The 144,179-nt window shown below is 38.7% G+C and overlaps 4 protein-coding genes across 7 annotated transcripts; 2 read left to right on the plus strand and 2 right to left on the minus strand.

Annotated features, from left to right (window-relative positions):
• Positions 1-253: 253 nt before the first annotated feature.
• CERT1 (ceramide transporter 1) lies at positions 254-62,030 on the minus strand. 2 transcript variants are annotated; one of them, XM_088535629.1, is made up of 18 exons: positions 61,889-62,030; positions 59,266-59,400; positions 44,490-44,606; positions 28,951-29,058; positions 28,003-28,141; positions 27,005-27,088; positions 22,084-22,241; positions 17,704-17,796; positions 15,090-15,176; positions 14,606-14,698; positions 13,924-14,001; positions 8,845-8,940; positions 8,234-8,366; positions 8,080-8,150; positions 6,658-6,786; positions 5,843-5,972; positions 1,521-1,657; positions 254-625 (listed from the first exon to the last, which is right to left on the minus strand). In XM_088535629.1, the coding sequence occupies exons 1-17, from the start codon at positions 61,982-61,984 to the stop codon at positions 1,530-1,532; spliced, it is 1,875 nt and encodes a 624-aa protein (XP_088391755.1). In that variant the 5' UTR covers positions 61,985-62,030; the 3' UTR covers positions 254-625; positions 1,521-1,529. The 2 variants fall into 2 exon arrangements, with proteins under 2 accessions (XP_088391755.1, XP_088391753.1); XM_088535627.1 differs by lacking the exon at positions 13,924-14,001 and having other exon boundaries at positions 61,889-62,023.
• Positions 62,031-70,387: 8,357 nt separating this feature from the next.
• POLK (DNA polymerase kappa) lies at positions 70,388-88,975 on the plus strand. Its single transcript, XM_010214389.2, has 14 exons — positions 70,388-70,563; positions 71,243-71,362; positions 75,055-75,207; positions 75,554-75,685; positions 77,217-77,370; positions 78,786-79,007; positions 80,748-80,872; positions 81,098-81,264; positions 82,709-82,741; positions 84,877-84,973; positions 86,197-86,368; positions 86,894-87,850; positions 88,589-88,640; positions 88,762-88,975. The coding sequence occupies exons 1-14, from the start codon at positions 70,426-70,428 to the stop codon at positions 88,844-88,846; spliced, it is 2,607 nt and encodes an 868-aa protein (XP_010212691.2). The 5' UTR covers positions 70,388-70,425; the 3' UTR covers positions 88,847-88,975.
• Positions 88,976-98,765: 9,790 nt separating this feature from the next.
• ANKDD1B (ankyrin repeat and death domain containing 1B) lies at positions 98,766-122,085 on the plus strand. The gene is made up of 14 exons (XM_088535633.1): positions 98,766-98,972; positions 101,153-101,251; positions 107,398-107,496; positions 107,594-107,698; positions 108,782-108,880; positions 110,148-110,246; positions 112,036-112,160; positions 113,033-113,135; positions 114,731-114,829; positions 116,672-116,770; positions 118,440-118,535; positions 120,691-120,889; positions 121,578-121,709; positions 122,012-122,085. Exons 1-14 carry the CDS (start codon positions 98,856-98,858, stop codon positions 122,068-122,070), a joined length of 1,530 nt encoding a protein of 509 aa, XP_088391759.1. The 5' UTR covers positions 98,766-98,855; the 3' UTR covers positions 122,071-122,085.
• A 1,547-nt stretch (positions 122,086-123,632) lies between these two features.
• On the minus strand, positions 123,633-142,991 carry POC5 (POC5 centriolar protein). 3 transcript variants are annotated; one of them, XM_088535624.1, is made up of 12 exons: positions 142,951-142,979; positions 140,089-140,188; positions 137,095-137,242; positions 134,221-134,417; positions 133,701-133,877; positions 130,086-130,190; positions 129,331-129,510; positions 128,043-128,205; positions 127,051-127,169; positions 126,155-126,268; positions 125,132-125,308; positions 123,633-123,791 (listed from the first exon to the last, which is right to left on the minus strand). In XM_088535624.1, the coding sequence occupies exons 2-12, from the start codon at positions 140,170-140,172 to the stop codon at positions 123,642-123,644; spliced, it is 1,614 nt and encodes a 537-aa protein (XP_088391750.1). In that variant the 5' UTR covers positions 140,173-140,188; positions 142,951-142,979; the 3' UTR covers positions 123,633-123,641. The 3 variants fall into 3 exon arrangements, with proteins under 3 accessions (XP_088391750.1, XP_088391751.1, XP_088391752.1); XM_088535625.1 differs by lacking the exon at positions 140,089-140,188 and having other exon boundaries at positions 142,951-142,991; XM_088535626.1 differs by lacking the exons at positions 137,095-137,242; positions 142,951-142,979.
• Between the last annotated feature and the right edge of the window lie 1,188 nt (positions 142,992-144,179).

Consider the following 144,179-nt stretch of genomic DNA (forward strand, 5'->3'; position numbering starts at 1 on the left):
AATAGAAAAGGCAAAGTCACCAGGATATTGACAGCCCTCAGTTATTAACTGACATTTTACATAACAAGATGATTCATTATAGAAACCAGCAGCAACGAACTATGATTATACAAAGCTAAACAAATCCTGCCAGTAACTCACCTAGGCTTTACTGAACTCCACCTCCAGCAAATACCACAGATTTTTGTGCATATAAAGCACATACAGTATGCTATATGTGCATTTGTCTTTTGTGCTTTTTAGACATGCACAAAAACTGCTCAAGTATCTTAGGAAGGCTTAACAGTAAAATTCTGCAAGTTGTTTAAAATTAAAGCAGTAACCCAAGTTGGTGATTCAAAGTTGTACATCCTTCCTCTTTTAAAGCAAGCAAATAAAAATAGAGCCATATACATGTTATCAATACATGTATTTATAATTACACACTGATTCAGCAGGAAAAGTTAGCAGGAGAAAGATAGTGTTAAATATTCAGCCTCATGGTGTTGCAACATTTCTTCACTTCAGTATACAAAGCCTAGAATTTGGGCCATGAAAAGACTGTAGATCCTTCGTTCCAGCATGGAGTGCTCTATACATGGTTACTTCTCCAGCACGGAATGCTCACCCAGTCTTGCTCCAATCACTGTAGAAAGGCAAAGAAAATGAATTTTCAGCATAAATAATAAAACAAGGGGTAAAAACTTGCTAAATCCCTTAAATCACTTAGAAACACTATGACCATATTTGAATTGTCAGCTCATGTAAGACAGTTCAGCTCTGAATGGTTCACCTACACTAGTTCTCTAACAATATACAACTAAAAATGAGAGACGTATTACAGGGATACCTGTTCTGGAAAGATCAAATGACTAAGACTTTTGGAGTTTGAAACACTAAACAGAACCTAAAAAACCGAGAAAGTTTGGCCAATTTTTGCAGCAAAAAGTGGCCAAACACATTTTCAGATCATGCTCTAGTATTAGAACTACCAGATACTACTGTGCAGCTGCAATTCAATGCTTGGACACTACAGTTGTAAATAATAGAATATATACTGCAACATACTGTAAAAAAAAGGCATAGACTTACTTAGGACAAAAGCTCATGTCTGAAAAATTCAGATCCCTGTCACCATCAGGTGATGGGGAAATGCCTTTCCAACATCCTGACACACATCATTTATTTTTTAAATATTAAAATCATTTTAGATTAGTCCAATGACACATACAGTTAAAATACATCCACAAACTTCAGAAAGCATCTGTAAGTTCCTTTCATTAGGCCCATCAGAAAGACTGATTTTAAATACTCTAGTAATTCAATTTCTCTGTCAGAAAGGCTCCACCATCGATTAAAATCCCAAACCAGAAGTTTCTGTTAATATAAAAGAGTGCTTTGGAGCTCACAGTATTTTCAGATGTCTGACCACAAAATTGAACATATGCACTGAATTTATGCTAATGGTGATAGGATATTTCTAGTTTGGATTCCTTTACCTGGCCCTAAACATTTACAGCAGTGAAGAAAAGACTGCATACCTGATAATACTAGAACAAAATCGGCTTTCCTGCTGTTTTCTCTTGCACATACGATGTAAAACGCTTCAAGAACTTGGGATATTCTCGTTTTGCCACTGCCCGTAACACTGACGCTGGCGCCCATCCTCCTGGGTTCACTAGAAGTAGACATTAAATTTGATTTAAATTGTACTCCACAAGCCACGTATACGGCCAAATCAGTAGGTAAACAGGAGGAATACATTATGTCGGGTTCTTACTCCAGACAAGCCTGGGACTATATCAGAGAGGCTAACTGCTCCCACACAGATTCAGGCACCATCTGAAAAGCAGGGCAGCATTTGGGTTGCACAGTTGTAAGAATAGTAGGGGACACACATAGTCAGACAAAAAAAAATCCTATAAAAGTCAGAAAGAAAAAAAAAAACTTTATCCTTGCAATTCATTTTCTGGAATAATAGCGGGAGATTTTTTAATTTAAATTGAAACCAAAGCAACTTATCCCAGGGTTTAACATCATACAATATTATTTATGCAGAATTTATAACAAATTATATCACTACACAAGGGAAATGGTTATTGGAGCCATGAGATTAATTGTACAGACTTCCATTTTTTGGTAGGTTATGGTAGTTAACTAAAATAAGCAGATAGCTATCCTTAGAAATTTTTAGAATCTATTGCATCCCAAAATTCCATTTGAAGTACATTTCTAAAGACTGGGCACAGTAACAATACACTTTGGTTTTGATAACTTTGCAATCAGTTATAAGAACCCTATCAATTCAAGAAATAATCATAGAATCATAGAATCGTTAAGGTTGGAAGGGACCTCTAGAGATCATCTAGTCCAACCCCCCTGCACACGCAGGGTCACCTAGAGCACGTGGCACAGGACTGCATCCAAGCGGGTTTGGAAGATCTCCAGAGAAGGAGACTCCACAACCTCTCTGGGCAGCCTGTTCCAGGGCTCCATCACCCTCACTGTTAGAAATATTTTCCTAAGGTTGCTGTGGAACTTTTGGTGTTTCAGTTTGTGGCCATTACCTCTAGTTCTGTCGATGGCCACCAGTGAAAAGATGCCAGCACCATCCTCCTCACTGCCTCCCTTGAGGTACTTATAGACACTGATCAGATCCCCTCTCAGCCTTCTCTTCTCCAGGCTGAACAGGCCCAGCTCCCTCAGCCTCTCCTCACAGGGCAGATGTTCCAGGCCCCTGATCATCCTTGTAGCCCTGCGCTGGACTCTCTCCAGCAGCTCCACATCCCTCTTGTATTGTGGAGCCCAGAACTGGACACAATACTCCAGATGTGGCCTCACCAGGGCTGAGTAGAGGGGCAGGATCACCTCCCTCGACCTGCTGGAGATGCTCTTCTTAATGCACCCCAGGATCCCATTGACCTTCTTGGACACAAGGCCACACTGCTGCCTCATGGTCAACTTGTCGTCCACCATGACACCCAGGTCTGCAGAGCTGCTTTCCAGAAGGTCAGTCCCCAGCCTGTACTGGTGTCTGGGGTTATTCTTCCCCAGGTGCAGAACCTTGCACTTGGCCTTGTTGAATTGCATGAGGTTTTTCACCGCCCAGTTGTCCAGTCTGTCCAGGTCCCTCTGGATGGCAGCGCAGCCCTCTGGGGTATCAGCTACTCCTCCCAGTTTGGTATCATCAGCAAACTTGCTGAGGGAGCACTCTGTGCCTTCATCCAGGTCATTGATGAATAAATTGAACAGGACTGGACCAAGGACTGACCCCTGGGGGACCCCGCTAGCCACAGGCCTCCAACTAGACTCGGCACCACTGATCACCACCCTCTGAGCTCTGCCATCCAGCCAGTTCCTAACCCACCTCACTGTCCACTCATCTATCCCACACTTCTGGAGCTCGCCCAGGAGGATGCTGTGAGGGACGGTGTCAAAAGCCTTGGTGAAGTCGAGATAGACGACATCCACCACTCTCCCCTCGTCTATCCAGCTGGTCATTCATCATAGAAGGCTATCAGGTTAGTCAGGCAAGATTTCCCCTTGGTGAATCCATGCTGACTACTCTTGAGCACCTTCTTGTCCTCCCATGTGCTTGGAGACAACAGCCAGTAATGAGCCATTCCATCACTTCTCCAGGGACGGAGGTGAGGCTGACTGGCCTGTAGTTGCCTGGGTCCTCCTTTTTTGAAGACTGGCGTGACATTGGCCTTCTTCCAGCCTTCCGGCACCTCCCCCGTTCTCCAAGATCTTTCAGAGATGAGGGAGAGCGGCTTAGCTATGACATCCGCCAGCTCACGCAGCACTCTGGGGTGCATCCCATCAGGGCTCATGTATTTGTGGGTATCGAGTTTCCTTAGGTGCTCTCTGACCCAGGGCAAGTCTTCCTCTCTCCAGGCTTCTCTTGTCCCTAGGGCCTGGGGCTCTAAAGGTCTGCCCTTGGCAAACACCGAAGCAAAGGTGGCATTCAGCAGCTCTGCTTTTTCTGTGTTATTTGTAACCAGGGTGCCCATCCCATTCACCAGTGGACTCACATTTTCCCTGATCTTCCTTTTGCTGTTAATATATTTGAAGTAGTTTTTCTTGTTATTTTTAAAGTCTCTTGCCAGATTGTGTTCCAAATGTGCCTTGGGTTTCCTTGTCACATCTCTGCATTCCCTGACTACATTCCTGTATTTCTCCCAGGGGACCTGTCCTTTTTGCCACATTCCGTATACCGCCTTCTTCTGCTTGAGCATTGCCATAACCTCCTGCTCATCCACGCAGGTTTCCTGCCCCCACTGCCTGACTTCTTACACACAGAGATGCCCCGTTGCTGGGTGTGGAGGAAGTGCTGCTTGAAAACTAACCAGCTCTCTTGGGCCCCCCTTCCTTCTAGAGCTCTAGTCCATGGGATTCTTCCGAGGAGGTCTCTGAAGAGGCTAAAGTTGGCCCTCCTCAAGTCCATCGTTGCAAGGCAACTTACAGCCCTGCCACCTCCTCGTTGGATCCATGAACTCCACCAACTCATGGTCACCCCCGCCTTCACATTTCCTACAAGTCCCTCTCTATTTGTTAGCACGAGGTCCAGTAGCCCACCTCTCCTCGTCGGCTCCTCCACAACCTGCATCAAGAGTTATCATCAACGCTCTGCAGGAACCTCCAGGACTGTTTGTGCCTGGCTGTGTTGTCCTTCCAGCTGATGTCAGGGTAGTTGAAGTCCCCCATGAGAACCAGGGCCTGTGACCATGAGGCAACATCCAGCTGACTACAGAAGGCCTCATTAACCTCCTCATCCTGGTCAGGTGGCCTGTAGCAGACACCCAGCACAGTGTCTCCCACATTAGCCTGCCCTCTAATCCTCACCCACAAGCTCTCAACTCGCTCATCACCCACCCCCAGGTTGAGCTCCATGCATTCCAGTTGCTCTCTCACATAAAGAGCAACTCCACCACCTCGCCTTCCCAGCCTGTCCTTCCTAAAGAGCACGTAGCCTTCCATGGCAGCACTCCAGTCGTGTGAGCTATCCCACCATGTCTCTGTGATTCCAATGGGATCATGACACTGGGACCGCACACAGATCTCCAGTTCGTCCTACTTATTCCCCATGCTTCCCACATTGGTGTACAGGCATTTCAGGGAAGTAATTGAGCCTGCAGGTTCCCCAGGAGGGGTGAAAGAGGACCCTCCATAATCATAGCCTATCCTCACTTCCCCACTACCATACTCCCGCTGGATGCCATCTGACTTTAGCTATGTGGTACTGATTGTCCTGTCTGTGTGACACTCCCCTTCCCCCTTGTCTAGTTTAAAGCCCTGCTAACCAGGTTGGCCAGTCTTTTGGCAGAGACGTGTGCCCCTCTTGCTGAGTGGTTCCCATCATTCCCCACTAGTTGGTGATCATAAAAATGAAATATGAGGACTGGATTATAGAGCTTGCAAACATTTTCATACAAAATATATTTGTATCTTCCTAACACTGGGGGGCAAGAATTGTAATTTTATTACCAACAGCTTTTCAGTCTAACAGGTTGAATCGGGAAAATAATTTTACAGCAACATATGAATAAAAAGCAGTCTATTACTGAAACTAAAAGCTATGCCAAATCAATGCAGTTGGAGACATTTCTTCCTCCTCCTGTCCCTCTAAAGGAGTTTTAGGACCAAGCTACACACTCTTTTTTTTTTTTATTCCTTCTAGAATACCAAACAATGAACGATTCCTTTCCTTGCTGCAGCATACAATTTCAAGCCTTTCTGAATACAAAGAACAAATGTGAACTTGCAAAACTTTAAAAAGAAACTTCAATCTTGTATTCGTCAGCACTCAGGTCACCAGAGACAGCATATACAGTGAATGCCATACTGCAAGAGTTATACTTACCATTGGCTACATATGTAATCTTGCATAGGATATTGTCCCTGCTTATTTCCTTGTTCCCCTCTGGCGGGCTCACTAGCGTCTGACAAATCATAGCAATATTTATTTTTGCACGGACACATCGATTATTTAGCTGTCAAAGAATGAAATACTTAGTTAGCCGCACAGATGCCAAAGAAAGAAATAGCACCAAACAGAGTTTACTTTAGCATGATTAATATTTTAATCTAACATGAAGTCTAAGAGGCTCCAAGTCACATTTCAGCTTGCATTTTAGAACTACATGGATGTAACATGAACATGAAAGAAAAGGTGCAAGAATCTCCTAGCATCTACAAATGTCAGTTAGTAACTTTTCCATTATAAATGGGCAGTGCACAGAAATAAGCACAAGAATATTCCCAAGGAACAGCCACTACTACCATCTGACAGAACCAAGGCAGAAAAGGGTAGCCTGAGGATTTAACAAACCTCATATCCACAAAGTCATACAATCTTACCCCATCACATTATCTGAGAATACTGAAGACAGATTTTATGGAATTACATCAGTATAACTTCAGTCTTTTCAAGCATTATCAGGGCTCTGGAATTTTTGCTTCCGTTCCCTGTTATACCTCAAATCAGCTGACTGCTGAGAAAGGGCAAAGCACCTTTTGGCTCAGAACAACTTGATTAAGTTATTGTATTAACTGATGTAAGCAAATTATGTTGTTTTTCCTTAGAATTTTTCCCTTACACTAGCATTGCATTACCATTGTGTAATAGGAAAACGTTATTTTGGAAGCAGAGCTTTACTGAATGAGAGCAGCACTTACAGGAGCACTGTCATGTTCCACAGAGAAATTGCACACAATCCACGTCTCTGGGTCGTTTTCACTGAACGCTGGGATCTTTCTGATGGCAGACAGATACAGCACATCCCGCTGGGAGGCAGGCCACACCCTCTGTGGAAAGATACTTTATTCTAAGCTTTTCCACTTTGGCAAATTAAGTACATGCCTACTATTTGATGAAAGAAGAAACAGAAGCATTATAAATAAGGTCAGTCATTTTAATGGTAAAAAAAAAAAAAGGGTTTAAAATTGAATGCAATTTTTACATTTAAAACAGAACACAGTTGCGGTACAGATCCATATTGGGTCATACGGATGCATTTTATTTTAAGACAAACTTAACTCAAAAAAGTTTAAGGCGAGAATTTAAAAACACTGAAAGGCAAGAAGACTAGCTGCAGATGACATTTTCAGCATAGGCAGCTCCCCTACAATATTCTCAACATCAGGTTTGCATTTTAGGTAATACTTGTATCTGCTAGTTCAGTTTGTGCCTTAACTATTGCAGATGTGTCCACAATGTGTCTGTACATATACATACACCAAGACAAAGAGAGAAAGCTTCTTAACAGAAAAATGTTTATACTGCTACCACTTCAGAGATTAAGATATGGTAAACTGATATTATTGAGATACAATATTTCAGAAGTAAAAAATCTAATAAAATAAGCTAGAGAAGCCATTTTCCTGATACTTTGGATGGGAAAAGGGAAGGAAATCTGAATCTTAAAAAGCTGCGCAGTTCACACAACTGCTTTTTATATAAAGTGGTCTTCTGTTACTGCAGTTTTAGGCACTTATACAAGTGGTAACCTGGGCCAAGAGAACAATTAAGAGAACAAACATTATGTCCAAGTACACGAGTACTTGGACCATGCAAGATTAAGGATAAATCTGTATACTTCATAGACTTTTTTCTTGAACTCAACTGTTATAATTATTAAGTTGCACTTTGAATTAATATTTTGTTAAAAAACACCAGGACTGGTTGGTGGAAAAAAATAATGCAAATATTAAAAGCAAAAGTGTGTTATTTAAGCATATCAGTAAATATATCACTCAATGCAAATGCATATGTTAACAGCATGCATTATTGCAAACTCCGCTCTCGGAGAAAATACAGCACAGTGGTATAATTTTTTCTTCCTTAGTCAGTGCTGATTTGTTTTTTATGAACCTGTTTGGTTGGCAATGATACATGTAGTGATTAACAAGATCTCACCTGTTATTACAACTTTCAAACAAACTTCCAAAAATGGACAAAGCTCAGTTTAATACAGAACTAGTTCTGAACTATTGTTTAAAACTGTATTTTAAGTTGTTAGAATCCTGGAGTGCTTGTAGTACATTGGAATAAACATGTCTCATGTCTCAGTATGCTGTATATAGATTAAGCGTTACTACCTTATGTGTCTGGTAAATGATGATTGCATTGTCAGATAGAGTTTCCACAACATGGAAGTTTTCAATTGTCGCTAAAAGAAAAAAAAAAAATCTTCAGTTAACAAGAACACAGACATTATTGAACATGCTTACTGATAAAAAAAAAAATCCTTACTTTCCCAGTCGTTACGAACATCAACATTCCAGAAGTAGTGGCAAACTTCATGCCCTGTTACACCTTTAACTGCATGTGTTGCCTTTAAAGGATCTAAAACTATTCCATTCTCTTCCACTTCTCTTCTGTATACCTACGGTCAAATACAAAGAAGTGCAGAACATAAAAAGTTAAAATGGTATTTTAATTGTTTACAATTTAATCACCTAAGAGACACAAAGAAAAACCCACCTACACACTCACCTCAGACTAACACAAATAATTTGCCATATCAGTGCTCTCTGGCAACTGCCAATGTAGATGTTCTCATACGGCACTTTGCAAGAAGGGGAGAGTGAGACCGTATTTCAGACTCTCTTCTCAAATGATTTCGCTAACTTACTTGTCACAGGACACAAGGATCACCACAAACACTTACAACAGAGCAAATGAAACAGTAACTGTAAGATCTAGCTCTTGTGGACGCTGGGCCTTACTTAAACACAGCTATTCTTTGAGAGAACTATTAACAGCATAACTTGTGAGTGATAGTATCCAGAGGGGGAAAAATACTCTTAATAGCACACTATCTTATATTAGCTAAGTCAAGAAACAAAAGGTCAAATACTTACCTTCATTTCTCCTTCTTCTACCACTAGCTGCCAATTGGCATCTCCTCCTACATCTTGTAAAGAATAAGTCATATGGTTCTGTACCATCTCTTCTACCTTTAAAGAGAGAAAAAACAAGCACATCTTTTTTAAAACATTCCTTACGTTTTCCTAGACTGGAATCTGTGCAACACTGGAAACCACACTAAAGCAAGGCTTCACATCCTGTGCAGGAGCTGAACTTGAACAGAACTCTCTATCGAAAGAAAGAACAAGCAGGACTGGCAATCTTTTCAGAAACAATGACAAAGCGTGATTCAATTTCTGACTCCTTTCTTTATAGTTATTTCCCAGTCTCCTCTGTGGCTCTGAACTGTCAAAATTCACTATTTCCATCTACTGACTGCTTCATTTCAACATTTAAAGATTATTTTGCACATCAAAACAAAATTATGATGCACTGCAAGATATGAAAGCCAAGATTCAGTGAAGAACAAGACTGGACAAAGGGTGGGGAAAGAGGAAATCACCTAAAAATGTGAATACTATCAACTTATCTTGCAACCAAAAAAGCAAAGCATGCCCTGCTGTTTCACAAGCACCTTTATATAATTGCCCACTGGAAAGAAATTAAGAGCAGAAATGCTTACATTTCAAAAATGAAAATCATGCAAAACTCCACTGGTTAATTTCTTTTTTCCCCCACTCCCCCAAATCTCCCCTACTATTTTCAAATCCTGCTTACTGCCAAATTTAAGTTTAGCACCTTAAAAAAGGAGGAAACTAAGGATTTTAGTCATGATTTAGCATTTATAAACATTGCAAGCAATTTGATATTTTTCTCCACCATATGTAAAGGTAGGTGACTACTAGAAACCTTTTCGCAAGTAAATTTGATTGTCACTGTTTTCTTGAATTACCAGGAATGTTTTTCTAATAAAAAAGAGTACTTAAAAGTTCAGCTGATAGATAAACACACCAATTCAAGTATCATTTCAAACATCACTTGAGCAGCAGTACAAGTGGAAAGCAAAGTTAAGAAACATTTGACAATCTTTTCTAATATGATGTGGAATTAAGAGATCTTGTTTACATGGAATATAAGCAATAACTCGGTTCATACTACACATCTTTGGGCAACAAAGTACTGGGTAGAAAAAAGGTCATTGATCCAAGTCAAAATCTAAGTATAACAAAGTGAAATACATTGGATGGAATCTTTATCTTAACTTGCATTTCTGCATTGAAATCTGTATTTAAGAGTACAGACTTTTTCTCCTGTTTTGGGAAAGGCTACAAACTAGGAAAAATTGCAAAACTTTCATTTCTACTTTTCAAAAGGTGGTCTTTTCCTGTCAGTTACTAACAGGGTCCCTACAAAAGTTTTTCCTTCTCAGGATACTCTTTATGATAGAGAGCACAGTCCAAGGGAGGTAGAAAGCGTAGACCATTTAAAACTTCAGTTTAACAATTCTTGGCCACATTTCTTTCAGAAAAGAATCATCTCCATGCTTCTGAGCTTCCCTGCAATATTTTCACATCCCTGCTTCCCTTTTCCACCAGGTTTTAACCTTCTATGGATAGAGTTCATACTTATGCTTAGTGTTTTGCCACTTCTGCTTTTACTAAATGCAGCAGGAGGAGGGGAAGAGCAAGGAAAGAATGAGAGGTGCCCAGAGCAGCACATGCAGCACGATCACTTCTGCTGGGGCGGGGAGCAGCAGTGCCCTCCATGGGCTGGTGCACGTGGCCTACTCAAACAGCAAGCGGTTCAGCCACCAGGTCGCAGTCAGCCTGCACCTACTGCAGCTGCCAGGGTCGGGGGCACTGCCTCTCTGCAGCTGCATAGGACACGATTCCCTCTGGGTTCCTGGCAGGCTGCAAGCCCAGCCTGCAAAAATGCTTTATCCTCTATCACCAAGGCTTAGTCTGCAACCTTAGGCAGGCAGACCTGCGCTACAGCTCAAGCTGTTTGGAGAATTGGTAAGTCCTTTAAGAAATGAGGCCGTCTTCAGAACGTCTGCAGAGTTTAAACTCAGACCTCTCGCTCAATTGGCAAAGATAAATCAATACCTTTCTGGAGGCTCCCTAAGAAAACAGCTCCCACCAGCATATACAGTCCAAGGAAATGCTTTGTAAGCACAGATCTTCTGACCTTTGTCACACAATTAAAATCTTTCCCAAACAGCCAAAAATGATATGTTACAACACCTCTGTTATTCTTTGCCCCATCAGAAGGATTAGATGGGGCTTCAGCTAAAGAGGGTGAAGAACCCCACTGTATTAGCAGTCAGTGGCCAGCATAAGAGCATATTTCCTTTCTACTGAGAATTCCCCAGGCGTAAGAGAGATGCCAAGAGATTCAAAACAAGCTGCAAAGGCTTTACAAAGATTATAAATGACTACCAAGCCTTTGAGGAATGAAACAAGTGACATAGCAGAAAGCAGCTACAATTTCAAAAGCCTGATATCAAGTTGTTAATGACTTTAAGAGAGTCCTCTAAAGCAGCTGAAGTAAATCTGATAAGCAGTGAAGCCAAATGAATATTGTCTTGGAACCTATAACGCCTCACAGCAACACTAAGCACCTTGCTAATATGTAGCTTCCTCAACAGCAAGTGAACAAGCTAAGTCACAATTCATTCATATATCTGGTCCATTTTTAAACCTAATTAATTCTTAGGGAATTCTGAATATTCCTTTGAGATTAAAAACTTCTTTAAAGTACCAAGGTTACTCTTACAGAAAGAGGTGCTTAAATCCTCCTACAGAAAGAGGTGCACTACTCCCTCTACCCCCTCAAAACTTTCACACTTATCTCCTCTTCACAGAGTCCAAGTTGACAAAATGTGGTAACATTCTAATATCTTCTCGGTCAAGAAATGGGAAGATACTGACCACCAGCTTCCATCAGTTTCACCACAATTACCCTCCCATAGCAATCACAGCATTGCAGAGAAAACCAGAAACTATCCATCCAACTTACTTAGACTATTCAGGCACACAGAGCTGCTGAGAGCCACACAACAATAGCTTCTACGCCCATTTGTTCTGGAATGAACAATCTAAGATTTAGTTGCTAACATTAAGTCTCTAAAATCCATTCAAAGCATGAACAGACAGTGAATCTTCCAAAGCTCATTGTGCCTGGTCACTGCATTGGTTAATTGATCAGAGAAGTCTCCCATCCCAGGAAAGATGACTGAAGTCATGCAAGCTATGGTTAAACACACACTCAGGAGAATACCCTGAGCAGGAGGCACATGTTATCTACAGGGGTGCCTCAGCAGTCAAGCATATTTGCTCTTCATTTTAAAAACAAAGGTAGAAATTGCTACTTGATCTTTTACTGATACTGAAATTCCCTTATTATAAATTAAGTCTAGAAACTAGTCCCATTTATTCAGAATCAAGATATCAGATATTCATTTGCCTTCTGAAAAGTCAAATCCTGTGCCTGGGGACGGGATGTTAGTTTGCTGTTATCAGATGCACAGTAGAGGAGCCTATTATGGACCTGGAAGAGGAGGCTAGATCCACTTGCTATAAATTGACAAGATCCTTTTTCTGCAGTGAGTCTATTAACCTGAAACTGTATCCTAAGGCATTAAGTAGTCACGGCAATTGAGTACAAGCCACACAGAGCTGAAGGGCAACAGCTTGACTCCACGTCCCAGCCCAGCCCTGATCCTTATCTTTAACCTGAATTCGCATTCTTGTGATGAGGCCCTGATCAACTTTGGACTCTTCTGATGGATGCCTCTACACTAACATCTGTATTCCAGTACTCAAGTATACCATATGCGCACGGAAATACAATCATAAACAAGGGAAAAGTAGCATTCCATAGAAAAATGGAATGTACATTTAGCAAAAAATGTACATTTTAGCAGTGTTTCCCTTCAGTCAAACCATCCACATACTCGCAGTCTGAAGGCATTCAGCTGTCATCTTCAAAATAAAAGATGCTATTTCTTGACATACCTTCCCACCCCTCAAAAAACTCAAAATACTAACTTGACTACTAGTAGTTCGGTCTGTGCATCACTGTTTTGCAATACAACATGCATCCTCTTTGCTTTGCTGCAAGTAACTGGTTAGAGAAGTAACTGGTTGCAACAGGTCAAGGCCAAAGGTGGGATTTCAGTCCAAACAGCAAGTCATTAAATGTCAGGCCTCTGCTCAAAGCAGAGAGTAAAACCAACAAAACTAACCAGTGATATGATTTCAGGCTCTGTTATTCAGAGGGAGCGCATTCCTTTTATGTGAAAAAGCAGGTTGCTTACTGTAAGCAGCCTCTGAGAGAACCGAATTACAAATTTTGGAACAAAAGCCATTTTTTTGCTTAAGAACACACAGAGCACAGTGGAAGGAACTCTGCAGCACCAATGCTGTGGCTGAACAACCGTTTCAGACTAAGGAGTAGACACATTAATCCACTTGCCTAGTCCCACTTGAAACACTATAATCCTCAGAGCAAGTACAGAGAAATCTTCTGCGTTGACAGAATGGCACAGTGACAATGTTCCCATATTTAGGATGTCACACTAACTTTCTGAAAGATAACTGAAGATATTCAAACTCTTCAGTAAGTTCTCATATTTGCAATCTTAAGTTTCATTATAATGACCTTCCAGTACTAGCTGTAGACATAAAAACAATATTACTTAACCTTAACATTTAGAATCTCAATGTCATTATAACTGGTACTGAAAAAAGCATAAAACAAAGTTAAACCTTTGGTTGATTTAAAAAGAAAGCACATTTAAAGTCAAAAATCTACTTCCATCCCACACACAACATGTGCTATTCTACTTTTATAATAATCAGAAACGCAAATCAACTTGTAAGCAATTTTAATAAAGCTGCAAAAAACAGTTCTGCGGCCTCGCAAGATTTGGGCCTCTGCAGGAAGGATATGCATGCAAGCAGAATGTAAAAAAGACAACCATTTAGTATAGGAATAGAGAACTCCTTTGTTTGTCTCAATGTACTAGTTTAAAGAGAGCACTGGTTTCTGTAACAAAAGCCCAGGTTCTAGAGGCGAGGATGAAACACAGCAAAGATATGCAACCCCCACTCTGCGTATTCATACAGTACCTGGGCGCTGAATCTGTGAACATCATCAGAGGCACTGACTAGATCAATGGAAGACATGGAGGAAGAGCGACTATAGGGCTACCAGAGACAGACAAAGAAAAAACCAAGTAATCAGAACAAAGGCACAACAGAGCATTCAGTACCAACTTCCAAGCACAAGATAATGAAGAAAAGGAAAACAAAAGCACCATAAGCAGCAAGCACAGCAGCAAATGCTGATTTCATGCACCTATTATGTATTATACTCCCAGCGTAGCCTTGAGAGGAGTGTAGTGTTTCCAGTAACACTAAAAGTAACATTAAAAAATGTAAACTGATTCTGATATAAGTAACTGGGTTTTTTTTTTCTAGCTTATTCAGCTCAGTAAGTTTTGTTGAAGGTATCTTAAGTGCACTATCAAGTTAGCACATTGTTTTTTCTTTTTTTTATTTAATATCTCAAACTGGCAAGGTCGATACAAGTCAGGAGTACTCTAAATAGCTACTTGGATCAGTAGTTTCTGAGCCAAGACAGAAAATAGTCTGTCTGCAGTTGTGGGTAGTTTAATAAAAACAATGAGTAACCTATTAAAAGTTACTAGAAACATCTACAAATTCAGTCTCACCTAGTCATACAAAAAATATTAAAAACAGAAACATTATAAGTCAGGGCATTACTCTGAGATGATGGGAAACATCTTACCTTCTGAACAAATCTATGAGTCCCCACAGCAGAATATGCATCTCCAGAAGGTAAGGACACTGGCCAGTGTAGTCTGACCTTTTCACTTTGAGACTGGAGAGAGAGATGGGTTTCGTTACTAACAGTCAGTTGTTCAGGACAATAATTGTGTTTTGAGAAATACCTGCGGTATTCAACATTTTTATTTGCATCATTTTCAAAGAAGTTTTACATAGGATTCATATACACTTCCATACTTAGCAAGGAGAAATCAGACACATTCAAATAAGTTAATATTTATACTCTTCTTCTGTATAAAAACTGTGAACTCATTTTCTCAAAATAAATATCAAGCAAAAATATTTAATGATAAAAATATCAAGTGAAATGTGATTATAAATGTCAGCATAAAGCACTTGGAGCTTTAGGAATTGCAACCCAAGAGAACTTCATAGAAATCATGCATGAAATACCTGCCATTAACACATTTTTAAAGTATCAGTACCTGTTCTTCCATTTTATCCTGTCTATCAAGAGCAGCTTCAACAGCATCGAAAAATTCTTCTTCATTAATCAGACTATTAGGACCCTCCTAGACCATAAGAAAAAAATACAGTTCAAAATTCCGACAACATGACTTGCATTTAAGCTTAATATTAAAAAAAAATACCCATCTATCAAGCATATAACAGATTGAAGGGCATTTCTCCATAGACTTAAGGTTTTTTCATCAACATTCATTGATTACAGTTCATCTGAAAGCCCTACTTCTTTTAAAAAGCTATTCCTATTCTGTAAATGTAATTTAAGGGCAGTTTATTAGCAATCAAAGAAAAGTTTCTGGAAATGGAGTACTGAAGAACAAAGTCAATTTACTTTGCCCTCAGATTTAAGATTTCATTATACATCTTCTGTTAACGTATTCATATTTTTGTCACACTGTAAATATTTTAATTGTATAATGAGACTTCTGTGTGCATATTCCACTGCCTTAGCTGGATTTCTGCCATGTGCATGACATGACAGGATGAAATCCTAGGAATCTCTTCATTGAGAATTCTTGGGAAGAGTATTTAACACTAAAATGGCATGGAGAGTTTAGTCAACTACTAACTAAAAATTCAAGACTAGTACGTAAAATGGCAACTTAAGTCTACAGCTTTAAAAGTAGTACTTCACAAAAGAGAAAGAACCAGAAATTTGTAGTTAATATTGACAACTGGTTCTCAAAGGTTTAACTTGCAATTCCCCCAACTAATTTATTCGAGGTTTTAATATTCTGCCTATTAAGATTATGTTTTAATCCTAGGATGTTTGAATGAAAAATCACTTTCCACAAAATAGCATGCAATAGCATGCAATTCCAACACTGTTTCCACTCCCTTACACATTTTAATTAAGTAGGCAGCTGTGCAAAGAATTTTTAAGGAAAAATCACAGATAACACTGTGAATTTCAAGGAATGCAACCAGCTGGGGTAGTAATTAATGTCAAAGGATTCCAGCCTCAAGAAAACAGAGCATATCTGGAGGACAATCATCTATTGCAAGTGGAAGAAACCCAGTGAATGTAAAGTGATGTTTTTATTTTACAAAAAAAAAAAAAAAAAAAACAATGAACACACACTTTGCACATGTGAATGCCATCTTAGCAAAATCATTTGGTTTTCTGTGGACAGCAAGAACAGGAGAGCTTCGAAACAATGAAGCTCAGATTTGAGATAAAAGGTTATCACCATTGTTCGGTAACTTTACAGAGTAATATCCCTCTCAGCTTGAGAGAGTGATTCAGTCAACTGAAGGCAGCACATCGGTGCTGTCAATATCTGGGAAGGTGCTATCCAGAAGTATTTTTAAAAAAGCAAATATTTAACGTGTATAAAGAATACAAAAATAAATTAGAATCTGAGGCTACAGAAAATGAAAACAACAGCAACTAAACACAGGGCATATTTATTTGCTGTTCCATTTTGGAATCAAGATCTTTACGTACTGCAAGTACCAAGTTAGCTTTCAGAGGACAATGACTGCAACAGTGAGAGAATAAGCACAGAAAATATCTCCTTGTCCACTAAAGACACCTCTAAAAATTGTTCCCCTTGCCAAAAATATATATTTCTAAGGGACAGATAAAAGACAGCCCCTTACTGAAAGCCTAATCTGTAAATATGTAGACTTCAGGAGCAGAGTTACAAAATCCTTGAAAAGATTTTTAATACATGAGCTTTTAGAAGTTTACGTTTCTGCACATTGTATTGCCCCTGTTGATAGAGCTAACAACACAAGATGTTATTAGCTGTATCAGAAGTATGCAGTTGTTAGCAAGGTTTTCTGCTTTATAATATTTTCTAAGTAAATCAATTCAAATACTTTAAGCATTTAGGCAGACCATTACTTAGGAAGAAATGAAGCAAAACTTCCCATCTTTCTCGACTCGCCAGTCATAATAACATTGTGTATTATAAAGAAGAAAAAAAAAAAAAAGGTAGGCAGAAGTGATTTCGAACTAGGTTTAACCTATGGAAGTTACAGTACATTCAGTCTCTTAATGTAAAGTTTCTTCTGGTAATTACTACCTAAGATGTTTAAGGATGTTTATTTCAGAATTCTCCTACAAACTCAAGCACAGTTGGTGTTGAAGCATAAGAACATTCTGCTTTAATTCCTCTAAAACTCAGCCCTCATTCTACTCCATGTATTTCATGCAGAGATCAGTAAGCTTTCCTGTTTTGCAGCTGAAACTTGAGATACTTTGATGGAGCAAAGAATTCAATTCTAGGACTGCCTCTGCATAGATGACCATTCAATAAAGAAGGCACGAAACTGTTTGTGCATGATCACTATCAAGTGTAATTAAAATATACTAGAAGTATTTGCATATAAAATGTTCTAGACAAAAGCAGAATAACGAAATCTAGGTAAGAACAGATCCTTTGATTCTCAAAAGATTTAAGGATTAAGACTCTTCATTCAAATTCCATGATGACAAAAAAAAAAAAAAAAGTGGCATAAGCACACACCACTCCCACAAATCAAGCATCACAACTTATACATCACTTGAGAAACAAACCAAGTTTTAAAAGCCTTAAGGTTCCCAATTTTCAAAAACCCAATTTCTACCTCATAGTCTGGCCCTCCAAAATGGGACTTCTTCTTTAGTTCTGTCGCAGCATTTTTATATGCTTCTTCTATTCTTCTCCTTTTCTCAACTTCCTGTAAAATTACGCAGGCATTTCAGGCACGTCGAATGATTAACTGGTAATAGTAAATATTATACCAATAAAGGCTTTTTTTTTTCCCTTTCCAAGTAAAGTTTGCAAAGCTGCTAGATTTCCTGCTTTTCTACTTTTATTTGCATAATAGACTGTTTGTATTACATATACATGCATAGATAATACAAAAGCTTAAGTAGCCACCAACCTTGCGAATACTTTAAATCATTGGGGGCGGGGGGAGGGGAGGAAGGGAGGGAGGAACCACGAGCAAGCAAAAATTGCCATTTAGCTTAAACATATCTATTCCTGGTTTGGTGTGGATCAGACTTTGCATTTGACAGTCTAGATGAACTTCCCCAACACAGATGCTTGGCCACACAGAGAAGAGTAAAATGGCAAAAAACTAACTTGTTGAATAATGTGAGATAATGAATCACAGCACGTAGGTTTCCATCTACATTTAGCCTGCATAGGATCCACATGAATCACTTCATGAACTCCATGCAGAGACCAAGCACATCCTCCTCCCCTAACAGGTATGTGACAGTACCAGAGCCACCAGTGCCTGTGGCCACTATGTACTTCAAATAAAGCAGCAGTTATGCTGGAAAGACTGAGATTTCCTCCTTTCCTCCTAAACAGTGTCACATGTTCCTGGTGAACAGGTATAAACTTCCGTAATTCCTCTACTTCACATCATGAGGTTTCTCTTCCTTTCACAATGACTTTCAGGAGGCAGTAAGCACTAAGCCTCAAGTCTCGCAAGTGACAACACAGCACTGCACATTAATACTTGCGGATATGAATACAAATATTCAGCAAACAAGTTTCAAATAGAAAAAATAGTGTGCTTTAACACTTTTCCTCTAACAGGCTTGATTTACCACTGGGAATTCAGCAGTCATATTCACTTTGAAGCACATACTTTGAGCTTCCCTTTCAGAACTAGCAAGTTAAACAACAATTTTCATGTGCTGCAAAGAAAAATAATGCCGTTTTCCACAGGCAAAGTCTTAGAAAAAAAGCAGCCCTTGGAGATCAAAATCAGGATTTCCATTATCTGTCAACATAGGCTTTCCTTCCTAAGTATTATGAAACAGGCTATTCCTGTTCACACTTACATTTCAGAACAACTTGCAAGTTTTCCTGTTCTGAAGGTAACCAGAGGGACCTGAAGATGTACAAGGTACAACTAGAGGATAAATCCTTAGGAAAAAGCATATGAGTTTCACCAGAACACTCGCCACAAGTCACACTTTCTGTACTTCTACTTGCAATTTACTAATTCAGGTGTGTCATAAAAGACAACTCTTTACTCCGAAGTTGTCAGCTCCTGCTGACAACCACATTAAGTAGCGCAGAAGCTTGATTGAGGAGCAGAAAAGTTACTGGTATATTAGAACTTGGGAGTATCTAATGAGACATTCTGATTACAAGACTTACTGAGCATGTAAATCAGAACACAATAGTTAATTAAAAAAAAATCTAATCTAAATATTAGTTGGTAAAATCAAAGGTAATTAGAACTGCAGTCTGAGGGTTAAGGATTTTGCTTTGAATGTAACAATGATCAGATACTGGAGATTAAATGTTTTCCGTTTATCCCTTTTCCTCATTTATGGAAGCTCAGCTTTAACAACAAAAAAAAAAAAAAATTGAAGAGACTTGTAATGCAAATTTCACTTTATTGGGACAACAAAACACTGAGGCTCATGATCAGATTTAGTCCGACCTAACAGCTAGGAAGAAAGGCTCCAAGCCAAAGCTGTAGCTAGTGGTGGATTAATTACATACTTTTGTATTAATTTTTTTCTGGTCTCTGCTTTTGTAACAGAGTGATTGTAATTTTAGAGCTTTATATTTAGTTCAAGCGCACTATTTAAGTTCCCTCTTTCAAAATTAAGGAGCCCTTCTACAATCAGTTCTTCTCAGTGGTTCAGAAATAAAGCTAGAAGATAATTTAAAAGTCATTCTTTTTCATCTATTCCCCTCCCCCTCCAAAAAAAGACTGTTTCTAGCGAAAGACATCTGCTTTTCATAGCATTGTACCCACCTCATTTCAAACTTCAGTCATCTCTGGATTCAACAAGCTCTTCTAAACTTGAGCTTTTTAATATTAGACACATTTTAGGAGAACTATAATTGCAATTATGTCTTAAGTTCAGCAGATAGATTAACTCAGCCCTCTACAAGATGGATCTATATGGGATAGCCCAGATCCCCTACGAGGTACCTCTGCTAGATAATCAGAGTTATGCTTTGCCATTAAAAAAAAATCCACATTTCTAACTCCTAGAGCAAGAAAGCTGGAGTGGAAAGAAAACGGAAAGGGTTTCACCACAGGGCAACCTGCATGACTTCCAACACAGTCCTTAATTTTGGCCACTGACACTATTTGCCTGGTGACAGGTCTGCACAGAACGAACCCTGAGCAAGGAACCTTCTGACAGCCAAAGCACAAACTGGACTGCTCCCTTGGACTTATTTTGTTCCTTTTCAGAAAGTTCTTCCCTCTAACACTTCTCAGAGAAAATACAGAATCTGACAATACTTACTTCCTCTTAGAGCAGTATAAACTCCACAAGTACAAAGATCAACACTCCTCTCCACCTGCGTTTATGAGGTGACAGAGCAATGGTCTTTGCCCAGGCCCACCGTTACACAGAAAACAACTTTGAAGACAGTTAGCCACTAAACAAGGAAAACAAAACAAAACAAAAAAAAAACACCCAAAGATTTGCAAGAAAATTGAAATAATGGTAATAGAGCTCTAAGTAGAGAGAAGTTCTGTCTTCAAGTTTTCTCTTAACCCTATGAAAGCTATTTCTTCTAAAAGGCTAGCAATTAAGGGAGCACAAAATAAAAAATACTTGATATTATACATTACTTTGCCAAGTATGCCATAAACACCAAAATGTCATTGACAAATAAAACTTAGACTCTGCAAGTTTAATAAAGCAAAGGGTCTTAACATATCCTAGTTTTGAGAAGCATTTACTACTTGAATTTCTGTTACAAAGAAGCGCTAACAAGTTTATGACCTCCTTTAAAATATACTTGCTCATGTTGTAGAACTATCACATTTGCATGAGGCCTGAAGTGAAATTCTGTTTTTAGTTCATGTTAAATGCTGAAAGCTGAGCCCAAGCACTTTCAAGTTAGTTCACAGCTAAACAAACATCTGTGGCAGAGTCTGACAATTGTTTTCCAACTACGTACAAGGAAAAATCACTTCATATGCTGCCCCTGCTTTGAGCAGGGGGTTGGGTTAGAGACCTCCTGAGACCCCTTCCAACCTGAGGGATCCTCTGATCCTGTGAACAAGCTTCTCAGCCCTGGATCTGGTCTTCCAATCACTAGATGCAGCAGGGAAAGATTTAATAGTGAAAGAAGAAACAAAATAACTAGATAGACTAGACCAAGACTTTGATACACTGACAAACAAAAAGAAGAGTCAGGAAACCGGGACAAGGATTCAAATGTGAATATATTTTTCCCCGACTGCCTTCATTCTTTGAATTTTGCATGCCATTAACACATGCAGTAAGGGCTGAAGTACACTATACACCATGTGAAAACATGTTAAATTAAAAAATAGGAGATAAAAGCAGCAAAAGGACTGCCCAGAACACCAGCCAGTGACAGCAGGATGCTTGAAGCCAGAGCCTGAAGAGCAATCGTGCCGTGCTCCCAGTCTTCTCATCTGAAGAATGAAAACGCTGCTCCTTTTGAGCTTACTGCTTGAGTAAGCTTAGCATGAACTACCACTGCTGTGAGAGCAGAGATTACAAAGCCACACACACACGAAACACTAACCTTTTAATGTAAATTTATTAGTTTTGAGAAAGTCAAGTGAAACAAGATGTTTTAAGAGAGACCTTTAAAGTAAGTTCAATTGTTTCTGCATATTGCCGCCATTTTTTTTATGTCCAAACCATTCCAGAGCCTTGTACATCACTTTGTAAATTTGAGAGTTAAATCTCTCTTAGAAAGCCGCAAGTGTTATGCTGTTTACTATGGAATACTGTCAGGTTCTTTATAGATATAAAAAAACATAAGAATACTATCTATCTGAACATGCAAAAAGAAAAAATAATAAGTAATTTACCATATCACAAATGGCCAAAATAAGGCTTTAACATTTTATACAAGTAAATGAGAGTACCTAAAATAAATACTACACATACAAATGAAAGCAATACCTGGAGTGGAAAGACTTCAGAGCAACTCAAGTGCCAAGCTAAAGAATTTTTTTTCAGCAAAATTGAAAGGAAAACAGTCTTACCTTATCTAGCCGCTTTTGCCAGCTTTCTTCACGTTTTACCATGAGTTCAATACAATGGGAGAGCGTAGCAAGGATTCCAGCAGTAGTTGCCTTGAAAGTTATAGCTTCTCCTTTAAAGTCTATGCCATTAATTCCTTTGGGTGTCACATGTGGAAACACTAAAAACAAATATGAATCATTCACCGATATCTCCCTTTAATTCAGATGAATGTTTACATGTATGCTTTATGTTAAAAACATTGGAAGAAAATATCACACTGGCCAAATACCTTGATTTAAAAATAAGAAGTACTATCAATTTTTTAGCTAGCCACACGACAAGGGAAAAGATTCCAAAGGAGGAATGCATCCCCTAAGCTTCATCTTGCTACACTGTATTCCAAGTCTGCTTGCAATGCTGTATTACTCTGCACTCTGCAGATCATGTGGGTGGAGGGAGTGGTAATACTTTAACAATAGCAGTTTGACAGCTTGAAGTGAGGCCTAATTAAGACAGAGCAACCTTAGAACGTATCTGATACAGTACTAAGCAAGCAACAATTTCAAAATGCAATCAAACCTAAAATGTAATAGTCAAGGTTGTTTTAAGTAATTACATACTAACACCTAAAATGTATGTGTGTAAGAAAAGTTGTATCAAATGTGTTGAATTATCCAAGTACTGTGGGCTCTGCAGTTCCAACAACTACTTCATGCTGTCAAGCAAGCCATCTGTTGCTAAGGCTATTTAAACAAATGACTTAAAACGTGTGACAAAAAAAGTACCTATTATATGTCAAACTCATATGTAGGTTGACAGAATAACAAATAAAATAGAACACATTAATGTCATAAATATTAGAAAGCTAAAGTAACACCCATGTTGCAGCTGACTGAACCTGGCAAGTTGAAGCAACTCCTGCTATGCCATGAGGCAAGCTCAGTGCTTACCACCCAGTAGGAACTAAAGTTTTTATTTATTTTTTTTACTTTGTCAGTTTGTCAGTATGGCACTGCTTTATGATTTAGAAAGTACAAGTAAATATTTGTGTGGGTTTCTCTCATATCTGTCTGCAAGGGTGAATTACAGCTCTCAAGCAGCTCAGTCCCTGTAGGTACCAGAAATGCAATTGCTGTTCTCTAATGACAGCGCACGGTATGTGCGCTCACGGGAATGGAAAGCAAGTGTCACATGGCCCTAAGCAATGGTTTTATGTGTCCCCAGATGTTTGATACACGCCCTCTTTTCACTAGGAATCAAGAAATTTTCAAACACACATTAATGACTCTAACTTGCTTACTGAGGTATTTGAAGGCACGTATGCTGTGGCAGAATACAGCTTATTTTTTGTTTCACATGAAGCAAGAGTAATTTCTGAAAGATAGAGACTGTGGCAGGAGGCTGGAGAGAAACGGAAAGCAAGAGAAATATCTGCTCCAGAAACCAAACTGTGCAAATCAGTCCTCCTTCTGCCAGCAGCTGCAGGGGGAACAGAGAAGAGGCCCCACCTGAAGAAGCAATATAAGATGGAAGGGGAATCATACAGTGGATCCCTGAGAAAAATTCAAGCTGGACAAACAAAACCTTCACCTGCACAATACTACTCTATTTAAGAAAAATGTAGCTTATAGCAGTAAAATAAATCCTCTTGTTGGTGTAGGCAGGGCGCAGGCTTACCGGTACAACTATGCTGCTTATACGGGCGATTATTCCTTTTCTTTTAGGAACATAACATGCTGAATATGTCAAAGAAACTACTATTGACTGTAGAATTATTTCAGAAATCTGTTTAATAATCTGAAAGATGGATGTACGATATAATCATTTTCTCGGGAAAAAGAAGTCAATCTGGTTTTCCTAAGTATTTTTGGATTTCGGCTACAACCTGAGAAGCAACTCTCACAGTTACCATAAAACAATGAACCATCATGAACACAAAATGTTTTAAATTCCACGGCCTAGTCTTAAACCTGCTCAGAATGATAAGTTACTTCATGTTAGATGCAAAACAGTTTAAATCATTTTTAAAGACCCCTACTTTTTGGCAGATAATTTTATTGTTAAAACCTTAACTACTCTGCTTTCTTCCATCATACTGTACATATTTATTTACAACCCCACATGCAGTCATTGGAGAGGAAAACACATGAAAGTGATCACAAGGCAACTTCTCAAATATTTCTTACCAAGAACAGTAACTTAAGACTGTGTTCTCACTTGTCTTTTACAGAGGTAACACCTACTCTTGTTCCATACATACACACGTCATCATCCAGAGTCCCACAAGGCCTTCAAAATGGGCTGTTTTTTAACTAGGTAGTAAAGGCCACAGCTCACTGTAGGGCAACTTGCAAGTAACTAATGCTATTCTGCATCCTAGCCACCCTTAGAATAAGATCAACAATCATGACACACAGTTTATCTGAAAGTACCATAGGGAATTCAGGGATGATTCTGAAAGGCAAAGGTACATGCCTGCCCCAAAGGCAACTGGTGTTAATGGTGCTTTGTGGAAATGACAGGGTTCAAGTCTTTTCCGCATGCAAAAAAAAAGTGGTACCTTGTCTATTAGGCATTTTGCTTCATTTCTGAATTGTTTTCATTCTTCTTTCATAGAAATAGACGTTTTGCATGCTATATTTCTGCCTTCTTCTGAAGCTCTTAGCCCTTCTCTTCTATGTCGATATCTACTGAATAGATTTTTTTTCTTCTTCTTCCTATGATATTTCTAGCACTTTCTCAGGTGTTCCAAATAATGTTTGATCAAGAGACTTTCTATTGTTTCTCCATCAAAATAATTTTTTTAAGATGAAAATAGAAAAATCCATTGTCATTGCATTTTACATCACCAAGCCTATTCAAAATGAAAAGGAACAGCTGGATACATATTCCATTTTTTAATTGGCACCTATCATTTCCATCTTGTATGGACAGCACTAGAATCAATATGATGTACTTTCTTCTCCTACCACCTCCTTACTTTAGCAATATGCTGGTAACTATTCTTCCTCCTTTCAGAACACAAAAAACACAAATTCCACTAAGCTTTATGTCATTCCACTTTCTGGAAGATCTTCAGTTTTGTAATTCTAATACAAAAACATCTATCCTCAAAAAGGCTGCTTAAAGAGGCTTCAGCTGCCCTTCTTATTCCTATATAATTTAAGCCCAAATCCCTTCACTTTCTTGAGCAGATAAATGTGTACACTTCACAATCAAGATTCTTCTATTCTATTTTCTTAAAAAGCAAGATCCATTGTAAGCACAGTCAGGCTTTTGCTTAGTACTTTATACAAATTACCATTGTTTCAGTCACATCTGGAAAATGAGCATTAAAGACCTTCAAAGTACTCTTTTTAACCTTTAATGTAAGGGTCCCAGAAAGCATAGAAGAAAACTCCCTGCCCAAATATCTCTTTCAGAACAGGATACAAAGCTATAAAGTAGTCGTGGCACTCCTAACCAGTGAAGAGAAAAAAAGAAAGTGAATCCAGTCCCTTTAAATCTTTAGTGTAGCTGCTAGAGCCCTCATCTGAGTAGGAGGCTCAAACACTCCCTACCATAGCAGGCTAGGGGGTTGAATCTGTATTTTGCACTTGCTGGAACACTAGCTGCACAACAATCTCATGTTTAGACTAGACAGGCACCCATTCTCAGCTACTATTAAACAGATGATGTGTTTTTTTCCAAGATTGAAGAGGTCTATTCAAGAAGGGAACCTGAAACCTCAGAAACTGAGGAATCTTAACACCTGCTCTAAAGGCAAGCTTCAGGAAACAATGAAGTGAAACAAATCTTTCATTACCTGTTAGCCTGAATACTTTTCTGCCCAAGTATAACTGTCTTTTGGATAGCTGTCCTTAACCTGAGACTAGGAAATCTATTGCCTATTTCCAGTTAGGCATTGCAGCACTCAGCTTTTAAATCCTTGCTACAGTTTCTAATTTGTAGGTAAAGAAAAACTAAAATGGAGATTAGTCTATTCCTTTTGATCAAATCTTTATTAAAAAAAAAAACCATGAAATCAGAAATCATGAAAATTGGAATTGTAAATTCAACCAAAACTAAGGTTTGCAGTGGTCATTTTGAGCAATGAGCTATAATACAAATCATATACAAAGGTATCCATAGCATATTGCAATTTCTTATCATACAAGTTTTCACAGACCAAATTCAAACTGCACATCAGGAATGTCACCTCAAATTCCTATTGAATACTCACACAAAACATGAAGAAAGCAGAAGGAACCCACATTTAAGTGTTCTAAGATGACCAGATGTACAAAAAGACTTTCCTAGTGACATTTCACATAACAAATTTTTATATAGCAGATACACCAAAAGAATGCAAATATGAAGGAAAGGTCTAATGACAAATTAGGCTGAAACTCCTACATCATCCCACAAAAATTAGTCTTGACAAAGACATTTCTTTCAAAATGAATCATGCTGTGAAATTAAATTCCCCTTAACGTTTTTAGAAGAAAGCTTTTTCAACTTTCTGAACTTTGCTCTGATGACTTACCAGTACTCAAAATGAAGGCTTTTTACATAAAGTAGGATGAGTTACAGGTGAGTTTTGCAAGCTTATCTGTGCTGTTAAGAGGCATGAAAGATCTATTCAAAACTTACTAGAGTTGCATACCAAGTGCAATAACTGAACACTACAGCTTTTTCAAAAGTTGGTAATATGGACATGGTTTTGGACAGAAGATAGGAAGTCAGACAAGCTTGCACTATTAATATTTGTGCGTTAAATTAAATATAGCTCAAAGAATCATAGAAAGCAACTAATGAGTGATGGCTTTAACACAGGTAAGAAGTTCTTGTAAATAAAACTATCCTTGTTTTCTCCTTAGAAAACAGCATAATTGCTAGCCTGCTATACCAGGTTAATCATCTACCCAGTTTCCAGTGAGAATAGAGTTTAGACATACTTACATTTTTCCTTATTGCTGTTACTGTTATGTAAAAAATCCCCATCAGAACGCATTGTAGGGAAGTCATCTTCATCATCTTCTACCACTAAATTTGATAGAAAACCAGCTTGAGGAAAGAGAAAACCTTTTCCTAAATTGTTTAGTGAGCAAGAAAAATTACAAGCATCTTCACAGCTAAGCAACACTTCAAGTAACTTTTACAGTTTATGGTTACCAACACCCTGTGTTTATTTCTGAAGCCACTTTCAATATTATGGTCAGAAGCCATTAGGAGTTTAATATTTGCTCAATGTCCGAATTTAGCCTGCAGGGTAAAGAGAAAGGTATCTCAGAGTTATAACTGGATAAGCAAGAAGCCATGGTTCATCAGCTATCTGTTCTTCTTCTGTAGAGCTTAGAAAAAAAAAAAAGGAAAAAAGTAGAATTGTACTTATTATCTGCCTGATTTCCAGAGCAAACTCAAGGATGAATAGAAACGCCTCAGGAGAGGCATTTGCTGTGTTCTGAGGAGGGAAGAAGAATAGAGAAGCATAGGCAGTCTCTATCAAGTCTGTAAGAATCTCAGCTGAAGTTGCATTGACTGGAGCTAGTGTACTATACATCTCAGGAGGTTTGATCTTATGAAAGAATGGATCCTAGCGATTAAAACTAATGTCCTTTTGGCTTGTCACAAAAAGAGTAACAAATAGAGCAGTGAACTAACTTGAGTTCACCTTTTGGTTTTAAGCAGCTACCCCGCAGGAAAATCAAGTGCTTAAAAGAACATGATTTCAGTAAGGCTGACAGCAACAGTTTAGTAAGTAGATGTTCATGAAAATGCAACTTCAAAAATGAAAACAGCTAACACTATTCCTGTGGAAATATCTATGACTGCTCATTTTGCTAAGTAGCAAGTTTAAGGTACTTATCTGTACATGAGATCAAATTACTTCAGCAGCTATTGTTTACTGTGTAACAAGTTAGATTCTGCAGAGTTAGCCTTTTCAATTAAACTTTTACCTTTATCCCTCTGGAGTTCGTCTTTGGAAACTGCATCCGCACAAGCATCAAAATATTTCTGTAAAGTATCAACTTGTCTACACAAGATGTCTCTAAAGGTTTCCATTTCTGCAAGCTTCTCACGTAAGCTATGACCCTTCTGCAAATGCAAGAAAAGAGAGTCTTGAATGCTTCTATATAATTAGCAGCACTTCAATACCTAAGTAAAAATAAAAAAGTATATATATTTTCCCCAACTGTGGGGAACAAGTTCTTCAGACACACTAAAGCTATAAAATACTGTCAGCATTTACATTACATTTGCATTAAATGTGTATTGATAAACACAAGTGCATTCATTTTGTCCACTAGTCTCATTTTTTTTTCCTCCTAACTGGATTTGTTACTTCAGAGCATTCTACAAAAGCTGGCAGAGATCTTGCATGCTATCACATTTATACCAGTTTGCCTGAAAGCAGTCTGCTCCAGTGTAAGATCTTTGTTACAGAGACTAATATTTTCCTCCTTTTCACATTGCTTCTCCACTGCTCATTTGCCAGAAGCACAGCCTGCCCAAGCTCAAATTTTAAATATTTATATGCACTGAAACAAAGGAGAGCAGTTATTCGACAGCTAATATTAATCACATTTGTTGAGTCAAAAAAATCAGCACTCTTTCAGTCATAAGCACTGCTATTTGCAGGAACACGGTAGGTTAATTCCTCCTACATGTTTGATTTTCTTGCCATTGAAAGATGATGCCAGTTTAAAAGGCACAACTGCACAGCGGCATGTGAAAGCTTCTTGTATCATCTGTCCAACATCACATGCTGAATTACTAACGCTTGGTTTACTGGTTTTATATTTTGATAATTGTGAGAAAGTCTTCACATATTTGAAGTTATTTCCTTTTCAGCTACATAAATACCTTATTTACACATCAATACTGTGAAAATATTAGTCACTAACCTTGAACGAAGAGGTGGATGTTGCAGAATACCCACTTGCTCCAGAAACAAGAGAGACCATGGATCCATGTCGTCGTAAACTTGACTCTGATCCATAACCAGACTCAGTCTAAAATAAAGACCAAAAATACCAAACTAGAATGCTAGGCTTCTACTGAGAGAAATCATGAAAACAGGATTCATGACATGTCCTCCAAAACAGAGGCATTCCTTCCTGGAAGTAGCAGAGGCTTGGTACTGCAAATTTAAAACAATAATTCATGTAGCACCTATAAAGTTACTATGAACCCACATTATTTGATACCACAATGAACTGGAGAAAGTGCTTAGCCACGATCTATCATGTCCTCCCCTAAAGAGGGAGGCAACAAATAAGGCCTTATAAAAGAAGATAATTTACTTTATAGGGATTACAGATAGGTAAAGGATTTGACCTAGCATTTCAAGGAACTGCAACCCTTTACAACTAATCAAACGATTATCATCATCCCAGTTTGAAAGCAAACAGCCGGAGGCAACCCTTCAGTCATTCAAATGCTGCTACATCATTGCAGCATGTTAAAAACAGCAAAAGTCTTTTTCCAGACTTTATCATCTTTTGTACTAGACTTGTAACAAAGAGCATATACATCTACACAGACCAATGTATAATACTTCCTTAAGTCATACATACAAGTAGATATACACTTACTAGTTTCTACTATCAAATATGGACTAAAGCTACTTTATAAGAGGAAGAGCTCTAGAAACTATCAAAGTGCAGCAGGAAAGATGCTAAACCTTTATTTTTATTTTTATTTATTTATTTTTTTAAAGAACCTATATTACTGCTCATTTCAGAGCATGGCTTATACGTATTGGAACAGGTACTTTGGAAAAAATACTCACAGTGAACACTTTTGGATTGTAAGTTCAAGTACTAAGCAGCACAACTTAGTAATATATTTGGGATACTAGTCCATGTTTTGAGTTGAAGACTTTCAAAGGCCCGAAAAAAATGAAAGCCAAGTACATATGAGGATTGAAATGGGCAATTGAGAACTTCAGGCACATTATACTGTTATTTTTCTTAAGAAAAAAAAAAGGGGGGGGGGTGCGTTTTGAGCATCAGTATCAAGAAACCATTTAGAAATGTTTTAAAGCCTTGCAGCATCATAAAATGTTTTTGTCAAGAGTTCCTCTAAATTGAAGTCTGAACAAAAATGCAGTTTTACTGATATTGTCAGTGTTCACTTCATCATACATTATAAATATTCAGAAGTCACTGAATGTGGTTTTACTACAGTCACTTACGAAGAATTCCCCTCAGTTTTCTGCATGAGTTGGAAAAACAGCAAAAGAAAGAAAGACAGCAAAATTTCCATTTCAATAGGATATGACTTCATGAGCAGATCAACTTTAAAATATAGTCAAAATAACCATCGCATTAAGATCTAAGCATTTTATATATCTATAATTCTATATAACTGAGAAAACAAGTGTCTCCTGTTTTTTTTTTTTCCTGCTACAATAATACACGAGCAGAACATGACTATTCAAAACCTAGATCTAGGGTTAATAAGGCTTTTCTATGGACATATTTTTGAATATTCAGAGTCAGGTCTGAAGAATAGACACAATCTTCATTAGAAACAGAAAGTCTTATGATTCACATGCATTTCACCCATTTCTTCCTTACATGATTACTTAATTCAGAAAAAAGAGAGAGCCTTCTACCTATATTCAACTTATTTTTAAGAGGTACTTTTTCAGCAGTACATGTATTTGACAGTCACTTGTGTTTGTGCTTAATGGTTCCGTTAAACAGGTTTTCCATGATTCAAAGTTGTTCAAGACAGTGACCTAACAGCTTGCAAAACCAACAAAAAAAAAGCTGCTACATAAAAAGCATTTAGGCAATTTTAACTATTTGTAACTAAGCAGCAAGCTTAGCAGACTGAGCAGCTCTGAGTATAAGTCTAAAGCATGCAAATGTGCAGAACATGCTGATCGAAGTGTCTCACACGGGACTGTGCTTCCATAACCAGCGAAGGAGAGAAAAAATGAAGGTAGATGAAGAATCCTTATCTATAAGGGAGGGGGAGGGGAAAACACAAAGCACTGCTTTAAAACCGATGCCTGGACAAGTCCCCCGCTCCCTGAAGCACATGCAGCAGCTCAAGGCAAACAAGCACCATGCAAGCCCCACCATTCCGCTACCGCAGCATCTAAACCAGAGCAGGTCGCTGCCGCGCTTGTGCCTCGCACAGCGCGTCATCGGGAACGGCAGGAACGCGCAGCTGCTCCCAGGCGAGGAAGGCTGGCATCAGCTGCTTCCCTTCACCGAGTTTTCAGATGTGCAGGATAAAAATTGAAAGAGCAGGTAGTATGACAGAAGCTGATGGTCACTGCTGGAAAGCGAAGTGCAGAAGCTGCATGAGAACAAAGCTTTAAGCACTTGCACCCACTGCCATGCTCGTTAGCCAGGTGCAGGTCCTTGGCATCCCATGCGGGCACCGTCGCCTCAATCCGCAGTTGGGATTGGCACTTGATAGCGAACTGCAACACCCTGAGCTTCTACACTGCTGCACCAAATCCCCCAATCCTTTCAAAAGGCTTTTCCATTACGATGGATGAGAGGAAAGAGCCACATGATCCAGTGCTTCATGGGTTTCTTTACTGGAGCAGGTGCTGGTATCAGGAGCAAGGCAGGACCTCAGAAAAGCTGCTTTCAGTAAAATAGCTAGAGTGTTTGCAGAACCGTATTGCAGATCTCCATTACAGCTCACACTGATCCGCCAGTTAAGGATATCCTAAAGTGGGTCAGTAATACTCTGGAGTAAAGCACAGGCTCATGGGAAAGCTCTCCCACTTGAAAAGAAGAAGAAAAAATCTCATTTCTCCAAGAATTCTTTTGATTATGTCTCAATTCAATGCCCGGTAAGTGCTTCAATGCACATGCTTGTCCATCTTGACGAACCTTTTCAGTTTGAGCTATAAATTATTTATTATTTTACATAACACACAAGCAGCAGGCAGCTCCTCCCTCCAAGACATACGGTCCACCCTAGGAGGTGCCACAACAGACAGCAGGATGCAGCAATTCTAATCACATTCTCGCCAGAAGCTGGAAAAATCCCCCTGCTGTCAGTCACCATGCTAAGAAAATCTGGAGATCAATCCATGAAAACAATATCACAAACAAGACTGGAGCAGAAACAAGAAGTAAAAAACAAATTAGGAAGAGGTGGAAGGTTCTATGAAAGACTTAGCAGGGACTAAGCAGGAGAGGTCTAACACTCCGTGCTCCAAGGAATTTTTGGACCTATTACACAGAATTATGTATTTGAAGGAGTGGGTAATGTTGGGGTGAGCTGATGAAGGCTCTCTGGGGAATGGCTGCAGAGAGCAACCAGAGGACCACACACAAATGTGGGGTCCAGGACACACTTATCCTGACTAAAGTTAAAGCAAGTATTAACATGAGTCCGCAGGTCTGCTCTGATGGCTGTTCTACAGGCTTTGGAAATGGAAATTTTTGGTTCTCAAACAGAGGAGGTCATTAATCAGCAGGAGGCAGAGAAGAACAGCACAGTCCAGGTCACAGCAGTTGGACAATGTTCCCTGCTTGCACGTGGTCCTTCCAAGCAGGGAGCTGAGGCTCTCAGAAACCCAACAAGCTAAAAAGGTTCCAACATGCCCCTTCTGCACAGATGTGAAAAACAGGTAAAGAAACTAGGCACATATTTGCTGCTTTGTACAGTGGTAAAGGTTGCAATTCCATGGGAAGTGTGTATTTTATAGAAGGAAATATATTTTATAGGATTCAAAAAGTGTAAGTAAGTAATAAGAAAACAGATAAACAACTGAGAATAACAAAAATGAGACTAACAGTGTACCACAAAGACTATCAACTGTTACTCTCACTTGTCAAAGTAATGGAACTAAATAGTTAAATGCATTACTTTGAACTAAAGAGTTGAAAGACCTTATGCTCCATATGCTCTTGGTACATATATCGCCATGTGCCACCTCTAGACAGTGAGCATCTTGAATGGCAGCGTAAGTCAGAGCCAGGGCACTGCTTAATAAGCTCTGGAAACACATGCTACTTGCTAGAAAAAGGAAGAGGTGCAAGAAGCAGGACCGATACACAAAGTACTGCAGCAAGGAGAACAGAGGTTGACAGAGGCAGAACTACAGGGGCAGCAGGGCAGGGAGAAATGCAGGATCTCCCTACAAAACGACTGGCTTTGTGTTCCTTACCTACATAGTTCACAGCCATGTTTGAATATATGGATACATACCATTTTTCACAGACTTCCCAACAGTCGAGACAGGTAGACTGTATTCACCCAATATGACTCTGCAACTTTAAACCTCTTTATTCCACATTAAATATTTGTGACCTATGCCAGCTGAACAGCGAGGGAGAAACACTCCCCAAAGACCTAGGACTCAGGATGCTGAGTGCTAAGACACTCAGGAACCTTCAAGGAACATTCTGTAGGAACAGAATGCCTCTGAAATTCTGCTCCATGGAATTGGGAACCTTCAGGGAAAATGTATGCTTTAAAGAATGGAAGTCTTTCCTGAGCAAAGGTTTCAAAATCAAGGTGACATTATCTACTTTTACATACTGACTTAGTAATAAAGCTAAGCAGCTTGCACTGATGTGCTAGTCTCAGCTCTCGATATACTAAAATAAACTTTCAATTTGCCTCAAGGCTTTGAAAACCAGAATAGGCTACTGCAGATTTTAAAGACTAAGCTTACTAAAATACATAGAGCTTAATCTTGGCTTAAGGGTAGTCCAACTACACCTCCAAAAGACAGAACAGCACTGATCATAATGGGAGGCATTAGCCAAATAGCTCTCCCTTCTCAATAGGCATATTAAATTATCTTTAATGGTTATATTATTATATCAGTTTGGTATAAAATTTGAGAGGGAGGCAAGTGAGAGAATGCACAAGCGGCAGCAAGCAGGCAAGCCCTGTGCATGGCCATTGGGGAGCGCCTTGCTGCACATCTGCTCAACTCCTGCCCTTCACAAGAGCAGCTCTAGGAAGCTCTAGCTAGAGAGTGCAGCCGCCTTGCTTGAGCGCAAGCGACGTCCTCACCTGCACGGGACTGCAGCGACCAGCGGGCAGCTTGGGCAGCGCAGAGCTAACGCAGCGATACGCGTGTGCCTCCGAATGCCCACCGACACAGCCCACCCTCCCGGGCGGAAAAGCAGTGTCGGTCTCCTGGTCATCTCCTTCAGTTAATAGTAACCCTGTTGCTGCCACACAGGAACTGGTTGTTTTCCCCCTGCATTCAGCCCTTACACACCCACCTAGCCCACAGAGTCAAAATCTCTATGAAACATTTTGCATACTCCAGGGCATGCAACGGGCAGCAAGCACGGGAGACAGAAGTTGAAACTGGCAAGGACAGAAGAGTTTTTATAGTGAAGGATTTAAGAAAAAAAATCCTATACCTGAAGAACAATCATAAAAGCATGCGATTCATTTTAAATTACAATTTTACAACAGTAACTTGGAGAAAGGGAAAAAAAAGACAGTTAAGCAAAATAATTTAAGTGTTTGTTTTGCATCTCAAATCCCATCCAATTTAACACACCTTTTGTGACTTTCAGAATATATTCCCTCCTCTTTCCATTTTCCTCTTGCTATAGTTGTTGTTTAAGCAGCTCTCAAAATCTACTTCACTCAGAACTGTCCCTAAATACCCATGAAGCCTCACCTTCACTCATTAGATCAGAGTAAAACAGGTATAAAGGGGTCACACAAAATAAGGTATTCCCTTGGTCACATAATAAGCTCTGAAAGAATAACTGCATTAAAAAGGTATTTCAGCATGACAAGCAAAAAGCATTTGAGCTGTAAGAAAAATTTGTAAGATCTTAAGTCACCTAATGTACCTACATTAACGCAGAATTTTAAAAATTACAATGAAAACATTAATTGGTTTATGAAGACCAACTCTATAATCTCAATTTCGTTTGTGGGCTAAAAGCAAGCCTAACATTCTGATTTTATTATGATCAAGTGATAAATTAACACCAAGTATTTAGACATAACACCTAGCACCAAAAATAGAAAGCCAAAAAATGGCCTGTGCTACAGCTCTCACCTCATAAGGCTTACAGCACTTGACAGACAAATTTAGTCTTTTCTAAAACTTAGTATGGCCGAATTTCAACGAAAGGGCACATCTGAGTATCCAAAGAGATGAAAATTGAGATTACCTACAAAAAGCACCTGAATTGCCCATGTGAAGTCGAGTGTTTTCCCATTATGAAATATCATGCATCTTATGCATGATAACATGCATTTTAACAGCTCACAACTGAACAAATAAAATTTCCACAAATCCTTTATTCCTGCAGGGTTATTTATCAACATGAACAAGTATTTTAAAAGATAGAGGGTAATTAACCCCTCCAGGTCAATATACTTTGTTACCACTAGAGGGAAATAGAAAACAGGAGAAACTGGCACGTCCAAAGGTTACTAGTGGTCAAAGCCCAAAAGTAACCCTTATCCTGTTGCTACTTCGGTCACTCCGCGCATAAACCTTTTCTTGGCAGAGAATTAAAAACAGAGCTGTTGTACCTTTAGCCTCATATAATTACACTTAAAACGCATTGCTAAGGGAGCACGAAGCTTTCTGTGCTGTATGCAAGAAGTAACAATAAGTATCATTAGTGAATGACAGCGAATTAGAATTTGCACACAGCATTTTAACAGCGATTAATGAAATTATGCTCAAATTATGCATCTGAATTAGGCAGGTCATAACAGTTTATCAACAGCATGTTAAATTTCCAGCTAAGATTGTACAAATCTTAAACACAGGCAGGCCATTCAGGTACAAACTTCTTAAAACTTAAATGAACATTTTAAAATAATGTAGTTTAACTTTGTTTTTTAAAGAAAAATTTGTTTATGATCTGCAGAAAACTAAACATTTCTATTTCAAGTGTTCATACCCAAGAAAGACTCCTCCTCAGATACAACAGCTCAACCAACTGTCAAGCAGAGCTCACCAGAAAACAAGTTTTAAGTATGGCCAGATTAACAGAGGATTTATGTACACATTAGGCACTAAGTAGGTTTGCATCAAGTTAGTTTTCTTTGTATGCATATGAGAAGCATCAGAATATCAGAAGTCCTTGGTAAACCCTTTCAAAACAAGAAGGTCCTGCAGGAGTGATACAGGCTTGGCTTTCCTTGAAATAACTGTTCAGACAGTTATTTATACAGCTGTTTTATGCAACACAACTCTCAAATCTAGTCCTTGATAATTAAATGTTATCTTACATTGCCTACATAATATCTGCAAATAGACATGTAAATATGTGAAGTCCAGCTTCATCTACCAATACAAACATGTACGCTACCACTACCCGTTCATGCAAAAAGACACAGGCTGCTTTTATTTGCTGAAAGGCAACAATTTTCATGCAGGACACTTCCAGGAACAACCTGAAGCAGCACACAGGCCCTGCAGTGAGCTGCCTTGCTCTGCCCTTGGCATTGCCAACCCGGGAACTGGGGATACGGCTGCCTGCAAGGGCTGCTCCCAGGGCACCAGTCATTTGGGTCCTGAAACCAGTTAAACTAGCCCAAACTTGCCAGCCCCCATGGAGTGGCAAATCCCTGCAAGACTCATAATGAGAAAAAGCCACTCAGGGGCTGGGTGCCCCAAGCAGCAGTGTGACTGTCTACAGGCCCCACACCTGGCGGGAGAAGTGGCTACCATCTGGCTGTACCTGCTTTGCTCTGCAAAACAGTAGCAGCTGGTTTCTCTCCATCACCCAGTGAGGAAACAACCACCGCAGCCTGGGGGGAAGTCAGGTGCTCCCTGCCCATTCTGAACATCAGTGACATAATACAGGCTCCAGGGTCAATCCTTACATTCAGACAGGTCTACACAGAACCTAGCTCACGCATGATAAAAGTGTCAGAAAAACCACCCTTAACCTATGGCTTCTTCGTGCAACAGCAGCCCAGGCTTAACACAACCCACAGAAAACCAACGCAACTAGGACAGAAAAGCAACAATTTGCAGATTGTCCATGTACTATAGGTATCTGTGAAGATAAGGCCTCTTTCAGGAATTTTCAGCTACTGAGGCTGGCAATAAAGCACCTTTTCAGTCAAAAAAGGCACATGAGATTTGCCCCCAACTACAGCCTTAGGCCACACATTGCAGATCTTCTCATGGGCATAAGCCCAAATACATAATGGAATATGGGTTTTCCTCTGGATAGAGAGGGAAATAACCAGTGCAGTCTCAGCACCCTGCAGGAAAACAGGCAGCCAAGAGCTGAACAAGCTGCCCAGTGGCTGCGGTCACCCAGTACTGCTGGCAGACACCTCTGCATCTGCTACAAGAGCCAGTCTAGCAACCCTGACAACTTTTCTGAACACCTAAAGCCAAACTGGTAAGTTCAATATAAGAATGGGAAGTTCTTCTGACGTGAAGTAGAAAATACTGACAGGAACAAGGAACCAGAATTTAAGTGTTAGAAAAGAACGTAATTTTTACTGTACAGTCACAGCCTAACTTGAGTTGCAAGGGACCTCTGGTGCAACCTCCTGTCCAAGCATCCAATCCCTGTACTTCTTCCAGGCCTCCAAACTGTAAGAGACTATTCAGAGATTAATAGTTTACGTTTAAAACCAAAATGCTTATTATGAAACCTAACTGGAAAACACAGGCAAGGAGCCCTGCGCTGGTTGAAGTGAATCAAGCTGCATTGTTTATAATTAATCAAGTGTGTTGGACTGGAACTGACCGAGAACTGTAGCTAAGGTTTAAACAGTTTCAACTGCAACTACTTATTAATAAAGCTCTAACTTAGAGCAGCTGTTCAAACATAGAACCAAGAACAGTGTCAGGGTGCCAAGACAGACAAAAGCACTATTTTTTCCTTTCCCGAAAGGGAAGTCTGAACAGTTTGGAACTGACAGCACTTAGGCTCACTGCAGCATATGCTTACGGAGTGAGCTCAAAGTGCTGATTCACTAGCTATCCCCAAAGCCCCCTCTGAGGAACTGCCCCATGACCAGCAGCAAAGTGTGCTTAGCAAATTTAGTAACATTAGATGACAAGCAACACTGCATGTATTAAGAGCACCTGCTGATAGCAATGCTACAGTAATAGAGCATGACATGCTAGTTGAGTTTCTTTTTGAAAGAGCATATTTGATTTAATTGCAGTGACAAGTTTTTTTAAAAGACTAGTAGTTGAGCCATACACCTAATATCCCCCTGAAAGAACAGCTTCTCTACAAGTACCAGCACAGTAAGGTAGATTAGGTCAAGTAATATTTATCAGCTTAGCAGCCCTTCCTATACTTGCTTAAACCAGCAAGTTTGAAGTAACACAGAAATACCCAGAAGTTATTCCAGATTACTGGAGGAAAACAGAAACAGCTCTCACGTGATCCCAACTCCACACACTCAGCATAATGTCCATCTTCACGGAGATCAATCTAACACAAACACTGTGGCTTTAATATTAAACCTCCTCCTCCTGCTGCTACCCTGCCATTTAAGACAGATCTGTTTGACATACCAAAAATGTCTGTTTTCACAGGGACAAAAAGAAACATTTCACTTATTGTTCTGCTATATAACTGGGATTCGGAGAACAACCTTAATAGCTTCCAATCTGCGCCACACAAAACTCAAACCAGCAGAAGAGCTCCACTCCTGCCTTTTTTTTTTTTTTTTTTTTTTAAATTTATCTTCCAAAGTCTCCCTCAGATTTTTAGGACCCCATTAGCTCCTGCAGCTACCTATCCCCTAACTTGCCTAATGGGAGTGGGTGGGAGGTGATAAAAGAATCAAAAAGGCAGAGCCCAAGGTGCTGCTCCTCAGGGCCACCGTGTAACTCAGCTCTGCTCTTCTCAGCCCAGCAGTGAGTTTTGATTTCATAAGAGCCCAAATCCTTCACTGAAGGAAGAGCCCTTAGTTTTTTCTAGAATGAAAAAGTGGGGACTCGGATACTGTATGTGCTCCCATCTAATACTGTGTATGTCTCCATATAAATTTTCTATTGAACTTGCTATACAGCACTGTGAACTGATGAGTAATAATTCTGAGCAAACAGCACACAGTGGTAAGAGTCTACATTGAGCAGTTTAACAACTTGCTACTTTCATATTGCAGCTCTTCACTTCCTTTTCCTCATAGCAAAAGTGATCTTCAGATCACTTACTGATCTGTAGGGATATTTGCCCCTGAAGTCAAGCTGGACATCAGTATCTTTGGTGGGGTGGGGGGAGGAGAGAATGGGCTGGAGATGAGGGTTACAATCCAAAACACTATCCCTGACAGATGGCAACAAAGTTTTAAAAAGATTGTGCACCACTCTGCTCCTTTTAAGCATGCATGTTCCCCTCAGTACAGCTCAGAAAGAGAGAATACACTATCCATATCATCCAATGCAGTTTTCACAAAGTGAATCCACAACAGCCTTGAGTTCCCCATTAGAATCATACATTTTTACAGTTGGGGGAGACAGGTTACCTCTGGCACAGCCTGCTCTGCGTTTAGTGCAATAGCTTACTCCAGATCACCTGAACATTTCATCATGGGGAAGAGCACGAAGATTATTTTAGGCACGTCCATCACCTTTCCTTAAATAGAATTATAATGCTGTCATCAGAAATACCGACTGTCAGACTCCAACTAGGTAAGCACTTGTGTCACAGCCTTCCACATCATCTGACCTTGAGTTAACACTTCGCAAAATGTTGTCTTTCACGTGGTGCAGCATCCAGGAGGGAAAGATGTGCCAATGTGTATTTTGGCATATAGTTTTCAGACATTACTCTTTAGAATCAAAAATGGAGAGCTTCTGTGCAGGCAACATGTTTGTGTATTTGTCATATGCCATACCTGATACTTGCACTGCTATAACTAACAGAAGGTTAGTTATAGGAAGAATGAAGTGTGCTGGAGTAAGAAGTTACAGCTGTCACAACAGAATAGAGGTCACCATTCTAAATATATGAACAAAAAGGACTTCCATCATGATAAATGAACAAAATTCGGATCAGTGATTTTTGCTTAAGAACCATAAAAAATGTTTCTATGACAATCTTTTTATAGTACGAACCACTCATGCAGACTTTCTTCTACTTTAAAGTTTCTGCCTTAAAATGTGAACTGTATTTCATCTAATTTATAAATATTTCAAGCAAAAATCACTAAATGAAGATATTGACTAAAATCCATATATAGAAAAGAATCACTCCAAAACTTATATCCTAATTTTTGTTTACTAGTTTGGAAACATCAGCATATATTAACACAAGTAGATTAAATATTTTAGTACTTTAAGTACTAATACAGTAATTTGACTCCATTAGCTTGCCAAAGCCAATTTTTTGATTCTTCACTGTCTGACCTAGATCTATACAAGTACAGCTAAGGCAATAGAGAAAAAGCTTGGGATGTGAAGATACTGCAAGAAATGATTTTTCAAGGTACTCAGTTTTGATGCTAAACCAACATGGATTTCAATGCTCAAGAAAAAGCAAGATAACAGCAACAAAATAAGTTTGTTTATTTTATCTAGATGGTTCTTAGAACCGGCTGTCCGTTCCTTTACTCCAGCTATTTGGTCCATCTCAGCAAAGGTCAGGTACCAGCTTTCACCTGACTTCCTCTTCTACTGGGAGAAGGAGAAAAGCTTCCTAAAGATGCGCCATCCTCACAACCACGTTATTTTACACCAAGTTTGACCAAACATAAGAACAGAACACAGGACTGCTGGTTATGCATAAACTATTTCCTCCTTTGGTTAACTGAGAGTCTTACCCCATCCTCAGTTTTCTCCTCCCCAGTTTAGTGAGATGAAGAAATACTGCAGATGCCGTAAAATACCCAGAACATGTAATCTGGTAAATATTCGGGAACCACAATACGGGAAAAGGCTAATGCAATCAAAAACAGAACAAAAAAGCAGCAAATTCTGATAGAATTTTTGTGCTTAAACATCGGATGTTTTACATTTCTCAACTACGAGCTTCTCGTTAGTATTGCTAAGCAGCAAGATTTTGTAAGCCTGCTCATTTTAAATCAGTGTTTTTTCTGTTCTGAGCACAATGAGACATAGTTGCAAAGTTTCATTCCTTTTTTTCATACTGTAAAGATAAACAATCTTGTGAAACACTGCAGTAAGTCTCACAAATACACTTTTGTTAGCAAACAGCTTAAGCAGCCTACTAGAACTACCTACCCACTCAATGAGCTGCAAAAAGCCTCAAATAAAGCAAATAAGTCCTCTATATACCAACAGACTCAAGTTGATCAAAATGACTTGTTAGTACAAGAAACACAATTAGTTTCCCTCCTTGATTTTATCCAAAGTATTATCTATCAACTCAGGCACACATTTTTCACACAAAATCTTCTTTTTTTTTTTTTCTTTTTCTTTTTTTTTTTTTTTTATAATCCACTAATAATAGCTTTTCAAGAGACTTTTGTTTAGGTATTGGTAACCTGACCAGAAAAGGTCTTTTGGAAAAAAATCTAAATAAGATTATCTAGATTAAGCTCTGCAGTGAAATGTGCTAGTTAGTTTCAAAAAAAAAGCAGTCCATCTAGTCTCAGTCAGCAAAGTTACTTAATTACAACTAGAAATTATTGAAGTGTTCTTACAACAAATTCAATTATAGATTAAACGAACTCCATGTCTCTTAAAAAAAAAATTAAAAGCAAGTGTTTCAGATCCTATCAGTATTTCAAAGAAGCAAAATATATAAAAATTTGTGCAAATTTCCAAGTAAGAAGATACAGTATCAACTACTCCATTCAGAAAACATCTTATCGGTACCTGACAGAGAAACACTCCCTCAGGAAAAAAAAAGTTAAAGATAACCAAGTAAAAAAAAAAAACACCCAAAACACCCACACACTAGATTTGGACATTTGTTTTGTCTATAATTAAATCAAGCAACTATTTACATGCACATAGCACTTTTCAAAGGCTTCAAGTACTCATATTTCCATGCATTTTAGCAGGAAGAAAAGCACTTCAATCTACAACTCTCAACCACACTAATGCTGAAGTTGTAAAACTTCAAATTATAAACCTCAATTATAAAAGCAATAGTAAATATGGCATTTGAAAAGAAAATGCGAAGAATTCATGATTTGCCCAAGTTACTTTAACACATTTTTAACTTCAGGGTAAGCTTTTGCTACAGCACAGAAGTACCTTCTACCACATGCTTTGTCTTGTATTGATCATGGTGTTTAGTTACATACTACAAAGAAAATGCTTTTAAATAATGCATTGCTTTAATATATGAAATAGTTTGGCAAATTATTTACAAGTGAGGTGCCAGACCACTTTCTTCTCCTTTTAAGAATGTAAACTACCGCGATGTCTTGAGCGCAGCAAGCAGCTCTGAATGAACAGAAATATATAGGAAACCTTGCTGGTAAGGGAATCATAGCTATACAACTCCAATCAGCAAAAACTGAAAGCTGGACTCTGAACAATGAAGGTCCAGTGTTACCATGCAGGAACAGCAAGCTGAATTATTTCTTTTTTGTCAGTTCAGCATATGCAGAAGGAATTTTATTTCTGCTTTCTACTTGCAGACATATTTTCAGTTTAGATAACACTCCAGAAGACAAAACTTGGATTTTTAACAACAGCAGAAATAAATTTAATGAAACTATGAAACAAGCACTTGTGACTCCTATCCTGGTATCAGACTTCAGGCAAATACTCAAAGGGTTGGACAGGTGATGTGGCTTCTAGAAAACCTGACTGTATTCCCCAAATCTGGAAATAGTGAAGGCAAGTTGTTCTTTTTTTACCCCTCACCCCACTTTTTTAAAGAGTCACTGATTTTACATGAAGTATAGAAGCATAACTGTCAAACTGAAATTAATATTTAAGCAGAGTGTCTTAATGAAAAATAGTCATAATGAATAACAGTTCTTCAAAGACAATGCTGAAGAATCCATGCCGTTCTTCATTCATTAGTGAGCTGAGCAGAGGCTGAATGATAATGAGTTAACCAAGAGCACCCAGGTAATTTAGATCAATATATACAGACACCTTGTGCTAGTGACTGGGCAACAGGAACAGGAGATAAGATGCAGTGTTGATACATGCCAGTCTTCTTTTGTGATACTAAGGCAATTCCAAATTTACATATACAACAATAAGCCTTAAACTATTAGCACACAATTCTTTCCTATCACAAATACAGGGTTGAAGATTGTCAGCTCAGTGTTCAGCAGCAGTTAAGGACAGCCTTACAAGACTGAAGAGCATCGGAAGACCTTTCTTTTTAGATGGTAGACAGCACAATTTAATAGGATTTGCTGCCTACTTCCCCTTCCTCCTCCCCTCACAGGGCAGTGCAACGATTCAGTGCCCATTTCTGCTTAATCTGGCCTTTGTGTTAAATGCTGCAATTCATCAGTTAAATCACACAGACTTAATCGGAATTTCAGCCCAAGGTTAAGCAACCCGAGTTCAATGTCCCCATCACCCTATGCCTATAAAACAAAGGTCCTGAAGTACGAGCTCTATAGACTGTAACCCAGCAGCTTGCTCAGTGCATTCTCTCAAGTCATTTCTTTTAGGTATGGCAAGAACATTTCAAGAACAAACTACAGCATTTTGGTGTGTGGAAAAATTCAATGTTTAACTTCAAAAAGCTCTGTTTTTGCAGTTTAATTCTGTAAGTTTTAAATATTAACTGTCTCAATGAAGGCAAAATGCCAAGCTGCAAGTCAACTAATATTTAATCAAGAAACTACTTTTACAGTGAGCTGTTACCAAAAGACAGCCTTTTAAGAACACTTACTGCTAGCAAAAGATGAAGCTTCCTAGTTTTTATATATATATATATATATATATATGTATAAGCAATGCTTGAGGGAGTTCAGTATAAAATATTCACCCACTTAGATATTTATCTATTGTTTGTATTCCTGTAACATTTGACTTTCAAGCCCCTTACTCTAGGTAAAATGTAAACAACTGAGTTCACTGGAAGAGACAAGGCATCATCAGGAAACTGAACTCAAGTGCTGATGAGGAGGGACTTAAACAAGGAGACAAGAGCCAGTATGAGAGACAGTAAGAGGAGCCAAAAGACAAAATAGATTATCTTAGAACCAGAGTGATAATCTAGGAAGATTAGCTTTAAAACTAACAAGGTTAACATCTAGAAAAGAAGAAACAATTCAATACACAGTGAGAGAAAATAGACAAAGTTAATCAAAAACATAGAAATATAAAGCCAGTTTTTTTAAAGGCAAAAAAAGGCTCAAAAAAGGGTCAAAGTTGTTAACTCCCATTTCTCTAAACCCTTATCTGTGAATGTTAAAGGATAAAAAGTCCACTTCTTGTGAACATATTTAACACGGTACTTCAACGTCACAGCTTTTGTCAGGCATCTGTACTGTGAGCACTTTCAATGACAGTACAAAGCTCTCCACAAGCACCACACTGAGTGAGAATTCAATAAATAAATAAATACATAAAATCAAAACCCCCCAAACATACCTTGTGTTGCTCTATCGCATCTACCCACTGCTGTCTGTGGTCTGGGTCCTGAGCTCGAAGGTACCAAACACTATCATTCACGCTAATATCAAACCTGCATTCATCAAAGTCATGGGGCTGTGAATGAAAAGTGCAAGAATAGTCAGTCAGTAATCAAAAATTTCACAGAACGTTTCTTATGATAATATAAAAGAATAATATAAAATACAGTAATGTAAGAAAAGTCATGATTGAATTTGCCTTAAATACCCGCTATTTTTTCCAGTTTCCAAAATAATGAACATACACTTTGATAATGAAAATGCAAGTCTTCTGAAACAGAAAAGCTAAGTTAATACATCTTAGATGAAAGGACACAAACATTGCTATATACTGGTGCTGTTTGCTATGATAATAGCAACAAGGAAAAAAAAAAAAGTTGATGCATCTTCTGCCTGCATCTCTTATTTCCACCACCTAAAGACAGCACTGTCAGATAATGGGAAGCAACTCGAATATCCTTCTCATACCACCACTCAAACACATCTAACTTGCTGTTCACATGGCTAAGATACTAAAAAGCTTTTACTAATACTGCAGTGAAGCTAGTCAGGAAACTATAGGAGAGCAAGACAACCGTCTCATTTGCCTGGTGGTCAGACACTGTCAGTTCAAAATCCTGTCCTCAGCAAACATCAATTCTAAAGCCTAGCAAGATTTTTTTTCCTCACCAATAATTATTCTTAAAACAAAAACAATGGCTGCATAAAGGTAACAGGCTCTAAAGTTAATGAAAATGGTCCAGCTAGGAGAACCATGGATATGGATCCATAATACCAGAGACTAGACAGCTTAAGAATTCATAAGAGCTGTTCTGTGAGATGTTCATTAACATACTATACAACTGAAACACTCCACAGAAGTCAATTTAACAGCTAGTCTAATCTGTTGCATCATGCAAGAGTCCACCATGTCCATGAAATTTCTTTTCAAAGCATCTAGAATGTCAAGCTACTTTCACACAGTACAGTCTTTCTTGTTCAGATATATTGAGAAAACTAATAGAAAACGCCAAAGATCTAGGAAGGGGTTTAAGGAAAAGTACATGAAGTACCCGCCCTCCCTCCAGTTTTGCATACTTGGTAAAGTATTTGAACTTTAAACTCCCTTCTGGAAAGTCAACAACTAGTCACATGAATCTAGATACTAATTACTCAATCTCTGATCACCATAAGAATTCAATTTTAAAAAGTTTTAAATAGTAAGTGAAAATGAAGCAGTATATAACCAATCACTGAACACAGCGATACAGGGGACAAAGCCCTGCCCCCCTCCCCCCCCTTTTTTTTTTTTTACATTGGATCGTTATTCATTTCTGTATCAGAGATGTTTGACCTAGTTTAAGGTAGCAAACCTATCTGCCTTATCAAGTTGTCAGACTTATGAGCCTGTGCACAAACCATTTCTTTATCAGGCCCTACTTTGGCCATGTGATGGAGGATATACACACAGCAACCACAGTAAGTTACCCCTGGAAGACAAGCATGCAAATATCCAAATTATTCCTCCTGTGGCACTCCCTTCCCTCTGCCTCTGGTCTTTGGGAGAATTTTAAAGGAACCTGTCTACCCTATTGGATAGTCCAGACAAAACTCATCTTATAAGCCAGCAGTGCTAGTGAACTGCACTCCCAGCAGCAACTTGTTCCAATGTACAGCTATCCTTACCACCTCTAACCTGAAGATTATTTACTCTAATATTATTTCACATCTTTGTCCTATTCAAAGGCAAGTTTAAATACTCCCTTTCTCTGCACAGCAGCTTTTAATTTACACCTCTTGGATACAGAGGAAAAATACTTCCCTTGTGGTCTACTCAAACCTTTCAAAACCTTCCTGGGCTGCACATGGAATGTGCACTGCTGCATTATTCAATAGAAGATGGGGAAGTTAGGAGGAGACTAGGCAATATGTAAGAAAGTGTAGGGTTACATTCAACTTGCTGTGCAAATTCTTATTACAGAAAAGCCAGTCTAACAGCTGGTCCTGTTAAACAAGTTGCTTAAACAAAGCAATCTCCACTAACAATGTTTAATATTGCATCAAAAGGAAATTCAGTAGGCATGACACAGTTTGCTCTTGACAAATACATGTTACCTATTTACCATCTTACTTGCTGTCTGTTTTTAAGTATTTCTCTGGCAGCTTAAGTCAGTGTCATTAACTCGTTTCCCTCATTTTCTCCTACCTCCTTTTAAGAGGTAAGCTCTGTGAGAATCTCTTCTTTCACTTCCAGCTAATTCTAAGTTCCCTCCTATGCATTTTACCAAGATCAAACAAAACACCTGAATCCCATGCAACCTTTTTTAGGCCAGTAGTTACTACCATTCAACCCTTTTCTTCCAACCTAGAATGAGTTCATACTTCACCAAGCTAATAACTTGGCAGATTGTTAAATATGCAACATCTTTGGTATCATCTGTTATCTTTCTCTCCCCACTGAGCAGCAGGCAAACACTTTGGTTTTGCTCTTGCTGTAAATATAGTGTTTTCTCTAGTAGCAGATAGGGTGATAGACACTTCCATGGTCTTGTCTATCTCAGGTCTGTCCTTGATTCTGAATCCCTCCTCCATCTCTTTTAACTATCTACTTAACACTGCTTTAAGCTTTTCCATTTGTTTTTCCTCCCCCCACCCCATAGCATCTCGTATACCTCACTTCATTAAGATCTCCTTTTTCTCTTTAGCCTACTACTCACCCTCCTTCCTCACCTTGGAAGCGATTATAAAATAACATAGTTCCCAGCCAGCCAGCTGACAAAACGCTGGAGGAACAAATAGGGATTTCCAAAGGTAAAAAGCTAAGAAATTGTGTTGAGGCCAGAACATGTCCTACTGCTCTGATTCCTTTACAGCTAATCTAAAACAAGGAAAAGAATGTTTTAGTCACACAGGAAGTAGAAAACAAGTAGAAATCACTGTCTACCATCAGGACCTAAAGCAGGTTGAAGAACTTTAGCTTCTTCTTTCTGCCCCAGCAGTCTCAAGCAGCACCCAGAGTTAGTTGAGAGTACACTGGGGAAGAAAGAGCCCAGCAGATCAACACAGAAAGAGAGCCTCTGAAAACCTATACGAAGTTTTCAAAACTGAGGTTGGTAGACTGTCTTATACATATGCCAAAAGCTCATTTAAAGCCAGTATTTCAAAGAAAAGTACTTAAATCATAATTCCATACAAAAGTATTCCACTTTAAACATTGCACCAGTCTGTATTCAGTGCAGTCAGCAGTCATCCCCGAGCATCCATCTGTGTCCTTCCTATATTCTGAGAGAGCCACCTGTAGAGAATTCTACCAAAATAAAGGTAACTGGAGGAAATCAACCTTCACAGATATCACTGTGTAAAGCCAACTGATATTAGCTCCTAAACAAGCCAGAACCATTCACATGAAGAAACATTTACTTGGCTACAGTTACTGAGGAAGTCTGCAGCTAGCTCGGGTCTCATGAGTCACCAGTGCATTGCCACAGAATGCTTCCTGCTGCACGGCTCTCGAGTGCGAGGCAGTCATGAGACAGCTTCAGAGCGCCTACTTGAAAACAGCAGTTTAAGTGAATCACATAGAGAGGTAAATGTTTTCATATAGTTTGCAAGTTTCCAGAATATCAGGAAAGCAAATACTTGAATAAAAAGCCTCTTGCTTCTCCGTCAGTCTGTCACACTATTCCAAATAGCATACTGCTTCCCCACCAGTGGGAACATTGCCTTGATCCTTTGGAAGGGAAAGCCAGAGCGGTTCACAGCAGAGCCAAGTCAACTCTGCACATCACCATTATCAGCTAGGCCTGTGCTACTATCCACACTGCACAACTGTGACTACTGTACAGCAAACTTGGCTTTAAATGTCTAGTTTTCCTCTACTAAAAACACAGGAAATAGGGCACCAGCACATTAGACATTAATGCAGAAAAAGTAATCTCCATACTTCAATTCTCTCTCAAACAGAAAAACAGCATAAACATGATAGTAGTAGTATGTTATCTCTGCTAGCTCCAGAATTATTAACAGAACAATATATATACTGCTATAAATATATCTGCAGCTTGCAACACACCAGTATTACATACTGCAACAACAGATACCAGTCTGGTAAGAACAGCACCTAATTCAGCAAAACAAAACAACTTAACCCCTAAATTTTCATGTGCTTCCTTTTTTCATTTTGCAAAAGCTTTTTTTTCCATCTAAGATCAAGAAAGAAAAATATTTAGGATAGCTGCAGAACTTGATTTTGCTCACAGCAAAACGCACGAGCCTATTCACCTTCTGAATCTACTTCTTGGTCTTTTACTATACTCTGGAATTATGAAGTTCAGGTAAATTTGGAAACCCATCATTCTTGAAGTCAGATTACAGAAGCTTCCTAAGGTTAGCCTTGGTATTCATCTTGCTAGAGAAAAGCATTATTTGCTTTATGTGAATTGACTTAGCACAGCCAGAATATCTCAAAAAAGAATGATATGCATACAGGAGTAATTTCACAATCAAAACAATACAAAAAAAACTTAACGGAATTATCCTTAAATATTCTGTCTCTGATAGCCTCTCAGCTTTTAGTTACTAAAAAAGACTTTAGTGGTAAAACTAGTTTTTTGTTTCCTTCTCTTCATATTTATAGATCGAAGCATGTTAGTGAAACATTCCTCACATTCTTCCTATAGATTTAATGATGATTTCAGTTTTTTTTTAAAAAAGGAAAGCTACTTAATTCAAAGTTAAGAACTTGAATTCACTTTTTCTTTCTATTTGAGCAATGCTTTTCCTAAAGTCATCTAAGTTTTTATGCCTTAAACCAGTAAATTTAACAGACTCAGCACCTCAAATTCAGAAACCATCTTCCAACCAAATTCTCCAACCATCTTCCCAAGTTTCCAAAAGGAACTCCAATAGATCAGCCCAGTACAAAACATATCAGACAAGAAGGGGTAAATGGGCACATGTAGCATCAGCATATACTAAACTGCATCAATAATCTGAAGTTGCTTTTCAAACAGCCAGGTTTCGAGACCAGGTTTGCATTCATGTATCTTTGCGGGAAGCTCCTCACACCAGGCAGGGTAAATGCAGAGTGAGGCAGGAAGACGTGTTTGGTAGGCAAGCAATGGCAGACGTACTCAGCAGAGAAGGTCTAACATCTTGTACGATGAGCTGTACTACTAGGATGCAGGAGAACCTTAAATAGCAGCTACTTGATACAACAGGAAAAACGGGAAGCTAGCGGAAACGATGCAAAGTGACAGATAACAAAAGAAAAAGCTCTTACTCAGACATTCCTAGTGCCTGCAAGGAGAGCAGTGAGCAGCACATATTGAAACCTAAAATACTGCATTACTTGAGAAGTGAGACAAACAAGATTAGTATTTGGAAACAAGAAAGAATAAATGTGAAGCCAGGAAGAAATGAAGTCATATGAACACTTTCTACAGGCACCTATATACAGGCGTTAACAAAAATCTAGAGTTAGAAAGATTATTGTAACATTTTAAATTTTCAATAGCATACATGAAAACTGCACTTAAATGCCCAAGGAAAAGGAGTGTTTTGATTTTCATCTAGAAAAAAAGTGAGACCTTAGCCCAGTTTCCGAAAGTACACATCTTAAAATAACTTTTCTGAAGCATTTTATCCAAGCAAAACTGCAGATAAATATGACCCCTCCCTTTCAAATTTTAAATGACTGAAAACACACTAACTTGTGAAAAAGCGCTATCAGAAGATACTGAGATAACCTCACATAGAAAAGTTATATTTGATATGATAAATAGTGCTTTCCTAATAATGTGCTTTCCTAATAATAGTGTTTTCCTAATAATAGTGCTTTCTGCAACATATGCAGAGAAAAACAAAAAATAAAAATGGTGTCTTGCACACATGAAGGGGTTCAGGTACATAACAAGTTTTACAAAACTTTTTTTAGTAACTGGTATTTTATCCAATTATTGCACTGTTAATAATGCACACTATGGAATTACGTATATCATACTTTTTCTAAATGTTAACACAGCTCGCTTGTTATTCCCAACTGCCCATTGAAAAACCAATGACTTGTGATAACAAAATCTAGACTATAACAAACATTTCAAAACCAGTGGGTGGCCAAGCAGTAGTGAGGGCCTAAATATTTCATCATTGTAGAACGGTGTGTGCACATAGCCACTGTTTCAAGTGGTCTAACAGTTACTATGGATACCCCACCCGGAAGCTAAGTGGATTAGTGATGGGATATTAACAGATTTATATAGACACCATGAGAAATGGAAATACAACATATGGGCCTGTCCTGTTTGAAGAACCCTACACCTCTTAACATGGAAACAACTATCGAAACAGGAATTATATAGAGCTATACTTCTTAAAAGCACTATTTGTGTAATAACTGGCTGTCTTATTACAGCTCTTCATCTGTAGCGCTGCATGGCATGGAAGATCCAGGAGCTGAACCTGAACAGTTAGGAGCACTGGAAGTCCTGCATGGATTTCTCAAGAGCACAATGATGAAATACCAAACCAAATACCTGCCCAAAGAGGAAAAAAAAAAAAAAAAAAAAGTTTCACAGCAATGGCCCTGGTGCCTTGACCCAGCTGGGAGACACAGCAGCCTATATTCAGGCTCATGGCAACAGGAGTGGCAAGGGGAGCTGCTGCACCATGAGTACAGAAGCACACTAAGGAGACTTGAAAATTAGCTTGTTTTGACCTAACCTGTGTCACCAAATGTACAACTGTAAAAACATTTCTGTAAAGATAGTACCGCCCTTACCATCAACAGGCCACAGGCCTTAGGCTAACTATGCAAGTCCGCAGGTCTGGTCTATTAGCCTTGTTATCAACTATTTCTGAAAACTTGCTCTGTGAACCACGGTTTAGTACCAGGTGTCTCCTGTTACAATGTACAGCCTAAGCCCAAGATAACAGCAAAGGCCTTGAAAATACAGGCACAGGCCAAAAGCTGGAATGCAAATAACACTGATTGTCACCTCCTAACCAGGGAGGACATGCAACTGCTCCCAGGAGAAAGGAGTGGGGCAGGGGGAGAAACAAACACACACACCCCCCCGCCAGCCAAGCAACCTACCTGCTGCAGCCTGGGAGAGCAGCACTCCCCAGCACCTTGCTTGGCGCACGGGCCGGAGCCAAGGGCTAGCAACCATCTAGAAATTCAGCCATCTTATAACAAGGATCCTAAGCTCAAGAAGTGCAAGAAAAAGCCATTTTAATTCCTTCCTGCCCTTATTAAATGGCTCTGCAGTTTGGTCACCTTGACCTCAGCAGCTAGGACCAAAGACACAGACATCAGGCTGACTAGATGGCCTATCTCCATGGTGCTGCATATTCCCAGCTAACTTAGGATCTATGTATTAGGGACCAACTGCTTTGAACATGATAGATTGATTTCTAATGATAGAAAATGGGTGAGAACTAATACATAGTGATAAATACTGTGTAAAAGCTAACTATTAGCACAAAGCGTTTTGACATTCAGTAGCAACAGACTTTCTTTTAAAGCTTAAAATTGATCTCATCATCCAAGCACTCCTATCACAACTGTCCCCAATTTCTTGGGGGAGGGTACATACGCACATTTAGTTGAAACACAGGCTTGTTCTCCTGCAACTTAGAGTATTTTAGAATACCCAAGACCTTAATCCCAGTCAACCTGGTTCTTAAGCGTCTAGAGATATGGAGTAACAAATTCTGTCCAATTGTTCCCTTCTAACTAGGAAAAGGTGGATCAGTTGATTAAAGCACAATTGAAAAATAAGACATAGCAAACCAACTAAGAAGTTGCTGAAACCTGCCAGAATAACTGATCTAAAGTAGACTATCTAGGATGCATGGATAACATAAAAGCAGCTCAACAGCTTACATCAAAAGGAAACAAAAACATGAACTCTGAAAAGCAGAAGCAACACCAAAGCGTCTTCTGGAGAGAAATGTCCTAAGAACTATCTTGTGCATATGAACGGAACCAAAAAGCTGATGAGATAGCAACTCTGAGGCAACAAGACAGGAGAAGACCTTGTGCAGCAGGATATAAACAGCTAAAATTGAGTTCTGACCCCTTTTATTCAAAGTTCCAGAACTGGAGTGCATAGAGAAGAGCAAGCTCTGGTATTCTACAAATTCACAGTAGAGATGTTAAAAGCATGTTGTTAATAGACATTCCAAGATAGCTATTAAATAACCAGTTAGCGACTACCTTGCAGGAGTGTTGAGTGAAACAAGACCACTGGAGATGGGTGTCAGTTGAACAAACTGTATCCACTAATAATACTAACCCACTAACCTACTACAAAGCATTCTCTGAAAGTATATAAGTTCACATACAGCAAGACTACAAAGTGGAAAATAAGAATGCTCAAGTATAAAATTGTAACACCAAATGCAAACATTAGAAGTCTGAGGTATCGTGTAATACCTGAGAGAAATGTTCCACAGCATGAAAATACTCAGATACAACCCATGAGCAGGAAATGTGCTTCTGAAGTGGATATTAAGTGATGAACACTGCTAAATCATAATTAAATATCTTAGCAAAGGAAAAAAGTGCATGAAAAATACCCTAATTATTAATAGATGTTGATAGAAATACTGTTGGATTGCAGTATTTGATTGCATTTCAAGTATGTAGTAACACATGATTATATTCAAGTACCAAAGCAGAAGTCTTCTGCAGCAATAAGAAGCCACCCTACAATATTTAGTTTTTTTAATACATGCTACTGAGATCTCTGCCCATATCTGAATCACTGGAAATATTCATCGTAATATAAACATTTCAACTTGAGCAAATCTCCAATGCCTATTTTTCACTTCTGACTTACCTCACTTGTTAAGAAAAAAAATCTTCCATTTCTCAACGCCCTCAAATCAAATTGTCTTTTCCCTTAAAAAATTACAATTCTAAGATATATAAGGCAACTTTGACATTTACACTTTGCACATCAACCTATCCATGACTGGTTCAGACAGTTCAGTTCAAAAATGGTCAAATCTGTGTGCAGGAACTGAACTCCCTAAGGAGAGTTGTCCAGTAGAAATCCCATGTTCCCAGCAACCCATCTCATCATGCACCTCTCTCCTTTTCTTCCTCACTCTTCTCATTCTCCTCTTCCAGGGCAGAAAGATCTTACGCATTTCACATACATGTAAGCATTCATGACCTTACTTGTCTTCATAGGCCTTTCTCATGTACTAAAATCTCTGCTTAGATTGCTCTCCTGTCCACCGCAAATTTTCCAAAAAATATTTGGTTATTTAAAGAACACATCAAAGCATAGAAGTACTAATTGCATGTGTCCTAAATCAAACTCTGTCTAGTTAGGGCCCACTTTCTCTGACTTGGTTTACACAGATCATCTTTTTAGTAACAATTTAGGCTGAGGAAGCACTTTATTAAATTACAGAAAGTGAATTATTTAATCATATGCACATAACTTCATACTAAAATAGATTGTTTTTTTCAGGCTCAGACAGATGGAAACAAATTACTGTATTTCAACATAATTAGCAAACATTATAAATTCATTGCAATGGTATTTCTGCCCAGGGCACTGATTTATAGATTAGGTTTTTTTTTTTTTTTAAAAAAAAAAAAAAAACAACAGCTTTTACCAACTGTTAGCAATCAGTTTGTATTCAGCTCATCAAGCTGTTGACAAAATTAAACCTATCATTAGATAAAAACTTGAAAAAATAATTAGCCATCTAAGATACATAATTATGTTAGAAAGACCAAAAGTAGGAGCAGTAGCTAGAAAAAAGTTAAAGTTTACCTGCATCAGTCCTCTAAGTCAGACTGCTTCAGAAATATCATCTCCCATTTTATGCAATTCAAAAGAGAAGAGAAGAAAAAGAAAAAAAAAAGCAGTGCACCAACAATGTCTCAGTAATTTTTCGAAAGTATTTTGAAAGGCATGATTCATCATGCATCAAGCACTTCAAACAACCCTCTTAAAGGGTTTAGCACCAATACTTCCTTCAATTAATATACACCTTTAATTTAGGATTTAAGTAATCATTGAGCATAAAGCTCCTGTGAAAAAAAGTTCTCATAAGAAACTCTTCTGTATCTATTGAATTGACAAATGTATGAAGCACTCTCTGCTAACTTACCAATCCATTTCAAAAAATGATAGCCCATACTTCTCAGAAGTGCCCAATCATTAACATAAATAATCCAGAAACATCTATTTAGAAAAAGAACATTAAAAACATTAAACTAAATGTTTGAATGTTAAACTTGCGGTATCTTTAAAAAAAAATAATGTGGCGAAACTATTTTTAGCAGCTGATTACTGAAAAGTCCCATCTCTATTTTCTCAGGACTATTGGCAAAAAAAAAAAAAAAAAAAAAAAAAAAAAAAAAACAAGCTTGAAAACTGGAAACTGTCAGTTTTGCTTTTTCATGTATTTTTGTGCATGAAAATAAAGTATGTCCTACCTCTTAATTTATTAGATAATTATGTATTAGGTGTTTCATAATAACAATTTACTTCACTTAGAATAAACTAGGACAATTCTCTAGGCTGTACTCCTCAGGCAGAGCTCATTTTTGTAGTTTGCCTGTCCTGAGCTCCAGATATACACCAGCAAGCCACTTGAGTACTCCCTTTCCAAAGTCCATTCCGAAGGAGAATGACTTGCAACTTACATATTAACATAAAACATCATTACTGCCTTCATTAAGCAACAGTTTTCTAATTATGTTTCTGGAAACAAACTAGTTCACTAAAAATGCCTCTATTATGCAAACTGTATTCATTACTCAACTGTAGCTGAAGCATTTGCCACAGAATTGTCTAAATGTCTCTTCAGAACACAATAATAAGGACATATTCTGGCAAAATAAAATTAGTAACCGAGAACATATTTCCATTTAGATCTTGACATGAGTATGCATCATTTCGGTATAAGCAAAACCAAAGAAAATCACCGCATCAGTTATCAACTCTTGTTTCTTTTACCAAATTAGAAATTAAAATTTTCTATATATTATTCAAATACACAGAAATTAAAATGAAGATGAATCACTAGATTAAAACAGCATGACAGTACTTCAGATATAAAGCCTATGTGAAGGAAAGCTAATATGCAAGTTGGAACACAAACTTTTTGAAATCCTCTTGTATAGGCACCTCTGATAAAGTGCACACATGGCTAAACTCAAAGATTTTTAAAATTCCCCAAGCATGGCATTTCTCCAAGCATTTCCAATGTCTTCCATATGAACTCAGGCAGAAGAACATGCTCTCACCAGCCAAGCCTAGCACTCATGAGAAATACTTTATTGTCCATTAATACAAATTCCCTCTAGGATTAAGTTACTGCTGGCTTTGCTATGAGCAAGGAAGGCACGCAGGTGCGGAAGACGTGAGGAAGGGCTTCTTTCAGCCTCAATGATCCTATGTATGCAATCTTACTTCTCAATAGATTGTGTCACTCCATGAGTTAGAGCAGTGATGACACTATTAGATTAGAACCAGCAATCATGGCAAAGATAGTACAAGCTGAAAAGCCAGTTTCCACTGGAAACTAGAAAAGGCAGACTTCCAACCTCTACAAAGGATCTCTGTGTGTGGTCTTCTAGTTATAGACACTAGACCTTCCTATTCCAAAGCTGAATCCCACAAATCCACTGCTGTTGGATTGTCATCAAAATTCACTTCTAACCATGTATATGCAAGTTCCTACTGAAAACCTGACTTTCTGCAAGCCTTGATGGTAACGAAGGATATCTTTGACAAAGCCATCCAGTGTTTTTTAATCAATTAGAGCAGGGACTTATGAGACCCAAGCTACCATAACAGAACAAAGCTTAAATCATGCCTCAAACAAATATTAAGTTTTGTTCTAGGTATGGCTAAATGCAACCGAGTCAGCATCACCTACTGACTTTCACTGTACTTCTTCAGTTTACTTCATATGTGGTCAAGTTTTGCCATTTCAGTACTTGATGAATTCATCCCTCATTCATCTATCCCAAGAAATCAACTCCTTTTAGTTCCAATAGTTAACAGAGAGAGTAACCTAACCAAAGCACACGGTTTCTACTCAATTGAAGACTCTTTTCATGAGAATCTAATAGTTTTGGAAGGATGACACTGTGATCCCAAATTTGAGATATCTTAAGAGGCAATTTTAATAAGGTAATTTAACTAGTCCCCTCTCTTACAAAAAGGGGGAAGATGAGTGTCTCCCTATAATATATCTTGTAGAATTGCCTATCAATCTCTGCCTAATATATCATGGAATGAGAAAACAAGATTGGAAAGCATGAATGAACTGGAGCATTCCTAATAAAACACTCATGCCTCAGTTAATACTATGAGGTATTATCTTGATAGTATAGTAAGTCTACTCACTGACAACAACATAAATTGCCTAAATATCAACGAAATACTAGTAGCATTAAGTACTTCCAGGAAATCCTTGTGTCTTTGGTTGAAACTAAACATATAGGTATACCTAATACAAATGTATACCTAATATACAAGCATAATGGCTTGTGTACCTAATATACAAGCATAACACCACACCAAACTGTTTATATCCCGCTTTGTGCCAAAGTAAAACTCCTCTTAATGGAGTTGGGAGACAGTTACTTAACCACATATGACCGGATCAGCAAGGTTAAGGAATACTACATTTAAAGTGCAATATAATAAGCCTTAGAAAAATATTCACAATGAAGATTCCAGCTGGATTAGATCAGTGCTACTGAACATTAACTCAATGAAAAACCTGACCTCCCCTCTCTTCCACAGGGAATCATAGGCATGTACAGTAAAGAATAACCTGTTACTCATCTCAATATTCATTTCATCAGCTTTTCCTGTTTTCCTGCATGTTTAAATAAGTAAAGACTCAGAAAGAATGCAAGATGAATGAATATTGACAATGTTTGATTTAAATTTATTTTCTACTATTAAAAAAGTAGGTAGGTTAAGGACTAATTAAAAAACATCAACTGTTACCAAACCAAATGGCTACCAAACCAGAAGTACTCATTCCAAAGCACATGCATAAAAGAATGACTTCTAAAAAAAGATGATAAACAAAAAATCTCTTGGCAATTTCAAAGGTAAGTTTCCAAACACTAACGAAATATCAAGTGACCCAATAGTATACCTGAATCTTCTAGTATCCAGATTGATAACAGTAACTTTGTTAACAACAGCTAGGGATAAGTAAATATGAGTTTATCAGGTTTCAGGAATGTCATTTAAAACTATAATCAAACAACTGGACTCCGAAATACAGGTCTAACAAATGATTCTGAATGAAACCTGAACTAGAATATCAGCTTAACTTAGAAAACAGTGCATAAATTATCTTCTCTTTTTGCAGCACTGTATCACCTTCCAGTTAAGGTGAAAGCAGGAGATAAAACACAAAGTAAAATAAAAATAAGAGCAAGAGTTCAAGCCCAAATTACAAGCCCCAGTTACCACATATAATAAGTGCTTTTTCTTCTCTCCTGCCTGGCAATCTGTAAGAAGTTTCAGTGCTACACACTTCCCCAGCAGAAGGCAAGAAGCACTAAAACCTCCCTTCAGAAAGGGCAATATACCAAAACATTCCAGCAGCAATATCAGCATCGCTACAGTCTTTTTCTCCACCCTCAAAATTCAAACTGCTCTACAGCATGCCTTAAGACTTTCCTGGGCTTATCTCCTTGTGTCCATCTTTTTGTCTCTTACTAGTGGGAATACTAGGCCACACACTAGTAAATGAGAGATCCTTTTGCAACTCTTAATCATAGGCTGCTGCTACAGACTGCCAGAGGTCAACTCAAATGAGCACCACAGAGTCCCAAATAAGTCAAATCTGGAGTAAGTTCAAATAGTTTTTAGAAAGAACTTTAAAGAAAATCATCTGATTTAATTTGTATGAGTGCAATAGCTGACAGACGTCTAAGCATAAAAATCTGCTTTATTTTTGCAATCCATTTTCCAAAATGCTGTAATTAATCCAATCACTTCTTTTAAAAATATGCTTTTATACCACTATTGTAAGCTAAACATTAATAAGAAAAACCTTCTTGTTGGTTATGCTCAGTTCAGTTAGAATAAACATATTTGATGGATTAACAAATAATAAGATTAAATATTACTTTTGTACACTTACATACTATACAGAGCATACTAGCATACTTTCTAGTATTTCCTAAAAGATAGCTAATTGAACTTAAGGCTGAATTTTTAGCTCAAAATAATATTAACATGGATTTCATTACCAGCACACTCTTTCTTCTTTCCAACATAAAATGGATCTTCTAGCTTAGGCCAAGAACAACAACACACATGACATTTATTCTGACAATGCAGCACATGGTAGAGCATTTTCTTTGAAAACAGTCTATAGGAGTGTCACGGAAAGTACAGTAAAGCAAGCATACTTTGCACTAAAAAAAGTAGTAAGGACTGCGATAGATGCTACCTCCTTTAGGAATTCATTGCATGATCTTAGGTTGACCCTAGGGATTCCCTCACCTTACAAAGCAAACTCAAACATTCTCTGTAGAAACCTCTAGTGTAGTGGAGAGGAAAGATTATTTACTTCAGCTGCAAGTTAAGACAGTTGTTTTCTTATTGGAAACTCCTTGACCTGCTCCACAATATTGCACCAATATCACTAATATTAAGCAACATAATTAATTCACTATATCGATACTGTTTTTGCAAAAAAAAATGTCCTGAAACATGAAAAGATGGAAATTCTGAAATAGCACTTACTGTAATTACAGCCTTGCTCAGACAGATAGAGCCTCTGCAGCCATACTCTGTTTCGTCCTCAGACTTGTAATAACTGAGCGTGTTGCTCTTCAGAACTACCCATCGATCCTGCCACCCATGAATGTAGTTGGTCCACTGCAAAAAAAAAGGAAAGAAATTGAGAGGTTAGCTAATAGGGAAATAACGATGAAAAATGGTTTCATTGATATTTCTCAAGCTTCAAGTACTACAAAAATATTTTGAAAGTTCTTGTCAGTTGAAGACTTCGTTGGTGTTCTGCCCATAGTTCTTAAAATGAGCTTTGCAAACCACTTATTAAAAATCAGGTTTAAAGAAAAACCAAAAACAAAAATGAGTTGCTTCAAATGAAAAATAAGACAATAGATCTTTTCATCGCCAGCTGAAAGAGATGTTAAAAATACCCATGACAAAAAGTAGGTGCTTATCAATGAATGTTGAATTTCTTCTAAGTTGAGTTTTAGCCTTCCAGTTTAGAGTCAGGAGTTACACAGCAAGCCAAACTTCAAGCATAACACTAAATGTGTTTTTTTTTTATTACTATTACTGTCATTAAAGGATAATTTAAAAGTAAAGCTCTTACTTGATTACCTAGTTCTCTTCATATAGACGCACACATAAGCTCTTCAGGTACAGTATACAACAGCTATTAAATAACTGATTACTCTAGAAGTGGTCATTTAAATACTGTTCAGAGACCAAGAGTGTGAATACTGAAAACAGAGACGTTACTTTAGATTTCAATTCAGCAAATGCCCCATCATCATATTACTGAAATTCTTCTAGTGATTCCACTCAGGGAATATTGCAGTAACAAATCCTAGATTCATGACACTTTCCTTCTTTGACACAATTAAGGGAGGCAAATATAGCAGTCAGAACTTTTGCATTCATTGTTGCAATCAAAATTCACTGTTACAATAAGAATATCATGAGTTACAAGACTCCTTAAAGTATATTTTGTAGAAAGAGGTCATGGTAAACTAAAAGACTATTACTTCATGCATCTAGATACCTGTGTACCACAAACAGATGGTTCCATGTTAAAAGTTATTAGTCTGTATTCACCTTTAAGTTGTAAGCACCAAGTAAAATGGGGAAAAAAAAAAGAGTCTAGAATTTTAAAATGCCTTAAAAGACCAGTAAGATGTGTTTTTACTAAGCTTCTTGTACAGAGAAAACCTGAAACACTGGTAAGCACTCAAGAAATTGCACCCTAATCTTCCTGATTCTGAGTTTAATTATGCACAGATTTTTTAATAAAATATTTGCACAGTACTAAGTTTGGTACACTAGCATTTCATTTTATTTGCCTCAGTTATTACTGAGGACTAAGGTATTACTGGCAAAAGGGAAGATTAGCCCTGAGGAACATGCGCTGCAGCAGGTTTCATCACACTTCAGATGGGAGCTCCGGCGTTCTCACAAGAAAGGCAGCTCTGGCTACAGCCAGCAAAACCAGCTAGAACAGTGTGAAGCTTCCATGCACGTAGCTTTGTGAACAGCTGCAGATCTTCAGAAGCAGCCATGGCTTCAGCTACTACTCCTATAAGGAAGCGCACCCACATCTATAAAATATTTAGTTTGCCAACATGAAAATGATTCTTATCCCACAAATATCAAAATTCCTACTGATAAGAATAATCTAGTCAAAGGAAAACTTTGCAGAAGAAAGAAAACCAGCAATAAGACTACACTGCTGAACCAAAACACCACATTTCACCCGCTGTACTGTCCCCCTCGCAGTTCGTCCCTCCCCCATGCAATATTAGAGGACAAGACCTCACAGGGGAGAGCCAAGCCCTTCTCCTCAGCATTCCGCCCATCCCTGGGCTCAGAAACGCTGTGAACTGGAGAGAGCCCAGAGTCCTTCACAAAAATTCAAGTCCTGGCTTCAGTACAGTTGTTTTTTTCGTATCCAGGCCCCACACATGAGCTCAGGATCCCATGACCTGTGCGTTCTGCCCTGGCTTATGCCCATTCCTATGATGGGGTATAGGAGGGGAAGTCACAACTCCGAATCGCTCCAGAGACATTTCAGCGTTATTCAGAAGTTGTTTGCTGTAATACATGTGTGTGAATATATATCCATATCTATGCTACGTATGGAGGACTTCTGCTTCCAAATTAATTATACAGGCACCTTTAAAGTACTACTAAAAATAATTTTTCTTCAACCTCACTTGCAAGTCATCTTATTTTCAGTAATTAAAAAAAAAAAAAAAAAAAGAAGCGAACCCCCACGCTCTGGGCAACACGCACTTTTTGGGAGAGGGAAACGCGCAGCCCGAGGGCCCTTATCCTGCCTCCCACCGGCCGCGGGAGGTGTCGCGGACACCAGGGCTAAAGGCGGCGCCGCTCCCGCCCCAGCGGTGCCGGAGGGGACGAGGTGACACCGGGGAGTGAGGCCGCGGCGAGGGCGGCCCGCACGAGCGCAGCCTTGCGGAGCCTCCCGGGGCCGCGCTGAGGCGGCGGCGGCCGCTGCCTCCGCCCGAGGAGCGGGCGCGGGCTCCGCTGTCAGGTGTCGGCTGCGCCGGGCCACGGTGAGGGGAAGCGGCCGCCGCCACCAGGCCTCTCGGGCAGCCCCGCGGCAGGGGGCACTCACCTTGCTGAGCACCCCGCAGAGCTCCACGGGCAGCCCGAGCTCGGCCTCGGGGTCCTCCTCGGAGCCGGAGGAGTTCCAGCTCTGGTTGTCCGACATGGAGGCGCGAGGCGCAGTCACCCCCGAGCAGGGAAACGCCGCGCAGGGAAGCGCCGCGCGCCACCCGGGCTGCCGCAGCCTCCTCTCGCCGCGGAGACGGTGGCGCCGGCGCGACCTGAGCGACAGCGGCCCGAGCCCGCGCACCCGCCCCGCCGAGCAGCGTCAGGCCCCGCGCCCGCCGCTCACTGCAGCGCCGCGGCCGCAGCGCTCGGCAGGAGCCACAACCCGGAGCGGGCGGGAAGGAAGGGGCGGCGGGGAGGAGGAGCGAGCGCACTCACACCGCCCAGCGCGGCGCCGCCGCCATCTTAGGCGCGGGGGGCTGCCGTGCCACCCCGCGCCCCACCGCCAGCCTCTACGCGGTGCCTGCTGGGAGTTGTAGTCTGCGTGAGGCAGCTGCTGCCCCGCGGGTAGGGCGGTTTGGGGCTGAGAGCGCTGCATCCTGGGAGGTGTAGGCCCTGCGCCACGCCCGCCATCTTGGTGCCGGTTCCATGAGGGGCAAAAGGCGTTTTTGCTCCGGTCAGATGGGGACTGTATTGCGTTGGGCTACTTGGGCTGAAGCTTTTTGTCAGTTTAGTTTATTTTTCTTCTGGAGAGGTGGAGTGTTTCGCCGGTCTTACTCGCTCTTTGGTGCGAGCTGTTCTGTGTGAGGGAGGGACACGACGACTCTCTCGCTCGCCCCGTAACGGCGGGCGCCGCGGGTGAGTTGGCAGCCGTTTCCGTAACAAAAATGGTCGCCGAGAAGGCGCGCGGCGGTCGTAGGAAGGGGCGGGAGGCGGTGCCTGCGCCGGGTAGGACAGTGCGGGCGATTCCCAGCCCCGCCGCAGGTAACCAGCCCCGCCGCCCGCCCGGCCCGCTAGGCCGCCGGAGCCGGGGCCGCCCTGTCGCAGCTCCTTTTAAAACTCGTCATTTTATTGCTTTATTTTATTACATTTTATGCCCCCGGGGGGCTGCAGTGAGGCCCCGTGCCCCGCGGCAGGGCCTCCACGCCCCTTGCCGCCGGCATTAGTTTCGCGTTGCCGGTGGTGCCTCCGAGTGCTCCGGGAGCTGGGTGAAAATCGGTGGTGAGCGGCCTGGCACGGGCGAGCCGCCTCCGGAGGCCACGATTTTGGCACATGCAGTCCTGGTTATACCTTGAGAGCAGTAGTGTAAAATTATGTTTTCTCTGGCTTTGGCAAATCATTGTGTAGTTTCCTGTCCTGTGCTGCTTGAAAATACCATTTTTAGACAAATTGGTTTTGAATGATAGTTTTGATGATTTTAATATGTACAAAATCATTGAGAAGCTGTTGGTTCATCCACCAGCTGTTTGCATAGGAACAAACTTTTTTGTTTGTTTGTTCTAAAGTATTGCATCTATTAAGATGTGTAGTTGCATTTTGTATGTATTTTTATACACACGTGAGAATCTGCAGTTCTCCAACTCATTCCTGTAGTTAAGTTACTTCACTTTGAAAGGCGATCGTGTTTATTTTTCGTACTCTGTGAGCAGGAAACAGAGACATGTCTGAGCAAAGCTCAGTGGTAGCATTACTCATGTAACCAGCCACTCATATTTTCTGTTGAGGACTGTCTTTCTCATTCCATGAGTAGTTAGGTTTTTGTTTGTCTTTCTTGTAGAGGTTGGCTCAAGCAGGACTAGAAACTAAAGATTCAAGAGTTGACATTCTTTCAGGTTGCTTTACAGATTCATTCTTGTTCAAGAGAATATGTATTTTTAATGGTTAAGTCTAGTAAATATTTTCCACCTAGAATTTTGAGTTTGATGGCTAGATGTTTGCCTTTCCAGCTTTTCATATAACACCTCCCTTGTTCTAACTAATATGTTAGTTATATTTTGCATCTGCCACATCCTCTTAGTGTCATATTTTCTCCATAATGTTACTGTCTTATGTTCCTTTTGACAGGTGTACTGGGATTGTGAATACCCCCCAAAATGTTTTTTTCTAATGAGACCCTCCTTTTTGTGTCAAAGGCTATGTCTTCATGGGCAAATGTGCAGTAAGAGCAGATTTGTAGAAGACTTGGAGCTGAGGGTCTGAAGTCTGTCCTGCATATGCTTCAAGAGGTTTTACTTTGGATTAGCTTTAGTTTGGTCCTCTGGTTGGAAACCTTGTTAGTAACTAGAGTATATCAGTTGTGCTCCAAAAGCTCCTCTTTCAGTTTAGGTTTTTTAAGTGTGTTCCTTACCCCAACTGAAATGCTGTGGTAGATTACTCACTCCTCTCTACCTCCTCCTATGTCTTTTCCATGAGACTTTTACTTTGTTGCAGTGTTCTTTTTTTTTTTTTTTTTTGGGAACACCAGAACTTAATTCTTACTCCTGCTAGTGTCTGGAAGGTAGGTACATACTTTCTAGTAGGTACATACTTCTACAGTTACTTTTGTTTTTACATTTAAAACTGTTTTCTTAAGATGGTTCTTGAAGGAGTTTTGTTTATACAATACTATATTCACTAATAGGCTCTGAGATATAAGTTATTCCAAAAATTATTATTTCTCAATTAAAATGTATAATATGAAATCTTGGATAGAAATTAAGATAAACAGAAGATACTGTTCTAGGGGTTCACTTTCCTGAAGACTGACTCTAAGACATTTGGATGGGATTGAAGTTTCTGTAAGTCAGTTGCTATTTGAATTTGTGAAGTGTTAGCTGGGGCACTCAGAGTTTTCACTTTCATGAATTCTGGCCCTGTTTCCTGCTCAGCAGCATTCCTGCATCATGTACCTTTGCTGTTTACATTTATAAAAATAGCTAAATAGCTAATACATTCTTAGCAGGTTCTGTATTCTCAAGAACTAAAATTGTATTACAGAGCTAGAGAGGGAGTAGTAAAACAGTAGCAGTTTTTCTGAATGTTCCAGCAGGGAACCTAGGTGGTTAATGCTATGGAGGTTTACATGCTAATTGCATCGTGGGGTAGTTCCTCCTGCCAGCTCTATTCCTGTAACTCACTACAGGATTAAAAGTGACAGGAGTTTGCTTCTCAGGGCTATTTAGGAACCAAGGCTCTAATAAATATCAAACCCCCTGTGGCAGAAGAGAATTGAGCAGATAGGTCAGAAGGGCGGTTTGATGTGCCTGCTTACACGTGTCTTTGTTTGTTGGTGGTTTATCCTGCTGAGAAGCAGACACTTTATAGCAGCCAACACTTAAATCATTACTGAAGGAACATGTTTTTACAAGGAAATAGGAGTTAAGGAGTTTGTTAAATTTAATCCAGTCAACCTTAATGCCCTTTGCCAGATGAGGGCTCAGAAGAGGCAGGTGCCTTCCTGAAGGAAAGTGTGCAACATAAAGTTACTGTGTTCAGATAAAATAGTCAGATAGTGGAGAAATCAAGTATTACGAAATCAAATGTAATACTGTTGTATAATCTTTTGAATATCGGAGATGTTAAAAATATTTTAGTGCAACTGAATTATCCTGATTTGCTAAATGAAAACTGTTAGGAATTATATGTCTGTCTGTCCTTGCCTTAGGAAAGAGAGAAAGCAATGCATCTGTGGGAGAAAACCAGGGTTCATATGGCCCAGCTCAATTGATGGATTAATTCCTATACGAAGGTAGGTAGCTGAGATTTAGTTTTTTAATGATGGCTCTGCAGTTACATATACAGCCTTTTTATAGCCTTGGCACTAGGGAGAGGCACTCTCCCAGCTTGCTAACTTTAATTTCATTGCACAGAAAATTTTGTAGTCTTTTTTTTTTTTTTTTCTTCTCATTGGTGCTTTTAGTCTAGTACTAACTTCAGAGGCCGACATAACAGTGATGTGCACTACACTAAGCCAAATTTTAGCCAGAATCTCGAGAAGTGATTCCTTAATCAAAACTTGGTGAAGTAAGTAAGTACTGGTCAAAACTGGATGAAGTTTTGAAGTTAACCTGTCTGTTGTGTTTTCAGCTCATTTATTCAACACTTACTAACGCTGTGGCCTTGTCACAGAAATTAATTGTAACATTCTTTTTCTGCTATGACTTACCTGGTGATCAGATTTCTGAAGTAATCCCTTCACCTCTTTTCAACATTTGCATGTGAGGTAGCTCTTGCAATTTTGCTTTTTTTATTAAAATAAATCTCCTGGAAGAGCTAAGATAAAAGAATGCACAAAATAGATATTATTCTGGAGAAAATAGGATTTTTTTTTTCAGATTCATATTGTAATAAAATAAAGTACCGAAGTTTGATTAAATGATATAAATGGCTTTTATAAGTTTTACAGAAATTGAAGAAACCATTTAATTGTGATCCTTTCTGTAGCCTCCTAAAAATAATTTTAAAAGCATATAGAAAGGATGCTTGAAATAATTTTGTTGCTTTTTCCAATATCAAGGCTTTTGTTTGTTCATTTATTTTGTTTTACACATTGTAAAGACTCGCTTTGGGCAGTCTAGATGTAAATGATGGTTCCTTACCTGTCTATAATAAGCTGCCTGATTCTTACCTTCTGCCTTTAAGAAGGGGAGGTCAGAAGTGGTATATCTTAGTAACTTCTTCGCATCTCACAGTATTTCTTTTACTGCCATAAGCATCTGATGGCAAAAATGACAGAATTTGTTTTCCTTTATGAGGACTGGTACACAATTTATATGCATCAAATCGTCATTTGGGGGAATTCTCTTCCAAGTAAATTCTCTTCAAGGATTTTTCCGTACTAGTGACATAGAGGATGTTTCTTTAGCAACTGTTAATAAAAGGCAAACTGTTAAAGACTTCTAAAGTGTTATTACTTTGTTGATAACATTGTTCAACAAACTGAATGTTCTTAGAAATAATTTTGGCCTTTTTCTTTCTCATGTATTAGTATTTTTATATAATAGGATGAAGGCATTTAAGTTTTTACACAACATAGTTTCTGCTGCTCGAATTGCTACATTTTTTTAATGAAGTTAGGGTGGAGGAGTGACACAGTCTCAAATAAAAGCATTTTCTTTCAGGCTAGTTGAGTCAACCATCAAAAAAGATGTTGATTTTTGAATAAAGGTCAGGCTTTTGAAAATAAATCATGTCTCTTGAATTCCTTCTTTTTTTCAGTCTTGTGACTTTTCCACTGAGTCACTGCTAAAGTGTCTCGGACACTTTCACATAGTATATAACCATGATTAATTCGGTTCCGTTTCTGTGGTTGCTCCTAGAGAAGTGTGACTGGGGCTTTTGGGGGGTCTCCTACCTCTATAGATTGAAGGTTAGTAACAACACTTCCTCTACAGTACTGCCATCCTGTCATTCCTCTCCATTTTTTTTCTCCATTAATTGCCACTTACTCTTCCTTTTTACCTTTAGAAGTCTTTTCAGTAGAAATTTTTAAGTTACCTCCTTCATTTACAGGTGATTCTCCTTCTACCTTCTCCCATCTCCAAATCAAGGGAATATTAGCATTGGGTTTATTTGCAGACTGCCTTCGCAGGCTCCCCAATTTCACACCCTACTTACTCGGTGTGGCGCTGAGAGATTTAACATGTCCTGAATTAGAGGAAACAGCTCAGTCTTGCAGCAGAGTCTTGAGGTGACAGTATGCCAAAAATATGTCATGCTTTGCCTAGACTGTTCCAAGTTAGTGTTTCATCTCATTATAAAGCTTTACCTCCTTTTTCAAGTTGTTTTAGGCAAAACTTAAGCATGATCATGTTGCCGCAAGCTAAATGTTTTCCCTGTTAGCTTTGCATTGAAATCATTAATACTCCCTCTTGCTAGTTTTTACACTGATATTCATATTTTGCAGGGTGTTTCAAATTGTTTTGCCTGCATTTCCTTAGATATTTCTATTTTTCTTTTATTAAAGGCAAGTGATCCAGGGTTTTATCTGACAGTGACATACCTGTTGCCTTACTGTAGCTTTTCTGCTTCATTTTAATATACTTTTTTTTTTGTCAGACTTGCTATTCTAAAAAGTAGGGTATCTTCACTTTTTTTTTTCCTTAAGTAATTAAAAGTTATTGTTACTTTTTTTTTTCTTTTATGTACACCTTTGGTCTTTGGTGTAGCGCTAACAACACGCCCCCAAGTAAATGATTTCTTCTCAGTTCCAGTTAAGCTATTAATTAGTATTTATACACTTTATTATTCAGCAGTGACAATACATTCTGGTTTTGTACAAGAAGCTGAAAAGATAATACACATTAGGAGACCAACATTCATGTGACATTTTATAAACTTTTTTTTTTCAGCACTGATATTATTGTGGACATTTTTTCTCACATGTTATGTAACACTATGATACACATGGTGTTACGCATGATATGTAACACTATGATAGATAAGTTTTTTGACCAATATGAACTAATGTTTGAAGTCCCTGCAAGAAGAAATCAAAAAAAAAAAAAAAAAACCAACCCAAAACCCGAAACTGCCTTAAGAGTGGTCTGAATGAGGAAGGGGAAGATCTGTATATCCTAGGGATGAAGTTACCTTTGCTGGAATATGGAGCAGCACAAAAAAAAATGCTGCAGAGACTAGAATGGTAACTGAAAACAAAAAGCTTGTCTTCATGCCAGCTCCTTAGTGGGAATGAATGGTAAAAGAATTAAGGAGAATAGTGGAGGATCTGAGGGCATTTACCTCGAGGAAACTGCTTATTGGGAATTATTACTTACCAGAAATTCCTGGTAACAATGTAATCGCTAATTGATGTGGGAGGGGTTTATCTGCTCTTGATGAAATGTGGAACTGATGTGTGGAATGCAGGGCTTTTTCCTTTGTTTGAATTCTAGCAGCTTCATTTTGGTAAAAATGTGTGTTAACTGTAACAAATTATCCTACTGTAGGTGCAAAACTTAAGAAAATGTTTGCCATCATAGTGCTTTACTTGATAGGTGCACACAGCTATGAAGCTGAAGTATTACAGAAGGACAAGAGGAGATTCTGGTCTCTACATCTCCAGATAACTTCTGTTTCTTGAAATGTAAACATAGTTTTGCATAGCTCAGCATCTTCTCAATACATTGTAAGTGATAATCACAAGTAATGGAATATGATTGAAATTGGAATATTTTTGTCCAAACTTTTTTTTTTTTTAAGCATGACTGACTTTAATAGGTGACTTCAACTGGCTAAATTGGCTAATATGTGCCAGAATATCTTCCGAAAAGTGACATTGCTACTGTCAGTTTAAAAAAAAAAAAATAAAAAGTCACCTGTGTTGTTTTTTAACTGTAAAAATTCAAGTCCAAGTGCACAAACACTCAATTATATTCTTCAGCTTGGTTCATAATGAGTACCACTTTACTCTTGTACTGAAAAAGCAGAATTTTAAATATCTTTCCAGATAAATTCAAAGATTCTCTTCAGGTTCATGTCCTTTGTGGTTGAATTTAGCCCTGCCGCTGTATGTGCTTGAGAGGGTGTGGCCCTAACAGGAAGGGCTCCTGTCATAAGGAGCAGCTCAGAGGGGAAGTTGAGGAATAAATGTGCTTCCTGCCCGAGAGTAGAGCTGAAGGTGTTTGAGTCAGCAGCTCGAGTGGGAAGAGCTGCCCTCTGTGGGCTTTTTTTTTAAGCTCTAAATACATGTTAAGTATGCCAGTGTCACACGTGGACCCTGCTTGTGTACTAACCCAGCAAAAATAAGATCACAAGGTGATGCTACAGAGGACTTTATATACATATGTAATTATATATATAAAATAGCTAAACTGTTTACCTAGGGAGACTATGGAAGAGTTTGACTATATACTTTCACAGAGAGCAAGGAAAAGGTTAAAAGTTTGCATATTAGAAGTACCTGCATATTTAAGAAATTATTTACGGTACTCTTTAAATGGTAAAATCATGGTAGGTTCTAGTAGGTGGGTGCCATAGATATACACAGGTGTGGAGAAAAATGTTTGAGTTTAATTTTCAGTTAAAATTTTATACCAAACTTCTTATTGAAAATATCTCTTTCTAAAAAACTGGTTTATTATTCAAAAGAAGTCTTTAATTTGAGCTAGAAATGACAGGGAAAGATTGTGCTGCTTGTGTCAAGCAGGAGTAATGACTACATGAACAATGGTCAGCTGCAATTTGAAGCCCCCCCCCCCCCTTTTAAGGTAGTAGTCTAGTGAATGGTGTTACTTTATGAAGCAGTCGTGTTTCTTCTAATAGGCTACTATATAGATATGAATTTCACGTATTTCAAGTTCTTGGTTTTTACCTGAAGCTGGTAGTGCCCAGTTAGGTCTGTAAGGGAGTTTTTACAAAAGAAGGTTTCATTTCCTAAAAACACAAGATCTTACTGTCTCCAAACACTTATAGAGTGCAAATATTCATGGTTGTAATATGTGTATGTATATTGTATGTGATATATATATGTTTTAATATCAGATTGCATGTTGTTTAAACATCAGATGAATTCCACAAGTTGTTTCTATATTGTTCATCTGAAACTTGGGAAAAAAATATATGACTTAAGCCCTTTTTGCAGGTACTAAGTCTTTGGACAAGTTCTTGTTTTCAAGAAGTAATATGGAGGACATTGAAAAAGAGAATAGCAACTGTTGTAATGATGGAGTTCTACTTAGAATGGGCCTCAATGATAACAAAGCTGGAATGCAAGGTTTGGATAAAGAGAAAATCAATAAAATCATCATGGAGGCTACCAAGGTTGGTTTGTTTACTTTTTTTAATCTGTTAAACAGTATCTAAAGCTTCTTCACTTCCCCTAATTTTCTCTTTCACCGGTGTAAAAGGAGAGCAACTGCTCCTCAGTAGAAATCAATGTGTGTGAGGAAGAAGTGGGAGTGCAGGTTGGGCTCCCTCAGGGAGATTATCCATTGGGTTGATAGAAGTGAATCGAGTAGGTCTTTAAGTGCTCTCTTTGTTTCCGAGGCAGTAGTATGTAACATTGCACTGTGCTGAGGTAAAAGGCTTTAGCTTCCTTAGGGCTCTTCCTTAGGGAACTTCTATTTCTGCAATATCCTTCAAGATTAAGTGATTTGTAAAGTATTCAGCACTCTAAGTGGACCTGAGACCTGAGACTTTCCATATAGGTTCAACTATATGGAAATGTGGCGAAATTTGTGTCATTTGGGAAGCCATATAAAAAGCATCGTTGGTCTCTTTTGTTTCAGATTTTCTAATATTTTGGATTTGTATAAAACTTACCATTATAGGTAACCGTTTTAGGTTGCCTGTCTTTAATGGTTAAATCAGATCATTCTAAATATTTTTTAATATTCATATTAAGATGTGTAATTTAAAGCATAAAAGTAATTTACTATTTCGTTGTTTGTTGGAAATGGCAAACAAATGAAAACCTTAGTGTTTTTGCATTTTTTTGCAGGGTTCTAGATTTTATGAAAATGAACTGAAAAAAGATAAGCAAGTTAACCAACGAATTGAAAAGATGATGAGGCTGAAAGAGAAAATTACAAGCCAACAGCTGTTGAAAGCACAGCTGCAGGTACCAATATTTTAAAGAGTTTTACGAATAAATGGAGAATAATAAATGTTTTTGTTCTATGTTAAGTTCTGGTGCTGAGTACAAAGCTAACTGACTTTCTGTTGTTTGTCATGCAAGTAAAAGTGTGTACAATGTTTTGGTGATTTAAGTTTTTTATAAGCTTGCTAGGAGAAAACTACATTTTAAAATGCATCTGAAATGCTTCTGTATGCCAAAAAAAAAGAATTTTTTTTTTTAGCTTGAACGATTTAAATGTTACTGTGGTTTATGAAAATTTTTATTAAGTGCTTTCTTAATAGGTATCATGGCAAACTGTCATTTACTGCTATGTACTTAATATATTCATATTTTTATTAAATGGCCCACGAAGGGATGGGAGGGGGTCAGAGTTGTCAATTCTTCTGCAGGTGATTTATTCCTTATTCATGATAATTAATGAAAAAATCATCAGGGCAAGCAGTCATAAAAAATAAAATTATTCTGAGCTAAATGATGAAGAGTCTACTTCTCTTCAGATGATAGATAATAGCATTGTAAATAGTACTGGGTATCAAAGCTTGTTAAAAGAGAACTCCTGTGCTAAGGTTCTGTACTGAACGTTCTTAAGCACAGCAGAGTTCAAGCTGCTTGTACAGGCCTAATTTGTTTCATTTGTTGTTTGTGCTTTGATGCAGGCTTTAATTACATGGCTGCATGCATTTTTTTTTTCCCGAACAGTATTCCTGCTTCGTTCAGTGTATAGTGCTCACTAAGTGAATAGTTATTCAATATTTACTCTTGTCCTCATTGTTCAATGGGTGGCCCCAAGCCTTGCTTCTTATGCACTAGTCTAACCCAGTTTTGAGTGCAAAATTACTGACTTCCTCACAGTCTTTACTCTGTTATACACCATGTAGTGTCAATTCTTTAAAAGCTTCTTGCAGTAAAACAAAGTGAAGTGATACCTTTGTTTTACAGATGAGGAGCTGAGGCAAGTAAAGATAACATTTGCCCGTTAATTTTGGCTACTGCTGTGAGGCTTACAGCTCCTGAGTTTCAGTGTACAATTTTTATTTACATATTACAAATCTGCAAATCAACTCTGTAAATCAGTGTCCAAAAAAAAAAAGACAAGCAGACTTCCTGATTCATGTTTATGATAAACACAAACAGTTGAATCATGACAAACTTTTATATATAACAAACTTTTTGAAGCTACACAATAATCTCAAAGTTTTCTAGGCCCCAATTTGACACTGATTTACAGATTTTATTTTTTTTTAACTTTTCTGAGGCAGCATCATTTAACCATGAAATCCATACTTCCATTTTCACCCTTCTTCACTACAGTGCTCTGTCTTTACCGAAAACATAGTCCATATAAAATAGATGAAATGGCTTCTATAAAAATCGGTGTATGATTGTGTAGTTTAAGCATGTACATATGTCATAGCCAACAAATTTGAATTGCTTAGATAGCCTAAGTGCTGTGTTCTACTCAGCTTGATTCTTTTATCTTGCAACACTAGTTACCTTTTTTTGGTAATTTTTTTTTTTTTTAATATGAAGTTCTTAGCCCTGCTAAAACCTACATCTAAAGCTTTAGTTGGAAATCTTGCCACTTGCTCAAGTAGCAGTCTCCTTTAATTCCAGTGAAATGTAGTAGTTGCTCCATCAGCTGCTATTCTGCGTGAGAAGAATCATTAGAGGGGGTTGAGCATCAGTTTTTGCTGGTTCAGATTTCAGATCTCTGATGGCAAGTAAGCTATAAAATATTTGGAAATCTTGCACTTGCTTCCACTGCTTGTAGGCAAGTGTGCTCTGATCCGTGATTTTTATGCTGCCCTTGTATCTTCATCCCAAATTCTGATCCCTTTTCTCCTTCTCCTCCTTCCTTTCAGTCTACTGTATTCTAAATCTTTTGCTCTTTGTCATGCATGCCCAGGTTCCTATCAATCTTTCCAAAGCAGTCCTTATTCTTGGGCCCTTGTCTTTACCCCCAGGGGACTTCATTTCAGTCTCCCATCTCCTGGCCCAGCTGGTCTTTCTCTCTTGCCATCTAGGACCTTGAACATCTCCAAACATCTTCTTGTTGCTTGCTCTTTGGATGCTGTTCCCCAGGCAATTATCTCCTCCCTTAATATTGGAAATCTCGTTTGTCCTTTAACTATGTGATTTTATATTTAATCATTTTATGTAGGTTTCCTACAGGTTCAGCTATTTGTGATCTTACCTTCCTTATTTTTCCTATTAAATTATTTAACTCTTCTTCTTTTGGTGCTACCTTCTCATGTACCGTTAGAGAATTTGTTCTTTTCCAAGTTTGTAAGTGAGAGATATTCTGGAAGTAAAAAGGTGTATATACGTCTACTTCCAATAACACTTCAAGTTCTTATCTTCAGATCACGTCCTCCTTGTTTGTAAGGGTTAGAGGCAGAGATATTGCTGCTTAAATTGGCAGTTAATGCAAGTGCTGTAATATAAATACAACCAACCAAAAACTTCATGCCACTACTAGACAACATTCTGGTTGCATGTTGGAAACAATAACATAAAACAGAATCTGCAACGTAATGCTCTCTTTCTGAAGTGTGTATATGCCAACGTTTCTTTGGTGTTTTATGATACCTAAAATACATGGTAATATTTTTACCATTTTTCTTAAAAAGCCCACTTTGCAGAAGGATGCTTTCCACTGGGTTTTGTCAATACTGACTATTAGAAGGTGCTTATAAATCTTTTTAAGCTGCCATTTCCCTAATGGATTAAAAAAATGCAAATGAAGATTTAAACGAGCACATTTTTACATCATGGGATAAGAAACAACGCCAGATTACTCTCTAGGGTTAACCTTTACTGCATTAATATTGTAATAAAACAAACTTAGTCCAAAAGGATTTAAATGTAACAATCTGCCCCTTTTTTTTTTCCTGTATATTGAATCATGTAAATCCTCCACTATTTCTTTGGTTTTAGTGACTTGTCTCAGTACTTTCCCCTCGTACCCTAAATTTGTCCAAACCATTTTGTCCTGCTCAGTAACCTCAGGGAACTACTTTGTTCTACTTTATGAAATAGGCTAATTTGAGGGCCCATTTAGTCTTCAATCCTTGAAAGAACTTGGAGCAAAACAGGAAAAAAAGTTAAGATATCATTTCTCAGGTGCAACACTCATGGACACCTTTTTTTTTGTTGTTCACTTCATCTCAAAGAGTAGCAGTAACTGTACAATTGCATGGATAATTTTTCTTTTCAGGACCCAGTGCAATCAAGCCAGAGATGCTTCTGCACAGTTACTTTGAGGTCGTGTGTGTGTGTGTCCTTGTACTTGCAAGCAAAAGGAATCTTCCACTTTATTACTTGTATTTCCTGAACTTCGTGATGCCTGAAGCTCACCTATATATATATGTATACGTATATATGCATATATATATATTTTTTTCTCAACAGCACTAGCCTTTTGCTGTATAAATAGGACTTAGCAAGACCACATACTTGTCTTAAATCAGTAAATGAAAAAAACTTGAAAATTGCCTGTTAATTAACACTGTCATGCTTCCTAATGAAACTCCTAGTTCATACCTCATTCATAATTGAGTTGCATCAGAATTTTTTTTTTTATAAGTATCAGACGCTTTGGAGTTTTTAGGACTATCCAATGCAGTTCTGCTAGTTTAGTAGGTTTTTAGTTATTGGTTGTATACACTGTTCAGGTGGACAAGCTTGTGACGGAGCTGGAGCAGAACCGTAACCTCAGCTGTACGATTGTACACATTGACATGGATGCCTTCTATGCAGCTGTAGAAATGCGAGACAATCCAGAGCTGAAGGAGAAACCTATAGCAGTGGGATCAATGAGTATGTTGGTAAGACCAAGTGTTAAGCTAGTACAGAAATGGATTACATGGATCTGAAGAGTAATAAAATGTAAAATAACATAACATTGTGATATTGTTATGAATTTTTATCGAGAGTAAGGGGGGAAACATCTATTCTTGGACTGTCTAGGTTTGTATAGTTTGCAGTGAAACATGGTGATAAAAGTTTAAAAGTTTAGACAGGCTGGAAAGGGGGATGCTGAACTTACGTATTAGCTTCATCAGTTAATATGCAGGAGTTAACGTGCATATCAGCTTCATGAATCCCCTCTGTCTGGAGCTTTGTGATTTTAAGTTGATTGTTAAAGACTAAGCCTATTTCTTCTCTCCTAAGTCCACCTCAAATTACCATGCTAGGAGATTTGGTGTGCGTGCAGCCATGCCTGGGTTTATTGCTAAGAAGCTATGCCCTCATCTAACTATAGTGCCATTAAACTTTGAAAAATATGGCAAAGTGAGTAAAGAGGTAAGTCTGAAAGAAATACTCTCTAACCAATAGTCTATAGACTTTGTTGTAGACTTTATGAATGTCTTTTTTTTTTATGAATAACATTAGAAGTGGTATTTTAAGTGTTAAAGTCTTCAGTGATGTGGCTTTGAATATCATTTAAATAGAACATTGTGTTTTTTGGCAAGGAGGTGAAAAAGCATTACACTCATCCATACTGCAATTTTCATGAAGCCAGTAGTGATGCTGATAAGAGGTTTTCGAAACTATATAATGAACTATTAATACTAATTGATCCCTATTATAATTCTCTTCAAAACCATGGAGCATGATCTGACTATTAGGAAGCTGTAACTACATTCAAAACTTGGAGATAATTATTTCATACAAAACATAATAATTCTTTTTAGTGTTAATTACTGGAAAGAAAAGCAAGATGCATTCATGAGCTCAAAATGAAGGGAAGAAAGAAATTACACCTTGCTTCAAGGGAAGAAGGGATTTTACTTAGCACCAGAACAAATGCTTAAAATACATGCGTGTGCGTGTACATACATACACACACACACACACACACACACACACACACATTTATAAAGACTGTATGTTTTGCTTATCTTACATCAAACTCATGCATGACTAGTAAAATTATGCCAAAATTTCTTAACATCTGAACTTCAGACACAAAGATAAAAATAAGCTCATTCGTAGTTTTTGGTTGAATATGGCTGATTTTGCTTCTAATTAAACCAAGTTCAATCTTACTTCTATTTTAAGTAAATATATAGAAGTGCTTCAGAGTGGTTTTGAACCTGTTAGGGATCTCAGATTACATGATATGAGGAGGATAAGAAAACTGTTAAAGGTCCAGATTGGTTTTATATTTATACTTTTCTCTTGGGATTTGCATTGAAAGTATTTCAACATGTTTAATGTTGTCATTGCAAGTTGTGTTGTGAATCCCATCTTTAATCAGTTTCAGAAAGATGGAGTACATGTGACTGAACGTGGCCAGTTGTTTTAAGATATTTTCTTTTGGGAGGATGCAGCTGTCATTAAAGAATTTCTGATAAGCTTTGTCTGTGGTCCCAGGCATTGCTGTTAACTGTCCCCAACTGTTGGTTATTACTTTAGTTTCAATGGAACTAAAAACCTATTTTTGTTTTCATGCACAGTGCAAGATAAAAAGCTTCATTAGATCATGTGCTCATTCCAGAGTTGTGACGAGCTCCCCGATCCCCAGTGTTTTGTTCATGAGGTTACTGCAGGTCTCTGAACTGGGTGTCTGCGGGGTCTTTATATACTGATCTTGAAGACCTCTACAAGTAAAAGTTGTTGCTCAAAACCCCTCTTTAACTCTAACTTATTACTGATGTCTTGCTACTTGTAAGAATCAATGCTATGCATTTTCATTGACAATAAATTACTTATTCTACAAATTCCCTAGTCATCTTGAGACATGACAGCACATTTGTTCGCCTGAAAGCTGTGTGTTAAGATCTGTTGTAACAGCAAAATGGCTTTAAACATGCACTATATGTTTATCAAGGTTAGAGAAATACTGGCTGAATATGATCCCAACTTCATGCCTATGGGTCTAGATGAAGCCTATCTGAATATAACAGAGTACTTGGAAGAAAGATTGAACTGGCCTGAAGATAAGAGAAGGTGGTACTTGAACACAGAAAGCGCTACAGAAAATGGTAAGCTAAAGATTCTGTTCTCATGTACATAATGTGCACATCAAATAAACTGTGCCAATTTAAAAGTACAAGAACTTAAATATAAGTCTTTGCATAAATTGTACTACCCTATGTTCTCTACCTTTGTTTTGTATAGGTTATATATTAACTTTTGCTATTACTCATCCATGCATAAAAGTGGTCCTGCTGATGAATCAGAGTTGGGGGAGTAGTCTTAGATTGAGATAAATGGTGCTACGTTTGTTAATCCCAAACAAAAGGTTTTTTTTTAAGATATGCCTTTTGCCTTTGCAAGTCAAAGTGTTAGTTGTGCAAGTAGGCAGTAATAAACCAGTGACTTGAAAAGGTGTAGAGTAAATAAACGTTTTGTTCTAAAGGTTATTAATATTTTAAAGAGTGTTTCCTTAGTAGTACAGGAAGTCCTGTATAGCAGAAACATGAGAAATTATCCTGCAAACAGCATGCATATAAGGTCCCTTGATATGACTGTTTTACAAGAGCAAAAATGCATGAGGAAAGTGAGCTTTTCAAGAATTTTAAGCAGTAGTGGTTAAAATATGACAGCATTTCGTTTGGCTCCAGAAGATGTAGTTGGAACCACACCCACAGCTGTATGCACAGTTGGGAATAATAAAAAAAGGAGGAATCATGCTAATGTTTGGTGCACAAACCAAAACATTTATATTCTAAGTATTCAAAAATGCTTGTATTCAAAAATAGCCTTTGAAATAGCCAAGAAGATAATGAACAGTACACTGTACTGAAAAGACTTAGTAGAACAAAAGAAACTGACATTGTTGTCTTTACAAACTAAGTGTCACTGATGTGTAGTTGCATGCCTCTTTATTCCTGATGTCTTTTTCAAGTCTGTATTCTCTTGGAACAAGTGAACAGTCAGAATGGGAACCTGCAATAGCAAAGTGTTTGTACAGTTAGATAGGATGTTGCTGGTTTTACAGATTCTGCCATGACTGCAGGCACAAATAAGCTGTCCAAGTTGGGAAGCTTCTAGAATCAGTTATTCTAGAACCTGAATTTGCTTGGGGAACATGGAAAAAAAGCCTTCCACAAAGGATTTCTGTTTGCACAAAAAAGGGAGCATCTGTCCTTCACTCTAATATGAAACAAAAATAATGCCAAAACCTTGACATTCTTTTCCTGTTACAGCAACAGGGTTTAAACCTTCATGTTTTCTCTTAACCAAGTCTTCTAATCTAAATTCAAACTCAGATTACAGTAAGAACAAAACTGTTATGGCTCTCTTTTCTTAAAACAAGAGCAATGCAATTTTTTTAGGTAAATAATTGCATACTTTTTAATTCCAATTGAAAAAGTCTTTCAGTTGCTGCAGAAAGCAGTCAGTAAATTATGCACTGTATATGGATGGATTAATTGTGAATTCCTTTAAAATATAGATAAACTGAATATAGGTGTGCCTGCCAAATTCAATTCAAAGGAAGACGTGTTCTCCTCTTCACCGCTACTCTTTGAAGACGCCACTTCTCTGGCAGGTGACCACTGTGAACAAAGAAGCCCATCAGCAGGGAATTCAGTTGTCTTTGGAACTTCTGCAGAGGAAGTGGTGAAGGAAATGCGCTTTAGGATTGAACAGAAAACTAGACTGACTGCTAGTGCAGGTACTCAGACGTGAATTATGATGCTTTATGGTTCCATATGTCTTCCACACAGAAATGTCAGTATGTGTTACAAGCACAAGAAAGCAGCATGGCCACAATGTTCTTGTGCTGCAGAGTATGCTCTGGCTGTGTGTCTGTAAGGACTGACTTGCAGGAATCAGTTTTTGCATAAGTATATATGTGTGTATATATTTATCTTCATTTTTGCAATAACTTATTGTATGAGCAAAAAGAATGATTTAACTGCTTTTATTTATTTATTTTTGAAATAGAAGTAGCATGGAAGAATGACCAAGATGCTCATGTGCTAATTTTAACACTGATAATATGTGTTTTAGTGCCTCATATAGATTAGTTTTGTCAGCTTATCGTCATAGAAAAATCTCTTGCTGTCTGCTGTTGGTTTGAATTGCAGGTCTATACAGTTAAATATTCTAATGCTTCTCCACACTGTTTCTTGCTTAGAGTGATATTAAATTCCATTAAAATGATAATTATCCAAGGAAAAAGTGTTTAAATTAAACTGCTTACCAGCTTTTTAATATTTTTCATAGAATCACAGAATGCTTGAGGCTGCAAGGGACCTCTAGAGATGATCTAGTCCAACCCCCCTGCTCAAGCAAGGACACCTTTATCTTTCAAGCCTTAAATCTTTGAACTTTGTGCAGCTTATTATTATGATGATATCTGTATTAGGTCCTTAGAAAACAATAAGTCCCTAGCCACTGAGTTTGGATACTGTCCTCGTGACTCTGATGGAGGTCAGTGAGTCAGCGAGGAGTACTGAGCTTCATGAAGCAGGGGTGAGCAAATGGGCAGCCACGTAGTTATCAGGAGGTCAAGTATAAGCAGAGATAAAGAAAACAGCTAATAAAAGGAGGCAAGATAAGACCCCAGATATACCATGGATGACAGCAAAATAAAAAAAAATATTCTAGAGAAGTTTTGTCTTCCTAAAGATGAGTTATCGTTTCGAAAACAGATCTAGCCCTCATAAGTGCGTCAGATTTTATGTCAAGAACGAAAACAGAAGGCTGAAAAGTACTGCTAAGCAATAACAAATAGAATTATTTCTACCATCTTGGCTAATACATTACAGCAATAAATTATTAAGCACATCCAAGAGTAGATCACTTTGTAGAGCAGAATAATTCTATTTGTCTGTTACTAACCATTTTCAGAGTTCACCAATAAGAACTTCTCTTGATGGAAAAAAGGAAAGTCCCTTCTCCATCAAACAGCATGAGGGATAAATATCTTTTTTTTTAAGTACTAAATAACTGCATAATAGTGGTAGTCCACAGAAGAATTTGGTTTGGTACAATTTATCAAAATTAATTTAGTTATTTTCGTGAACTGTGATTAGGAAATATTTTTGTTAGATTAGCATTTATAAGTATTGTAAACATTCCCTTTTCTTATACTATAATTATTGCCATCATAAATTTGTTCAGTATTATAATGGATTTTATTTTTAAACACAAAATATTAATCTCCAATGAGTGATTAGTGTTGTGCTACCCTGAGTGTCTCAAAATAGTTGGTGGAGTTCACCTGGTATGTGGATTGTGCCTAAGCTGCCATATACATATACTTACATGTCTATTACAAACATTTCTGCAGAATTATAATTGATAATAGCTAGATTTGTTATCTCCTTTCTCCTTGTGTTTAGTCTTTGCCAAATGCTTATTATGTTATTATGCTTATTATAATGTTTATTATTTGTTTGTTTTTAAGGAATAGCTCCAAATACAATGCTAGCAAAAATGTGCAGTGATTATAATAAACCTAATGGACAATACAGGATTATACCTGAGAGACAAGTTGTATTAGACTTTGTGAAAGATTTACCCATTCGGAAGGTAAGAGATACCATGGTATTTATTATTACGCAATTGTGGTTGGTGTTTGTTTGTTTTTTTTTTAATGCTCTAAAAGTAAGATCTTTTACAGAAGTTCAGAAGTTTTTTTTTTTTTTTTTTTTTTTTTTTTTAAGTAATCTGCCTGGTAGTGATTGATGTCAGTCGCATAGATACTGAATCTATAAATGGGAAATTGCCAGCCAAATGGTGGTTGCTCTTTTTCAGGTGCCGGGTATAGGAAGAGTAACAGAGAAGATGCTAAAAGCCCTTGGAATTGAGACTTGCTCAGAGCTTTACCAGCAGAGGGCGCTGCTTTCTCTTCTCTTTTCAGAAGCATCTTGGCATAATTTCTTGGGTATCTCGCTTGGTTTGGGCTCAACGCATTTGGAAAAGTAGGTTTTTGATTTGCTTTTAAGGCATTCACAGTATGCTAAATACTTTCTTGTGTGTTGCATACTATACATTTTAAAATGCATTTTATACTCATCCAGCAAATTTGGCTCAGTATTTTTTAAGAGTTTTGTGACTATGCCTGTGTTGTTAGTACACTTACAGACATGACAAAAAGTTACTCTGCTATGTGCAGCAGCCGTATCTAATATAGGAAATGCAAAAAAGTCTGTTGGAGAATTGTGCCTGAGTGTATATCAAGAAATTAGGATAACCTCATAATTCCTAAAGTAACTATTGAGAAATGTTATTTACCCTACGCAGAAATCCGAAGAACAATCTTTGTTGCTCTTTAATATTACATGATTGTAAAATTCACATTGGTATCTGATCTTCTTCATGCTTCTATGTTATGCTTCCGTTGGATATAAGTCAAATATGTGACTTCAGTTCTCGGTTTCCCTTCATGTTTATGTACATATAAAATAACAAAAATAACTTTTTTTATTTAGAACTGAATACTTTTATATCCCTCACATACTGGGAACTCTCATAGCATGTTTAAAAAAATAATAGGAGCTTTTCAAAGGATGAAGGAAAAAATGTTTTTAATTGTTGACTAAAAAAAAATTTTATTTGCACCTACTTGATTTCAATGATTTTTAAGGTGGAGAAAGTAAGCCTGTAACGTGAGTGATCAGTAAATGTTTCAGCTTATGGTCATTGTCTTTGACCAGCTTCTTTTAGGAAAATGTGAGCCTCATAAATTTGTTATTTCTCGTGCTTATACACACAAAAATGACTTTAAAAGAAAATCCTCTAGGAAAATCCTTTTATAAAGGAGTATTTAAAAAGTTTTTAGAAACTCCTTTTATAGAGAGTTCCCCAGAGGATTATCTGCAAGTACTTTTTACTCAAGTCCAAAGAATGCTCAGTCAAAAGAATGAGGAAAAACAAAAAAAGGAGAGAAAGAATAATTATCCTCTTTAAAAAGATTTTAAAAGGGTAGTAATCTAAGAAAGAAAGCCAACTAATTCCCCAGAAGAGAATCCAAAAGATTCATAGTATGAATAGGGCTTTTATGAAGGTAAACTGTAAACTGCAAAAGCTCTATAGAAATTAGGTTTTGTTTTTAACTCAGCAGATTCCTAATAATAGAGAAGGCCGACTAATTTTATAAACTTTTTTGTGTCGTATGTAATTATGATTCTGCTTCATCTCTAGTATGTAAAGGTTCATGAAGACATATGGTTCCTGAAGACATATGGTTCCCTTCTTGCATTCTCTTAAACTTGATATACAAGATTTGTGGAAAAAGCTTAACGTCCCAAATTTGGGAAAGGTTGCTGTTACCTTTAGACACTGTTGGTTGTCTTGGAGTTTACTAAAAGCCAATAATTCTATGTAAAGTGAGTTTATAAAATGTTTTTTTTTTTCTCTTTAAAGGGATGGAGAAAGAAAAAGTATGAGCACTGAAAGGTAAACCTTTTTAATTAAAAGATTATGTTAGTTGCTAGACTTGCTAAATACCAACTCCTGTAAAGGTTTTTAGTTAAATAATGTCACCATGTTTATGCCTATGCATAAAGGCTAAAGGCATGTACAGTGAGCTCAAATTTAGTTCGGACATTTTTCTCCTCCAGAATGGCATGGAGTTACTTCTATCTATTTATCTATTCTGTTTTATCATTATCTGCTTCTTTTAATGCCCTTAATGCATCAAAATGGACTTTAAGTCATAATATACAGTGTGAATATAAAGATTTGAGTATTTAATTTGAAAGTTTAATGTCTTCGTATATTCCAGTTTTTAACTATTGTTCTTCTGATTATATTGCAAAATAATGTTTGCAGTCTTAAGATCATAGAAAATATTTTTAGAGAAACCTGGAAACTCCTACAGATAAGCTATTCTAGTGCTTTGGTGCCTTTGCCATTAGGATAAATATGCTTACCTAGTACCTGACTTGGAGCACCCTTGTTGCAAGTTAAGGCCATTAAGTTAATCACTAGTTGATTTGAGGAACCATTTATTTCCTTCCTTTTGGCAAAACCTTTTTGGGTACTTGAAGACTCTTATGTGCTCCTTGCTCCAATCTTTTCCATTTTACCACCTGATTAGTGAATCATTGCCATCAATACAAAATGGTGTGTTAGTTTCTATGGATGACATACACTTTTCAGGATGCAGTTCACAGTTATATTGCATTGGCTCACAAAAGGCTTTATAAAATATCAGAAAACCAGAAGTGTATGTAGCTTTCGGCATGTTTTGATTTTATGCCAGGGTAAGCACATTATATGTGACTTCCTGTGATGAAGTTCTGCCAAGATATTTTTCTGAATTACCAATCACTTTCTTATGTTTTTCCCTTTTATTTCTTCCCTTTCATTCCCCAGCCTATATTTTCCTAGTTTGCATAGTCCTAGTACAATTGTAAGTCCCAGAGAGTTTGCTACAACCAGAGCCAAGAAATACAGAGCTCTAATGTTGTGCTGGTTTGGAGACAGATGGGTAATTTGGGGATGATCTTGTGCTCTTCTGTTTTTCTTCTTCCTGAGAGAGATGGAGGGAGATGACCTAGTCTGGTTATGTGATTAGTTGTATGGAGCAAAGAGATGAATCTGCAATGGCACTCTCCAACCTGCACCTTCCAAAGCTAATGTTTTTGCAGCTTCCCACTTTTCCTGTGGCATGGCTGTGCTGCCAGTGGGCTGCAGCATTGTCAATAGAGCACTAGATGGATAATTAGTAGTGTTTGGCTAATATTACAGGATCATTGTCTGTCCTTAGTTATTTTGACAACCTATAACCCTTCCTGGAGGCATGTGAATCACAATAAAGGATGACTTTTCAATACAATCAGATACACCTGCATGTTATTTAGAGATGTGAAATCCACAGATTTAGCGACCTCACGTTTGTAAATACAAAGGCTTGCATGAAACACTGGATCTGTGAGACCTTCCCAAAGCATGTGGCAGCCATAAGTTTTGCTACCTGCTTCCCTTAAAACCACTACTAGCTAAAGGTCACCTTTCCTCTCCAGTTATTAAAATTACTGTTACAAAATTAATTAAAAATTGCATTTCTTCTGCTAAGGGGCTCTCAGGAAGGCAGTTAGCAATATTTTTGGCGGAAAGCTAGTTTTTCCTCCTCTGAGACTAGCCAAAATCATCTAAGTTGGCAACCTTTTTTTCTTAGCATCTGCATTATTTGTTTTTGTTACTTGGCTCAGAGATTGACTTTCTAATCCTTTCATTTTTCTGACGTTACATGTACTGTACAGAGGAGATCACATACAAATGTCTTGGCTGACTACATGAATTCAGTTGGTGTTAGTATTCTCTTGTGTAAATATTTAAGCATTAATGAGCTTGAATCTGATATGTTTTCAAATACTGCATGGAAAGTTGAAATGCCAAATTATTTGAAGGGATTTGCAATCTTTTTGGAATATTTTACATTAACATTTGTTCTCCCTTTGAAGTCAACATTTAAACCCATGCAACCTTAGAGCATTAAAAATATTTTTTAGATTTTTTTTTTTTGGATAATAGTCACTGAACAAATGCGGGGATTCATACTGAAAAAAATCTTATCTTTATCTTAGAACATTCAGTGAAATTAACACAACAGAAGAGCAGTACAGCTTGTGTCGAGAACTTTGCAGAGACCTGGCTCAAGAGTTACAGAAAGAAGGACTTAAGGTATTTATTATTCTCTAGTTACTCGCAGCTAGACACCATTATGAAGTTTATAAAATGAAGTGTGAATGCTTTCAGCAATATCCTGCCATGCATTCTGTCTTCAAAATATTCCATTCCTTAATTGGTACATGATTTAGGCAGAAAATTGATTTTGCTCAGATGGCTTTTTAATAATGTCTCTGGAAAAATAAACTAATTCACCAACTTATTTGGTATATAAGACATTTTATGTTAAAAGTTAATGTTAATAAAAATAGAGCTGCGGGAAAAGACTGTGTTGTCTTGTATTCAAAGCAGATGTGGTTGATAGCCCATGGTGTAGTTATTAAAAGTTGGTGTGTCCTGTATCTGGTAAAAAGATATTCAAACCATTTAATCACATAAATGGTATGAACAGCCTCTCTATTTCTTTTCCCCCAGTTTCTGCTTGTTCTTCGGAAAGAACAGCTCGTATATTTATGGTAAAGGTCTTTATGGTAAAGCGCGGAATAACAGTTCAAAACTAAAAGAATTGATTAGCCCTCTTCAGCCATAAAAGGCTCAAAAGATAACATGTAGAAAGGGAAGTCGTTGGCTGTGAGGCACAAAGTGTAAACTTTCAAAAGCGGTAGAACAAACCATTTATTTGCATTTGGATGGACCTGCTAAGTGGGAAAAGTCTTGAAAGTGTTGCCAGCGGGTTCATATTTGAAGAAAAAGATGGCAACTACTTTTAGATTAGCAGAATACTAATTCTGAGAATTCATTGTGCAGGTACTGAATTGCATGTATGTTTGCATACATAGGTGTTGTATATTGTTAACGATAGCACCATGCAGGAGGAAGTTTTCACCAGATCTTTCATTGGATGTCACCTAAAGATCCTTACGCAGTTTCCCAGTGAGGTTGAGATAACTGGTGCTGAAAATTTCTGGGTGAGGAAATACATCTGTGATAGGAAGAGGCAGAGATTCTGGCTGCAGCCAGAGTACGAAATGTGTTGACTGTCTGCTCTTGGCCAGGTGGTCTGCTGGGGACCTCTAGCCAAATGAAGCAGTTAGAGAATTCGGTTTGGCAACAACTTAAGAGGAAGTGTGCAGGATCTTATCGGCAAGTTCTTGGCAATGCTTCCCGCTGTACCCAAATGTGTGTACAGTTTTGACTGTGGCTTTAGAGCCTTTATATAGGAGCTATATAAGAATTGCTTCAGTGTGATGTTATATATGTTGAACTTTCTTTTGTAGGGTAAAACTGTTACCCTGAAGCTGAAGAATGTGAACTTTGAAGTAAAAACAAGAGCTTCAACTGTGCCATCTTCCGTTTGTACTGAGGAGGAAATATTTGCTGTTGCTAAAGACTTGTTAGGAACAGAAATTGATACCGTTTCTCCTCATCCATTACGGATAAGGCTTATGGGTATGCTACTTCAGCCTTCTTACTCTCTAGAGTTGGAACTATTGTATACCAAAATAGCAGACTGTCCTCTGAAGTGATCTAAAAGGATTTATCCAGTTTCCATTACACTGGCAGTTTTTACGAAGTGGAGGAGTAGTAGAGGGGTAAATAGTGATTCAGTATTCTTTTATTGGCCGAGGTTGTATCTTTCCTACAACCTGTTAGAACAATGAACGCATTGACATGAGAGCAGAAACTTTGTGCACAGCAGTCTTTAATTCTGTTACCTTAAATCTGCTTTGTACCACAGTAACAACAAGCTTTTATCTAACCTCTTTTATTAACAAAAATCTTAAATTAAAATACTTCTAATTTCAAGATTGGATTTGAAGTGGATCTTGTGTTCCACTGCTAGCATTTGCAGATAGTGTAGTTTCTCTTGACAATTGCATGGTTGTATACCTAGGAAAGGTGTTCATTAAGTACTAGCATCAAAATATCATAAAATTGGTATTATAAAATATAACTCTCATTTTTCCTCATTAGGTGTACGAGTTTCAGGATTTCTAAGTGAAGAAGAGAAGAAATACCAACAGAAAAGCATTACAAGTTTTCTAAAATCGGGAAAAGAAATTAATTTTCTTAGGCCTGAACCGGGGAAATCCAACCAAGAATACTGCACAAAAAAGTCAGAAGCAACTTCCCAAGGGAGTTTTTTTGATAAAAAGCGAGCTGCAAGGCAGCAAAACAGCGAGGATCTTTTTCTAAATGGGGCAGTAGATAAGCAGCTCCTTCATGGTGGGAAATTGTCAGCAAGTTTTGTGGAAGAAACAAACAAAGTCCCAGCCATACAGAATTGTACTGTGTGTAAAGTGTTCACCTGCCCCATTTGCTTTGAGGAGCAAAGAAGTAGTGATTTGAAAGAGCTTAACAGACATATTGATGAATGCCTTGCTGGGGGTCTTGTTAATAATAACATAGGTATATCAAATAATGTGAATTCAGGAGAAAATACATTTAGCTTCTTTTCATCCTGTAAAAATGAAAATGTTGAGGAATATCAAAAAAGTAAAACTTGTCAGTTAGCAGGTACTTGCCAGTCAGCAAGTACATCTGACAACTCTTCCAGCAATAGCACAGAAAAATTCACTCGGATAGTAGTTGATAAACCTCATGAAGAAAGACAGCCTCAACAACTCAGTGATATGGCTAGAAACGTGTGTATAGAAGAGTGTCTTATTCCCAAAAGAACTCCTCTAGGCAATACAGACCATCTTGAAAAGACTGAGAATACAGAAGAAGCTAGCTCATCCTGTTTCTTTGAAGCCAAAGACGACAATGTTCTTGTTTGTCCAGTTTGTAATTTAGAACAGAAAACCACTAGTCTTATGTCCTTTAATAGGCATGTGGATATCTGCTTAAATAAAGGCATCATCCAGGAGCTGACAGAAAAAAAAGATTGCCGTACTAAGACTTACGATACAGAAAATTCAAACAGAGTTGGTGAGTATGCAGATTAAGATTTATTTGATTGTTCAAATTACTCATCTGTGTAATAAAAAATAACTTCGTTATAGTATGCTTTGAACTCTATAGGGTTTAAGTACTGTTACCACAACCTAATTGGAGTAAGCTCTGTGTAAGAATAAACCTTTTAAAATATCAAATTCTTTTCAATGATAAATGAGATTTCTCAGTGAGGTGGTGAAGGTGATGCAGGAATTACTGATGATTTCTGTCTAATCCCATGGTTGCTGCCCTCCCCAAACCATACTCAGAAAGGTGTTTGTAAGGTCACTCTGAAATTTCTATCAGTGAAAATATTTTTATCCTGGATTGTTTCATGCAGTTGACAGAAAAAGTCCAGTAAGTGTTGTGTTGGCAAAACCAAAAAGGCTGTAAAACTAAAGCAACTTTTAAACCCTCCTTCACCAAAAAGGTGTCATAATCAAGTAGCTGCACTTGTGATGTGCCAAACCACTGGCTTGTTTATTCGAACAGCTTCTTTTTTTGATGAAGAGTTAATATGGGGGTTATGATGATGTGACGATTAAGAATCTTCAGTGAGATTAGAGGCCATGCACAGGTATTTCTGTAGCAGCATAAAATGCTTTTTCTCACCTATCTTGAGAGCTTAATGAGATAAAACTAAAATGCTAATTTGATAAAAATAGTAGAATGCAATTAAGACTTGCAATATGAATATGAAAGTAATTCATTTTGTTCACAATTTTTCTTCAGGAAGTTTAAGTAGAGGACAACCGTGTACAAATCCATCACAAGGAACAAAAAGGTAAGGGTTTTCTGGAAACTGATTACAATTCTTATTTTAAAATAATAAAGCTATCAAGGTATTCAGTGTGTGAAGTGTGCTATATATTTTTTCCTCTTTCTTTTTCTTTTTTTCCTTTTAGGTCCCGACTTGCAACTTCACAGTCCATATCCAAAAAGGCCAAGTCAAGCAATTCCAAGCATACAATTGAAATGTTTTTTAAATGATTGTGTAGCAATGTATTCTCTATGAAGAATTTCATAATGTTTTTAAATGACTGCATCAGTGGTGGGCTTGAGTTGGATGCCTCCCTCTTAGAAGTCATTGCATGACTGTATGAAAATATGATGTTTGAGGTAGAACACAACTGAGGTAGTATTTTTTGAGAATAACACCATTTTCTAAGTTCTTTCTGAGAAAGGACATTTGTTAGCACTTAGTTTTTGGTCGTTTGTATTGAAAACGTGAAACTACGATGTGGGTTGCTTGCACTGTTGGTTACACGGAGCAGGGAGGTGGAGCTGCCCCGGGCGAGCAGGCGCTGCTGCTGTTGGCCAGGGTGCCCGGCTGCGCTGCCCTCGCCACAGAGCCAGCTTCTCCGCCAGCCCCGCCGCCGCGCTTGGGCACACGTGCTCGCTCCAGCTTGCACCCAACCAAACAGTGCCATCATCTGTGTTGTAGTAGAAGCAAGGTGAGTTTCTTAGTTTCAGATCTTACAAACATTTGTTTCATCAGTTGAGTCAAAAAAAAAAAAAAAAAGAAAAAAAGAAAAAAAGAAAAAAAACAGCTAACAAAAAAGAAGTTGGTGTTGCAGTTTCAAAAAAGAAGCAAGAATTCAGAGCGCAGGCAAGTTTCTGCTGTAATCTCTGGATGTTATTTCAATAGGAAGTGATGCAGCAACCCTGACAGGTTCAGTCTTGAGAGATACAAACTGATTTCACCAATTTAAAAAAATGCAATAAACCTGTTAATGAGAAAAGGAGGCCTCCACTAATGTGTCAGTGTGCACTGTTTGATCTTGGCCTTTCAAAAGAGACTGAGAACTTCAGGTTGAAACCGTCAAGTTGGCACCTTTCAGTGTTAGTAAATTCACTCTAAAAATTCTTACAGTGCAATAATAATGAGTGACGTGTAAATATTCGTGATGCTGAAAAGAAGCAACTTTTTAACATTGCTTAAGGTTTTCTTTGAAAAGCTTTTGATTTTTTTAATTAACTATGAGTACATGTGTGGAAGGGGAAAATTGTGAAGTGCAAATATTTAAAATACCGTGTTAAGATGTTTTCCTGTCCACACTAGATTGCTTAAAGGTAGACATTTTATTATAATTAAATAGTATTTATCAAGCAGATAATTTATGATGAGAGTATACTTCTTAAAGTTATACAAACAATGATGAGCCCTTGATTAAATATAAAGTGCTTTTTAAATTGCTTAGTCTTTAAGGAAATTAAGTTCAGAATGTGCTTCTTCATTTCCAAACTTGCTGGGTGGTCCTCCTTCCTACTCATTTGCCACAAGCCCCTGTGCACACAGCGCTGCCATTTACATTCACGTTAGCGCTCCCTAACCTACTTCAGACTGAATGGGCTGGGCTAGTTCAGACTGCTGTGTAAGCCAGCTCAGCTACTTTGTCTAAAGCAGGTCAGCGAGCGTTCAACATGTGCTGTTCTGCTGATGGAGCTGGGGGATGGACACTTTGGGTTGGAGTGACATAAAAGCAGCTAGGAAAGCAATAGCTTAAGTTGTCACTGCTGTTTAGAAAGTGAATCTCTATCCCGTTGCTAGCCTCCATCTGTCTGTATACTGTCTCTGAGGTTCTTTTTTGGGTTGCTAGACTGTTTCTCACTGTCATATATTAACACAACATCTTATTCAATAAACAGGTAGAATCTCAGTATTGTCTTTGTATTTCTTTAGAATTTATGTTTTTATTTGTATGTAACTTAGCAAGAAAAAAGGAAAACTGCTGTAAATGTCTGGACAAATAAAATAAGTCTGTCTTGGCCTGTGAAGTTATTTTATTATCTCTACAGAAGTGTCATAGTGATTTTTGAGTATTGAGAATGAAAATCATGAAGTTTCTTAGAAATAGTATTGAGACTTGTATAAAATGCTTTTACCTTTTAGAAAAGTGATTCTGCATATTTACTGAAGATGCCTGGTGAAATTTTAATCTTTTCCATGCAAAATATTTACTGCAACTTGAAACAGAAGCATTTTTTTCTATTCTATGTAAGCTGTTATACAGCATTGGTTAGTGATTTTTATTTGAAGAAGGCCTTCAATGCAGTATTAAGTAATTTTGTTATTTTTTATTATGCATTGTATGTTTTGTTTTGTTCAGCTCTTATGGAGAAAACTATGCAAGTGAATATGTTCTGTCTTGCATTTTCTTCTCAGTGTGTATATATATGTGTATGCATATAATACCTGTGTGTGGCATTGGTAATAAATGGAGTTATCTTAAACTCTGCTTTCACTTACTTCCCAGATGTTCTCTGACTTGCCTGAGTCTAACTTGCAATATAGATTATTCCTGAGTGTGAGCCATCACACACTTATTAAATCAGTAGCCCCAAAGACAATTGCTGTGAAGGCCTGGAATGAGCCAGGATCACAGGATGGTTGAGGTTGGAAGGGACCTGTAGAGATCATCTAGTCCAACCCCCTGCTCCAGCAGGGACACCCAGAGCACGTGGCACAGGGTGGCATCCAGGCGGGTTTGGAAGGTCTCCAGAGAAGGAGCCTCCACAACCTCTTCGGGCAGCCTGTTCCAGGGCTCTGTCACCCTCACAGGAAAGGATGGCAACAATCAGAAATTATGTGTAGTGTCAGTACCTGTTACAATGGGTCTGTCTGTACATCATCTTGAATTTCTCATCTGATTCTATATGACAGGAAAAAACATGATGCTTCTGTGATTTTACATTCTTCTCTCCATACTTCTGAAGAGGAAAAATGCAGGCAGTATGTGCGTGCCTACAGAGCATTTATTTGTAAGGAGTATGTGTTTGACATAGTTAGATATTCATAGAGATTCCTCTTTGTTTGAATCTGTTCATTGTATGACCTTGGAGTTTGATGAGATTGTTTATATCTAGAAAGGTTGGAGATTTGGAAAACATTCACTTCTTCCTGTTGGCAATATGGGTACACTGTTGTTTATGCTGTCTTGTTCTCAAAGCTCTTGAATTTTATTTTAAAAGTGATAGTAATTCTACAACTAGGAACTTCAGCAGGGCAGATTTGGGGCTGGAATTGCTGTTAGTCACTTAATTCTTACTACCATGTTTATAACATCCTCCTCTGTCTCTTATGTTGTAGCATGAGAGCCAAGCAAGAGACTGTATCAACGTAGTTATCAAGAGTAATCTTGCCTGCCAGACAGCCTAGGGAGCAGCCTGCAGATACCCTCGTGGTTTTGTCCAGCTGGTACTTTATATGGTCTTTATTTCCATTGGTATAGAGCAGCCCCAGTTGAGATTAGGCCTCTCTGTATATGTTCCAGTGAGCGATCTCAAGGTAGGCCGCAGCAGCTAGTCTAGCTGTAACGATAAGGGATGGGGGCAGGGGGAAGAAGACTAGCTATAGGGTGCTAGAGTTGCACAGGCCAACAATATAGAAGTCTCTTAATTCAGAATTCTCCAGAATTCTATACTTCTGGTTAAAATTCAATGCTAAAATCTAGTATTTGCTGCTATGACATTAGCCTCTTGTCTCAACTCCTGTTATAAAACTATATTTTTGTTTGTTCGCTTTTCTTAATCCTCTAATTCTAGCCATGCTTTTGTCTCATTTTTTTTCTTCTTACTGCATTTACTTATTTATGTATTTGTTATTCTTACTATTATTTTCCAATATTAACAAATTCTCTGAATTCCTGGTCTTTGTTCCTCCGAGAGAGGGACCTGTGCACAAAAACAAGGAAGCTGTTCACTAGTCTCAGACTCTGATATAGTTTCTGCGTCAGTCTTTTCTGCAAGCTGCTAATGGCTTTTGAAAGAGTCACTATTGTGGTGAGTTGTACAGAGAATTTCGTGTTTGCAAAAGTTGAGTACAGAGAACAGCTGTACTGAAAAAAGCTGACTGAGGGAACAGGAATAAGTTACAAAATAATAATGCTGTAAAATAGTAGATAGAACAGTAAAACATGAAACTGACAGATGGTGCTTTTTGGCTACACATATAACTATGCTCCTTGTTTTGGGATTCATGCTACAATGTGGTTATGTTTGAGGCTGCATATCTATCGTGTCTTTGGTGTCAGTTGTGTTAAGTGAATCTAATAACTCTGAAGTCAGCCTTTCTCTTTCATGTGGGGAAGGAGCATTAATACTGCAAACAGTAAGCCTATGTTAGATGTTCAGTCTCCATACAAAAATAAAGCTCTTCCTCTTAAGGTAAGTGCCGAAATACAGGAAGCGAGTAGAAGCAAATCTCCATATGGCTAAATTGGTTAGTTGTTCTTGTCACACAGAGTTTATTATCACTCTCATCACAGTTGATAAATCTGTCGTACAAAACTTAGGTGTATCACATGTAAAGTGTTTGCAGCCTGACAGTGTTAGAAATGGTGGAAGGAGAAAGAAATAGAAAATCCACTTATGTACAATAAGCAGAATCTGAGTAAATAGCCTTTTATTCACATTTGATTTACAAACTTTGAGTCTTTCAGGTTAAAGTTACCATGAATATTTAGAGTGTTAATAATTTCAGAAGTCAAGTGTATAATCTGAGGTGGTCATTTTCTGCATAAACAAAAACAGCAGTGCTGTTTTCAGTAGCTGAAAGTAGTAGTGGAGCTGGAGTTTCAAGATAAGTTGAGAATTCTGATTATCTAATCTTGAGACCTATTTAAGATGTCAGTTCACTAAAACTGAACCTTGGTGATGAATTTATTAGTTTCAGCTGAACTCGAACAAAAGAATCTCCAACCTGAAAACTGACTGTATCATGGTAATGCTACATACGTGTGTTTTTCTGCCCTGAATAATTCATACCAGAAGTAGCTCAGTCTCTAGCATCCCAGGAGTGAATCAGACTTGCAGGAGGCACATAGGCAGTCTCCTTCTCTGATCCAGTGAACACTGGTCTAAGATAGGGTAACTCCAAATAGAGTTTCCAGGAAAATACACCTCAGCCTGCACAGACCTCCATAACTATGCTGGCATTCCCTATGAAACTCCCTGACTCTAGGGGCCTATGCAAGCAAGTGTCCACCCTGTGAGCCCACATACCCCTGTGTGTACCCACACCTGCATGTGTGCACACATGAGTTTTCTTGTGGCATCCCTTTCAAAAGTGCTTCTTGTTTGTGTGATGATTGGAAGGCACTGAAGAAGGAAATGGGTTTGCCCATATATGTGTTTGTATGCACACATTTCTGTTTGCTCCTAAGGCTAACAGCTTTATTTCCTCTGTGTTATGGAAAGACTAGCAAGGGTGGCATGTTGTCTAGCTATGTCAAAGCTCTCTCTGAAGCAAATAGCTGAAGGCACTGCAGGTCGTTGTGGCCATGTGCAGGTGTAAGCCGTGCTGTGGAGGGCTGGGGAGCGCTGCTGGGCGCGCGGGCTGCCTGCCTCCACTTGGCTCAACTGACAACCTTAGAACCGGTTTTTCAGTGCCATAGGAAAAACACACCCCAGGCAAGTGCCTAGCACCTCCCTGAGCACACTCGCACAAGGCCCTCTCCCTCCGAGGAGGAAGAGGAGCTGAAGGCCGCAATGAAGGCGCTGAGGGATCTGTGGGGCCGCAGGGAGGCGTTGGGGCAGGCAGCCGCTGCCGCCAGCCACGAGAGCCGTGAGTGCGCAGGGCCGGGCGGCGCGGGGCGCTGAGGCGACACCGGGCTGTGAGTTAGCGACTCCGCATGTTGCTCCAGGAAGCAAGCGCGTGGCTGGAAGTGCCAAGGGGCTCTTTGTGCCTCCTGTGCTGCCTGGGGGCGGGGGGGAAGTAGGGGATGGAGGGAGGGAGCTGATGGTTTTGGAGGTTACTAGTCATTAAACGTAGTGATGTGAGTCTGCCTGGAAGAGGAGTTCTCCTTTCACCTTCGCCCACACCAGTGATCAGTCCCAGGTAGTCAACTGCTTCAGCCTCTCGCCGAGCTCCTGTGACATCTGAGACCTGCTGTCGAGCTTCACTATTCTAGGGAAATAAGTGGGGAAGCAGGAACCCAGGTGGGCGCAGCTGGGTTTGGGCTGCTGCCCTTGGCCACCATTCACGCCTGCTCAGGCTGAGGCTCCAGCCAGCGTTAGGGGACAGGGAGCCACAGATTGTGTCCAGAGGCAACGGGCCGCACAGGAGCAAAGCAGCACACACACTGAGGCTAGGGTGATGGACTGACATCCATCTGAATCTCCCTTTTGTGTCTGCATGATCAAAAGGAGTGTGAACAAAAGAAGGCAAAACATGAGGTGTTCTATATGTAGTAAAAAAACAGCAGTGAATACATGTAGCACCTTTATTATTACAGTTCTGGTACACCTGGAATCAGGAATCAGGGATTGGCACGTCTGTCTTCCAAGAACCTGGTTCTGCAAACTGCCTGGTACCCCACTTCTGCTTCACTCCTGGAATTGTCTGAGGGTGTTGGCTAGAATTAGTTACATACTTGGTATCAGTGTGTGTAAACAGCCCGACTGATTCAGGCCCTTAGTCCTCACAGGAAAAAAAAAAAAAAAAAGGAGGAAGTTCTGCTCTTGGTCAAGTTGGTGCTGTGACTCAGTGACTGTGGGCTTTAGATTTCATCTTGCAAATCAGTTTGAAGAGCAGTCTGTTACGGTGTGGGCTGCAAATAGTGCAAATGGGCCGTTTGTGCAAAGTGAATGGAATTGTTAACCCGCACCGTGACCATGTCCTGTGATCTCAATGTGATAACCAAGCTCTGCTTTTCTGGGTCATGCTTCCTGTTTCCAGATCTGCAAAGTAAGGCTGATGAGAGCAGAAAAGAAAACACATGAAAGAAATATCAGTGTAAGATTGAATAGATAGCTTCCCCATGCCACCTCTTAGTTGGAAGATGATTATTTTATAAAAAGATTCTCGTGACTTAAAGATATAATGACTTTGATCTAGTCGCCTTTGATGCTTGAACGTACTTGAAAATGTAGATATTATTGCAAGAAGACAAAATGTTATCAAAAATGATTTAAGTTTTAGGAACTGGAATGAAAATAACTTAGAATATAGTCCAACTAGAGTCCACCCAAATTCCTGTTTTAGTCTGTGTTCTTTTCAAGAAACTGACAGATTTGATATTGTAGATACCACAATAAGAAATTCAAGATAAGTAAAAAACAGTTAACTCTATGAGTTTCTATCTTACTACTAAAGTATCTGGTTCATGTTTTGACTTCAGTGGAAGTTCTTATGTGTTGCATTGATGAAAGGCAGTTTGAGGACATTTGCACTGAAATAACAGTTAAGTATGAGCAGAAAAAATAAAGATACTTGAAAGCTTGAGTTTATATTTAACAGTGTAGTTCTCTGCATCTTTTTACTTTCTTGCACTTTCAACAGAGGAAAAATGTTGGGATAGTCATCACACGGGTGAATCCTGCTATGTATTCATCATAGACAGGGTGGTCTACAGATGAAGTTAACTGATAAAATAACTTCTTAATTGGCTTGAAAGGAAAATTTGAAAATGTAATTATTGTGATGAAATCTGTAGATCAGTGAGCCAAAAATTTGGATGAAGGCAAATGTATACAAAATTTTGTATTTTGTATAAAGGAAAACAAAAGGAATTAACAGCCACAAGTGGATTACATGTTACTGCTGCTGCTTGAGTGACTGCTACTGGTGAAAGGACACCAAGTTCTGGAAACCATAGCTACAGTCAAAAGCTTCCATAAATCTTTGGCCTGATAGTCATATCCTTTTGTAACTTGAAGCATGGCAAAAGCATTTTGCAGAAGTAGGAAAAGGTTGTGCAGAAAGTTAGTGCGGCGGTGTGCCTTTAATGCTGTTGTTCTTCCTGAATTAAGAGGTATTAAGGGAGAGATCAGAAAACATCATACCCTGAGCAAAGTCTTTTTTTTTTTATTGTATGCTTCCAGTCCACGTTGTGAACTGGATAGAGAAGAGCAATCATTATTTGCTTTTCAGAACTATGGCAAAACTGTCATCTCCAGTGTAGATAAAGTACAGACATTGCTTTCTCTTCTTCCTTGAAGGCAGTCTAAGTGATCTGTTGGGACTGGTCCTGAGTGTCCCGAGTTGCAAATGTTTGTCTTTGCAACTTCATGCAAGTTACCTGTACAAATGCTGGGAATGCATGTGGCCTAATTGTTACTAGACCAAATTACAGGTAATTGATGCTCTACATTTTGTTTCTGTGGGGTTTTTTGCCTTTTTTGTTTGTTTGTTTTTTGCCGCAGATTTCATGGATTTTCTTTGAACAAGGTATCTTGTGACCATGGGTTTATCTATGTTTGACACCAAGATAGTGGAATTCTCTGGCAGGATTATGGGTGCAGACAATGAAAACTACAAGCACAGCATATATTCTGAAAAGATCACGGCTCACTCTGCTGATTCTGTAGTCACTCATGGTCCTTGTCACAGATGTGTGATTTTTGGAACACTCTTTGCATACAGTTTGTTTGCAAACTTGTAAATAATGTATTTTAGGTACGGAGAATTTGTAGAAATGAAGTTTTCCACATGCATGGTAGTAACTGGTTACAGTTTTTGCATGACAGATGCTGTGGAAATTGCATTGTATTAAATTCTTATGCTTTTCCCAAGGCGTGTTCTATCAACCGTAGGTGGAGACAAGATATTCATGAAAATGGGCCTTTGATCTGATCTTCTGTGACCATTCTTTGTAATAACATGTCATGATTTTGGGGAAAGCTGGGTGCCTGTCATCTGAAGGAAAGCAGGATATTGCCTTTAATATTGAAGGCTAAGACAATAATCACAGCTATAGCAATATTACTCTCTAAATATTTAATGTATGTCTGCATTTTTTGTTCTCAGATGCTTATTTGCTTGGTCTTTGGCTCCTGTTTTGTTTTGTTTAATGGGCTAAATATTCTCTGATTTCAACAGAGTTTTGTGAGGATGCTTCTGTTGTTTGAGGTACATGGATAATGTCATAGGAAAGCCTGGAAATACCTTTGGAACTGCCTGGTTTAATTTTCAGCTTGTTTTGTACACTGCAACTGTGATTACTCCCGCAGAGATTATAATCATGAGTAATGTGCAAAATGCAATTAAGTGAATGCCATGCTGATTTTCTTTAATACGCTCTGCAGCCATACTGCCTCAAACTGTATTCTCATTAGCTGTTAATAAACTTAGACAGAATGCAGTAGGACAGAAATTGTGTGAGATCTCTCTAAGGAACAAATAGTTGCTGCAGTTTCTAGTTCAGTGGATAGTGCTGTCCTCTTTGCTGCTAACATTGGCAAATGAATTCTTAGATATCTTTTCTCTAGTGTATTTTGCTCTGAAAGATAAGTAATTCACTTTTTTGACTGTGATATGCTAGTAAATTAAGAGTACCTGATAACATTTCTTGCTAATATCCTAATTTCATCCAAGTGTTAAATGTTAAGGTAGAACGTGCTAATAGAGAAATAAAATACTCTGACTTCTAGGTTACCTGAACTGGTTATCAGACACTCTAATTTCATTTTCCAAAGTTAACTAAACATTATGCATTTTATTACAGGTGTACAAATACATACTATAGTTACCTGGGTTGACCAGACAGATATTGTGTTTTGAGTTTAGGCATTAGAGGAATGCCCTGGCAAAACAGTAAATTAAACATTGTGGCCAAATTTTAAGTTCAAGTGCTAATATTTTTTCCTGTAAACCTCTTGCTATTTCAGCTGGGTTGTACCCTTTGGTACTTTTTTTTTTTTTAATTTGTACATTGTCATGCATTTTGGTGATGTATTCTGGTATAAAACAGGGCAACTTTTTTCAAGGATATAGAATGAATTCTGTAGTTTGTGCTGTTATTCGTAAAATGTCTTGATAGGGAGCTTCAGAAGTGAACTCTTGTTACCATGAGCAATAATGATACTGTGAAGAGTTTATTTGCGCTTAAAATTTGAAACTAGAAACATCAGCCAAATGTCTCTATAGGAAAAAAATTGAAATCCTGGAACAATTCTATGATTTACTTAAAATATTAAATCAGGACAAATAATAAGGTAAGAACAGTATAATCACTTAAGTTTGTTATGGCCATTTTTTTAGTAATGTAAATGTTTTGTAATGTTTTTCACAGTATTACCCGATGAGAGAGAATTTCAGTATGCTGCTAAAATGAACAATTTGGAAACCATGGAAAAATTATTTAAAAAGAATATTAACATAGATGCTGTAGATACGGTGAGTATGAAATATCTGGCAGATCAATGGTCTGAAATGTTGACTTATGTTGGGTTGCGTAGTGGAATCCCGGAGTATCTGGTATGATCAGCTGCAAGGCCATGAGGCTAAGAAACCCTTTCTAGAAGCTGATTAATCTGTATTTCATGAGTCCAGTTAGACTCTGTAGGATTGGATTTCATACAACAAACCTCACCGACCCTTGAATTTGCACTAGTCTGTGCATAAAATTGGGAGCTAAGGACTTCTGAATAGTGGTTCTTGCTCTTATACAGTGCCTCTGTGCTCTGAGGTGATTAAATTCTTTGTCTGAAGTCCCCCATTTTTTAGAATGGGAGGACTTAACCCTCACAGACACTTTAAGACTGAATTTAGGCTGCTAGAATTAGAGACTTAAAAAGCCAGTGAAATTATATTGTTCAATGTGTCCAGAAACATAGGAGCATTCTACTACTTTTTTTGTCTACAGGGTGAGATCAGAGTTCACATTTGTCATAAGCAGAAAAGAAGGTGTATATTAGGCTGGTACCAGAACTAGGCCTAAAATCTGAGGAAATGTATCTCACCATATCAAAGTACAGTTCCCTGTTCCCCATCAAGGGCAGTTCAGTAACTATTCAGTTGTCTTGCTATTTAATCAAGGAGCTATGAGAAATGGAGAACAGCCTGCCCTCAAAGGCTCTGTATAAATCATCTAGGCATGGACATCCTAATGTTATTTAACCGTGGCTTCTGGAAAAATTGCTTCCTCTCCCCACATGCGTTTTTCCCCCCGGGAGTTGAGGAGCATGTACAATTACTTTCCTTGGTTTATTTGTAAAAAGGAGTAAGATAAAAAGCTCTTGTATAAAGTTACATTGAACAAAGATAGTGTTCCCAGCAATTACATAGTACTATAAATATATAGAAAGTAACAGTAGAACCCACTTAAAAATAGTTCTTGCCTCTTTTTCCTTTCCAGAATAGAGAAAATTAAGTCAAATCCTGTTACAGTCCAGTAACTTGAATCTTTACTTCCTCATCCTTAAATCAAATTTATCCTATGAGAGATTTACTAGGGTAGATGCCTGGGCATGGTGTACTAACTGATTGTACTGACAGAACTGTTCTTTTGTTTGAGTCGATTATTCCAGCCACTCTGTTTCCAAGCAAAACGAGCTAGGCTGCCAAAAGGAGAATTTGTTGATACAGCTGCTTCTGAGCTAAGAGGCTTTCTGGCATAACTTTGACAATCCCACCTTTTTATGCTTCCAACTTGTATAGCTGTAAATTTAGCCTTGCACAGGGATAAGTCCACACAGGAGCAGGAGAAACCAATTCCAAATTCGCTTTTGAAGGTAACTGGTTAGATCACATTATATCCTTGTATGGAAACTTTCTATGAATCATGTTAAACCCAATTAGGGTTATTTTAATTGTAAATGAAGCTATCTCCACTAAGGCTCAGTGTGGTTTAACCAATCCATTTTGAATTCCTGCCTTTAACTACCAAAATGAAAAAATTAATCAAGTGTTTCTGATCAGCCTTGAGCCTATTCACAAGTCTGCAATTACTGACTATGTGTGCAAGGAAGAAACCTTCATTTACCTAAATAATCAAGGAGTTTGGAAAGACACTGAACTAATTATGTGTGAAATAAAAATCTCATCATGCACTAAAGAGATGGTAAAAAGCAAGCAGGATACCAAAATCAAATCTAATTGCAGAAATCCACTTCTCTTTCAAATTAATCCATTTCTTAAAGTAGCAAATGTGAATGTATTTTGTATTGCGTGCGTCTCTTTTACACAGGGCCTGATTATTTAATCCCGCTCAGACCCTTTAACAAAGGGATCGTTATGCTACATAGAGTAACTAAAGTGTTCTGTTTCTACTGTAAATCTTTAAGATTTGAATTTAAAATTTAAAAATCTAAACTTTATCCAAGCAAATATGCTTGGCTACATGCTCTAGGTGATCCTGCATGTGCAGGGAGGTTGGACTAGATGATCTGTAAAGGTACCTTCCAACCTTAAGGATTCTATGAAATAGAAATACAGATTAAAAAAAAAATCTGGCTGTTGCGAAGGACATATACAAGGGTAAATTTGTAATCAGGAATTCTGATTTCTCTACTTATTATCTGCATGCGAAAAGAGCTCTATTGTGGACCTGACAAACAAAATTTTGTTTATTTCAGTTAAAACGCACTGCTCTGCATTTTGCTGTTGCAAGGAATCATATATCTGCAGTTGATTTTCTTCTCCGTCACAAAGCTAGACTTGACATTGCAGATCAGGTAAACAAAGTTGTTTTTATAGTAAAATCACTTTACATATTTTGATTCATACATTAGGAACACATTAGGGAAAATGAAGGTAAGTACTTCCTTGTGCTTCTAATTTTACAAAATTTTATGCTTGCTGTAAATGCTCCAATTCATTTTAAGATTTCACACATTCATGTGAAAGGAATATAGTTAATATGAAAAAAGTAATATAGCTAATATAGTCAAGACTGTTGGCTATGTTGAGTACTTGTGTGAGCACAAGAATGGTGGAAGCCACTTGCAGAAGTAACCTGTCTCTGCAGTAACTCTATGCTGATCTGTAGCCTCCTCTACATAAAGACAATCTTATTAAAAGCAGGGATCGTTCAAAAGGTGACTGCTTGTGTTCCATTTTTGTGAGCAGCTTAATGCAAAACTGTGTCAGCTGCTCTGCAGCCTCCGAGGCATTAAGGGTTGAGTGGTCTGTGGCTAATTTAGTTGGGAAACATGGTGGTGCCTAGTGAAGGATTAGATTCAGATACTAATGCCAGATTTGTGGTGTTATTAATAAACAGACTGTTCAAACTAAGAGTTTTATAGTGAATGGTATGTACGTTTTTTTCCCAGAGAAGCTATGTTCGTGAGGTTTTTTTTGTTTGCATGTGTGTTTTTTTTCTTTTTTTCTTTTCTTTTTCCCACTCCACCCTCCCTTCCCTATCTAGTGTATGCGGAACGGTATAAATTTTAACTAAATCAAAATCCAGGTTGGGGGGGGGGGGTGGGGAAGAAATAAGTTTCCTAGTCTGTTAGTCTTTTCTGTTTAATTTAAAAATAAAATAAAAGAGACTTGTCCAAAATTGCAAGAAACTTGTCCAACAGTTTCTGACTTGGGCACTCGCATGTATTATGGGAAATGCATGTGAAGTTTAGCTTGATTTGCTCTGAGACATTATCATGAATTTCCCTTCTTGTGACTATCTCACATACAGAAGGAAAGTGTTGCAAGGTGTTGCTTTGAAGAAATATGGCTCTCCTTCTGGATTCTATCTGCTCCTAAGCAAATCTTGTACTGTTGTAATCAACATTTTGATAGCTCTTTAGGTAATGATTTCTCTTTTGTCTGACAATCTGAAAGACATTGTGTGAATCCTAAATACTAAATGAACTAAATACTATGAAATTAAATGCAGTGTATACATTATTATATTGCAATGCAATGTAATGCATTGCAAAAATGCAATGTATATATTATTATATGTATAAATGCAAATAGAGTAATTTTGTAAGAAAGGGACGCTTTTTTCTTCAAGGAATAGTTCAATAGTTAAGAAAGGGTGTTCCTGGGTCTTTTGCATGGTATAGTGTCAAGGTAGCTTTATTCTGTAACTATTGTATGTTTTTCCTATGGCAAATTATATTTCAGTGGCCATCTTTCAGCTTTGTAGAGGCACTGAGCTGTTTTAAAGCATTTTATGGACACTTTAGTACCTTGAAAGGGTGCACTGAGCACAGGTTGGAATCACAGTGCTTTGTGTTGGGGTCCTATTAAACCTGTCAGTCAGAGTCTCACTGTAATTAAGGTTTGTCTTTTAATTAATAGATGTTGTTAATCATCTTTTCTTCCTTCAAAGAACATTGAAAACATTTAAACTGTCATGATTATCTTACAGAGATTAATTGTTATGACATTATATTTTATACTTGACAGTTACTCATGTACCTTTTGGCAGTCTGATCTTGCGATTGATAAGAAACAGAATGAGGATACTGCAACTTTTCCTTATTCCATTTCAGTTTCTGATAGAATTATATTAATGACCACAGGTCTTAAGCATTCTTAAAATTTCCTCATAGAAAGTTAGCTGATTTAAAAACAAAATATCCTATTTTCAACTGTATGTTTTACTTCTTAAGTGTGACTCTTCATCTTAGGCCTGGAGACTTGAGACTGATTGATTGAGATAGTTATGTTTATTAGAATAGCTCTAAGAAACTAGTAATACATTAATTGGCTAATAAGCACACCACTATATTAATAATTCAGGATTATTTCACTATGACTTACAGTTGCATTGATTGAGTTACAATTCTTTTTTTAGTGTTGTATTATTGTTTAGCATTAGTATTGATACACAATTATACTACTGTTAGGAAATCTTCTGAACACATTAAGCACTGCTAAATTATAATTCTGCTGCCTTTCCTCCTGCACCAAATATTAAGGTGCAAGACTTTACAAGCTTATCTTTTCTCACTGCACCCTGCCACTCCAAGTCTTTCTAACATGATAGTGAGTCCAAAGGCTGTCCAAGTGACTCTCCTCCAGTCTGTGGGAGGTTTGGCTCCACAGGTCATCTTCACCACCGTCTGGAGGCATCCACAGTCTTTAAAGGTCCCTGTCATAACATCCTGCTCTTCTTTGTTCTCCAATTGATTTTGTACCTTATTCTCTATTTTTTTTTGTTCTTTTTCCGAGTCTGCTTTTACTTCCTTTCTACTGCTTACACTTCTCCCAAATAAATGACCTATGCGCACTATCATTGAGGTTGGAGTGCACCTCTGGAGCTCATTTAGTCCAAGACCTCTGCTCAAAGCACTGTCACTGAGAGCTGGTTACTCAGGGCCTTCCCCAGTCTGACTTGAGCATCTCAAAGAATGGAGACTTCACAAAACCTGGGCAACTGATTTTAGGGTTTGATTCTTTTGAAGTTAAAGGCTTTCTTATGTTTAAACAAAACTTCCTGTATTTCAATCTGTGTCTTTCTTCTTGTCTTTTCACTGGGCACCACTGACAAAAGTCTGTCTCTGTTTTCTTTACTGCTACTCATCAGGTTTATGTAGACATTGATAAAGTGGCCTGAGCCTTCTCTCACAGAAGCAGTAGCAGGTTTCTCAGCCTGTTCTCACGTATCAGATGCTGCAATCTCTTAATTATCTTTGCTGGAGTTGCTGCAGTAGGTCCATGTCTCTCATGTACTGGGGTGCCAGATGTGGAGCCAACACTCCAGATGTGTCTCTAGTGCTGAATAGAGGGGCAAGACTCAACTTTCTCAAACTGCTGGTAACACTTTTCCTCATGCTGCCCAGGATGCTGTTAGAATCATAGAATCACAGAACGCTTAGGGTTGGAAGGGACCTCTAGAGGTCATCTAGTCCAACCCCCCTGCACACACAGGGTCACCTAGAGCACGTGGCACAGGACTGCGTCCAAGCGAGTTTGGAAGATCTCCAGAGAAGGAGACTCCACAACCTCTCTGGGCAGCCTGTTCCAGTGCTCTGTCACCCTCACTGTTAAGAAATTTTTCCTTAAGTTCCTGTGGAACTTTTGGTGTTTCAGTTTGTGGCCATTACCTCTAGTTCTGTCAGTGGCCACCAGTGAAAAGGGACCAGCACCATCCTCTGCACTCCCCCCCTTGAGGTACTTGTATACACTGATTAGATCCCCTCTCAGCCTTCTCTTCTCCAGGCTGAACAGGCCCAGCTCCCTCAGCCTCTCCTCACAGGGCAGATGTTCCAGGCCCCTGATCATCCTTGTAGCCCTGCGCTGGACTCTCTCCAGCAGCTCCACATCCCTCTTGTACTGTGGAGCCCAGAACTGGACACAATACTCCAGATCTGGCCTCACCAGGGCTGAGTAGAGGGGCAGGATCACCTCCCTCGACCTGCTGGAGACGCTCTTCTTAACACACCCCAGGATCCCATTGGCCTTCTTGGCCACGAGGGCACACTGCTGCCTCATGGTCAACTTGTCATCCACCATGACACCCAGGTCTTTCTCTGCAGAGCTGCTCTCCAGAAGGTCGGTCCCCAGCCTGTACTGGTGTCTGGGGTTATTCTTCCCCAGGTGCAGGACCTTGCACTTGGCCTTGTTGAATTTCATGAGGTTCCTCACCGCCCAGTTGTCCAGTCTGTCCAGGTCCCTCTGGATGGCAGCGCAGCCCTCTGGGTTATCAGCTACTCCTCCCAGTTTGGTATCATCAGCAAACTTGCTGAGGGAGCACTCTGTGCCTTCATGCAGGTCATTGTTGAATAAATTGAACAGGACTGGACCAAGGACTGACCCCTGGGGGACCCCGCTAGCTACAGGCCTCCAACTAGACTCTGCACCGCTGATCACCACCCTCTGAGCTCTGCCATCCAGCCAGTTCCTAATCCACCTCACTGTCCACTCATCTATCCCACACTTCCAGAGCTTGCCCAGGAGGATGTTGTGAGGGACGGTGTCAAAAGCCTTGGTGAAGTCGAGATAGACGACATCCACCGCTCTCCCCTCGTCTATCCAGCCGGTCATTCCATCACAGAAGGCTATCAGGTTAGTCAAGCAAGATTTCCCCTTGGTGAATCCATGCTGACTACTCTTGAGCACCTTCTTGTCCTCCATGTGCCCAGAGACAATGGACGGTATGAGCCGTTCCATCACTTCTCCAGGAACGGAGGTGAGGCTGACTGGCCTGTAGTTGCCTGGGTCCTCCTTCTTGCCTTTTTTGAAGACTGGCGTGACATTGGCCTTCTTCCAGTCTTCCGGCACCTCCCCTGTTCTCCAGGATCTTTCAAAGATGATGGAGAGCGGCTTAGCTATGGCATCTGCCAGCTCCCGCAGCACTCTGGGGTGCATCCCATCAGGGCCCATGGATTTGTGGGTCTCAAGTTTCCTTAGGTGCTCTCTGACCCAATCTTCCTCTACCCAGGGCAAGTCTTCCTCTCTCCAGGCTTCTTCTCTTGTCCCTAGGGCCTGGGACTCTAAAGGGCCGCCCTTGGTAAACACCGAAGCAAAGAAGGCATTGAGCAACTCTGCTTTTTCTGTGTTATTTGTAACCAGGGTGCCCATCCTGTCCACCAGCGGACCCACGTTTTCCCTGATTTTCCTTTTGCTGTTAATGTATTTGAAGATTTTTTTTTTGTTATTTTTAACGTCCCTTGCCAGATTGCGTTCCAACCGTGCATTAGCTTTCCTTGTCGCATCAAGGAAATGTTGGCCTCCCTTGCTGCAGGATGAGTGGTTGGTCCATCTTCAGCTTGTCCAGGTCCTTTCCTGCCAAGCTCCTCTCCAGCTGGTTGGCACTATGTTTGTCTCGGTGCCTGGGGTTATTTGTCTGCAGGTGCCAGAGTTTGCGTTTCCCTTTGTTGATCTCCATGATGTTTCTGTCAGCCTCTTTCTCTGGTCTGCTGAGGTCCCTTTGAATGGTGCTGTAAGCATAAGATAAAACAACATTTACTGCTAATTCTAACACAAGCTGTTTCTTACATTATGCACAGGCACCTTGCATTCTAGAGCAACAATATAACCCATTCTGTGCTCACATGGTATCTCTCCTTGAATAGTTTTCGTCATATTCCTGGCTAAAGCAGTGACTTCAGTTAGTTTGGAGGCCGGGTATTCCAGCAGGACCTCTTATTTACAGTATGAAATGGTTTTTAATTCTTTATTCAGTTGAGTTGGTCTGTTGAAATAGTATCTGGTAGTTAGGTCTGTGAAGATAATGCACATTCATGTTTTTTAATTTTGTTTATGAAAATATGACTTAGAAAAAACCTTCTGCTAATACAGGGAAACATTTCTAACATGTGCCAATGAGTTCTAAACTATAGCTGTGATCCAAGAAGGGAGCTACAGAAACTCTTGAAGATACATTTTAAGTTCTTCATGCTGTCAGTGCCTAATTATATGCTGAATTACGAGCCTATTAATAGTCCTGCTGCAGTTGGGCATATACAGTTTTAAGTTGGAAGAAGTGAATAAAAGATGATCATAAGATATATACATATATATATGTTTATAATACTGCTTTAAATTTATGATCTGAAATTGAAAGTCTCTTTAAAACTACCCCTGCAAAAATTAAAGTTTGGTTTGAAAGCTTTTTCAGGATAGATTTGTAAGCCACAGTAAGAAATTTTCTGTCTATAAATCCTTATCTTAAAATGAGATTAATCTTTCTCTGGAAATGCCTTCCTGTTACGAGGAGGAGGATCCTGTACAGCTACATTTTGATGCATGACAGTTAACTTAAATGAGATGAGTCTCAATTACTGTGCCAGGTGATAATACTGACTGACCTTCTCATGCCTGCAAAGCACAACCCATTGATACGCTGAAATAATCACAAAGATTTTTTAGGGAGTGGAAAAGACGGGTATTTTGGTGGTAATTGATTTCCTTTTCTTTTTGTTTGAAGCATGGCCTGACAGTGATTCATCTTGCGGCTTGGTCTGGAAATCTGGACATTATGCGAAAATTAGTTAAATCAGGTGCTGATCAAAAGGCTAAGAATGAGGTTTGTTGGTGATAAATTTTAATCAACTCTAAACATGTTTGTCTGGAGCAAAATTAAGCTTGTTCTTACAGAGTTGCCTTGTTTTTTTTTTTTTTAGGAAGGAAAGAATGTACTGCATTTCGCAGCTCAGAACAACAGTGTAAAAATAGTTGATTATTTTATCCAGGATCTTCACCTGAAAGACTTGAACAAGCCTGATGGGGTACAGTGTGCCATTTCCTGCTTATTTCTTTGATGTCATGTAATGCAGGATATGGGCCTGCATGTAGTCATCCTGTGTGGTGAAGAGTGGAGGTGCCCCAGCAAGGCAGCAGTGCAAGAGCCTTGTCCTCTTTGGATTTGCTGTGGTTGTATTTCTGTACATCAGTGCGTGAGGATCTCTCTTTGAAAGCTTGCTTAACTAAACAGGATATTTTACTTCTACCTCACGAAAAACATAGGATCAGCCTCTGCTATAACAAGCTTCCCTGTCATATTGTGGGGCTTTGTATTGTCTTGACCTGATGCTGCCAAATCTGGAATGCTTTCTACATGAGCCAAGGCCAACAAAGCTGAATTAATTGAACAAAACTGAAATTCGTGCTTCAAACGTTGTGTTTCAGAATAGTCTCTGTGTTGAGTTTGTTTCATAATTACCTATTAGCGCATTTCTTGAACTTTTTCTTAATAATATAGGGCACTGTCGGGTAGCCTTTGGTGTTAGGTAGCCTGTCTGACCAGTGATGCTATTTTATGTCTAGAGAACATTGCTTAAACTGTAAGCAGGAAGAAAAATGTTTCATTTTACAAATGGAAAACAAATGCAGAACAATTGAATTAGGCCTCCTGGATGACATTTCTCAGAAATACTGGTTGTGGACTGTGCTGCAGAATTCTGATCAAATGTGTTATGCCAAAGAAATACGTCTTTCAGCTACTTTGGTGACTATTTCTGAGCATCTCATTTTTTTTTAATGAAACAGTTCTTCTTCTGATGAATAGTTCTATATCAAGAATAATTAAGAACTCAGTGTTTGGAGCACATTGTTTGCATCATTTGTTACCTTTTCTGGTCAGTGTTCAAATATTTTCTTCAAGATATGCAAGGTATATAATCTATTTTTTACCCCAAGAAAATTTTGCCTTTTTTATTCACAACATTCTTGTAAACTTCCACATTTTTATTGATTTACTTAAACAAGTGTTTATGCAGAATATACGTGCGTCTATATATACCATATATGTAGTAAGGAGAAACAATATTTTGCTTTTGTAACATTGTATTCTTTTCATGACTATTTTCTAGAAAGGTAGAAAACCATTTCTTCTGGCGTCTGAAAAAGGCCATGCTGATATGATTAACAATTTGATTAGGCTAAAGCTGTTTACATCTGAAAAAGATAAGGTAACATTTTCTTTTCAGTAGAAGTACAAATAAAATTGTGCATATGAAAGGTTATTTTGTTTCAGAGTAGTTAGTACATCACCAAGGAATATGAATAAAGTGTGCAGATGTCATGGTGCTAAATCTCCTGTATATTGGATATATATTGGAGAGACCAATAACGACACAAAGATAATGACTATTAAATAATTAATGCAGGGTAGCAGAATTTCTGGTCTTGATGCCAGGAATCTTTTCCATATGTGTTACTTTCGTACTGCTTTATGTTAATTGTTAAGCTGTCTATTGGGAGAAGCAGGAAGGTCTAGTGAGTAAGGAGCCAGCTTCAGCACTGACGAGCCAAGTTTCCCAGTTTCTACCTCTGCTCAGCTGTATCTGTGTGTCACTGCAAAGACCCGCATGACAAGTTTTGCAAAAGGTTTTTAAAATACTTTAAGACATAAATAAATACTTACAGGGATTTTTCAGAAGTGTCTCAACACCGAAATCTGATGGAATTTTAAGGTATCTGTGTACTATGCAAAATCGCCCTTATTCTTTAAGGAATGATGTCGGGGTTTCTCTACATCCTAGGCATTGCAAGGATAAATACATTAGAAATTGCAAAATGGTTAGGTATTGTTATTATAGAACCATGCATGTAAGAATCCTGCAAGTTATGCTACAAAATAAATGATTTTTTTATTTTGGTATTCTGGTAATACCTTAAAAACCACAATGCAGCATGAAGCTCTCTAAGCACTTTTTCAGCAGAGGTTAAAAGAGAGTGAAGAGAGAGTATCGTTCCGGAAAGATAAGCAGCTGAATAGATTAAAGCAGCAATGAGAGGAGAATGCTGCAACCCAGAAGCAGAATAAGTAGGTAGGAGATAATCTCCTCATCTCCTGGGTCACTATTTGCAGTCGCAGTGTGTATGTATGTATCACTTGACAACCCTCACCCCTTTTTTTTTTCCTCCCTACTGTTAAGACTGGAATTCCCCTAAGGGTTATCCTTCTCCCAGTCTTCAGCTTCAGTTTGTTTCTAGACAGCATTACATTTGTTCTTGTACCAGCATCATGTGAAAAGGGGTCTTTTCACATGTACACAGGCAGAAAAAAAAAGTCTGAATGTTGGAACATTCTGTGAAACTGCTCCTTGTGTGCAAGAATGTGATTTGGAAAGACCAAAGGCTTGTATTTAAATATGTGTTAACACAGGCTGTTGTTTTTACTTAATGATTGTTCTTTAATGTGCATTTTTAAATCTCTGATATTTTAATTTCAAGGAGGGAAATACAGCATTGCATCTAGCAGCTAAAAATGGACACAGCCAAGTTGTAGAAATTCTGCTCGAACAATGGGAAGAAATAAATGACCTCAATCAGGTGAGGACACAGAAATTACTAAAAGAGATACAGTTTGTGAAAGAATATATAGTTTTTAAATTAAAAAAAAACTTGCACTGACTAGACTTCATTTGCATACTGTTTCTTTGTCCCTTCTCCAGTAAACTCAGCTCCACTGACTGTTTCAATGCCTCTTACTCTTATATGTGGAGGGGCTTCCTCCCCATTTTGTGTACTCTAACTACTGGTAGATGAAAGGCAGAACTAATGCAGCTGGTTGCAAGCTAAGTGGTACTTTTGTAATATAGGGAGGTTATATGCTGGTGTGTAAGTTTGCAAGCCAAGCAAAGCTCTTCAGTATATACTGAAAAGCAAGTTTCTAGTCCTGCATTTCTAGCCACACAATCCTGTTCCTTGCACTGCCCATGATACTTTATAGGTCTCTGTGAGATGCACACCCAGCACAGACCATCACAGGCACCTCAACAAGGAGGCCTCAGATTTGTATGTTGTTCATCCAGTCTCACTTGGCTCCACAGAACTCACTTAAGACACATTTTTTTCCTGGGTTAGTATTGATTAGTTCAGTCAGCATATTCATGAAGTACACACTAGTTGCAAAGTTTGTATCCCTGAGTTGCTGCACTCATGAGCACATGTGTAATTCATGCTTTATTTTAAGACATGAATTAGATGTGAAAGACAAGAGAGCACACATAATCATATAATCTCAGCTTTGCAAAAATAAGTTTCTCTTCTGCTCCTTAGGGCAGCTGGAATGAATTGGACTAGTTAGGTCAATTCCTCGTGGGCAAGTTTGCCCGTTACAGAAACCTGCCTTGTGGCTGACAGGCTCTCCTACCCCAGCAGAGGACTGTCTGAAAAGAGTAGGGAACATCTATGAAGGTCTCCCTCTTCATTTGTCAAAAGATTTATGGGTAGAGAGATTATCTCTCAGCCAGCTAGTCTATCTAAGACCTTTTGGAATGTGAAGCACTTGCATTTCCAAAATTTGTTCAAGAAAAGTGTTGATTGTGCAGACAGAGCTTGCACTACTTCTGGCCCTACCCTGTCATGGCTAAAGAGTTGTAGTTGATCTTTCTTTCTGTGAATAAACAGAGCACTCTCACCTCAGCACTAGTAATGTACCAGAATAAGTTAAACAGAATGAGAGTGGCAGGGTTTCAGGCAGGGAAAAATATGGAATTATTACTGCTTCAGGGAATGCTGAAACACAGGTTAGCTTTAAATAAACCTTTGTGTATTGTAATATTTTGCATCTAGGCGTTAGGTCATTGTGCAACTCATGTAACTTATTTTAGAGACTTGCTTTGGAGATGTGGAGATTTGGGGGAGATGAGTTTTAGAAAAAGCCTGTGCCAGGATTGTTACTGCTCCTTTTAACTAGTATTAAAAGTGAGAATACATCCAAAGTCCTTGGCACTGGGCTAACAGAACCTGGCCTTGGTGGTGTGTGCTGGCATGATAGTGTTGGTATTTTGTGCCAAAGAGCAGCAATTTCTATCCATCATCTTTGTTACCTTGTGTGCTGACTGTACTGTCCTTTCAAAACAATTAAGAGAAATATATGAAATAGTTATTTGTATATAACTATTATACATAACAGACATAAATGACATCCACCACTTAAGGGGGGGTGAGTTGTCATTTCATTTGCGTGTTCACAGGAGCTTTGAGATGATGCTCTCTCCTCTTCTTTTTCTGTTGATCCGGATGAGTCTGATTAATCTGTTTTGTAGCAAACTTTAAAAATTGGCTATACATAGCTTGAATTGGAGCAGCAAATTTCTCTTTCTTTGTTATTTAGCATGGAGAAACTCCATTTTACTTGTCTGTTGAAGGAGGTCATGAAAAATGTGCTGAACTCTTACTGGAAGCAGGGAGTGACATCAACCTTTTAACTCAAGTATGTAAATGCTGCTCCTTCAGCACACTCTTACGGGGACGTCTAGGCTGTGGGAAGGGTCATATCCTCTCTCTCTGCTCTGTGTACTAACAATATATTTGTTCTGCTTGCTTTTATGAAACGGTAAAAGATAAACATTTTATGAAAAATATAAATGGAAATGTGGAGAATGTTAAGAGCACAAAATTTATGCTGAAAAAAGTAACAGGATAGACCTTTTTGACATAATATTTTGATGGGCTTCAGCATTTACTGTTTATCCAGCAGTAAGATATATGGCTAGGAAATGTGACTAACTATGGGGTAATTGAAAGACCTCAATTTGGGCAGTGTGCATAACTGAGCTGCTGATAAACCTGTTCCCATCTGGGTCCCATCGGGGAACCATCATCTGGTTCCCTGATTCCAGTATAACTGAAATTTCTTTAACAGCCTTGGTTTGGCTCTTGCAAGAATTTCCAAGAGTTTGTTTCCTGGAGACTGAGAGATTATTTTTAAGAGAAAGTTTTCTCTGAATTAAAAAAAAATACCAGTGGGAAGGTGATTGCTTGCTAAAGGTCACACTGAAAGACCAGGAGATATATTGGACTTATCCTTGTCTGTGATACAGGAGAGCTCACAAAGCTGTTTTATCTCTTCCGTAAGAGAAATTGAAAAGGACTATAGAGCACTGGGGTTAGATTTGTGGAAATATAGTAGCAATGTAAAAAACAAAAACACATCATAGTAACTGGTGTCTACTTAATTGTATAACTTTTTGAAAAGGGGACTACTTCTTGGATAATAGCACAGATTTAAATGAAAGATTATTCCATATAGAGAGCAGTATTTAGCTTTTTTTTTTTTTTCCCCCCTCCCCGGGAACAAAAACAAGCTTTTGCTGTTTATAACATGTATTTCAGAACAATACCAGTGCTCTACAGATTGCAATCCAGAATGGTCACCTGTCCTTGGTCTCATTTCTTCTTGATAAGAATATTGACCTTGTCTCCAAACCAGAGGTGAGCATGTGTTACTGTAACTTTTCTGCTGACGTCCAGGACAAATTTGTTCTGCCTTTAAGGCTTTCCTTAAGAATTCTTGTAACTGAATGGTAGTTCAATTCTACATGGCTCTTCTACTGTTTTTATTTTATTATTTTTAGTGTAAATGTTACTGACTATCTGTTTTATGAGTTTATGAGTTTATCTGTTTTGTTAATGATGTGTAGAGACTAACGAGGACAAGCTCCTGTTCCACACAGGTCGAGCCTGGATAGTCTGAAGGGCTGATGTGTGAGGCGGCCGGGCCGCCCTGAGGAGGCCTGGGCAGGACGTGCAGTTCAGCAGGGTGCTCTGCTGAGGCCAAGAGGCTGTGGAGCAGACAGCTACTAAGAGATTCTAACTTAAAAGGCAAAAAACACCCTTGTTTTTATTCTCTGTGCTAAAAGCATATGCCTTCCAAAACTGCATACAGTTGGAAGGCTGGGAATGGTGGTGGTTGTTTTTTGTTTTTGTTTTTAAAGTATTCTTGGTATTCAAATCTTGCCTCACTTCAGATAGAGCAGTTGTTACACCTGGGATTTTCTGTGAATAGGAAAATATTTTATATTTCTGCAGTACAGAATGAAAATAGAGATCCTGTCTTCATGATTTACCTGCCGTAATCACTTGAATGTTATTTAATGTTGGCAAGGAAGAATAATTTGTAATGTCTTCAAAATGGTTTATTTTAAAGATCAGTCAGTTGTTGTACTGCTTGTTGGCATTAACTTGCTGTAGCAGAAGCAACTCTGAAAACTGTGACGTAAGTATTAGAAACATTTCCAGTATGGCTATTTTTCTATAGCCCTGAAGAAAGGCGGTGGTTTATAAAGACACTAATTAATAGGTCTTTGGCATTAGTGATTGGCACTGCTATGATTTTTTGTAATCTGTATTTAATGAAGTGGTGAAGCATGGGTTCAACATACAAATCAATCTAAGAATTGGATTGTGACTGGTGTTGGATGTATGCCAGAGTTATTTTCATGAATAAGCACTCAAATAACAGGAATTACTCTCTTTCTAGTTATAATTACCAAGAATATTAAAGGAGGAGTGTGTTACGTGACGTTATTCCTGGAAAGTAGATTTGGACGGTTAGCCACCTAATTTAGAATTATGCTGTCTCCAGTCTGTTCAAATAAGGGCAAACCAAGTTTTCTGAGGGAAAATAAATGCTGCCTTAAAGTCTTTCTTTGTGAACCAGAAAATAGCAGCAAATGCCATGTCCGAATACATTGAGTGCCTTGCTGACAGTCTGTGGGCACTAGCACACTTACTGGGAAGCACCTCATAGTGAGGAATTATAGATTTCCCTAATGTGTTTGTTTACAAGCTGCTCTAGCTGTTGCATGAGAAGTGGGCTGGTCATGAGGCTAGTCATGCCACTGGGTCCCTGAGCAGGACTGAGTAGCTGCAGTTGTGTTTTCTGCAGCTTTGATCTCTACCGGTGCCTGTCCTGTGTACTCTTTGCAGGGCACACAGTTTGACAAGAAACTCTTTTTTTGTTTGTTTGAATGTATCCTTTAATTGAAATATTCTAGTATAATAGTTTGTTTCTTTTTTCTTCACAGGAGAAGAATAGTCCTCTCCATTTAGCAGTCATCAATAATCATCTACCTGTAGTACAAAGTCTCTTGGATGCCAATCATGATATAAACTCCTTAAATCACGTAAGAAAAAGTGGAAAGCAATGTAACTTTACTGAAAAGGAAGAGATTATTTAGATTTTGTTTGAAGTAGAAAATGTTGTTTTTCTTTTGTATTTTTTTTTCTCTTTATGGTCTCAAGTACAATAAATAAGAGGCAGTTCCCTCCTCCCTCCTTATCTTCTCATGTGTGTGCGTGTTAGTTGCTGGTACAGGCTGTGCTTGTACTGTTTATGCAAGATATGGATAGCAAAATGCTATATATCCAGATTTTTTTATTACATTCCTGTTATGATTTATGAACAATAAATGACAAAAATGTCTCAGAGATATGGATCTTAGAGGGAAACTCAGTGCAGAGAGCCATTTGCCTGTTTTTAGCATACAGACTCTTTCAGTATAAACCTTCTGAAGTATACAGGGAAAGAAAGGTCTGGTCACTGGCTCCCTTAACCTCAAGCTTTTCCCATTGAAAAAATACATGAAGGTTTGATTGATTTAGGATGGCAATTCTGGGTAGGTCTGGCCGAATAATTCTGGATTAGAGTGTTCTTTTTTTTTTTTTTTTAAAGAAATGCAATGAAATTACATAAAGATGAGTGTGCACTGAAAGAGAAATAAATGGAACATTGAATTGCACACAGTAGATACATATACATCTCTAAATTACTGAAGAAACAAGGAGGGTGTTTTGTTGGAGGAAATTTGAGATCACGTAGTCAGTGTGTGTTCTCCAAAGGGCTTGGGTAAGGCTGTACATGGAAGCCTAAGGCTGGTGTTTCTGGGTGTGTAAGGATCTATTCAACTCTGCATCATGTAAGTTGAGGTATGGCTTTAGTGGTTTCGTGGCGTCCTAACAAAGTTCTCTAACCACATCTGCAGATCATAGACCTGCTTCATTAGAGGTTCATAGACACAAATACTTCTGATCAAAAGGTTTTTCTGTCATATGAAGTATATTATGGGACATTTCCAAATATCCAAGGTTTCTATAAATGATATTATATTTTATTTGCTGCTACATTGTATCCACAAATGTCTGGAATATTCTCCTAATACTGAGAATTGTAAAGAAAAGAGCAAAAAGCAAATACTGCTCTGTGACAGGGATAGATATCTGCTCTGAGCATTACACTGCGGAGCCTCCCTGCTGTTTGGTGGTAGAACTGAGTTTCTTAATAATATTTTTATAGAAGAATAAATAGTTAGATTTTATGTAGGTAAATGGAGCAATGTCGAAACTACACAACCCTCATTTTGGACCCAAAGTTTAGGCTTGAAGCAGAGTGTCTGTATTACTGTACATTTTGTTAACGGTTTGGTTTTGTTCAGTGCCTTTGTGGTGTGGAGTTCACCGGATCTGTTATGGAGCAGTAGGTCTCTGTTCTGCCTTCTCCTCCATCCCACGGTCTGGCAGGTCTGTCTAAGCAACTCCCTCGTGGCCTGTGTACAACTTACTGTTGAAAGCTATGGATATCTGGTTGTCTTTGCATGAATTTCAGCAGGGAAAGGCTACGTGAGGGAGTGTTTTGGGGGTTGGCAGTCACATGAAGCACTCTGCCCCAAACATCTTGTTTTAAGAGGACAGAAAGAGTTTGTTACATTACAGTACCCTAGAGGGGAATGATACTTGCCGTTTCCTAAGCCATCTGGAACTCGTGAGCATTTTTCCTGTTGAGATCCCAGATGCTCTTGTTTGCCTCAAACAAAGTTGGCAGCCAGATCATTCAAAAGTTAATGCTTTCATTCTGTTCAGGGTTTTCTAGCCAAGGCTGTCTCTTGTTGTGAATCCTATTTAAACTCTAAGCATTTCCATTGTAAGGAGGAGCTTGGCATGCTGTATCTGTTTGGTGTTATTCATTCCAGAGGCAGGAAACCCCTTTACATCTGGCAGCTGATCTTGGCAATGTGGAGCTGGTGGAGCTGCTGCTGAAGGCCGGCTGTGATCTCCAGGCCTTGGATAAGGTACGCTGCGTATAACCCTCACGCAAGCCAGCGCTTTGTGATTTCTGTTCTGTAGTGCTTCTAATCTTCTGGGAGATGCAGGAAGCGCGTGTTGCCAGCCATCCCTAGTAGAATGAGTGTGGCCAAGTGGTATTTGTTGCAAAGGAAGTTCCTTTTAATACAAGCTTGTTGCAAAAGAAGTTGCACTCTCGTTTTGTCTTGCCTGCAGCTTGCAGAGATCTGAAATCGAGCTGTTTCTGCAATCAGCTGTGCTGAAAGACAGTGTGTTTAAAAATGTACAACTTCTAAATTCCTTAGTTTGAAGGGCAAGCACCACTGTCAGGCCTTGGATTTAAGAAGGAAGGACAAGTAGGTGTCACAGAGCAGAAGTGGGTGCAGCCTTTACAGCTGCTCACCCACAGTCAAGTGTGCTGTGAGCAGGGATACAGACGGTTCAGATTTCATCAGCAGCAGTGAGGGCAGTTTGCCCTTTAGTACAGTGGGCATGTGAAATTGGTTGTGTCCAGTGTCCCTGAGAAACCCTCCAAGATGCATCCAGGTGGGTATTTGGACCCTGGAGCATCTGTTACGGAAAGGCCAGGCAGGAAAGACATAGGCAAGAGTGGTAGTGATGGGTAGAAGTATCAAAGCAAGGAGTCTCTGAGGAAGGGCCTGTGCAAGGAGCAAGTGGTGACTGTGGGGTTTTGTTTGTTTTCAGGTGGTGGTGCTGGTATTTATTTATTTATTTTTAATGCAGAGTGCCCTTCTGGAGGTGCCCCCAGGGAGCTCTCGCACTCTATACTGTCTCCTCATGCTAAACACTTCTGTGCAATAAAGATTTCGTGAAACGTCAAGTCTTTGGCTCCCAATGTGGTGAAATTGGATAATTATGATGATTTTGAACAGAGCTGGGAGCTAGATTGCCAAATGTGTGCATCAGGGAACTTTATAATAGCTGGAGAGTTGAAATAATTTATAATTCAATTACTGAGCCTTATAATTTTAAGGGATTCCTTTAAGGGCCTCCTTTAGACTCGATTTTCTAGAATGTACAGCACTTGATAGATAGAAAAATGTCCTAGATTCAAAGTAGAGATCCACTCAAAGTGGAAGATGACAGGACCATAAAAAGCCTTTATGTGAAAGTGCTGGCAACAGAGATCAGTTCAGATAAACTGAACAGTCCCTTGTAACTGGAATTAAAGAAAGGGCTTTTGGTTCCTTAAATTATATGCACCACCCTCAAAACACCCTCTTCAGTTGTGTTGATAAAGTCCTGCACAGTCCCGCACTGCCCCTTTGTCGTGTCTTCTCTTTCCCTCTAGAACAAGACCTGGGTTTATCCCTGCGAGTTCAGCAGCTTTACCGCACCACCCATCCAAAGTGCCAGCCTAACCACAGCAGGGGGTGGACTGTTTTGGCGGGTGTTTTCAGCCTGTGCGTGCCTGGGATCCCCCTAATTTCAAAACAGGGGCTGAAGAAAGCGTGTGTGTGTGTGTGTGTGTGTATATATATATACACATATGAATGAGATATATATATATGAATTTATATATATATATAAATGATATATGATATGTATTATGATATGTACATTTTATATATATATATATATATATATATATATATATATATATATATATATATATATATATGAGATCATGTTATGACTCACTGTCTCTACCTTCAGCATGGAAAAACTGCACTAGCTGTGGCATCCAGGAGCAATTATGCCCTCATCGTAGATATGATCATTAAAGCAGAAAGATATTATGCTAGAAAACAGGTAAGAGACATCTTGCACCACACTGAAGGAAACCACGAGAGAAAAGCAGATCCTGAATTTAGTGCCTTTCCTCCTCACAGCACTAGCCTTGATAAAATGAGGTTAGGACAAGTTTTGTCCCTGTCTAGCTTTTAGAGTATCATTTTCCAGCAACTCTTACTAAACAGAAGAAGGGATGGGGATGTTTTCTGAGACCCAAATTCAGACTCTGACATGAACATGAGAGTCTGGACGATTTGACCCACATGTCAACCCACACTGACCCACATGTCCAAAGTACAGCAAAATATGTGGCTTTAAAGAAACGGCGTGTCCTTCCCTGGGCAGAAGTGTGAGGCTGAGCACTGCGGGCTGCAGCTACTGCAGTGAGCGAGCGCTCCCTCTGGTGTTCCACGCGTTTATTTACAAAACTCGAGAAAAAAATGGGGAAGGGCCAGGCAACCATGTGAAGTAAGGACACTGCTTAGGTTGGCCTCGATTGCCTGAATACCTAAGCTTGTTTTCCTGGCCACTTTTTTTTTTTTTTTTTTTTTTTTTTTTAAATATAGACTGCTGAGTGATGACACAAGTTCTTCATTGGGGCCATCTAAAATTCTGAGAAAGTATCTGTTCTGTTAACGATGTTAGCAATGAGCCACAAAGAACATGCTATACCTACATCTTTGTTAAGATGAAAGGGAAGTATTTTGAAGCATGGTGAAGGCTAATTTTAGGACTTATTAATACTCCATAAATAATTCAGTCTTGTATTGGGCTGCTCAGTTCTTCCTGTTTGGAGAGACAGTTTTATACAAGCTCTAGGAATTGATTAAATGTGTTGGGCTTTGACATAATGCAACCCCAAATGCCCAAGCAATAACAAAATCTTTGTGCTTCATTGCTAGTGCAGGACTGAAAGTTGTCTATTTAAGTTGCACTCATCGTAAAATCTGCAGGAATGAAGGTGCAACAGCTTTTTAACTTGCAAACTGGATTAAAAGGACTGGTGAGAAGAACAGGATTGACTCTGTTTCAGAGTGTAGCTTGAGAACTATCTTGCTGCCCTTTCTCCTTGCTAAGCTGCTATCTAAATCTATAACCTCACCCTCATTCCTGCTTTCTGAGAGTGGGTTCGTTTTCCGAGATGAAACAAGCAGCTCTCGGGGTGATAGAGGTGTCCATGATCCCGCCTGCATGCGGACACGTGAGCTCGCTGGGCCTCTCCCGTCCCCACCAGCCCTGCACATCCATTTCTGTGATACTTAGTAGTGCAGGGAATTGTGCTGGGAAATCATAGATGTAGATTAACTAATGAAAAGCACAACCATGAAGTGCACGTGTTATGCATAGCTAACTTGCCTCAGTTTGGAGTTGGCAGGTACGCTATTGTTGCTTTCATCCCAAAGGCAAATGAGAAGTGAAGTGGTTTGTTGCCAAGGAAGATATGACAAGTGTGATGATAGCAGTGAGCAAGTGATGCTCCTCACCTTTTGGCACTGTTTACTGAGCTGCCTGGGGAGGAAAAAAGATGTTTAAGGAGGTGGTTTTCTTCAGGAGCTCAGCAGATACTGGGAAATGCAAGTGGAAGTGTTTGTATCCCATTTCCTGAAATGAAGCATGCAATTTTTGTGAGCAGTTCAAATGTTACAGATACGTAGTATGAAGTTGTTCAAGTAGTGTTGTTGTGCATGAAACTACAGTGTATTGAACTCTTATTGTAAACACCATCTTTTTATTACATTAAGCTGCTGCCTGTGATCTGTGACAAGGCATCTGTTAAAAAAGAAATGTCACATTGCTATGAAGAAGTGCACATAACACAATCTGCGTGAAACACTGTCCTGTTCTCTGCTTTTCCTTTTTCTATTTATTGCTTCTGCCCAACCCTTCCCCACCCTTGCAAGGCTGGATTTTGAAGGCTGACTGGATTTGAGGGTTGCTATTGTTGTGTGTTTAGGGCAGGACACACAGTAGCAACGGGAAGTTGTGGTGCTGCAAATGGAAGAGATAGATTTTGTTTTTTTTCAAACCCAGTAGGGAAGCACTGAGCTCTGCACTGAGCATATGGCTTGTCAGCAAACACATACAACTGTATAGACCACCTTGTTCACCGTAGGCAAAGAAAATAAGTGTTCCTACCTTCATTACAAAATATATCATCTGCTCTCCTTTTTAGGAACATCTAGATTGTAATGATGCTGAGTCAAATTTTGTTCTGTCTTTCAAACAAGATCACAGTCTGCAGACCAAGCAAATCCGTTCTTCCCTTTGGAATCTAGCATACAATCAGTTAAAACCCCAGGAATGGAAAAAGCTGGCTCTGTTCTGGAAGTTCACAGATGAGCAAATTAAAGCTATTGAAGAACAATGGACAGGTAACAATTATTTGAAGGGATAGACGTAGTATGTAAGTAATATAGATCACAAAAGGGCAGATAGATAGTTGCTTTTTAAACTATGAGCCTATCCCAGAAGTGTTTTGGCTGTGTTACTTGTCATTCGGTTTGTGAAAATGAGCAGCATTATTAAAACCTGAGGTGAACAGATGTAGCCCTTGTCCCTGATTCCTGGCCAATTCTGCTACAGGCTGCTTGAGTTCTCCTTCTCCAGTTGAAAAAAATCTTCACCTTCAGGAAGCAAAATTTAGAGCAAAGAGCAGCAGGGAAGGTCTTAAAGTTCAGAGCTGCTGCAGGGGAAGCCCTAGGCAGCAGGGTGGCAGAGGAGGACCTTGTTCATGCTCTCCTCTCGTAGCACTCTCATTTCAGTGGTGGGAGATGGATATTTCTACAGCACACATTGCACTCATTTACTCTTCTCTCGGGAATATTTCGAAGAGGCTAAACAAGAATAAAAGGAGGAAATGAGTTTTCAGATGCACTGATTCCTTTTTACTTACTACTTCTTTTTTACCTTTGTAAGCCTCAATATTCATTTTGCTTCTCAGTGAGAAAGAAAATAAGAGAAGCAAACAGGTAGGTTTTAAAGCCTCTTGGAACAGTCCAAAAGCACAAACCACAATGTTTCCAGCATGTGGAACAGAAGCGTGCTTTGTGTATTACACAGGAAAAAAAAGTTACAAGGAACATGGACACAGAATGCTGCTCATCTGGTTGCATGGTATATTGCTGGCTCATCAGAATCCTGTCAAACATATATATGAAGACCTAATGGAAGCAGGATTTCATCATTTAGCTGGTAAGCAGTTTTGTGATGTAAATGGCACCTGGCCCTGTCCTCTGCATAAATACAGTGCAGGGCTTGGGGTTCCTGCTAGCTGGGGATGATGTGCAGCTAGGGCAGCTTTACCCTCGTAGGGGTCGAAGAAGAGAGTTGAAGTCTGATTTGGCTTTTCTGAAGGAAAAAACACCATCTCCCTTTCTCCTTTGTCTTGCCACCATGGCTGAAAGGTCACCTCGGGCCTCCTGAGTTCAGTGAGTGCTGACCGTGTAAAGAAAGAGCTGTGCCTTCCAGCAAGTGTTTCCTCCTTTTGTTTACAGAAAAGATGAGAGCTGAAAGTAGCACTCACCAGGAGTCCAGAAAATGTGCAATTTCATGAGTTCATCAAGGCAACATGGTAGCTGTGATGAATTCTATGTCAGATGGAAAGTGGCTTTGAACTACAGAGACTTTCTGGGGAAATAAAACTCTGTTTTGAAGCACTCCTGAAATGCTGGTTAGTTGTTTGTCTCATTATTTGCCCTACAGTAATTTACAGCCTTTAAGAGCTGGTGATTTATGAATACACTGTTAATTAAGAGGCCCCTTCTCTCATCTCCCCTCCTTTTCTCCCTCCTCCCAAATTTCTGTAGCTGACTGACTTAACATAGATATGGTAATGCCATGTTGGAACTGCACAATTAAGCTATTTTGTTTGCAATGAAATATGAGATGTTTTCTAGCTGAAAGAAATTAAATTTAATAAGTGAAAATTATGTGTATAAAGCAACAGCTCCAGAAATAGGTTGGCATCTGGTCTCCGTTGGGAGTCAGGTTTTTATACAGTCTATTACTAGGATTATAGTCTTCTGGGCTGAAAAGGGCTTTTCCCTTGATTAATGCTAGAACCTGGAACAAATGCAGCTTCCTGAGCATTTGGTTTATGTGGTGAAAATACACAAAAAAGCCATGTCTACAACCATCTGTGACTGGCTACTGAACTTGTCCACTCATGACACATCCTTGTACACATACTCATAGGAGGACATTTGGTATTTTAATACTTACTGATATCTACCTAGTTCTTGTTCATATCTTGAATAATATTTGGTAGTGTTGTCAGACATGGTTAAAGGTTTTCTGTTGATATTATTGAAAATATTTTGCATCTAAGAAATTAGATATTTATCTTCCTGGTCTCCTTATAACAAAACAGCTCTAACTAGGTGCAGTCAGGCAATGTAATATTTGAATTCTTCTAGCCTTTATACTTGTTTTGAAGTCTTAACCTTAACTCTGTCCTCCTGCATGCAGCCTCTTTTGACATGGGTGTAGAGATGTCCAAGAGAGTTGAGAACAGGTATGCAACTCCCCAGGTTTTAAAAAGGAGAATATAAGTAAATCGCAAATTCTTAGACCTACAGCAGGTAAGCATCAATTCCCACAGTAGCAGCTTGAAAAATGACAATGCTCTGTGATTTGACTTAGGTAACTCACCTGAGCCAAATTATGTACTTGTCATGAAGGTTATGCCCTTGTTGTTCTTTATTTAAGTATGATGGAGGAGTTAGGTCTTAAGTTATAAGAGGATATTTAAGAGCACAGGTAACTAAAATCTCTTTTTCATGTTAAAGTAGATATTGGTAAAATTAAAGCTAAACAAAGGAGACAAGACATCACTGTCACATTTGATCCTTTATTTAAAAGTGTTCAACAGGTTTGTTAAATAAAGTGTTAATAAAGTACATTCTCAAAAAGTTTGGAGGTAGAACAATGTTTCAAGGTCATTTTTCCCCCCTCCACATGCTTACTATAAGCAATTTTACCAAATTAAAAAAAAAAAAAGGTAAAAACATGATACATCCTTTAGACCTTGCTACATCAAGTCTGAAAACACTGGGAAGAGCTTTACGTTGTTCCTTGGTTAAAAACCCTCCACCAGTGAGAGATTTGAGCGCCTAAGATATTCACTCAGTCAACCACCTTTATTGACTGAACGCTGGCATGAGGCTGGCTCTGCAGCATTCGCCCAGCTTGTCCTGCAGGTCTCGCAGCACTGGAGCCAGCAGCATGGAGCACCGTTCGAGGATATTTAGCTGCAGTGGCTTGGGATATAGTTTGCTGAAAAGTAATCAGATACAACAGAACACAGTATTAAAAAAAGAAAACCACTAAATTGGCTCTAGATGAGCTGTAGTTTAAACAGACATTTTTGATCTATATATCTCAAGAAAAAATATATAGTGATGTGAAAGATATGAGGTTTTTTTTTTTCTTCCTCCTAGGTAATAGATATTTCTAGGAATGCTAAATACAAAGTGCTGGATTTAAGATTAACCAGATATCCTGAGCTTGATTCCCCTTAGTCTCATTTCAGATTGTTTGCATTTTTTCTGTAGTGCTGATTTAATCATGCCAAAATTCCTTTTAAGTTGAATGCTGGTTAAAAGAAAGTTTAATTGGTCTCTGACAGGACTAGGTTTGTATTTCTTTGACAAGAGTGAAACACCTAGTATTTTTACTGTAATGAATAGCAGTCATTCTGCTTTTAATCAAGGTAAGCTCTCTCCACAGTCAGACTACTTTGCAAGAAATACTTCAATCTGATTCAATTTCAATCACGTATTTATTTACAAAAAGAATACACGGTTTATACACTGCTGAGAGTGTAACATGACTGAAGGTAGAACATATCTCAGAAACAGACGCCAGCAACTCCATCAGCTCAAAGGAAGGGATGTAAAGTACTCCTGCTTCTTCTGGTAGCATCGCTCAGGAAAAGCTGAATTGTTAAATAGCATACAGAAGTCTCACCTACTACTTTACAGGGTAAAGTACACTTTCAACTAAGTCATGTTTTGAGCGTGTCTGGTCATTATAAGAAAAAAAAAAATCTAAGAAAGTGTAGGGGCATGTAAAGGGCATAAGTCCTTTAGGCCATTGTTCATAGTCTTCTTGCATGTTGTTTCCATACCCTGTTAATGCACTTATCTTAGTGTTTTCTGTAGAGAATAAGGAAGAATGGAAGGAAAAAAAAAAAAAAAAAACTTGAATTTTGTTTTCCTCTGACCCCAGGTTTTAATTTCTTCCAGTAAATTCCCTATCCTCAGTGTGTCACTCTAACCTGTATCTCTACTGCCATTGGTCCGATCATGCTTCTCCCTATCCCTGATGAAGCTTGTCTTTAAATTCTAAGTTGCAAGATGATGAGAACAAACACTGCAGTACCAAATGACCACTTCCATGAAGAAGCAGACTCACAAGAGACCTCTGAAATAATTACTACAGAAGAAAAGAGATTAAACATGCAATATTTACTTCCTCTCCTCACAAATGTGCTAACTTCTATCAAGGCAAAGACAAGTAGTAATTATTGAAAACAGGACTCAAATCTGAGCCTAGTTAAGTCTGTCTTCATTGTCATCATTTAGAGAAGTGTTATAAGCATAATTCTGACTTACCTGAGTGACTGGATGATGTTTTTCAACAATGACTGAACTCATGGGTGGAACAACTCCCATCACTGCTAAACTACTACAGATCCTGGGTTTCTGTCCCATATCAGCTCGGCCTGTGATTCGAGCAGTGATTGTTCTTCCTGCTTTCTGTTGAGCAGATGTTATTACTTTCGCCATGGGCTATAAATAAACTGGATGTTAGTTGGCAAAAATTCTAAACCTAGTATCTACAACACTCTAGTGTAGCTACTTACATTTATTAGCCACATGCCCAAATAGAACATGGATGCTGTTGATAATCCAGTTACAGTCTATGGGACTGAATTTATTACCTAGCTGAACCTGGTTTATTCTGTCCTTTTTGCACTCTAGAAAGCGCCAGTGTTTAGTGCAAGTGCCTTATGGTGAAGGGATTAGCCTAATCCAAGCAAGCAGGCAGCAAGCATCATTCAGCTTTGCGCTCTGGCTGCAGGAACCTCTGAGAGCTGCAGGCGGCTGCAGCACTGGCAGGTCTTTCTGGCAGTGACACAGCAGATACACAAAGGCCTCCATGCAACAAAATGCTGTATCATTCTCTGATTATGGTAGCTAACTATATCAAAGGGGTAAAGGAAAGCACAACAATGGAGAAAAGTAAAAAGGACAGTTTACAAACAAAGGAAGGGAAGGAAGAGCCAGTGCAAACAGCAGGAAGACAAAGCAAAGCAGACTTTTTCTGTATCTAAATGATATCATGTTGAAATACTGGTTGTTACTGTTGTGTCATATGCAAGTGTGTGCACTTTCCTAATCTTCATTTTATTCAGTCACATTTTGTCCCCCTTCCCCCAAATATTTTAAGTTGTAATTAACATAAAGGGCCTTTTCTTTAACATTAAAGAGCATTTTCCAGGTTCTCTCTTCACTCCTCTGTGTAAACCCTAGAGCAGTTTCCTCAAATACTGAGTGTTCCTCTGAAAAAAATGGGAAAAGATATCCAAGCTAATAATTATGTCTTAAAAAATTAAGTGAATTTTAGCATGTTACCAGCTTTTGAGTTGATGACAGACCAGATCCTGCAGTTGTGCTAGTGATGACTACTGGAGAATCAGAATCTAGCCTGGTCTGAGAAGTGCTGGCATGGCCCAGGTGGGTAGAAAACTGTAAGTGAATCAGTTTACAAAGAGTAACTTTTCTGAAAATACAGTTTTACTGTTTGATTAGTCATTCCTTGGATTATTTCAATTACCCTGCTAAGTTTTACTTCTTAACAGATATTATATCTGTTTGTTGTCTAGCTTACTTAAAACATGTCAGAGATGTTACAAACCAAGTAAAATTTGATGCTACTGGAATAAAAAACTGGGAAGAAAGGGAAGCACTTTTTCTTTTTCTATCCTGTACTGTAGCATGAAATTGTCCTATAGTGATGACGCCTCCACTGTGACTCCAGGGCTGGTCCAAAACATCCAAACTACTGGACAATGGACCTGGCTAAGCTGACATGACAGGACAATAAGCTGAGTTCCAACAGTGTCTGTACACTTATATTTTGAAAAGAAGCTTGAAGTCAAGCTAATTTCTGCCTTTTTTTAAAAACTATATTAAGCTCAGGCTCTCTGCAAACAACTCTTAAGAGCTTTTTTCCCCCCTAGAAAGATCATTAGAAAGCAAACTCTGCTTGTAATAGATACTTTGGCTTCATTAGTTTAATGATTATTTTCACTGCAAGAAAAAACAGCGCTTACTGAAAGCACTGCAAGTTGCAGAAACCATACCACAGCCAGTGCAGTCTAAAAGTCCTTGGGAGTTTCTTTTTAAATCTCAGATTGGATTTTAGTCCTTTCAGTTCACAGGCTCTTGCATTTATGTTTAAAAAGCAACAATGCAGACAATTATTTTTCATTTCTATGGCAACTCATGTAGTCCAACTCCATACTCACCATGTCTTCTAGCTGTAAACTAGTTGCTGTTGGAGGTGGTGGTGAGGGAGGATTATACTGGGAGGAAGGCAGCCTTCCTGCAGCACCACTACCACTATCTTCTCTCCTACATCCTACATCTGTTAAAAGACAAAGTAAATGCTTCAGCCCAGAATCTAGCAAACCTTAAGGGGAACCTTAAGAGATGAGTCACTAAGACTTCACTACTCCTCTGGGATTTCTGTGTAATCTAATTAAAATAATCAGTCTGTTCTATGTAGAGATAAATTTTAAAACTTTCTGCATTTGATCTTCCTTTTCAGAGATGGAAATAGCTTTTCAAGGGGGTAACTTAGGTGTTACGCCAGTCCACGTAATTTCATAGGGGTAGCGCAAAGAACTAAGGTCCTGACTACAGTTTACCCATACCACATCCACTGGGCAAGAGCTTCTGTTGCCCTGAGGGCCAAACTCCAGTTCAGGTAGAGAGCATGAACACAGGGAAGGCTATAGTATTCCAGACACCTGAGACAGGGCCAGGTCCTGACAGGGACTCCCTAGCAGTAGCATGAAATGATAGGCCTTAGATCAGGAGCAGCCCACCCTGTGTCCATCCTGGAGTGGGGCCACATCACTGCAGTGACACTCTATGGACACACACTGGGCCCCGTGTACCCCCAGGCTGGGAGATGCACTTGCAGGGCAAAAGCTTTCCAAGCAGTTTCAGTTTCTAAGTATACTCCTTAAAGAAGGAGAAGAACCTATTCTCATTTACTCTTCCCTTTTTAAGGTAGATACTATCAGCAGGGCTAGGACAATGCTATTTTTTCTATTCCCAAGACTAGAGTGTCACCATGTGGTAGGTTTTGTTTAGTTTATTTTAGAAGCAGTCTCTATTTTGAATAAAAACAAATCACTACACTTGCCTAAGCTACATGTACTCTGAAGTACTTCAGAAACTTCTGGTACCAGACTATTAAATTTAGTAGCCTGATTATAGCTTTTATACCGACCTAGATCTATCCTACTCTCCTTGCCCTGAAACATAGTCATAGCTTCCAGGTTCAGAGCACACACGCCCCGCATAAAGGCCTTCTTCATGGTGTCTTCATACTGCTCTCTCTCACTGTGCAGTCGCAGGATCTCAGCTCTGCTCTGTTCCAGTGTGGCATGGAGCTGCAAGAGAGGGGAGAAACAGCTGGTCGAACTTCTGAATGCAAATGTTGACTCGGTTCCTCAGTTACATTAGAAGCCTCTTACTACTTTCACAGAGATGAGCTACTTCACTTCAAAATCTCTGGTTCACTAAGTAGGGCAATTATTTGCCATCTATTTCTACCATAGCTCATTATAGGTACTGGAGCACAGAGATTGCTAGACTGTGTTCAGGACCGGCAGATCCTAAGCAACTAAACAAATTTATCTTGCCCATTTCTCATCGGAAAGTTAGGCAACTAGCTCAGGCTAAATTTCATCAGTAATTTGGATTCCTTCACTAGTCAGAGCAGTAATTTTTCCTAGAAGATAGTTCATCTCATGCTTAAGTATTTACCAGCCACCTCACTTTTCTAGCCCTTATAAACTTCAGTGTTTTCAAAAGTTTCTAGAACAAAGCTCTCCCTGTGTGGAAGTGCTCAGTTTTCAAAATTCCACTCATTAGAAACTGGGTGTAAAGCTCTAATTAACAAAGAAATGCCTCTATTTGTATATCCTAGAGTTTTTATCTCAGAGCAACTATGGCTAATAAGCCTAGAAATTTTAGGAATGTGCTTAACTCTTGCTAAAATATACAGCTTTCAAAATGTATATTTTAAAACTTATTTTCATTTCTTCTGGGTACCAATTTGCATCTTGACAAATTGATTTCACTTTTTAAAACTTTCAAAATACTTTGATAATTTAATTGGCAAAGGCAAAGCTAAACTCAAATTTAACCTTTTATTTCCACTATTTCTCCTTTAAGACAACCCCAAAATGCATAGCATAGCAAGTTAATATTTGCTATTAGGAAGGAATTATCATTCCCTCTACAGGTGGGTAAATAGAAGATCATCTCATTTCAGGAAATGTTGTCTTCACCTGTGTGTGCTAGTCAATGTAATTTATCCATTGCAGGAAAAAAAATAGAGGGGGGGGGGGGGAAAGCACATGTAGAAACTTTTGGGTTTCCTCACCTCTCCTTCTGTAGTTGGAGCTTTTTTTCTACCATTCTTTTCGAGACACCTCAGGTATTTCAAGTTTGCTAAGACAGACATACTTATCAGAGTAGGAGGGAGAAAAAAGAGAGAAACCTTTTCTTACCTCTGCAATTTTGGCTTCATAATCATTAGTGAGCTGAACACAGACATCTTCTGCCCTTAGCTGACAGGCCTTTGCTACCTTTTCTTTCCATTTTGCTTCACTTAGACAGCGCCATGCTGCCCATACCTTCTTCAGCAAGGCTGTCTGGAATTGTCTGTCTGCTATTCTATTTGCGTATGCCTTAGGAAACAAAGTAACCACATTATATGCAAGTTTTTTGAAAACTGAAGTACTCAAGAGAGGGTGGATGATCATTTTGCAGTGTATTATACAGATCACAGGAGGAATGCCTACACGAGGCTACATGTGCAGCAGTGAAGCCATACACAAACACTGCATGAACAGCTCCATTCTTCCTGTGTATGTGTCTAAGACAGAAAACACCTCTGAGAACTCCTAAATAACATGAACCTTTTAAGTTTAATGATGTGCAAACAACCCACTCACACGCATGCTGACAGCATGCATGTACAAAGCCATTAAATTGGTACATGGCATATTTTGAGTCCAAGAACCATATAAAACCTGCAATCACAGTGATCACATGAGAAAAAATATATATATTTATATACAATATTGAGGTTTTTTCCTCATTGCACAGGTATTCTAACAGCAATATTCTTATTTTTGAACTGTTTGAATGAACTGTTATTCAACACAGTCATTTCTTCCAGCCATAACAAGAAGATCATCAACGCTGACCCTTCTGAGTTTAGAGGCTCCCCTTTCACCACATTTTTATTTTGCGCACATACCTCTTGTTTGGCTTCGACATGTTGAATCCGCCAGAGCATAAATTTTCTCATCAACTCTATTCTTTCCTTGTGCTTATCTAATGCTTGAGTCAAGTTAGTAATTACCTGCAAAAATATTATTCAGTAGTTATAATTATGTTAAGATAAGATGTACTGCCTTCATTAAGTATTTGTCACCTAAAGTTCTTGCTTTTAGAAGCAGCGTTTTGTTAAATCTTCCTTCTAGTCTAATCCAGCATTAAAAAAAAAAAAAAAAAAAAAAAGTTCAAATCTGGAGTAAAGTTCTTTTGGCTTCAATACTCAGACTCAGTGGCATTTAGACACTTTCACTTAGTAGCTGTAGAAAAAACTCAAATGAATTATCATGCCATCTGGTGACTTCTGCAGGATTCTGTTCCACTTCCTTGTAATCAAATGTTACTGTAATATAAGGTCAGTAGAATCATCTCTTTACAAATACAGCTTGGTTAATTAGCTATCATTTAATTGTGAAAAGTTTGCTTTAGTGCAGTATTGACTGAAAATGTAAAGAAACAACTGTTGATGTATAGAAAATTTATACAATTAACAGACTCTAAGAATCAAAGCATTTGGGAGGTAAGAGGGCTTCAACCATCAACCTTTAAGTACATTATAATTAATGTTACAGGAAGAGCTGTGATTCACTGATCAAGATATAGTCCAGGCATGTTGTAAATTGCTTATATCAAATCAATGAGCTGTTCTCTGCATTTTTTGCCTAGCTTCTTAGCTAGATTCTCCTCTCAGTTACATCTGAGAAAGACTAATGAGTAACACTGGCAGATTTGAGGAAATAAGTTACTTCCACTTAAAGTTATTCTAACTACTGCAGCAGGTAAGAGGGGTAAGAAATAGTATTTTATGGTGTTACATGCTATTTACATACTAATAAATATGCTAATAAACCTATTATCTAGCAAACAGGTCAACTTCTAAGCTTTGGTACAGAATTTCATATACACTGCTCCAATTGTAATTGCTGTATTTCATAAAATATTTAAAGAAATACTACTAGAAGTGTGGATTCTTTAAGGTGAAAATATCAAAACCAGCAACACATGAAGGGCATTTTGACACATTTAAATTAGAGCAGAGCTGTCCTTAGTTTAAGAAAGAATTCTTCACAATACTGTTTAATATATCTAATTTAGTTAAGCTACTTTTCTCTGCTTAAATATGACTAGTCGTAACTTTTTGCAGTTTCAGAATAAAAACGATCTATTTATATAGTAGATAATAATTTAAAGTCTAAAAAGTCTAAAATAATTTAAAAGTCTAAAATTAGAAACAATTTATCATAAATTGCCAAAGAAATTAGTTAGAAAAGAGACAGAAAAGAAACTGGGTATAAACAAATTATAATCTTTGTTGAAATACTGTGATATACAAACCTAAACCATCAGCTTTTACTACTGCAAACAGATCTAAATTTGTTAATTAATACATTTTTTCCATTAAAAAGCATGAGAGATCTTATGACTCCAATGTGAGCGGAAGAAACCAAGTCACAACTATTTGTGAAGTTGATTGATTCAGGTTGTGGTCACATTAGAATTCATCAGTTTTGATGACCACACTGTCATGTATGGAGGTACTGCCACCTACTGTTAAGGGGAATCATTCTCCATAAAAAGAATTTTAGAAAAAATAGAAAAAAGAAAAAAGAGAAAAAGTATTTGCTTAGGTCCGTAAAATCTGTTTTCCAAACAGACATGGATTGTGGCCTTTCATTCTTTCTCTTCATTTTAATTCCTTTAATGGGTATTCTGGAATAGTGCTTTTTTAAAAAAAGATGAAAAGAACTCCATTAAGTGCTCTCAAGTGGAATCACAGAATGCTTAAGGTTGGAAGGGACCTCTAGAGATCATCTAGTCCAACCCCCCTGCACACGCAGGGTCACCTAGAGCACGTGGCACAGGACTGCGTCCAAGTGGGTTTGGAAGATCTCCAGAGGAGGAGACTCCACAACCTCTCTGGGCAGCCTGTTCCAGTGCTCTGTCACCCTCACTGTTAGAAATGTTTTCCTTAGGTTCCTGTGGAACTTTTGGTGTTTCAGGTTATGGCCATTACCTCTAGTTCTGTCAGTGGCTACCAGTGAAAAGAGACCAGCACCATCCTCCTCACTGCCTCCCTTGAGGTACTTATAGACACTGATCAGGTCCCCTCTCAGCCTTCTCTTCTCCAGGCTGAACAGGCCCAGCTCCCTCAGCCTCTCCTTGTAGGGCAGATGTTCCAGGCCCCTGATCATCCTTGTGGCCCTGCGCTGGACTCTCTCCAGCAGCTCCACATCCCTCTTGTACTGTGGAGCCCAGAACTGGACACAATACTCCAGATGTGGCCTCACCAGGGCTGAGTAGAGGGGCAGGATCACCTCCCTCGACCTGCTGGAGACGCTCTTCTTAATGCACCCCAGGATCCCATTGGCCTTCTTGGCCACGAGGGCACACTGCTGCCTCATGGTCAACTTGTGGTCCACCAAGACACTCAGGTCCCTCTCTGCAGAGCTGCTTTCCAGAAGGTCGGTCCCCAGCCTGTACTGGTGTCTGGGGTTATTCCTCCCCAGGTGCAGGATCCTGCACTTGGCCTTGTTGAATTGCATGAGGTTTTTCACCGCCCAGTTGTCCAGTCTGTCCAGGGCCCTCTGGATGGCAGCGCAGCCCTCTGGGGTATCGGCTACTCCTCCCAGTTTGGTATCATCAGCAAACTTGCTGAGGGAGCACTCTGTGCCTTCATCCACATCATTGATGAATAAATCGAACAGGACTGGACCAAGGAATAACCCCTTGGGGACCCCGCTAACCACAGGCCTCCAACAAGACTCTGCACCGCTGATCACCACCCTCTGAGCTCTGCCATCCAGCCAGTTCCTAATCCACCTCACTGTGCACTCATCTATCCCACACTTCCGGAGCTTGCCCAGGAGGATGTTGTGAGGGACGGTGTCAAAGGCCAAAAGACGGTGTCAAAAAAAGGAAGGTTAAAAATTCAGTATAGAAAAGTGAGGATCCAAATAGGCTATGTGACTTGGACTCTCAAAATTTTATATCCACTCCCACCATTTTGGTTAGTTCCAAAATTCCTTGGTATTAATAGTGATTAAAAAAAAAAGCTCTATCTGAAAAATCCCAAGTCTACAATTCTAAGAATTACTTGAAACAGAGATTTGCTATAAACATTTCAGAGACTCTTCTCCCTATGAAATATGGGAAAACCCATTGAATCTTGCCCAAATTAAAAGCTCTTCACATGTAAGAACTAATAAGAATCATCCAAACTGCTGTAAGTCTCATGAAAGCAACAGCAAATATAGCACAAGAATAGTGCCTAGGTTTACAAAATGTAAATATTTACAGACATCTGCTGCAAAACAAAATATTTACAGATGACACCTATTAAATTTCCGCTGTTAATATGTAATTAGTAATATGTAATTAGTAATATTTTTTCTACTATTCAGTCTAAATCTATTATTTACTGGTCCATTTGACTTGCTGCAAGAAGCATTCTGTTATTCAAGTACAGTTAGGATATATGTAAATCAATCAATATGGAGATTCTAAAATCAAAATCACAACTATGAAACTGAAACATTACCTCATCTTTTCTGCCAATAGAGATTTCATAAGTATGTAGCAACTCTTTCAGATTTTCCATTTCATTGTTCAACTGTCTGACATGCGCAGCATGTTTCTCTTTCTCTTGTCTCATTTCAAGCTTGTGATGCTCAATAAAACTAAGTTTCCATTTTTTCAACTCAGTTAGAACATTTGTCTGAAAGTTAAAGGAGTGACAGCAGTGAAATTAGCAAATTATTCTCTCCTCTCCAAACTTTTAATTTTAAAACACTTGGCACGGACATGAATATTTACAGTAAAGCTTGCATTATAAGCATTACTAGACACAGTAAAGTCTTGAGTGATCAGAATTATATAACCTTAATGGAGAAAACTGTTCAATGTATTTCCTGTGTGCAAAAAACAGCAGCAACAAAACTCCACAACAAAACCCACTATTTCCCAATGCTATCACAAAACTTTACCCCTACAATCACTTATTTGTGCAAACACACTGACATCTTGATGTTTTTCTTAAGGTTTCAGTATAAAATACAAACCTTAAGACTTCCACTCCAGAGATCAAGTATGTTTTCTATTTGGGTCACCTTTTCATCAGGAACAGTTAATTCAGTCACTCTCTCCTCACTGATTTCTCTTGGGCTGCGTGCAGAGCCTTGTGAAGAAGTCTCTTCCGAGAGAAGAGGGCACAGGTGTTCCATGTGGGACTCGGAAGACCCCTTCACTGACATTGAAGCTGAAAACAAAACGAAGAACTAGGACTGATCCTCTGGAAAGGCAAACTGGTCCAAACTGGGCACGCACTAAAAAAAGTCACCCATACCCTCCTTTTCCTGTGTAAAATAAACTAACCTCAAGTCCAGCTTATAAGATATAATTATATTTAAACCAGCATTTGTACTGTAACAGAAGTTATGTCAAAATTACTGCTCCCTTAAAAAAAAAAGAAATGTTTAAGGTCATTGATCAGATTCAGCATTAGGTCTTGTGAAGACTTGCCATGTAACCCCCAGGGCTGGCTCCAGTCAGCTGATTTTCTGAGGAATCTGTAGTAATTCTATTTTAATTTGCATGCAAGCAATATCCTAATTTTTAAGGTTAAAAATCTCATATTGCTCGTCAGACAGAATAGATAAATGTATCTATTTTACATGTAAACCATCCACATCTTCATTTTCATGCTTCAGATGCTTGCTATGGATTAACATTTTATGTAGATACAATATTTTGTAAATCCAGTGACATACAGTACTATAAATACTACCTTTTTAAGAGAAAATTTTTACAGGAAGAAAATATATATGTTATAGTGTATAAGGGAAGTCTTATATCGCCTGAATTTTAAGAAAATGACAGAGAAAAAAAAATAATCCCAAAAGATACTCCACAAACAGCTTCATTTAAGAAGGCATCCTGAAGCATTGGCAACTCCACTGCTTGCTTTGGAAGTGTGAAGTTTTTGTCTTCACATATAGACATGCACAGACAAGCTACACTTTTGTATCAAAACAAATGATAAGGTAACCTGCTTCACAGAGGTAATGGTAAACAGGGCTGCCAAAAAGTTCTGTATTGAGACACAGACAAGTGTGGTATATAGGTTTGATCTTCCTTATGAAGAACATGACTGAGCAGCACATACACTCTGTTACAATATACAGTACTGAATGACAAAACTTGGCTGTATATCTTTATAATTCTGAACAAAAAAACATATGGTGAGCCAGAAACCTAGAATCTAATTCTTTAACCCATAACTAACTGCTTTCATTCTAGGAGTTGCAGGAATATCTGTTAATACAGAGGATTTTTCAGTATTTTTTCATGTATGACTGGGATAATGGCCATAGTACAAAATATGAGCAGCTTCTCCTGATTATATCTTAATACAGCCTTGGCACACTTCCCACAAAGGACATAACTACACTGCATGAAATTGATAAAATTCATAAATCACAAGTTCCATAGACTATTCTTGAAACTTCTATGTTAGCAGATTGTTTTCTAAATCATTTGCACTCCAATTCCAGATCCCATTTCCATTATGGCATATTCTCTGTCTTGCTCTCCAAACTGTCATTCTCCTGCTTTCAATAAAAGTAAAGTCATGCTTTCTACATTTCCTATAGAAATCTGACATTCAGAGAAACAACTACAGTAATTCTACACAGAAGGGAAGTTACAGGTACAAATGTCCACAGGGATTTAGCTCCTGTATGGCTGATAGAATGACAAACATTATGGTAGATTGGAAGGAGGCAATGATCCGAGGGCCTGAATGTGCCTAGATTCCACTGCACACACTCACTGTCAAAGAGGAAGCACACTGAGCATAACCAATACTGCTCTCCTCATTTTAATCACATTCTTTGTTTTAAGGATCCCGTTTCTAGATTTGTTTTTGCTACCATGGCAATTGATAGCTTACTAAGGCTACTCTATATTCCAATGAGAACAGTTCATACCTTCAGCATATGTGCTTATTTTTGGTTGTGGTTTCTTCAAATGGCTGTACTGTCCTGTGCACTAGTAAACTGCTGTTCACACAGAGCTATTTAGCTCTCACCAGCACAGCCAAGGACTCGCGCATACATCAGCCAGGAACAACATTTATTCCAGTGCAGATAATTAGCACCAGGTTAACATACCACTTCCAGGCACTTAATCTCTCTTTGCAGAATGGTCTACCTACTTCTGCACCCCTCTGTCCTTTAAATAGTAGAGACAGACATGGATGGCATCAAGGTCCCAACTTCCCTTAAGGACATGACACAAGAAAATAGGTAACAGAAAACAATAAATAAGTGTTTTCATCACAAAATGACAGATCTTCTAAACAGCAGAAATTAAAGCAAATTCTTCATTATTCTCTAAGTCAAATTCCCTATTAAAGAAATAATGCAGGTATGATCATTTACTGTTTCTTCTAAATAAAAATTAAATGAACTTCCTCAAGCTAAATGCTAGTGACAAAAGCAAATAATATATTACCATAAATATCAATGTTACTCTTAAGTGTCATCACACTGCATCAGAAGACAAAATATTTACACCTTCTTAAAGAGCAAATGCCAAAAACGAGATCAGAATAAACTACTGAACAGAGGAGTAAGAATGACATTCATGCAGTGACTTGATTAGCTATTACACAAAGTCAGTTTCAGGTAATTCTTATTTAAAAAGAACAATCCTTTAAACACACCTTTATCTATCCCAGCAGCACATCAATACTACCACCCGAGAGCTATGCTGGAGAGAGAACCTTCAGTGAACATAATACATTCTGAAATTTCTTCTTGTTCAAAACATAAGTGTACATGAAGTGTACATTCTTTTCAAACAAGCTATTGAAAAACTTCTATCAATAAAATTTCATCACTGCTCTTGTAAACTCACAGCTTTTCATATATTACCTAAAGTCTTACGAGGAATGATGTCATCTGTCACATCCGCAAACCTGTCACCAGCTCTCACTTCTGAGATGGGTTCTGACCACTTCGGGACATGATGCTCAAACTTCGGAGTCACTGCAGCGTAATGAAGAAGCTCTTCATAGTCATCCTGTCACAAAATTGGGACAAATAGTTACAAAGCTATGATTATGTTCCCAAAGACTAGGTAGAAGGAATGAGTGGAAACAATTTTAGATAATCCTTATATTATTTTGTATTATGACTAAAACTAAAAGAATTTGCCTTTAAACTGCAAAAGCCAGCTGCTTTCTTAGTATTTAGATGTCATTTATAATATTTTATTGCTCTCTTACTTTATGTTCTAAAATGTAATCCATTAGTAAATGCTAGATTATATTGGCAGATGCAATATAATAGCTATACCTGAAGGTTTTGCTAAATGCCAGAATTAGACAATATAACAGGCACATCAAAGAAATACGAACTATGAAATCAATTCCAGATTAAGAATTACTTAATACTTATTTTGAGCATCATTGTTACCACAGAGGAGGGGAGGAGGGAAAAAAAAAAAAAAAGTAGGTTGTTTTTATGCATAGCAAAGATGCTACTGAGCATAGAATCAGATTTCACATCCTGTCACATTACAATCTCTTTGAGAGGAATTATAAAGCCAACCATCAGAAGCCATTTGATTATCCAATATTTTCTTTACAGCAAATATGGTTATTCTCAGCATATATTATAAATTTATTAAGTTACATAGTTGTGGTGGTGGTATATACACAAAGCTATTTTAAAAGCTTGCCCTTTAAAAAAATATGAACCAGCATAACTGGTATATGGCTTTATATTGCATGCCAACGTAAACCAAGTGAGTTAATATTTTCCTTGAAGTTCCCTAATTAAGGAGATTTTTAGAAATATTAATAATTCAATGTGAAACTAAACAAAATGTATTACAGCTTGAACACTATAAAAGCCGTTCTAACAGTAACAATAATAATGAAAAAAGTTCCAGTAGCAGTTAATGCCTACTGATCAAAGCCACTAATTAAAATATTTTGCAACGACACTTGTTTGAAAGTATTAAACCAGGATACCAGTAATAGCTTTTTTCCCACTCTATTATTTCACTAGTTCAGTTAACATCCTAGGGGGCTCAACTGTAAATTGAAAAGTTATTTTCCTATTCAAGCTGGGAGAAGTCAGAGCAGAAAAAAATTAGTTTTAATGTACCAATTACATGTAATACTTCATTGAATCAATCAGTTTAAATGCCCAATTTTCAACACTTTCAATCTACCTCTCACATTTATATGGGTTTTAACTCATCAGAGAACATTTTAAGAAGCTAGGCATTGTTTTAACTGAATTCTGGTTTCCTTTCAAATTTCTATTCCTGATTTTCTAGTGTATCATGTTGAAATTAAAAGCCCATGTAATCATATATGAAGCTATATTGTTACAAATAAGTATGCATGGCACATGCATACAGTAAGTAGTACTACATTCCATGTAAAACATATAGTTAGTTGCAAATCAACAAGTTATCAATTGTTTAGCTTTAACCCCTAAAAATAAAAGTGGAGAAATAACAAGATAGAGCAAGAGTGAAATATTTACTTCAAGACTCCTGCATTTCTAAAGCAAATACAGATGCAAATTGTGTCTTAAATTGGTTTTACTTAAGGGTGAACCACTTTTTAATGTGTTCTTGCTGTGTGAAGGAACTGGATGGTATTCTTGTAAAACACATGCAAGCCCTAAAATATATATTTTAGCACATTTTTTTCTATATTGCATGCTATGTGAACACCAAGAGATGACAAGCAAATTGTTGTTTAGTATACTCTGATGTACTCAAGCCTCAAATACATAAGAGTTTTCATATGTAAGCTGATATTCAGAAAAACAACCATTACTGTTACCAAGGTCAACAAAGGAAACAGGTATTTGAGAGAGGAAACCTTGGTGTTAAACCTTTATATAAAAACTTTCAGATCCAACGTCCAATGAAAGAAGATGAAAGAAATGTTTTGTTTCCTCTACCAGTTCTGCTCTTGGAGATTTTTTAATATCAAATGTATAGGAATACCCTAGAAGATTCTAACCATGAACACCACTATTCTACCACATTAAATGCACACCCATGGCTTTCTACAACAGTATGATTCAGATTCTACGAGATCTCAGAATAAAAACAAACTCATGTATCTTTTAGTAATTAGTGTTGCGAAAGGCACAAAAGCATTTAGAAGTTTTTTTTTTCCCCTCTCCTTTTAGGGTAAAAATCTATAGATGCTGCATAGAACTTGTCCTTTGGATGGCAGTCAAAGTAACTAAACAATAGGAAAAGTGGATTGAACATCTTCTGCCTGCTTTCTAACTACAAGAGGCACTACAAAGACAGATGAATTAGCAAATTAGGAAATCTTATCTGCTAGATAAGTGTGAAAAAGCGTGAAAGCAAATTCCCACCTAAAAAGGAAATTTAAAAGGGACATTGTCAGTATACAGGATGAAAAACTTAATTTAACAGTGCTTCAGCTGTATAGACCCCTTGCAGCTACTGCTTTTTGGGTGACAAAAGCAGGGACACATCCTAACATGAAATGACAAACAGCGAAAAATATTTGTGCAAAAGTGACCTGTTTGGGACAGAATTCCATCGAAATAATAATAATAAAAAAATACTACCCACCCTGCAATAGCCAATTATTAAATGTTGAAACTTCACCTCTTTCAAGACTTTCACCAATACCTTCACATCCTCTCAAAAGGATGCTGAGCAGAGTAAAGCAAAAAATAAAAACAAAAAACCCAAAACATTAAAGATCCTAAAGTATATCTTGACATATTTGATGAACCTAAAATATGAAATATAAAAAGGATACAGGAGTTATTTGCAATATTTCTTCATAATTATCCTTTCCCACAAAGGAAAAAAAGAAAAAGAACAGTCATGGAGAAGCAAAGTTGCTTCTTTCCTACCTGAAGATCTGAAGAAACAGAACTGCCACAAACTGAGTCTTTTGGCAAAAGAGGACTTGCGCTTTTCTCCTCATCTGATGACATTCTGCACAAAGTCAGTCTATAAAAAAGTAGAAGCTGAACTTCACTTTTTAGTTCTAACAGATTTTCACTATGTTTGCCTGTATTTTTTCTAGCAACACAAACTCTGCTCAAAACCATGGAAAGACTTTCACTGACTTCAAAGGACTCTGAATAAAATAATGGAAGACTCAATGGAACAATTAAAAAAAGATCTATTGTTCTAACTTAACTGAGTGTTTGCCATGCTTAATGCTTCACGTTACACAGTATAAGATATACTGCTAGAGAAAAAAAGACATCTAAAGAGTGAGGGAAGCCTCAGTTTATGGTTACATATCTGTGTCAATCCCTCCACGTTATTCACACTTACTGTTTTGGAGCTTATTAGCTCATTTCAGTGCAAAATTCCTACAGAGGGACATAAAAATTTCTAAGCTCTGTGGTGACCTTTTTCCACTGGAACTACCTCAACCACAGGCCAAGTTGACACAATACCCTGACTGACACCTTGAAGCTTCTTCACAGTGGTCACATCAGTCTTCCTCCACCTTCTACTCTGCTGCAGTTGTCACCTTACAGGTCCAGGAAGATGACCAGATATTGACAGGACAGGCAATTCCTCATTAGTTCCAGACAATGTCAATCATTCCAGCAATTTCCAAGCAAGATAATGAAGTATTCTTGAATATCTGGGAAAAAGTGTTGTTGCAGAACTAGCAAGAAACATGAGGACATTCTAAATACGTTTTTAAAATCTACTGCAGCTTTGTAAAATCCCTCCAGTGGACAATGAAGCTCTTGCTAATAAACTTGAGAGGATATGGGGAAGAGAGCTCTCAAGGATATGGGACAGGCAGAAATGAAATGAATTAAAAAATGGATGGGAGACTATTATGAAGAAGGGTGATGGTTAATAAACAATGGACAGAAGAACATAGCTGTCTGATGTGCGTGACACATTCAAGAAAGGGAGTCATCAACTCTCTTGCAGGGAAGAAAGACCAACATAAATAACTAAAGAAACTGGCTGCCTGTACCGTAGAGAAAACAATTATGCAAAGAAACATTTCTAAAGAGACATTTAATGCTATATTATAATTATAATTCATTACAATGCTTTTTTTAAACAGATGCAGTTTCTGAAAGATATGTTATTTTTAAATTGCTGGTTGTACTGTCACTAAATTGGCAGGACACCATCTCCTTAATCATCATCATCTTATTTCAACATGTTAAAAAATGTAATAATTCCGTAGTTCCGTATGTAGAAATACAGACGGAAGTTAACTGTCTTAATTTCTCCCCCGTTTTCTTTGGGTTACTCTACGCACTGATTTTTCCTGCACTATAAAAGGCCTGCTGCCATGGGCAAGACTTCCCTATATTCAGCTTCTAACAAGCTAAGATTCCCTTAGCTTCTGACCTATGGTGAAAAAGTTTCCAGAAAAAAGGTCACATTTTATCTGGACTGTATTTTACAAGAACAAATTCCCATGACAACAGGTATTTGAAATGGAAGACTTAAAGAACAGTGAACTTTTTAACAGCTAGGCTGTAACAGTTCATAAAATAAACTGATGCCAATAATTAGTAGCAAAGATAACTCTAAAACCCACAGCTGTATGTACGGGAAGACCTCAGGGCTTATTTAGAGTATAATCTTACATTCTGATTATTGCTACATCCTCTTCCCAAGCTTAATAAATGCCATCTTTCCATACAGATATCCACCCAAAATCCTGCTGCAAAGTTCAGTTTCTTAGTTAGTCCTTTGACCTTCTGAACCCTTTTCAGAAATCCTCTTAATGTCTCTCCTCTCTCAAACACAAGCTGCTCGTCTTTGCTTTCAAGGCCCTTCACAAGCTCTCAGTTTTTATTTGTTTCCCCTCAGCTCAGGTTGCTAGCCTGTGCTGCTCAGGAGTACCATTTTCCATATTCTTATGGAAATAATATTTTCATATTTCTTATTCTCCCATCTGTGTGAAGCCTCTCACCATCACAAACCAGCTGCTGATCAAACCAGCCCCTTTCCTTACGTTTTGTAAACTTTTGCCAATACTAACTGAAGTTACAACTAGATCATAAATCAGGTCATACTCTCACACTGTTAATTAGTTCCTCCCCATTCCCCTGTTCTTTCCCCCCCCCCTTCTCCCCTGTTGCATATCAGGTCGATGGAGCTCTGGGCTTTGCGCTACAGTGTGTTTAAGGGTCTCTACTAGGTTGAGCAATAACTGTTACTTTAAGTTTAAAATTCAGTAAGGAATGAAACATTTCACCAAACCTAGAACATCAGAAATCTGCTCAAGTACAAAAAAATAAATCAGACTAGATTACTACAACAAATTAAGATAAATATGCTTCTCTGAAGCTATTGCTTGCAGTTGTCACCACCACTTCATGCCAAGACCAACTTATCTGAGCAAGCACACCCTGAGCTCAGGAAAAAGACTGGGTGAGTTTCTGAGAGAAATCTCTCAAGGAGTATTAAGTAAGACTCGGTGTCAGTATAAGTCTTGATGCTGCCTGGGCATCACTGGGCAGTGGGAGAGCAGCGACAGAAGCACCGCTACGCTAAGCCTTTCCTTTGCCTTGTTTGAGGAGACTGATCTTTAAATCAACCGGGAAGGCAGAGAGGGCCGGCGGGGTGCCCGGGGCGGCTGAGGACTGTCCCCTCGGAGCGGGGGGCCCAGCAGAGCTGCGCAGGGCTCGGCAGCGCCGGGCCGCGCTTCCCTGCCCTGCCCTGCCCTCCCCTCGCGCCGTTCCGTCCCGTCCCGTCCCGTCCCGGTCGCCTCTCACCTGCGGGGAAACGGCCGCTCCGGCGTGACCGTTTCAAACTGCCAGGGAGGAAGAAAAAGCACCTCTCTGATAGGCTCACCTTGATTTTAGAAACCACGTTCTGATTGGCCCGCCGGGAGGCGAAGTAGCCAATTAAAGAGCCCTCCGGCGGGGGCGGGACACGCCGGCCGTTCCGCTCCCCATCCCGTCGCACCTCGGGGCGTTACTCGGCGGTGACTCCTGTCCGTCAGCGGCCGCCGCGCGCCCATTGGCTGCGAGCGTTGGCGGCGCTGGGGCGCGCGCGGCGGCGGCCGTTGGCGGCGGCGGCCGTTGCTGGGGGGTGAGGCGGGGCGCGAGCTTGTGCGGTGGCGGTTGGCGTCGCGGCCCGGCAGTTACGGGGCAGGCGGCGTGGCTGGGGAGCGGCGGCTGCAGGTCTTCACCCGCCGCGTGGAGCTGATTGAGGGCGGCTGCCTGCGTCACCCCGGCCGCGGCAGCTCCCGGCCGCCCTTCGGGTTCTTCGTTGAGTGGCGAAGCGCGGCGGTGTCGCCGCTGACCTGCCGCGCTGAGGGCTTAACAGGCAGTTTGGGCAGCGCAAGATGAGCGGGTCTTGGGAGCAGGGCCCGCCTTTGTCGTAGTGGAGAACTAGCTGCCGAAAGGTGTTTCTGTGCAAAATAAAGGGACTGTAGGCTTTTGTTGTTGTTGGAACACTGTAACATTTCTGTCTAAGTCATTCTTTCCATGAAATACTTTATAGGCAGACATGCTAAAATAATTCAGGGGTTCATTTAGGTCTATCCTATGGTAGACAGATGTCACTAGTGTAATGTCAGCACACTGCACTTTAGGTAATGCTTTTGTGTCAGCAGCTGGAGCCAAAACTATTGCATGTGGCCTTGAAGAGAGCTGCTTTCAAATTAGTTATCTCTGGACTAGAATAAATTAGGAAGTCCCAAGTTTTAAACATACTCTCTTAAGTGAGCAGAGAGTATTTCCGTTGTTGTGGCTTGTTTATCCCTTTGTCAGCTTCATTATTCATGTTGTAATACAAGCTATGACACAGCAAATGCCTCCCCAATGATTTGCAGTTTTAAATTCTGGTTATAACTACTACCTGGTATACTAGAGCTACAAATATCTTAGTACAGCTCTACAATGTGCGAATATACTTGATACTGCACTAAAACGTAAGCACAGAAGAGATAATATGTAAAATATCCATATATAAAATACCAAACATACCCCAAATTAGA

Source organism: Tinamus guttatus, unplaced genomic scaffold (assembly GCF_059628265.1).
Source record: "Tinamus guttatus ecotype Peru unplaced genomic scaffold, ASM5962826v1 Tinamus_guttatus_pri_ptg000637l, whole genome shotgun sequence".
NCBI lineage: Eukaryota > Metazoa > Chordata > Aves > Tinamiformes > Tinamidae > Tinamus > Tinamus guttatus.

Coding starts and splice junctions, on each gene's coding strand:
- CERT1 (XM_088535629.1), bottom strand. CDS start 61,984: ATGTCGGACAACCAGAGCTGGAACTCCTCCGGCTCCGAGGAGGACCCC. Junction 15,177..17,703: donor TTGGAGGGCCAGACTATGAG/GTAGAAATTGGG, acceptor CTTATGGTCTAG/GAGGGTCCTAATAGTCTGAT. Junction 1,658..5,842: donor GATTACATATGTAGCCAATG/GTAAGTATAACT, acceptor GTCTACTTCTAG/TGAACCCAGGAGGATGGGCG.
- POLK (XM_010214389.2), top strand. CDS start 70,426: ATGGAGGACATTGAAAAAGAGAATAGCAACTGTTGTAATGATGGAGTT. Junction 75,686..77,216: donor ATGGCAAAGTGAGTAAAGAG/GTAAGTCTGAAA, acceptor ATGTTTATCAAG/GTTAGAGAAATACTGGCTGA. Junction 86,369..86,893: donor ATTACGGATAAGGCTTATGG/GTATGCTACTTC, acceptor TTTCCTCATTAG/GTGTACGAGTTTCAGGATTT.
- ANKDD1B (XM_088535633.1), top strand. CDS start 98,856: ATGTTTTTCACAGTATTACCCGATGAGAGAGAATTTCAGTATGCTGCT. Junction 98,973..101,152: donor ACATAGATGCTGTAGATACG/GTGAGTATGAAA, acceptor TGTTTATTTCAG/TTAAAACGCACTGCTCTGCA. Junction 112,161..113,032: donor AAATGCTGCTCCTTCAGCAC/ACTCTTACGGGG, acceptor ATAACATGTATT/TCAGAACAATACCAGTGCTC.
- POC5 (XM_088535624.1), bottom strand. CDS start 140,172: ATGTCATCAGATGAGGAGAAAAGCGCAAGTCCTCTTTTGCCAAAAGAC. Junction 130,191..133,700: donor CTATTGGCAGAAAAGATGAG/GTAATGTTTCAG, acceptor ATATTTTTGCAG/GTAATTACTAACTTGACTCA. Junction 129,511..130,085: donor ATGTCGAAGCCAAACAAGAG/GTATGTGCGCAA, acceptor TTGTTTCCTAAG/GCATACGCAAATAGAATAGC.